General features: G+C 37.0%; 3 protein-coding genes and 5 pseudogenes across 3 annotated transcripts; 1 reads left to right on the top strand and 7 right to left on the bottom strand.

Moving 5' to 3' along the window:
- Positions 1-31,882: 31,882 nt before the first annotated feature.
- LOC113893475 (olfactory receptor 6C3-like) lies at positions 31,883-32,827 on the top strand. The gene has a single exon (XM_027543449.1). The coding sequence runs from the start codon at positions 31,883-31,885 to the stop codon at positions 32,825-32,827; it is 945 nt and encodes a 314-aa protein (XP_027399250.1).
- Positions 32,828-39,554: 6,727 nt separating this feature from the next.
- Positions 39,555-42,062, bottom strand: LOC113893474 (annotated as a pseudogene).
- A 10,780-nt stretch (positions 42,063-52,842) lies between these two features.
- LOC113893680 lies at positions 52,843-53,803 on the bottom strand (annotated as a pseudogene).
- Positions 53,804-61,641: 7,838 nt separating this feature from the next.
- LOC113893473 lies at positions 61,642-63,560 on the bottom strand (annotated as a pseudogene).
- Positions 63,561-76,876: 13,316 nt separating this feature from the next.
- On the bottom strand, positions 76,877-77,815 carry LOC113893679 (olfactory receptor 6C74-like). Its single transcript, XM_027543562.1, has one exon. The coding sequence runs from the start codon at positions 77,813-77,815 to the stop codon at positions 76,877-76,879; it is 939 nt and encodes a 312-aa protein (XP_027399363.1).
- Positions 77,816-88,674: 10,859 nt separating this feature from the next.
- LOC113893678 lies at positions 88,675-90,741 on the bottom strand (annotated as a pseudogene).
- A 12,913-nt stretch (positions 90,742-103,654) lies between these two features.
- Positions 103,655-104,579, bottom strand: LOC113893677 (annotated as a pseudogene).
- A 16,411-nt stretch (positions 104,580-120,990) lies between these two features.
- On the bottom strand, positions 120,991-121,926 carry LOC113893676 (olfactory receptor 6C74-like). Its single transcript, XM_027543561.1, has one exon. The coding sequence runs from the start codon at positions 121,924-121,926 to the stop codon at positions 120,991-120,993; it is 936 nt and encodes a 311-aa protein (XP_027399362.1).
- Between the last annotated feature and the right edge of the window lie 22,253 nt (positions 121,927-144,179).

The raw sequence follows: 144,179 nt of genomic DNA, 5'->3' as shown, positions 1-144,179 counted from the left end.
TGGGGCCAAATTCATTCTGTTGCATGTGGCTATCCAGTTTTTCTGGTACTGTTTCTTGAAAAGACTGTCTTGGCACCTTAGAAAATCAGTTAACCATATATACAAGAGTTTATTTCTGGGATCCCTTTTCTGCCCCATTGGCTTCTATGTCTATCTTTTATGCCAGTACTACAATTGTTTTTGATTATTGTGGCTTTGTAGTATGTTCTGAAACCAAAGAGTTTGAGACTTCCAGCTTTGTTCTTCTTTTACATGATTGTTTTTTGGCTATTTGGGATCCTTTGAAGTTACATATGAATTTGAGGTAGGCTTTCCATATCAAAAAAGGAAAAACAAGCTGAAGATGAAGCTCCAGTACTTTGGCCACCTGATGAGAAGAACTGACTTGGAAAAGACCATGATGCTAGGAAAGATTGAAGGCACAGAAGGGGATGACAGAGGATGAGGTGGTTGTATGGTATCACTGACTCAATGGACATGAATTTGAGCAAGCTCCAGGAGTTGGTGATAGACAGGGAAACCTGGCATGCTACAGTCCTGGGGTTTGTGAAGAGTCGGACATGACTGAGTGACTAAACTGAACTGCATCATAAATTTTGTCTAATTTCCTTTACACAGCACAGTTGAGGCTTTCATGTCATTCTGTGAATCAATTGTTTCTTTCTATTTCTGAATTTTATTCCATTTTATGTTTATACCATTATTTCTTTAATCTTTTCTTTTTTTATTTTTTAAATTTTATTTTATTTTTAAACTTTACATAATTGTATTAGTTTTGCCAAACATCAAAATGAATCCATCACAGGTATACATGTGCTCCCCTTCCTGAACCCTCCTCCCTCCTCCCTCCCCATACCATCCCTCCAGGTCGTCCCAGTGCACCAGCTCCAAGCATCCAGTATCGTGCACATAACGTACATTTGGGCATTTTAAGGACATTTTCATTTCACAAATGAAACTATTATGAATATTTTTACAAGTTTTGTATACAGAGATGCTTTAATTTCTCTTGGGCAAATACCTGAAAGTAAAATGACTGTTTAACTTTTTAAAGAATCCAGAAAACTGTTTCCAAAAGGGTCATAATATTTTATATTCTCCACAACTTTGTGTAGGAGTTTCACTTAACCCACATCCACACTAAAATTAGGTACGATCATTCATTTTCATTTTTAGTCATTCTATTGGGTTTGTAATGGTATCTAAGTGTGATTTTAATTTATATTTTTCTAATGAATAAGATGTCAAAATTTTTTCCATGTGATTATTTATTATGGTTACATAATAAATAATTTTATTATGTTTTTCTGTGAGGTGTCTGTTTAAATCTTCTGCCTATTTATATTGTTTGTCTTATTATTAAAGTTGTAAAAGTTATTCATATATTTTAGAAAAAAGTCCTTGATCTATTTAACAACCATTTTCTTCAGTTTTGGCCTAACATTTCACTTTCATTATAATGTATTTTGAACAGTAAATTTTTGTTTTTAAAGTCCAATTTATATGGGTTTTCTTTCCTACATTTTTGTGCTTTAAGAGCTTTCCTCATTTTGTGCTTTGCCAAATGAGTATCACTAAGATTTCTCCAAAACAGAAATATCCTTTGTTTTCTTTCAAAGTTCTATAGTTTGAACACTTACATTTAAACCTATGATCCATTACAAGTTAATTTTTATAAAAAGGTGTGATACAAGGAACAAGGTATTTGACATGTATATTATTATTATTTTGTATATGACTAAAAATAGTTCTAACACATTTATAGAAATAATAATCTGGTAATCCTTTCCTATTTAATTGTTTGACACTTCTACTTTGAAATATCAATAGACCTATCTCTGTGGGTCTATTTCTGGACTCTTTTTTTAAATTGAGGTATAATTGATTTGGGGCTGATGAGGTGGCTCTAATGGTAAAGAACCTGCCTGCCAATCAGGAAATATAAGAGACATGGGTTTGATCCCTCAGTTGGGAAGATCCCCTGGAGGAGGGCATGGCAACCCACTCCAGTATTCTTGCCTGCAGAATCTGACGGACAGAGGAGCCTGGAGGGCTACAGTATATGGGTTTGCAGAGTTGACTGAAGCAACTTAACACGTGTATTTTGGGCTTCCCAGGTGGCTTTCATGGCAAAAACCCGCCAGCCAGTGCAGGAGTTGTAAGAGATGTGGGTTCGATCCCTGGGTCAGGAAGATCCCTTGGAAGAGGACAAGGCAACTGACACCAGTATTCTTGCCTGGAGAAACCCATGGACTAGCTATAGTGGGCGCTAGTCCATAGTGTTGCAAAGAATTGGACATGACTGAAACGACTTAGCATGCATGCATAGTTGATTTAGAAAATTGTAATAGTTTCAGTTGTACAACATTGTAATTCAACATTTTTATAGATTATAAATTTAAATTTATTGCATAAGAATGGCTATGTTTCCCTTTGTCCTGCAATATATCCTTGTTGCTTACTTATTCTATACATAGTAGTTTGTATGTCTTATGCCTATAACCCTATATTGTGCCTCTTCCCTTCCTTTTCCCAATGGATAACCACTAGTTTGTTCTCTACATCTATAAGCCTATTTCTGTTTTGCTAAACACATTCATTTTACTTTTAGATTCCTTATATAAGAGGTGATGTACAGTGTTTGTCTGACTAATTTCAGTAAGTATAGTAAGTTCTAGGCCCATCTGCATTGTTGCAAATGGCAGAATTCTAGGAAATTCCATAGAAGTTTCTAGGCCCACCTTCATTGTTGCAAATGACCATTCTTTTTTTACAGCGGAGTAATATTCTATTGTGTGAGTATATATATGGAAAAGGTCAGTTTTTATTCCAGACCCAAAGAAATGCAATGCCAAAGAATGCTCAAACTACCCACAATTGCACTTATCTCACACACTAGCAAAGTAATGCTCAAAATTCTCCAAACTAGGCTTCAGCAATACATGAACCGTGAACTTCCAGATGTTCAAGCTGGTTTTAGAAAAGTCTGAGGAACCAGAGATCAAAGTGCCAACATCCGCTGGATCATCAAAAAAGCAAGAGAGTTCCAGAAAAACATCTATTTCTTCTTTATTGACTATGCCAAAGCCTTTAACTATGTGGATCACAATCAACTATGGAAAATTCTGAAAGAGATGGGAGTAACAGACCACCTCACCTGCCTCTTGAGAAATCTATATGCAGTCAGGAAGCAACAATTAGAACTGGACATGGAAAAACAGACTGGTTCCAAATAGGAAAAGGAGTACGTCAAGGCTGTATATTGTCACTCTGCTTATTTAACTTATATGCAGAGTACATCATGAGAAACGCTGGGCTGGAAGAAGCACAAACTGGAATCAAGATTGCTGGGAGAAACATAAATAACCTCAGATATGCAGATGATAGCACCCTTATGGCAGAAAGTGAAGAGGAACTAAAAAGCCTCTTGACGAAAGTGAAAGAGGAGAGTGAAAAAGTTGGCTTAAAGCTCAACATTCAGAAAATGAAAATCATGGCATCCTGTCCCATCACTTCATGGGAAATAAATGGGGAAACAGTGGAAACAGTGTCACTTTATTTTCGGGGCTCCAAAATCACTGCAGATGGTGAGTGCAGCCATGAAATTAAAAGTTGCTTACTCCTTGGAAGGAAAGTTATGACCAACCTAGATAGCATATTCAAAAGCAGAGACATTACTTTGCCAACAAACGTCCATCTAGTCAAGGCTATGTTTTTTCCGGTAGTCATGTATGGATGTGAGAGTTGGACTGTGAAGAAAGCTGAGCGCCGAAGAATTGATGCTTTTGAACTGTGGTGTTGGAGAAGACTCTTGAGAGTCCCTTGGACTGCAAGGAGATCCAACCAGTCCATTCTAAAAGAGATCAGTCCTGGGTGTTCTTTGGAAGGAATGATGCTAAAGCTGAAACTCCAGTACTTTGGCCACCTCATGGGAAGAGTTGACTCACTGGAAAAGACTCTGATGCTGGGAGCGATTGGGGGCAGGAGGAGAAGGGGACAACAGAGGATGAGATGGCTGGATGGCATCACCGACTCAATGGATGTGAGTTTGAGTGAACTCTGGGAGGTGGTGATTGACAGGGAGGCCTGGCGTGCTGCAATTCATGGGGTCCCAGAGACTCAGACCCGACTGAGTGACCGAACTGAACTGAACTGATGAATATTGCACTGTATGTATCTCAGGAGACAGATCAAAAAAACTATTGCTACAACTTACATCAAAGTATTTTGCCTATGTTCTCTTCTAGGAGTTTTATGGTTTCAGGACTTACATTTAGGTCTTTAATCCATCATTTTCAGTTTATTTTTGTATATGGTGTGAGGAAATGTTCTAATCTCATTCTTTTACATGTAGCTGCCCACTGTATATTCTTGCCTCCTTTATCACAGATTAATTGACCATAAATGTATGGATTTATTTCTGGACTCTGTATTCTGTGCCATTAATCTCTGTGTCCTTTTTGTTTGTTTGTTTTGTTCCAGTACAATACTTTCTCTCTCTCTCTCTCTCTCTCTCTCTCTCTCTCTCTCTCTCTCTCTGTGCCAAGCAGCTTACAGATCTTTGTTCCCCAACCAGAAACCAAACCCAGGCCCCTGCAGTGAAAGTGCTGAGTCCCAACCACTGGACTACCAGGAAACTCCCACCATACTGCTTTAATTAATGTAGTCTAAAGTCTAGGACAGTTATGCTTCCAGTTTCTTTTTTTTTTCTCTAAAGATTAATATAGCAATTTGAGATCTTCTGTGGTTCCATATAAATTTTAGGAGTATCAGTTCTAGTTTTGGGGAAAATGTCAGGGGTATTTTGATACAGTTGCATTAAATCTTTAGACTGGGTAGTCTCTTAAAACTATTCATGCTTCCAATCCAAGAACACAAGATATCGTTCCTTCTTTTATCACTTTCAAATAACTTCATCATTTTTTTACAGTTCTCAAAGTACAGTATAGTAACCACTTCCTTGGTTAAGTTTATTCCTAGGTATTTTTATTGGAATTTCATTGAAACAATTTTTGGTTGAACTGACATAACAGTATTGAGTCTTCCAATTCATGAACAACAATAATAAATATGAGAATAGAACATGGAAAAAATCCTGCAGTACAGAGTTTATATTATGCATTTAAAGAAAAAGTCATGAGTATGTATATATATATATGTATATATATGAGTATGCATGCATATATTGGCACTAATAATAAAGAACACCACTGTCAATGAAGGAGACATAAGAAATGTGGGTTCAATCCCTGGGTCAGAAGGATCCCCTGGAGGAGGGCATGGCAACCCACCTCAGTATTCTCTCCTCGAGAATCCCATAGACAGAGGATCCTGGCAGGCTGCAGTCCATAAGGTCACAAACAGTTGGACACAGCTGAAGTAACTTAGCACAGCACATATATGTATCCAAAGAAGTAGGTTAGCTTTATCTAAAGATATTAATGGATACAAAATTCCATGATTAGAAGCCTCATCATATATGTTGTCCTTCCAACTGCTGCCTATCTTCTGTTCTCCAAATCCCTGTACAGAAGCCTATAATATGTTACTAACTCCACTACTTTCCTAGCCTGAAAATACACTTGTTATTCTTTTTCTCTTGCCTTGTAAAGTCAAGGAATTATCAAATAACTTCTTTGTGATTTCTTTTTAACTCTTCTTTTTATTCTCAGTCTTCCCCTATTACTATAACCTGGAGTGGAAATCACACACTTGCTGTGCTACGTGTGTGCTAAGTCACTTCAGCCGTGTATGGCTTTGTGACCCTATGCACTGTAGCACACCAGGCTCCTCTGTCTGTGGGATTGTCCAGGCAAGATTACTGAAGTGTGTTGCCATTTCCTTTTCCAGGGGATCTTCCCAACCCAGGAATCAAACCTGCATCTCCTGTGTCTCCTGCATTGGCGAGCCGGTTCTTTACCACTAGTGCCACCTGCTACAGTAATATCCTAATTGGTCTGTCTGAATCGAGCCTGTGTTTTGCACCACATTTCTCCCATTTTAAAGTTCACATTTGTACCACATTTAATGTTCACATATTCACATTTCTCTCCTTTTAATGTTGTAATTATCTTTTTTGAAAACCACCCCATTAACCACACACTATTTCTAATATAATATGAGTTGACTCATTGGAAAAGACTCTGGATGCTTGGGGCTGGTGCACTGGGACAACGCAGAGGGATGGTAAGGGGAGGGAGGAGGGAGTAGTGTTCAGGATGGGGAACACATGTATACCTGTGGTGGATTGATTTTGATATATGGCAAAACCAATACAATATTGTAAAGTTAAAAAAAAAAACACTCTGATGCTGGGAGGGATTTGGGGGCAGGAGGAGAAGGGGATGACAGAGGATGAGACGGCTGGATGGCATCACCTACTCGATGGATGTTAGTTTGAGTGAATTCCGGGAGTTGGTGACGGACAGGGAGGCCTAGTGTGCTGCAGATCATGGGGTTGCAGAGTCGGACACGACTAAGCGACTGAACTGAACTGAACATTGTTGCTTTTTACAGAACAAACTAAATTTATTTAATAAGAGAGCTTGATATCACTCATGAAAGAAGATAAGGTCATAGGGTTTGGGCTGAAAGGTGGGTCAAGGAAATGATTGATAGGTGAATTTGCCATAAAAAAATGAGTAAGAAAATAACAATTACATTTCTAGCATCTATGCTGCAGTTTCCTCATCTGTAAAATGGAGATTATATTAGCATTTACTTTAGTTTACTGGGATATATAAGCACATACTCAGTGCTATATAAGTGTTAAGCTCTAATATTATTCTATTCTGAGCCAGCTTTCACATATTAGATAGGTTCACTAGGAAAAATGAAAGTTGCTCAGTCATGTCCGACTCTTTGTGACTCCACGGTTGTCCATGGAATTCTCCATGCCAGAACACTGGAATGGGAAGTCTTTACCTTCTCCAGGGGATCTTCCCAACACAGGGATTGAACCCAAGTCTCCCACATTGCAGGCAGATTCTTTACCAGCTGAGGTACAAGGGAAGCCCAAGAACAGTGGAGTGAGTAGCCTATCGCTTCTCCAGTGGATCTTCCCAACCCAGGAATCCAGCCAGGGTCTCTTATATTGCAGGTGGATTCTTTATCAACTGTGCTATCAGGGAACTATCAACTTTGCAACTGTGCAGTTAAGTGTTATTCAGAAGGAAATGGATAGAGGACCTATTTTTATCAACTTCCAACTCTAATTTCTCCAAATATATATAATAAGCTTAAAGGAAGATGTTTTGATATTCTGTTTCTTTGCATATTTTCCATGAATACCCAATATCAGAGTGCAACCCTTATTTTATTTTTTTTAATTTAATTTTATTTAACTTTACAATATTGTATTGGTTTTGCCATATATCAAAATGAATCTGCCACAGGTATACATGTGTTCCCTTTATTTTCTTATCTACAGTTTTTAAATATATAGTATATAGTGACTAACACTAATACTATCTATGATTATTATCAATCAATTTTTATTATAAACCTCAGTAAATGCATGTTTTATTTGCTAAAAAGTAATTTACAATATAGACTATACTAAGAATCAGAGCAGAAGGGGACAACAGGGGATGAGATGGTTGGATGGCATCACTGACTCAATGGACATGGGTTTAGGTGGACTCTGGGAGTTGGTGATGGACAAGGAGGCCTGGCATGCTGCGCTTCATGGGGTCAAAAAAGAGTCGGACATGAATGAGCAATTGAACTGAACTGAAGAACAGTAGTATTTGTGGGTTAATGAGATTGTTGTATTTCCTAACTAAAGCTATGTTTCATGCCATGATCAATGTAAAGTCAGACTCAGATTGTAAAAGAGTCCAAGTAGAAGACAGAAAAAATATTTGAAGCTTGAAGATGGAGTTAATATTCAGAGAGACAGACAGATGAAGGGAGGTAGATTTCAATAAATCAGGTGCGTAGTATTAAGGTAAGTATAGGAAATAGGCTCTGCTACAGTGGCTCTGAGGGCTTCCCTGGTGGCTCAGCAGTAAAGAATCCACCTGCAGTGCAGGAGACGTGGGTTCAATCCCTGGTGGGAGAAGATCCCCTGGAGGAGGTCATGGCAACTCACTTCAGTATTCTTGACTGGAGAATCCCATGGACAGAGGAGCCTGGTGGGCCATAGTCCATAGAGTCACAAAAAGTTGGACATGATTGAAGCCACTGAGCGTGCATGCACACACAGTGGCTATAAATGGCTAATATTTATAGCTTCTCTGTACCATGCTGCACAGCACAAACAATTTCAGTGGTAGTTATGGGTGGCTCTGACAGATGTTTTCTTAATTTCATTATCTGAAATTAGTTATGCATCTTTTATCACTTTGTCATTTCTATATAACAAATCTTTCCTAAACTTAGTGTCTGAAAACAACAAACTTCTGTTATTTCTCACGAGTCTATGTTCCAGCTAGGAGGTTCTGTTAATATGGTCTGGATTTTCCCACATTTAGGGAAATCAATTGGCTATAAGCTGATCTAGAATGCTTCAGGTGGGATGAAGGAGCTCTGCTTAAGTATATCTTTCTTTTTGCAGCAGGTTACTCCAGTGTTCTTGCCTGGAGAATCCCATGGACGGAGAAGCCTGGTAGGCTGCAGTCCATGGGGTTGCACAGAGTCGGACACGACTGAAGTGACTTAGCAGCAGCAGCAGCCTTGTCTTGTGTCTCGTGAGAATCACATGGTCCAAGAGATAGAGGATGTGTGCTTGGTTTCTTGACTCCTACACTTTAGCACATTTCTTTAGTCACATTCTTTTCACAAGAGCAAGTCACAAGTCTAGATTAGATTCGAAGGATGGAAAAAACAGGCATTTCTCCAATGGAGATGAAAAATCACATTCTAAAGAATATGACCACCTGTCTATTCATCACTACACAGTTAATGAGGAATTACCTAATTACGTTCAAAACTGTGATGTGTATTAGTACATCCTAGGGCTTTTGCAATCAAATTACCACAAAGGAAGTGGCTTAAAATAATTGAAATTTACTCTCTCATAGATCAGGAGGCAAGAAGTCTGAAACCAAGCTGTGAGCAGGATGGGAACTTGCCAACAATCCCGGTGTTCCTGGCATATAGCTACATGTCTTCAGCTTCTGCCTCCATCTTCACATGGCTGTGTTTCCTACAGGTCTGTATATCTCTGTGTCTCTAAATCTTTCCTTATATAATGACACTATTTATTGGATTTATCACCCACTCTAATCCATTAGAGCTTCCCTTGTGGCTCAGCTGGTAAAGAATCTGCCTGAAAAGCAGGAGACTTAGGCTCAATCCCTGTGTTGGGAAGAATCCCTGGAGAAGGGAAAGACTACCCACTCCAGTATTCTGGTCTAGAGAATTCCATGGACTGTATAGTCCATGGGGTTGCAAAGAGTCAGACATGACTGAGTGACTTTCACTTTCAATCCATTATAGCCTCATCTTCATCTGATTATAAATACTCTATTTCCAAATAAGGTAGGACTTCAGCATATCTTTTGGGGGACACAAGTCAGTCCACAAGAGTGATCATATATATTCTATCAAAAGTGCTTAAGAGAAATCAAATTCTCTTATATATGATTGTTACATATATATGCAAAAAATTTTGCCTCTCATTACAAAATGTTCATTCCATAGGCTTCTGTCTAAGATATTTTGATGGAACTTATAAATAAATTCAATCAAATGACATTTGCTTCCTGAATTGTTTGATTTTTTATTCATTAGAATTTTTCATTTTTAAAAAATAAACTGACTTTTGATGATTTACGTAGGAGAAATATTCAAAACATATTTAGAAGCCTACTGCATAGAAATGGAAAGGAAAATGTAAGAAAAAGCAAGATTGTTGTGAAATTTAAATTTATACTCCAGAATCAGTTGTGTAACTACCCTGCTGTGGCACAACTATCATCTGAATGCATGGCTTAAGCTTGCACCCCGAGTACTGGACACGGGGACCTGCCACAGACACTGTGGTCTCCTTTGTTCCTGGACGCTGGGAGCCACTGGCTTCATGTGAATCCCCACTGTCCTATCTCTTTACCTGGTTAAATTGCAATTCAATACATGATTAACTGAGCTTAAGTTACCTATGTTCAAACTAGCCATAAGGGAATCTGGTAAAACATGGTCTATCCGACCGTCATCTCTTCTCCATGGTAGACAGTTTCTTCCTTGCCTTTAGAATCATAAAATGAGGAGTCCAGAGGCTAAGTGATCCATAAATAACTCCTTCCCCCTCCTTTCTGAATATATTAAATTGTAATAGCACAATAAAAGCTCAAATGACTTTGCCAAAAACATGGACAGAAATGAAAATTCATGGAAGATAAATACTTACTCAGTATTGGGTTCAGAATTCAAATTAGTGATTATCTATCAAGTCTGTAGGTTTTATTTCACAGTGAATCACCATGTTACATACATTTAATTCTCTATAACTACCTGAACTTTCACAGAACTATCAGTATTTATAATAAGTTTATAAATGTGCATGTATTTGTTATTGTAATATTGACTATGGAGGTTAAGAATTTTGCTTTATGTCATCATTATATAGTTGTATTTTTACTAGCTAATTGTTCTTAAGTCATACCTCTTAACCAAATCTAAAATTCCTTTAGGACAGTTTTATTTATTTCATGTTAAAATATAAACTATGATATACATTGGATTGGATTCATTAATTTCACTAGAGTACCACTGAAATAAACCACACAAACTTTTTAAGCTATACTGAAATATGAAATATGTTTGATCACTTTTTCTTCTTACCTAGCTCCCATATATGTAACAGGATTGGATACTATGCAAACTAACCAATCTAGCTAATTTTTTTCTTATGTGTACCAGATTTGGCATTGGAGGACACCCTCTAATACACAAAGTTAAGGACAGTTAAAGGAAATATTTCCAGAATTGCTTGTAAATAACAATGTGGGGACATATATTTGAAAGCCATCTATGAAACTGAAAACAAAGGAAGGACTCTATGCAAAATGTTTTCTGCAAAAATCTCAATGATATCATCATAGTAACAATGATAAAAATATATGGCCCAAAGTAAACCCTGGGGTTTCCTTTGTAGCTCAGTCAGTAAAGAATCCACCTTCAATTCAGGAGACCAGGTTCAATTCCTGGGTTGGGAAGATTCCACTGGAGAAGGAAATGGCAACCCCTTTCTTGCCTGGGAAATCTCATGGACAGAGGAGCCTGGTGGGTTACAATCCAAGGGGTTGCAAGAGTCAGACACAACTGAGAGAATGAACCACTACCACAAATCCTGAATCACTGTTAGTAAAGAAAACATTAGACACCACTGGTTTGAGAGGAAAAACTCATCAAATCAATCTTTTCAATCATAACTCTAGAATCTTTTCAATCATAACTCTAGGTATAATAATGACTTCGTTGATTAGCTTTTCGAACTTTAAAGAATGCCCCTGGTGGCTCAGTGGATAAGAATTTGCCTGCCAATGCAGGGAACATGCGGTTCCATCCCTGGTCCAGGAAGATTCAACATCCTGTAGAGCAACTGAGCCCATGCTCCATGGCTCCTCTAGAGCCCACAGAGGGCAACAAGTGAAACTACCACAATGAGAAGCCCATGCACCACGAGGAAGAACAATCCCCACTTCATGCAACTAGAGAAAGCCCAAGAGTAGCAGCAAAGACCCAGTGCAGCCAAAATAAATAAATACAAATTTATAAAAACAGAAAAAAATCAACTTGTAAATTGAGGCTGAAAGGTTTTTTTAAAACATCTCCATGAAGATCTTGCAGTTAAGAAACTTTTATCAATTTCAATAAAACTATTTGAAACATAATAATTATAAATTCTCTGTAAAAACCTGTAGACTATCAACCACACAGAATATGCAATAGGTATATTATTTATGAACATTTTTGCTTTCATCTTATAGAAAAAATTATTTTGCATTTCAATCAGAAGGGAATATATGCATATGTGGGGTCCACCCCATATTTTCTGTTAGTCGCTAAGAGTCGCTGAGCGACTTCACTTTCACTTTTCACTTTCATGCCCTGGAGAAGGAAATGGCAGCCCACTTCAGTGTTCTTGCCTGGAGAATCCCAGAGACAGCGGAGCCTGGTGGACTGCAGTCTATGGAGTCGCTCAGAGTTGGACACAACTGAAGCAACTTAGCATCAGCAGCAGCAACAATAACAGTATCAAACAAACAGATAGTGTTTACCATGTATCAGGTGCTCTCATAAGTTCTTTTACTATATTGCTTATTTTATTCTTCTCTATATTTGATTACACTGGTTTATTAAATGCATACACATGCACTACTCAATAGATTTAACAATCTCACAATTTACTTCTGAGTCACACAAAGCTAGTAGGAAACCACTGCAATAGAGTCTTGCCAGAGGGTCACTGAACTTAGTAATATTAATTTTAAAATATTTGAGATAGGCTTAAAAAAATTAAAAGGCCACTGAAAGACAAATATTTAAAGGAACTGATATTTCCTGCCCCAAATTCCCATTACATTCAAAGGATACAAACTTCAGTGAATCACAATTAAACTAAAATAGTCAACACAAGTTGGAAATTTGAGATGACCTTTAAATTTTCTTGAAAATTGACAAAGAATGATCGAGAGTCATTATTACTTAAAGAAAAAATTGTAAAATTAAAAAAAAAACTGGCTAACAAAGACTTAGAGCAACTGATATCATTATATATAAATTGCATATTCAAAGTCAATATATGCTTATGCTAGTGGAAATATGAGATTTTTCAAAAATTTAATTATTCATTTTGTTCTTCTATGCTGTCTTAAGGTGCTTTGATGCCTGAAAGGCCAAATTACCATTAAGTGGGGACTTTATCATGATGAAAATGTGACTAGAGACTTTTAAGAGGTTAAGATATTGGACTTCAAATTCAAAAGAGTATGAATTCAAATTCTCAGGACCAGCTCTGCATAACTCTTTGCCTTTTCAAATTAATTTTCTGACCCTAATTTTTCTTTTACAAAAAATAAAAGCAAAAGAAAATCTATCTCTTGGCTTGTTGCAGGTGCATTTGTTAAAGGCAGTGACTTGAAAAATCATGTTATCTCTTACTAACTTTACTCTTTTTCACTTACAATATTGTCAAGCAAATTGTTGTTTAAATTCTAATAGCTGATTGTGGTGCTGGAGAACTCTTGAGAGTCCCTTAGACTTCAAGGAGATCAAACCAGTCAATCCTAAAGGAAATCAATCCTGAATATTCATTGGAAGGACTGATGCTGAAGCTGAAGCTCTAATACTTTGGGTACGATATGAAGAGCTGACTCATTGGAAAAGATCCTTATGCTGGAAAAGATTGAAGGCAAAAGGAGAAGGGAACAGCAGAGGATGAGATGATTAGACAGTGTCACCAATTCAATGGACATGAATTTGAGCAACTTCTGGAATACAGTGAAGGACAGGGAGGCCTGGATTCATGGGGTCAACAAGGAGTCAGACACAACAACTGAACAACAACAACAAATAGCTGATTAATCCAAATTAATAGCAGATTTAGCCAATGATCAAAGAAGTCCAGAAGCATGTTAACAAATATTAAAACTAAGGTAATTTTTTTTTTAAGTAACCTCATTTAAACCCACCACACTTATAAAGGATTTGCACCATGAATTTTTGGCAACTACAAATCTCTACCTTTCATTATCTTTTAAAAATTCACTTAAAACACATTACATGATAGTCTTTGCATCACATTAAATGCAGAATATACAGTGGTTTGTGGCAGATATTTTCGTTTACCCTCCATAACTTTTCCCATCCTGATCTGTGCTCCAGAAGGTTGTCCATTATATTGCACCAGTGGACACTCTTGCCCTCTGTCTCAAATTGGTTTGATCAAGAAAAGGTACCAGCAGTAGATGTAAGAGAGTCAGAGCAGAATTAGGCTGAGATGGTTCCCTTTCTCTACTAAAGAAAAAAGCTTCCAATGAGCAGCTTTTTCTTAGAGTTTTAACATTCTCTAAAGCAAATGGCAACCCACTCCAGTACTCTTGCCTGGAAAATCCCATGGACAGAGAAGCCTGCTGGACTGCAGTCCATGGGATCGCAAACAGTCGGACACGACTGAGCAACTTCACTTTCTTTTCAAAGCTCCAGTTAATACCTCTTCTCTTTGCCTTTCAGGTCAAGAGACATAGAATTTCCATCATATGAGCTGCCCCACAATTTGTTAATCAGTTCAGTTCAGTTTAGTTCAGTCGCTCAGTCATGTCCTACTCTTTGCAACCCCATGAACTGCAGCATGCCAGGCCTCCCTGTCTATCACCAACTCCTGGAGTCTACCTAAGCCCTTGTCCATCGAGTCAGTGATGCCATCCATCTAAATCATACAGAAATATCTGGATATATCTTAACAAATAAAACTTCATATTTCTTAATTAGAAGTTTAATAATTTTTTAAGATAAGTAATATCTTGTGAGAATTGTAAACTGATTTTGAAATCTGTCACATCTCAAATGTTCAGAATTAAGCAAATAACTTTGACAGGTTAACCTACTTTAAATTGGCACCAAATGGTTGATATACTCCCATAATAGTATTTAAGTGTGATTGGCCTTGGGGAAAATGATCCTTCGGATATTAGAAGGGTCTGCTGCTAATTAAACAACCAGAGGGGAGAATATCAAATTTTCAAGAAATTGTTTATATTTTAAGTCATGATGGCTGCCATTCAATACGTATTTCTTAATTTTGTGGTGGGTCTGTAGGGCACACTGGTCAATCCCTCGGGATTACAATTATTAGTGTACTAAGACTATGAAAGGAACATAGATATTAGCTTTCCCTGTAGAATTTTTTGTGGGATAGATTTTGGCCACAAAATGATAGAATATATTTGTACCACATCCTTGAAATTTAAATGATTTAAAATTTTATTTTTTAATTCATTTTAAAACTTTATTTTTAAATATATATTTTTACTAATAATCTTTTTAAGTGATTAAACTGTGCAAGTTAAAATGATTATTGGTATGCATTTATTGTTGTTTAATACATCAAATAGTTTGCCTACTGCTTTGTTTAACCATGAGAAAACTGTAAATAGTTCCAAGATTCATATACTGTTTCATGAAAGCAATATCTTATAATAACTAACACAGTTATTGTCATAAAGTGATAGACATTTCTTTCTTTTTTTAATCCTTAGAATGTATTCTCCTTGCAATTTCAAAAGCTATTTCAATTTAGTGGGCAGAGACATAACATTATTATTTGAAGTGTTTTTCAATGAGCTAACAAAGCTGTATTTTCCTATATTTGTTGTAGAACCAACTCATAATAAATATAAAGTTAAAATAGTCACAAAAGAGCCCAGCAAAAATGATTCCCCAAAATTTTACCAAACTGTATGGGAGTAAAAAAGCCTTGAAAAAGCCCCCGGAGTTTAGGAATTTTAGCATGTTTATTCCTGATATTTCTAGTTACTTTTTTTTTTTTTTTAATTTTTGTTTTATTTTATTTTATTTTATTTTTAAACTTTACATAATTGTATTAGTTTTGCCAAATATCAAAATGAATCCACCACAGGTATACATGTGTTCCCCATCCTGAACCCTCCTCCCTCCTCCCTCCCCATACCATCCCTCTGGGTCGTCCCAGTGCACTAGCCCCAAGCATCCAGTATTGTGCATTGAACCTGGACTGGCATCTCATTTCATACATGATATTTTACATGTTTCAATGCCATTCTCCCAAATCTTCCCACCCTCTCCCTCTCCCACAGAGTCCATAAGACTGTTCTATACATCAGTGTCTCTTTTGCTGTCTCGTATACAGGGTTATTGTTACCATCTTTCTAAATTCCATATATATGCGTTAGTATACTGTATTGGTGGTTTTCTTTCTGGCTTACTTCACTCTGTATAATAGGCTCCAGTTTCATCCACCTCATTAGAACTGATTCAAATGTATTCTTTTTAATGGCTGAGTAATACTCCATTGTGTATATGTACCACAACTTTCTTATCCATTCATCTGCTGATGGGCATCTAGGTTGCCCCCGGAGTTTAAATTTTATGCATTACCAGGAGACATAACAAACAGCTAGACAGGAAAATTTACCACTTCCAATTTTACTTCCTTCTTGAAAAGTAAAATGGAAGCTTTATGTATTTGGATTTAATCCTACATAAGGATTAAAATTTTTAAGCAATCATTATTTTCCAAATAAACTAAATAACAATGCTATAATAGCTTAAAATTCTTTTTCTGAAAATTCAATTGGAAACACCTACCGTTAAAATAAGTAAAATAAAGTTAAAACAACATCAAAGGAAAAGTTATAAAATATATTTAATATATTTTAATTCATAGCTGTACCAAATAACTGACTTTAGACCATGTGAAAGATACATTTGTAACACTGGCAAGAAAAATCAAACAAAAATGGTGCATTATTGACTAATGTTTGTTTTGTAACAGCTTTTGTTTTGTTTTCAAAATTTTTAAACAGAAGTTTTATTAGATATCAAGAGGATGACTATGAAAACCCCCTCATACAAAGATGATAGAAACTTCAATGATGTTACTTTTTACTTCTCTGTTCCTAACTAATATTACCTCTTCAAGAAACAGAAATTCAGATAAAATACAGCTCCTTGTGTAGGTGTTCTAACTGCCACTCTGGAGTAATTCAGTTTAGTTCAGTTCAGTCCAGTCGCTCAGTCGTGTCTGACTCTTTGCGACCCCATGAATCACAGCATGCCAGGCCTTCCTGTCCATCACCAACTCCCGGAGTTCACTCAGATTCATGTCCATCGAGTCAGTGATGCCATCCAGCCATCCCATCCTCTGTCATCCCCTTCTCCTCCTGCCCCAATCCCTCCCAGCAACAGAGTACTCAGTTCCTTGTTAATAATTCCTAAAATCATTATACAATGCATTCACTGGTTACATATCACTGTCATCTTGTGGGTGATTCATTTTAATTATTTTAGCTGAAAATTCTTCATGCAGTTATAATTTGGGATTTGCCTGGACACAAATCAGTGATTATTTTCCTATAGATTTCTTGGTTTGCCTACTAAGTGGCAGGCACAGTAGGTTTGAAAGGTAAGACAAACAAAGATTTCCATCTCAGAAAGAGTATACTGTTTATAATTCTCCTTTGATGAAATGTGATGAAATTCATGTCACCACTTTTCATACTGTTAACGGGGTTCTCAAGGCAAGAAAGCTAAATTGTTTTGGCATATCTTTCTTCAGAAGACCTATCCAAAAAGATCTTGATGACTCATATAACTATGATGATGTGATCAATCACCTAGCGCCAGACCTTCAGGAATGTGAAATCAAGTGGGCCTTAGGAAGCACCACTGTGAACAAATCTAGTGAAGGTGATGGAATTCCAGCTAAGCTATTTCAAATCCTAAAAGATGATGCTGTTAAAGTGCTGCACTCAGTATCTGGAAAACTCAGCAGTGGCCACAGGACTGGAAAGGTCAGTTTTCATTCCAAACCCAAAGAAAGGCAATGCCAAAGAATGTTCAACTATCATACAGTTGCACTCATTTGCTAGCAAAGCAATGCTCAAAATTCTCCAAGCTAGGCTTCAACAGTATGTGAACCAAGAACTTCTAGATGTTCAAGCTGGATTTGGAAAAGCAAGAGGAACCAGAGGTCAAATTGCCAACATCCACTGAATCATAGAAAAAGCAAGAGAATTCCAGAAAAACATCTACTTCTGCTTTGACTATGCCAAAGCCTTTGACTGTGTGGATCACAACAAACTGTGGAAAATTCTTAAAGAGATGGGAATACCTGACCACCTTACCTGCCTTCTGAGAAATCTGTATGCAGGTCAAGAAGCAACAGTTAGAATCAGACATGGGATGGGCCGGTTCCAAATTGAGAAAGGAGTACCTCAAGTCTGTATAATGTCATGCCACCTAGCTTATTTAACTTATATGCAGAGTACATCATGAGTACATCATGCCAGGCTAGATGAAGCACAAGCTGGAATCAAGATTGCAGGGAGAAATATCAATAATCTCAGATGTACAGATGACACCACCCTTACGGCAGAAAGTGAAGAGGAACTAAAGAGTCTCTTGATGAAGGTGAATGAGCAAAGTGGAAAAGAGGGCTTAAAACTCAACATTCAAAAACCTAAGATCATGGCATCCAGTCCATGGCAAAGAAATGGGAAACAGTGGAAACAGTGACAGATTTTATTTTCTTGGGATCCAAAAATCAGTGCAGATGGTGACTGCAGACATGAAATTCAGAGGCTTGTTCCTTAGAAGAAAAGCTATGACCAAACTAGACACATATTAAAAAGTAGAGACATTACTTTGACAAAAAAAAAAAAAAATGTCTGTATAGTCATAGCTATGGTTTTTCCAGTAGTCAGGTATGGATGTGAGAGTTGGACCGTAAAGAAGGCTGAGTACCAAAGAATTGATTCTTTTGAACTGTGGTGTTGGAGAAGACTCTTGAGAGTCCCTTGAACTACAAAGAGATCAACCTACTCACCTAAAGGAAATCAGTCCTGAATATTTATTCATTGGAAGGACTGATGCTGAAGCTGAAGCTCCAAAACTTTGGCCACCTGATGGAAAGAGCAGACTCATTAGAAAAGTCCCTGATGCTGGGAAAGATTGAAGGCAGGAGGAAAAGGGGATGACAGAGGATGAAATGTTTAGATGGCATCACAAACTCAATGGACATGAGTTTGAGCAATCTCCAGGAGACGGTGAAGGACAGGGAAGCCTGGTGTGCTGCAGTTCTTGGGGTTGCAAAGAGTTGAACATGAGTGAGCAACTGAACAACGACAACAACATGCAACCACATACCTCAATACTTAAAACAGTAATAAATATTCATTATCTTACAATTTCTGTGGTTGGTTTTGGAATTCAGGAAGTTTATCTGCAAAGTTTGGCTCAGAGCCATACAATCAAGATATGATATCACTTATATGTGGAATCGAAAAAAGCCAAATTTATAGAAACAATTTCCAGAGGCCAGATGTGGGTGGGAGGAATGGAGACATGCTAGTCAAAGGTTATAAACTTTCAGTTAAAAGATAAGTAAATTCTGAGGATCTAGTATACCATATACTAGATCCAATGGCTATACAAGCACATCTAATTTTACTGTGCTATGCAGGTACTGGATCTTTTAGAAATTAAAGATTTGGGGCAACTGTGCTTTGCACAAGTCTATCAGCATCATTTTTTCCAGCATCATTTGCCTAAGTTGTGTCTCTGTCATATTTTGGTTATTTTCACAATATCTCAGACTTTTTCATTGTAGTTAAGTTTCTTATGGTGACCTGTTTGGTGATCTCTGAAGTTACAATTTTAATTGTTTGGGGATGACAAAACCACAACCGTTCAGTCAATTCAGTTCAGTTCAGTCGCGTCCGACTCTTTGCAACCTGATGAATCACAGCACACCGGCCTCCCTGTCCATCACCAGCTCCCAGAGTTCACTCAAACTCACATCCATCGAGTCGGTGATGCCATCCAGCCATCTCATCCTCTGTCGTCCCCTTCTCCTCCTGCCGCCAATCCCTCCCAGCATCAGAGTCTTTTCCAATGAGTCAACTCTTCCCATGAGGTGGCCAAAGTACTGGAGTTTCAGCTTTCGCATCATTCCTTTCAAAGAAATCCCAGGGCTGATCTCCTTTAGGATATGGTTTGATCTCCTTGCAGTCCAAGGGACTCTCAAGAGTCTTCTCCAATATCATAGTTCAAAAGCATCAATTCTTATAGTCCAACTCTCCCATCCATACATGACCACTGGAAAAACCATAGCCTTGACTAGACGGACCTTTGTTGGCAAAGTAACGTCTCTGCTTTTGAATATGCTATCTAAGTTGGTCACAACTTTCCTTCCAAGGAGTAAGCCTCTTTTGACTTCATGGCTACAATCACCATCTGCAGTGATACTGGAGCCCAAAAAATAAAGTCTGACACTGTTTCCACTGTTTCCCCATCTATTTGCCATGAAGTGATGGGACCAGATGCCATGATCTTCATTTTCTGAATACTGAGCTTTAAGCCAACTTTTTCACTCTCCACTTTCATTTTCATCAAGAGGCTTTTTCATTCCTCTTCACTTTCTGCCATAAGGGTGGTGTCATCTGCATATCTGAGGTTATTGATATTTCTCCCGGCTATCTTGTTTCCAGCTTGTGCTTCTTCTAGCCCAACATATTTCATGATGTACTCTGCATATAAGTTAAATAAGCAGGTTGACAATATACAGCCTTGACATACTCCTTTTCCTATATGGAACCAGTCTGTTGTTCCATTAGGGGTACGCTTGCTTCCTGACCTGCATATAGGTTTCTCAAGAGGCAGGTCAGGTGGTCTGGTATTCCCATCTCTTTCAGAATTTCCCACAGTTTATTGTGATCCACACAGTCAAAGGCTTTTGTATAGTTAGTATAGCAGAAATAGATGTTTTTCTGGAACTCTCTTGCTTTTTCCATGATCCAGTGGATCTTGGCAATTTGATCTCTGGTTCCTCTGCCTTTTCTAAAACCAGCTTGAACATCTGGAAGTTCATGGTTCATGTATTGCTGAAGCCTGGCTTGGAGAATTTTGAGCATTGCTTTACTAGCATGTGAGATGAGGGCAATTGTGTGGTAGTTTGAGCATTTTTGGCATTGCCTTTCTTTGGGTTTGGAATGAAAACTGACCTTTTCCAATCCTGTATTAGATGGCAAGCTTAAAAATTGTGGCAGTTAAACAGATCAACTGTCCCTTCCCTCTACTCCACAGGCCTCCCTGTTTTCTAACAACAACAATATTGAAACTAGGTAAATTAATAACCCTAAAATTAAGGTTGTTGGGGGCCAGAGTGAGGTACTCCGCCCGTGGCAAAGGTCATGAGGAAGGAGGCTCGACATATGCAAAGGCGGGATCAAGCCTCAGGAGTCCCCCTGGAAATCCTCGAGCATCTACTCCCATAACCAGAGCCTGCCTACTTTACTACTTTGTGCTCTCACCTACACCTCTGACTTTATGGGGGGCTGTCCCCCACCACCTCTTTCAGAGAAGGAGTTAACTTAAAGCTCCAGTTAATAAAAACTCCTGGGCGTGACAAGAGTGTTTTAACCTACAAACTCCTCTGAAGGTTCTCTAGCCTGCCTGACAGGCTTGTCCGGCCACATGTGATCGCTCACAGCCTCCCAACCGTGAGAGGCACGAGATGCTTTAAACCTGCTAAAAACAGGTTCCTTAGAAAAGTTAGAAAACTATTAGTATAAGTATAATGGGCTGATTAGAAATTGTATTGGTGAAGGGTTTTTCATTTGTTGAGCCAATGTTTGTTGCTAAGTCTCCACATCCCCTGCCCTTACACACATTAATGAATATATAGAAGAAATAAGTATTAACCTTTGATATTAATCACATTAGACCTTAGGCTAAGTAAATTCTTTCCTTAACTAAAACCCACTACACCCTCACCCTATAGGAATGTAACTTTATTTGGGTGGTGTCTGTTTTAAGAATAATTACCCCTGGAGAAATAAGTGTCCTGGTTGACTGACTGCTGTCACAAGGAGAAGGTCATAAATTGTCAGCAGGCCCCCTGGCCAGAAGATGATGTAACACCCCTAAGACCTCTGTATACATTTGTATGAAGCACCTGACTTTGATAAAAGTCAGGACTGCTGACCCCGCATGACTTTTGCATAACATCTCAGTGTATAAAAGTAGACCATGGAAAATAAAGAATTGGGATCAGTTTCTCGAAATATTGGTCTCCCCATGTCGCTCTGTCTCTCACTCTGGTTGAGTCTCCATCTGGAGCGCGGAACCCGCCATGCTTACTAATTATGCCTGGGCTTCTAAGATCCAACTGGGGAGGACTCAGTGTCTCCTCTCCTTCGGGAGAACGGAAGGACGCCTGCGGCCTACGTAAGTGGGGCAAACTTCTTGTCTTGAAGTTTTATTGGTCTCCCGTGTAAACCAAGCTACTCAGCCTCTTTTCTTCACCGAATTTTCCTACTGAGCTATCCTCATCCTATTACTCTTTATATCTTTGATAAAATATTTAAATAAATAGGTCGCCGATGCCATCCCCACTTCGAATACCCTGGATCAGCCGGGGCTGGACCCCGGCATAAGGTTACATTATTCTATTTTCAAAATGTGTTTGCATGGGAGGTGGGGAGCTACTTTGTTTAGTACAACTCCTTCACAACAGCTATTAAGTAGACTTCTAATTCTCCATCTTGAAGACATATCAAATAACAATTATAAATAATCTTATCTTTTATTTTCTCTAGATATCAATCACCCTGTCTTTTTCCTCCCTTTCATGGCCAAATGTTTCCAAACTATCACTTCTTTTTTTTTTTTTTCATATCTCAACTTCTATCTATCCATACATAACTTGAATCTGGTTTTCCCTCTTATCTCTCTCTCAAAAACTTTTTTTCTGCAGTTTCCAATGTCCACTGTGTAGCTGAAAATTAATAGATAACTCAAAGCTATTTTTTCTCAACTTCTCATAAATATCTGGTGCACTTAGTCACTTCTTCCTTAAATAATCTTTTTTTGCATTAGGAAATATTATTTTCCATGATTTACTCTTTCATCCCAAGTCTTTTGTTTTCAAGACCACTCACAAGCTCATTTTCTAAGGGGTTAAAGAAGGATACAAGAAATCATCGTGAGAGCTAAAGTCTATATTTTGTTTGTATTGCTGGTAGGGCTCATGCTCATATGGTCACTATATCGCCAAATGTTGTGAACTTTTACCAAATTATTCAGGTCAAAATCAGATGTAAAGAAGCATTAAGAAAGAATTTTGAATGGACCTAGAGGATTGTCATACTGAGTGAAGTAAGTCAGACCAAGAAGCAGAAACATCATATGACATTCCTTATATGCAGAATCTAAGAAGATGTGTTACAAACAAACTTATTTATAAAGCAGAAACAGACTCAGACTTAGAGAATGAACTCATAGTTGTGGATGAGAAGGACAGGCGAAGGATAGTTAGGGAGCTGGGATGGACAGGTACACACTGCTATATTTAAAATGGATAACCAATAAGGACCTATAGCACAGCGAATTGTGCTCAATGTATGTGACAGCCGAGATGGGAGGGGATATAGAAAGAGAATGGATACATGTATACATATGATTTGAGTCCCTTTGCTTTCTACCTGAAACTGTCACAACATTGCTAACTGGCTATACTACAATACAAAATAAAAAGGTTAATTTAAAAAAGAGGACTTTTTATTTCTTCTTTTCCAGTTTGGATTCCTTTTATTTCTTTTTCTGCTCTGATTGCTGTGCCCAAAACTTCCAAAACTATGTTGAATAGTAATGGTGAAAGTGGGCACCCTTGTCTTGTTCCTGACTTTAGGGGAAATGATTTCAATTTTTCACCACTGAGGACAATGTTTGCTGTGGGTTTGTCATATATAGCTTTTATTATGTTGAGGTATGTTCCTTCTATTCCTGCTTTCTGGAAGGTTTCTATCATAAACAGATGTTGAATTTTGTCAAAGGCTTTCTCTGCATCTGTTGAGATAATCATATGGCTTTTAGTTTTCAATTTGTTAATGTAGTGTATTACATTGATTGATTTGTGGATATTGAAGAATCCTTGCATCCCTGGGATAAAGCCCACTTGATCATGGTGTATGATCTCTTTAATGTGTTGTTGGATTCTATTTGCTAGAATTTTGTTAAGGATTTTTGCATCTATGTTCATCAGTGATATTGGCCTGTAGTTTTCTTTTTTTGTGGGATCTTTGTCAGGTTTTGGTATTAGGGTGATGGTGGCCTCATGGAATGAGTTTGGAAGTTGACCTTCCTCTGCAATTTTCTGGAAGAATTTGAGTAGGATAGGTGTTAGCTCTTCTCTAAATTTTTGGTAGAATTCAGCTGTGAAGACGTCTGGACCTGGGCTTTTGTTTGCTGGAAGATTTTTTATTACAGTTTCAATTTCCGTGCTTGTGATGGGTCTGTTACGATTTTCTATTTCTTCCTGGTCGAGTTTTGGAAAGTTGTACTTTTCTAAGAATTTGTCCATTTCTTCCACGTTGTCCATTTTATTGGCATATAATTGCTGATAGTAATCTCTTATGATCCTTTGTATTTCTGTGTTGTCTGTTGTGATCTCTCCAGTTTCACTTCTAATTTTATTGATTTGATTTTTCTCGCTTTGTTTCTTGATGAGTCTGGCTAATAGTTTGTCACTTTTATTTATACTTTCATAGAACCAGCTTTTGGCTTTGTTTATTTTGGCTATGGTCTCTTTTGTTTCTTTTGCATTTATTTCTGCCCTAATTTTTAAGATTTCTTTCCTTCTACTAACCCTGGGGTTCTTCATTCTTCCTTTTCTAGTTGCTTTAGGTGTAGAATTAGGTTATTTATTTGACTTTTTTCTTGTTTCTTGAGGTCTGCCTGTATTGCTATGAACTTTCCCCTTAGCACTGCTTTTACAGTGTCCCACAGGTTTGGGTTGTTGTGTTTTCATTTTCATTCGTTTCTATGCATATTTTGATTCCTTTTTTGATTTCTTCTGTGATTTGTTGGTTATTCAGCAGCGTGTTGTTCAGCCTCCATATGTTGGCATTTTTAATAGTTTTTCTCCTGTAATTGAGATCTAATCTTACTGCATTGTGGTCAGAAAAGATGCTTGGAATGATTTTAACTTTTTTTGAATTTATCAAGGCTAGATTTATGGCCCAGGATGTAATCTATCCTGGAGAAGGTTGCATGTGCACTTCAGAAAAAGGTGAAATGTTGCCCAGACTCAACTTACATTTGCTAACCTTTTTTCTATTACGACTATAATCCTAATTTATTGAGCCAAATTATTCCTGATATGCATACATTGTACTTAGTTGAAAGTTTAGATCCGTAATTGCTGAAAAACAAAGAAAACAACTTTAAAGATTGCTAAAGAGCTTTCCAATTTGGAAAGAGTCATGGAGCTACTATCTCCTACCTTCTTGTTGAATCAGTAATTTCTACAGTTAATTGGAAATATTTGAAAATACTGAAGTTTAGAATTGATTGATGATGTGGGTTCTTGATACCTGAATAAAAATATACCATAAACTAGAGAGTTACAGTTCCAAGAATTAAAAGAACTGTAAATTTTATTACAAAATATATGAAGGAGTTTATGTTGATATCAAATAATGTGGCTTTTTAACCCTACACAAACTCTTTAGTGGTTATTATAAAGGTTTCAATCAGTGTAAACATTTTAATTATCAGTATCAGAAGTCAACACAATTTGTGCCTAAAGGGCAATATATTAATTTAGAATTTGTAGACCATAGCATCCCTGAAGGAATTACTCAATTCTCCCCCTCTGTCATAAAAATGCAGCTATAAACTATATGTGAATGAAAGGGCTCAGTTCAGTTCAGTTGCTCAGTCATTTCCGACTCTTTGCAACCCCATGAATCGCAGCACACCAGGCCTCACTGTCCATCACCAACTCCCAGAGTTCACTCAGACTCACGTCCATCGAGTCATTGATGCCATCCATCCATCTCATCCTCTGTCATCCCCTTCTCCTTCTGTCCCCCATCCCTCCCAGCATCAGAGTCTTTTCCAATGAGTCAACTCTTCGCATGAGGTGGCCAAAGGACTGGAGTTTCAGCTTTAGCGTCATTCCTTCCAAAGAAATCCCAGGGCTGATCTCCTTCAGAATGGACTTGTTGGATTTCCTTGCAGTCCAAGGGACTCTCAAGAGTCTTCTCCAACACCACAGTTGAAAAGCATCAATTCTTTGGCGCTCAGCCTTTTTCACAGTCCAACTCTCACATCCATACATAACCACAGGAAAAACCATAGCCTTGACTAGACGGACCTTTGTTGGCAAAGTAATGTCTCTGCTTTTGTGCCCAATTAAACTTTTAACACAAATTTGTGGTGGGCCAACTATGATGCATGGACAACAGTTTTTCCATAAACATTGGCTAGTATATTATTTCTTATTTAATATAAGTTAATTTGACTAAAATTTGAAAATTCAATAAAAGATGTAAGAGTTTCAAATTTAACAGCAAATGTCATTTATTTATTTATTGTTAAGAAGGTGAATGAGGGCAACTTAAAAAATATTCATAGAAGAAAAGATGAGGCAAACATTTCTAACTCATTTTTGGACATTTATATTGGTTTTTATATCAAAAGATTAAGTGAGAAAGTCACCAGCAATTTGACTCATAAATAAGGAGATAGTGTACTAAGAGAAATGATCAAAACTAGTATTTTATGTTACATGTGGCCTTATCCCAAAGATAATTATCTTTAGAGAATTTACTTGTGGAATTTGCCTCATCAAAAGACTAAAAATGCAAAGCAAAAGTTGAAATGAAAATCATATATGCGATGATAAAATGCAGTGACCATTCATGACTTTTTAAAGTCTCTTAGTAAAACAGAATAGAACATTATTTCAGTAGCATAACTAACCTGACTTGATCATCACAACTAGATATGCTACCTGTTCCTTGTCTGGCTCCAATTTGAACAAGTCAACAAAAAATGATGTTTTGAGACAATTGGGTATTAGGAGTATGTTCCCAGTGGCTCAGTGGCAAAGAATCCTCCTGCCAAGGTAGAAGACTCAGGAGATATGGGTTCAGTCGCTGGGTGTGGAAGATCTCCTAGAGGAGGAAATAGCAACCTCCTCCTGTGTTCTTGCCTGGGAAATCCCATAAGCAGAGAAGCCTGGTGGGCTAGAGTCCGTGGGGTCACAAAGAATCGGACACAACTGAGCAAGTGAGCATGAATATGTGCAACTGTGTGCAAGGTGATAAATGATACCAAAGACATTTTGCTAATTTAGCTAGCTTGGAAACTGCATCAGGATTAAGCAAAAAATATATATATATATATTTTTTTAGGAATTCATAATATGCAGGTAAGAAAAAATTTGCTATGTAAGTTCTAGTTTAAAATACAACAAAATGTTTCAAATCTTTTCAAAAAACAGGTAAAGCAATATAAAATAGCCTTCATATCTATTGAATCTGCTTGATCTATACCTGAAACTATTTCTCCAGTTCTCTATCCTAGTGTATACTTGAAAATATTCATAATTTAAAATTTACAACACATAGAAAGAAAGAAAGAAAGTGAAAGCTTAGTCGTGTCTGACTCTTTGCGACCCCATGGACTGTAACCTACCAGGCTCCTCCATCCATGGGATTTTCCGGGCAAGAATACTGGAGTGGGTTGCCATTTCCTTCTCCAGGAGATCTTCCCCACCCAGGGATGGAACCCAGGTCTCCCGCATTGTAGACAGACGCTTTACTGTCTGAGCCACCAGAGAAGGCTAAAGTTTACAACACATATCATTTTTAATGTTTTACATAGTAGCTGTAGTCTTGGTAAAATCAGTTTTAAGATGTGAAGGACCACTATAACTGCTTTATTCAATACTCTCCTGGAGATTCTATCCAGGAAACTAGTTCAACAAAAATTGAAAAATATCAGAAATGAGAAAACAAAATAAACAACCAAAAATCATTCTTTGCAATCAGCATGATTTTCCTTCTAGAACCTTACTGTATTTACACTAAATGTTTCTTAAACTGGAAAGTCTCCCTCTCCCAGATAATCACATGGTTAGCACCCATCCCTCCTTCAGATCTCTATCCAAATATCACCTCAATAAAATCTACCCCACTGATACTATTTAAAATTATACTAGCACCCCACTTCCAAGGCATTTCAGTTTTCCCTTCCTTTTCAAAACACTTATTACATTCATGCTTATTATCCACATTCTCTCCCATCCCTCACCCCCATGAAAACAGGGATCTTTGTTCACTTTGTAGATGAACTAACTGGTTCACTCCCAGCAGTGGTGTGCTGGAGCCTGTCTGGACCACATCATGGGACCCAATTGTGCACAGGTTCTTGAAATCTGCCCCGGTAAGAGACTTTGTCTTTATATTTGAAGGGAATGGAAACCCACTCCAGGATTCTTGCCTGGAGAATTCCATGGACAGAGGAACCTGGTGGGCTATAGTCCATGGGGTTGCAAAGAGTTGGATATGACTGAGCAACTAACATTTTTTTTATCCAAATAGTGAATCTTTTCACATTTTGTTTCTCAAATTCTTTTTTTTTAATTTCTTTATTTTTTAACTGAAGGATAATTGCTTTACAGAATTTCGTTTTGTTTTTTTTTTTTTTTATCAATGATTACTTTATCTCAAATTCTTTAAAAATCAGTAGTTAAGATTTTATTGAGTACTGGAGATTGATTATACACCAAAATTATTTCAAATATTTATTTATTCAGAAATATTTATTGAGTATCCACCACATGACTGACAGATGTTCTAATTGACAGAATAGTAAACGTTTAACAACTGCCTCTCAGAGGTGAAATTGAGGGGCTGATTTGTTGAGTTTGTCAATTTCTAAATCTAAATCAAATTTTTGCACACTCAATATGACATGTTGTTTATGATGTTACCTCATTTAGCTTAGTCATTTTGGTTTTTGACACTTTCTTTTTTAAAATAATTTTACTTATTGATTTATTTTTGGCTGCACCGGCTTTCTCTAGTTGAGACAGTTGGGGGCTACTCTCTACTTACGGTGTATGAGCTTCTCATTGCGGTGGCTTCTCTTCATGTGGAACATGGGCTGTAGGTGGTAAGGGCTTCAATAGTTGCAGCATGTTGACTCGGTAATTGCGGTTCCTGAGCTCTAGAGCATAGGCTTAGATTTTGTGGCAAACTGTCTTAGTTGTTCCATGGCTTGAGGAATCTTCCCACTTCAGGGATCACAGTCACATCTCTAGCATTAGTAAGTGGATGCTTTACCACTGAGCTACTAGGAAGCATAAGCACTTTCTTATTAATCCTCACAAAACTGATTTACCTGTGTCTTTTAATAATGCCTCATCAGCCCTCTGTTTACTTAACAAATTACCCTGAGAAAACAGGAAAGACAAGGTAAATCCAATTCCTTGTGTATGACATACATGGAGAAGAAATTTCTAAATCTCTTTTTCTCAAAGCAGCATTTGCAGAAAAATATAACAGTCTCTGAAGCCTAAGGAAAATATTACTTAAATTGCATGGATAAATAATCATAGAATTACAAAATCTTCATTTAAAGTCTGTGCATTAATATGAAGAAAATGTTTTAATAAATAGTGCTTTTATTATGTGAAAAGGTGTAAGAAATATTTGACTAGTCCCCCCAAGTTCAACTGAGTTTGTACACAGAGCTTGGATAAGAGACAAAAATAAATTATGAGTCACAGTATAGTGAAATGTGCCCCAATTTTGCAATATCAGGAATGAAGGATATTGTGGGTCAAATATTACCAGTTGAACCACAGTGAGAATATAATCCTTGAGAGCAATGACATGGTTAAGTCACCATATTTGTTTTGAGAGTAAAATTGAAACCAAATAAATTGCTAACTCAACTCACCAACTCTGAAATTATATAATTATTAAAGTGATCAGACCGTAAAATTTGAGACTAAATCATCAAGAAAAACCAGGAAGCAAGTACAATTTGTTATTATTCAGGTTAATGCATATTATTACATTTCATTCATGTGTTTTAAACTAGTATGTGTATATGGGTTTGGGAATTTAGGAAATTTTTGTTATTAAAGAGTAAATGGTGGTTTACGAACAAGAATGCTATTCATGGAGTCCTAAAGAAGCAGCATAGCCATAAGTATTGTGTTGTTCATTATTTTTTCCTAAGTTAAATGGTTTTTGTTTGTAGAACTAAAAAGATAAAAATGACATTCCTTATTTAAGGGAATATCTGCTTCCCAGTAAAGATTTTGCCCATCTACTTATTCATTTGCTAAGGCAAAATTGTAAAACAAAAGAAAATAAGTGTGTATTGTATGAACTAAACTGAATGTAGCAATTATTTAATTTGGTAGCGGACGTTACACTTTCTTGTGCTTTCGGTCTTTTATCAGAAAAGGAAGAAATTAAGGCATTGCATCAACCAAACATTTATGAAAGTAAATTAGGATAGAGTGCCACAAAAATATTCCCATGGGTATCTACCTATATTCTAAATTGAGATATTACTATGCTGTGTTGTTGTTGCTCAGGTGGTTAGTTGTGTCTGACTCTTTCCAACCCCATGAACTGCAGCATGCCAGTCTTCTCACTATTTCCTGGAGTTTGCTCAAACTCACGTCCACTGAATCTATGATGCCATGAAGGCGTCTCATCTTCTTTCATCCCCTTCACCTCAGCCCTCAATCTTTCCCAGCATCAGGGTCTTTTCCAGTGAAGCAGCTCTTCCAATGAATATTCAGAACTGATTTCATTTAGGATTGACTGGCCTGATCTTCTTGCAGTCCAAGGGGCTCTCAGGAGTCTTCTCAAACACCACAGTTCAAAAGCATCAATTTTTCCACGCTCAGCTTTCTTTATAGTCCAACTCTCACATCCACAAATGACTACTAGAAAAACCAAAGCTTTGACTAGATGGACTTTTGTTGGCAAAATAATGTCTCTGCTTTTTAAAATGCTGTCGAGGTTGGTCATAGCTTTTCTTCCAAGAAGCAATCATCTTTTAATTTCATGGCTACAGTCACCATCTGCATTGATTTTAGAGCCCCCCAAAATAAAGTCTGTCATTGTTTCCACTGTTTCCCCATCTATTTGCCATGAAGTGATGGGACTGGTTGCCATGATCTTAGTTTTCTGAATGTTGCATTTTCAGCTAACTTTTTCACTCTCCGCCTCTTTCACTTTTGTCAAAAGGCTCTTTAGTTCTTCTTTGCTTTCTGCCATAAGGGTGGTGTCATCTGCATATCTGAGGTTATTGATATTTCTGCCCGCAATCTTGATTCCAACTTGTGCTTCATCCAGCCTGGCATTTTGCACGATGTACTCTGCATATAAGTTAAATAAGCAGGGTGACAATATGCAGCCTTGAGGTACTTCTTCCCCGATTTAGAACCATTCTTTTGTTCCATGAACAGTTCTAACTGTTGCTTCCTGACCTGCATACAGATTTCTCAGGAAGCAGGTCAGGTGGTCTGGTATTCCCATCTCTATAAGAATTTTCCACAGTTTCTTGTGATCCACATGGACTGTGGCAACAGTCCATGGGGTTATAAAAAGTCGGACACAACTGAGTAACTAACACACACACACACAAACACGCAGTGTGGTAATATACAGCCTTGAAGTACTCCATTCCCATATTTGAAACAGTCCATTGTTCCATGTCCAGTCCTAACTGCTGCTTCTTGTCCTGCATATAGGTTTCTCAGGAGAGAGGTTAGATTGTCTGGTATTCCCATCTCTTTAAGAATTTCCCACAGATTTACTATGTTCACTAATCATTTAAACTAGTGAAAGTCACCTAAACAAAGTGGGCCTCAGTTATGCAAAATATAAAATGTGGAAGTAGGCATACCTAAAGTCTGTATGCTTTCAAACTCTATTTAGATTATCTGCGAAGTATACTGGTTTTTATAATACTGAGGAAAGGAGGAGAATCAATTAAAATATATCTGTACCTTTTACAAAGGAAGCTAAATGTTTTAAAGAAACCTTGAACCAATTAAAAATTATTAGAAAAGATAACCCTATTTAAGTGTTATCATAAGAGTTTTATTTTATCCATAGTCTATGATAATGTATTTTTGAAGAAGAAATAATGATTTTGAACTTCAGATAATATTCCTTACTAGAATGAAAAGTTGAATGGAAATTGGAGAGAGCTCTGTAGGTGAATTTTAAATTTCATTTATTATCATCATGATGGATATTTTAAAAGATTTGTATTCTATCCTCAAATGTATTTTAATCATTTATTTCCTATAGGAGACACATCCATTTTTCTCTTTGAATGGGGGAAAGGATCAGCAATGAAAAACCACACAAGACCCACAGAATTCATTCTTCTGGGGCTATCAGATGACCCAGAGCTTCAGATTGTGACTTTTCTCTTTTTAATCATCACATATATATTAAGTGTCACTGGAAATTTGACCATCATTATTCTCACCTTGGTGGACTCCCATTTACAGACACCTATGTATTTTTTCCTCAGGAACTTCTCTATATTAGAAATCTCCTTTACAACTGTTGGTATTCCTAGATTTCTGGGCACAATTATCACCAGGGACAAAACGATTTCATACAATGATTGTACAGCTCAGCTGTTTTTCTTCATTTTCTTGGGTATCACTGAGTTTTATCTTCTAACAGCCATGTCTTATGATCGCTATGTAGCCATCTGCAAACCCCTGCATTACACAACCATCATGAACGACAGAGTCTGTGTATTACTTGTCTTTTGTGCTTGGCTCGCAGGGTTCTTAAACATCTTCCCACCTGTTATTCTTTTTCTCCAGTTAGATTACTGTGGTTCTAATATCATTGATCACTTTGCTTGTGACTATTTCCCCCTCTTGAAACTATCTTGCTCAGACACATGGCTCCTTGAAGTGATTGGTTTTTACTCTGCATTAGAGATTCTGCTTTTTACTTTGGCATTAATAATTCTATCCTACATGTTCATCATCAAGACAATTCTGAGGCTGCCTTCTGCCAGTCAGAGAAAAAAGGCATTTTCTACATGCTCCTCTCACATGATTGTCATTTTCATCTCTTATGGAAGCTGTATATTCATGTATGCCAACCCATCAGCAAAGGAAAAGGCATCCTTGAACAAAGGAGCATCTATTCTGAATGCTTCTGTTCCTCCTATGATGAATCCATTTATATATTCACTGAGAAACCAGCAAGTGAAACAACCCTTCAAGGATACCATCCAAAAGGTTCTCTTTTTCTCCAGGAAATGCAAGTGATTATATCATTAAAAGAGTAAAGTTCTTAAAAATGCTTTCTATTACTCATAATCTTCCAAAACTCTTTCAGTACAGTTGTATGAGTCCTTTTCATCTGTTCCCATGTTAAAAAAAAAATTCCCCACACTGAACCTAATTAACTGGATAAGGTTGAATATTGCTTCAGAATTTTCTATAAATTTTTTATTCAAATATTCTGAATGAAGTAAAGAAAACAGATTGGTGTTGCAATTTTATAGGCCATTTAGCTTGATGAAAAGAATGTGAGAATTGATGCGGATTTCTGAAATTTTCATTTTACCACGTAATAGAAATGACATTATTAGGAAGTTTTTATTCTATTTGGAACTTTCACGAAATGCAACAATAACAATCACTAGAGGGTTGTAAATAAAATATAAATATCTACTTAAATATTTTTAAAGTTTACAAAATAAAGTATATTTGAACTCTTTATATTATTATAATACTTTTATAATAATGAGGAGAGAGAAGAAAGAGAAGGGTAGAGTTAATTTTTTTCAGCAATTACTATATTCCAGGCCTATTCTAATTATTTTCTTCATATTGGCTCATTGAATCTTGTGAACAGCTTTATTTCATTTTCAGTCACTCATTCGTATCCAACTCTTTGTGCTCACATGGACTGCAGCACACGAGGCTCCCCTGTCCTTCACTAGTTCCCTGAGTTTCCTCAAACTCATGTCCATGATCTAGTGATGCTTTCCAAGCATCTTTCCAGATGCTTGGAAAATTTCACAATTTTTCCCAGCATCAGGGTCTTTTCCAGTGAATGTGTTCTTCACATCAGGTGGCCAAACTATTGGACCTTCAGCTTCAGCATCAGTCCTTCCAATTAATATTTAGAGTTGATTTTCTGCAGGATTTACTGGTTTGATCTCACAGTCCAAAGGACTCTCCAGAGTATTCTCTAGCAGTACAATCTAAAAGCATCAGTTCTTGTGTGCTCAGCCTTCTTTATTGTCCAACTCTCACATCCCTACATGACTACTGAAAAACCCATAGCTTTGACTATACAGATCATTGTTGGCAGTGATGTTTCTGGTTTTTAATACACTGTCAGGTTCATCATAGCTTTTATTAAACAACTTTCTGAGGTAGCTGTTATTGATTTTCTCTTGAAGAAAATTTTACCTTATCTTTTCCTCAGGAAATGTTTTATATGAATGTTCTTATTTCACAGCCATAATGAAAAGGTAAAATTGGAGTTAATTTTAAATGGCAACAGAGAAGAACAAGAAAGAAAAGGGATCCAGATTGGAAAAGAAGTAAAACTTTCATTGGCAACAGCATGATACATAATACAAAGAAAACCCTAAAAATACTATCAGAAAATTACTAGATTAATCAGTTAATTTAGTAAGGTTGCAGCATACAAAATCAATACACAGAAATCCACTGAATTCCAATACACTAGTAACAAAAATCTGAAGGAGAAAATAATCAACTCCATTCACCAAGGCAACAATAACAATAAAATATCTAGGAATAAATGCACAAAAGAGCTGTATAAAGAAAACTATAAGACATTGATGAAAGAAGTCAAAGATGACATAAACAGATGGAAAGACATACCAATTCTTGAATTGGAAGACTCAATGTAACAAAATAGAAAGCCCAGAGATAAACTCAAGCACTTTGGGCACCTTATCTTTGAAAAAGGAGGCAAGAATATGCCACAGAGGAAATACAGCCTCTTCGATAAGTGGCGCAGGGAAAACTGGACAGTTATGTGTAAAAGAATAAAATTAGAACACTTCCTAACACCATTCACAAATATAAACTCAAAACGGATTAAAGACCTCCACCACCTTATGTTGGAAATAAAAACAAGTGGGACCTAATTAAACTTAAAAGCCTTTGCACAGCAAAGGAAATCATAAGCAAGATGAAAAGACAACCCTCAGAATGGGAGAAAATATTTGCAAATGAAGCAAATGACAAAGGATTAATCTCCAAAATATACAAGCAACTCATGTAGTTCAATAACAAAAGAATAAGTCATTGACACAATAGGCAGAAGACCTAAATAGATGGCTATTTCTCCAAAGAAGAGATAAAGATGGCTAATAAACACATGAAAAAAATACTCAACTTCACTTGTCAAAACTATAATGAGGTTAAACCTCACATGGGTCAAGATGGCCATCATCAAATAAATGCTGGAGAAGATGTGAAGAAATGGGAATCCTCTTACACAGTTGGTGGGAATGTGAATTTATAGAGCCACTATGCAGAATAGTATGGTGGTTTCTTTAAAAAATAGGAATAAGACTTCCATATGACCCAGCAATCTCACTACTGGGCATATATTCAGAAAATCACAATTCTAAAAGACACAGGTACCCCAGTGTTCATTGCAGCACTATTCACAATAGCCAGGACATGGGAGCAACCTTGATGTCCATCAACAGATGAATGGATAAAGAAGCTGTGGTAAGCACATGGACAGAGAAGGCTGTCAGGCTATAGTCCATAGCATCACAAAGAGTTGGCCGTGACTGAGCACAAATGCAAACCATATGCTGGGTTATAAACTGGTTCATAACAAGCCAAGCATCCACATAAGGGAACAAACTGGAATCAAATATAGTGAGGTAGATAAACCTAGAGCCTGTTATAGAGTGAAGTAAATCAGAAAGAGAAAAACAAATATTGTATATTAACACATATATATGGAATCTAGAAAAATGGTACCGATGAACCTACTTTCAGGGCAGCAATTAGAGACACAGACATAGAGAAAAGACCTGGAACAGAGTGGGGTTGGGGTTGGGAGAAGGTGGGGCAAATTGAGAGACTATCATTGAAACTCATACGTTAAAATATGTAAAACAGATAGCCAATGAGAAGTTGTTGTACAGCACAGTGAGCTTAACTCAGGCCTCTATGACAACCTAGAGATGTGGGCTGGGGTAGGAGGTGGGAGTGAAGTTCAAAAAGAAGGGGACATATGTATACTTATGATAGACTCATGTTAACGTATGGCAGAAACCAACACAACATTGTAAAGCAATTATCCAACAATTAAAAAAACATTGAAAAATAGTATTCAGCATGATTTAATATTTCCTGAATTTCTAGAAAGAGTGTTTCCTGTCAAAATCAAAACACAGGTCTCTCTCAGGTGTTGCTGCTCTGCCTTTTTCTGTCTGTCCTTAATTTTCTAAGAAATATTTTGAAAACATGGAATTAAAAAAACATTTCAAAGAGGGAAATGAGGTCAGTTCCAAGGTTGAGTAGAATGATGAGCCCAAAGGAAGGGCAGTACATGAAAGAATGATGAGAATTTGAATGGCAAAAAAATGTATATACTATATTTGGTAGTTCAGTTCAGTCATTTACTCATGTTCAACTCTTTGCGACCCCATGGACTGCAACATTCCAGGCTTCCTGGTCTATCACCATCTCCTGGAGCTTGCTCAAACTCATGTACATTGAGTCAGTGATGCCATCCAACCATCTCATCCTCTGCCGTCCCCTTCTCCTCCTGCCTTCACTCTTTCTCAGCATCAGGGTCTTTTCCAATTAATCAGTTCCTTGCATCAAGTGGCCAAAGAATTGGAGCTTCAGGTTCAGCATTAGCCCTTCCAATGAATATTCAGGATTGATTTTCTTTGGGATTGACTGGTGGATCTCCTTGCAGCCCAAAAAACTCTCAAGAGTCTTGTCCAATACCACAGTTCAAGAGCATCAATTCTTTGGCACTCAGTATTCTTTGTGGTCCAACTCTCACATCCATACATGACTAATGAAAAAAACCATAGCTTTAACTAGATGCATCTGTGTTGACAAAGTAATGCCTGATTTTTAATATGCTGTCTAGTTTGGTCATAGCTTTTCTTCCAAGATGCAAGTGTCTTTTAATATCATGCCTGCACTCATCATCTGCAATGATTTTGGAGCCCAAGAAATTAAAGTTTGTCACTGTTTCCACTGTTTCCCCATGTATATGCCATGAAGTGATGGAACTAGATGCCATGATCTTAGTTTTTTTTTAATGCTGAGGTTCAAGCCAGCTTTTTCACTCTCTTCTTTCACTTTCATCAAGTGGCTCTTTAGTTCCTCTTCACTTTCTGCCCAAAGGATTGTGACATCTGCTTATCTAGGTTATTGATATTTCAGCAATCTTGATTCCAGCTTGTGCTTCATCCTGCCTGGTATTTTGCATGATGTACGCTGCATATAAGTTAAATGAGCAGGGTGACAATATACAGCCTTAGCATACTCCTTTCTCAATTTGGTACCAGTCCGTTGTTCTATGTCCAGTTCTAACTGCTGCTTCTGGAATGGCATACAGATTTCTCAGGATGTAGGTAAGGTGATCTGGTATTCTCATCTCTTTAAGAATTTTCCACAGTTTGTTGTGAACCACACAGTCAAAGGCTTTGGCATAGTCAATAAAGGAGAAGTAGATGTTTTTCTGGAACTTTGTTGAATTTTCTATGGCCCAACAGATGTTGGCAATTTGATCCCTCATTCCTTCACCTTTTCTAAATCCAGTTGTAACATCTGGAAGTTCTCGGTTAATGTACCGTTGAAGCCTCACTTGGAGAATTTGACCATTACTTTGCTAGAGTGTGAGATAAGTGCAATTGTGTGGTAGTTTGGACATTCTTCATGGTGGAGAGTTCTGACAAAACGTGGTCCACTGGAGAAGGGAATGGAAACCACTTCAGTACTCTTGCCTTGAGAATCCCAGGAACAATATGAAAATGCAAAAAAATATGACACCAAAAGATGAACTCCCCTGGTTGGTAGGTGCCCAATAGGCTACTGCACAAGAGTGGAGAAATAACTCCAAAAAGAATGAAGAGATGGAACAAAAGTGAAAACAATGCCCAGTTTGGATGTGACTGGTGATGTAAGTAAAGTCTGATGCTGTAAAGAATAATATTGCATAGGAACCTGGAATGTTAGGTCCATGAATTAAGGTAAATCAGTTTAGTTCAGTCTCTCAGTCGTGTCTGACTCTTTGCAACCCCATTAAAAGGTAAATCAGAAGTGGTCAAATAGGAGATGGCAAGAGTGAAAGTCAACATTTTAGAATCAGGGGACTAAAATGGACTGGAATGGGAGAATTTAACTCAGAGGACTTTTATATCTACTACTGTGGGTAAGAAGTAGAAGAAATGGATCAGCCCTCATAGTCAACAAAGGAGTCTGAAAGGCAGTACTTGGGTGCAATCTCAAAAATGACAGAATGAACTCTGTTTGTTTGCAAGGCAAACCATTCAATATCACAGTAATCCAAGTCTATGCCCCAACCAGTAATGCTGAAGAAGCTGAAGTTGAACGGCTCTATGAAGACCTACAAGACCTTCTAGAACTGACACCCCAAAAAGATGTCCTTTTCATCATAGGGGACTGGAATGCAAAAGTAGAAAGTCAAGAAATACCTGGAATAATAGGCAGATTTGGAATACAGAATGAAGCAGGGCAAAGACTAATCGAGTTTTGCCAAGACAACACACTGCTCATAGCAAACACCCTCTTCCAACAACACAAGAGAAGACTCTACACATGGACATATCCAGATGGTCAATACTGAAATCAAATTAATTATATTATTTGCAGCTGAAGATGGGGAAGCTCTATGCAGTCAGCAAAAACAAGCCTGGGAGCTGACTATGGCTTGGATCATGAGTTCCTTACTGCCAAATTCAGACTTAAACTGAAGAAAGTAGGGAAAATCACTAGACCATTCAGGTATGCTGCTGCTACTGCAAAGTCACTTCAGTCGTGTCCGACTCTGTGTGACCTCATAGAAATCAAATCCTTTATGATTATTCAGTGGAAGTGAAAAATAGATTCAAGGTAATAGATCTGATAAAGTGCCTGAAGAACTATGGATGGAGGTTCGTGACATTCTACGGGAAGCAGTGACCAAGACCATCCTCAAGGAAAAGAAATGCAAAAAGGCAAAATGGTTGTCTGAGGAGGTCTTACGAATAGCTGAGAAAAGTAGAGAAGCAAAAGGCAAAGGAGAAAAGGAAACATATGTCCATTTGAATGCAAAGTTCCCAAGAATAGCAAGCAGAGGTAAGAAAGCCTTCCTCAGTGAACAATGCAAGGAAATTGAGGAAAACCATAGAATGGGAAAGACTAGACATCTCATCAATAAAATTAGAGATGCCAAAGGAACATATCATGCAAAGATGGTAACAATAAAGTACATAAATGGTATGGACCTAATAGAAGCAGAAGATATTAAGAAGAGCTGGCTAGAATACACAGAAGAACTATACAAAAAAGATCTTAATCACCCAGATAACCATGATGATGTGATCACTCAGCTAGAGCCAGACATGCTGGAGTCTGAAGTCAGGTTAGCCTTAGGAAGCATCACTATGAACAAAACTAGTGGAGGTGATGGAAATCCAGTGGAATTCTTTCAATTCCTAAAAGATGATGCTGTTAAAATGTTGCACTAGATATGTCAGTTTTCATTCCAATCCCAAAGAAAGGCAATGCCAAAGAATGTTCAAACTACTGCACAACTGTACTCATATTTGGTAAGATGCTGTCAATAGAAGTATGAGCACTGGAAAATACTTCCAGGAAGACTATGTGAAAATCAATAGACTTTGAAAGCCCTGGTTTTTATTTGATTGCTCATTGTTATGCCTCTAATTTATAAAACAAGGCTTTTAATTTTTCATTTCCTTGAGAAGAGTACAGTCTTCCTGGCCACGTCCATGAAGGATCACTTGACTTTCAGATTCCTTAGGGTGTAAATAAAGGAGTTCAGCCTGGGGATTACTGAGGTGGTTAGCACAGCCACTCTCTTGCTCAAAGACACCCTGTCCTTTACTGATGGTTTCATGTACATGAAAATGTAGCTGCCATAAGAGATGGAGATGACAATTTGTGGGAAGAACACGTGGAAAAGCCCCTTGTCCTCTGAGTGGTGGAAGAGATCCTCAAAATTGTTCTGATGATATATGGATAAGACAGAATTATTAATACCAAAGTGAACATTAGGGTAAACACAGCAGTGGGAAAGCCCATCATCTCTAGCAGTTTGGTGTCTAAACAAGAAATGTGTGAAATAATCACAATTAAAATGATCAATGGCATAATCAAGTTGTCTGAACAGCATGAGTGATGAAAAAATGATTAAGGATGAAGCCAGCCAAGAAGCCAAGACAAGTAGTGTGCAGTCTCTGTGATTCATGATGTTCATGTAATGCAGCTATTTGCAGATGGAAATGTAATGGTCAGAAGACTTAGTAGCCAGTAGGCAAAACTCAATGACTCCCAAGAGAATGAAAAAGAAAAAAGAAAAATGAGTCATACAATCAGTAAAAGAAAAGTTTTATCTCCTCTAATAATGGTGATAAGGAACTTGGGTATAGTGACAGTTGTGGATGACACCTCTAATATGGAGAAATTTCTGAGGAAGAAATACATGAGGGTCTGTAGGTGGGCATCCAGCAGGGTTAGGGTGATTAATGGTCAGGTTTCCAGTGATGCTGAGCATGTAGATGGTGAGTAGAAAGACACAGCTCACAACGTGAAGTTGTGGATCTGACAGTCCCAGAAGGATAAACTCTTTTATTTCTATGTAGATTCTCCTTTTCTTCTTCTTTTGAGTATCCTTCAGTGGTAAAACGCAAAGAGACTTAAAGAAAAGGAAACTATTCACAGATAGCACTGGAATTTATTTCTGGAAGGACTATGCCATACTAATTTAACTTGGGAAATCTTTGAAAAAACTTATCTTTAATTTTTTTTTTTTTTTTTACTATATGCCAGGGCATATTTTTCATAGAACATTTCTTTTAAAATAACTATTTCACTGATTGAAATGGGGTTAAAAATATACTTAAAATTTTTATCGAAATCACATACTCTAAATGCGAAGATCAGGTTTATTAACCTAGGCTTTTCTATGTATTTGAAATACTGGAATGGAAATGCTATCTGTTGATCTTTTAAATAATTTCCTAAAATATTTCTTTCCCAATGGGAAATTCCTCATCTTTTCTTCAAATTCAGTTAGATTGCATTATTTCCTAATCTTTTATCAGATTTCTTATGTTATTATTTTTCTAGTTAATTTAGAAAAACCAAATATGTCAGGGAAAAGGTCACTCAAATGGGTCTGTCTCCAAAATGAGTCATTGGACTTAAATCTTTCACAATATGAAAGATTTCTAAGTTCTCACTCTGACTCACATCCACCTTCCTAACTTCTGACTCCTTATCTGAATCACACCTAATGGATTCACTATTGTGACCATCTCGAGTATTGGAGCCAGGGTCTGAACTCTGAAATCTAATGTCTGATGATTTGATGTGACAAAGATATAATAATAATAATAGAAATAAAGTGCACAATACACAAAATGAGCTTGAAACATCCTATAACCACCTCCACCCAGGTCCTTGGAAAAGTTGTCATCTACTAAACTGATCCCTGGTACCAAAAGCTGGGAAACTTGTGTAGAGACTCCAGAGTACAGAAGAGGCAGAGTGGATTTTTCATAGACTGGATCTGTGTCATTGGCTAAGGAAACTAAATTGTATGAATATTTAACATCAAACATAAAACATTATCTTTCAGAGAACATTTTTTTCTTCAAAATCTCTGCCATCTAAATATTATTATTCTCTCTATATGTGTGTGTATATTCTGCTTTCTGTCCTATGTTGCATTTTTATATTTTCCTTTTTTCTACATTGATATTCACTTAGTAAAATCTCTCTTTGGTCAGTATAATAGTATAATTCTTTTTTTGTTCTTTGATAGATTTTTTATTTTTTTTAAGATGTCCAAAATCTGTTTTTGTTTATTGTTTTTTTTTTCTTTTTTTTTTTAACTTTACAATATTGGATTGGTTTTGCCATATATCAACATGAATCTGGCACAGGTATACACGTGTTCCACATCCTGAACCCTCCTCCCTCCCCGTACCATCCCTCTGGGTCATCCCAGTACACCAGCCTCAAGCATCCAGTATCGTGCATCGAACCTGGACTGGCGACTTGTTTCATATATGATATTATACATGTTTCAATGCCATTCTCCCAATCATCCCACCCTCTCCCTCTCCTACAGAGTTCACAAGACTATTCTATACATTTTTGCTGTCTCATATACAGGGTTATTGTTACCATCTTTCTAAATTCCATATATATGCATTAGTATACTGTATTGGTGTTTTTCTTTCTGGCTTACTTGGCTCTCTATAATTGGCTCCAGTTTCATCTGCTTCATTAGAACCGATTCAAATGTATTATTTTTAATGGCTGAGTAATACTCCACTGTGTATATGTACCACAGCTTTCTTATCCATTCATCTGCTGATGGACATCTAGGTTGTTTCCATGTCCTGGCTATTATAAACAGTGCTGCAATGAACATTGGGGTACACGTGTCTCTTTCAATTCTGGTTTCCTCAGTGTATATGCCCAGCAGTGGGATTGGTGGGTCATAAGGCAGTTTTATTTCCAGTTTTTTAAGGAATCTCCACACTGTTCTCCATAGTGGCTGTACTAGTTTGCATTCCCACCAACAGTGTAAGAGGGTTCCCTTTTCTCCACACCCTCTCCAACATTTATTGCTTGTAGACTTTTGGATCGCAGCCATTCTGACTGGTGTGAAATGGTACCTCATAGTGGTTTTGATTTGCATTTCTCTCCATTGTATATTCTTGCCTTTGTCAAAGATAAGGTGTCCATAGGTGCATGGGTTTATCTCTAGGATTTCTATTTTGTTCCATTGATCTATATTTCTGTCTTTGTGCCAGTACCATACTCTCTTGATGACTATGGCTTTGTAGTAGAGCCTGAAGTCAGGCAGGTTGATTCCTCCAGTTCCATTCTTCTTTCTCAAGATTGCTTTGGCTATTCGAGGTTTTTTGTATTTCCATACAAATTGTGACATTATTTGTTCTAGCTCTGTGAAGAATACCGTTGGTAGCTTGATAGGGATTGCAATGAATCTATAGATTACTTTTAGTAGTATGCTCTTTTTCAGTACATTGATTCTTCCTATCCATGAACATGGTATATTTCTGCATCTATTAGTGTCCCCTTTGATTTCTTTCACCAGTGTTTTATACTTTTCTATATATAGGTCTTTAGTTTCTTTAGGTAGATATATTCCTAAGTATTTTATTCTTTCCATTGCAATGGTGAATGGAATTGTTTCCTTAATTTCTCTTTCTGCTTTCTCATTGTTAGTGTATAGGAATGCAGGGGATTTCTGTGTGTTAATTTTATATCCTGCAACTTTGCTATATTCATTGATTAGCTCTAGTAATATTCTGGTGGAGTCTTTAGGGTTTTCTACGTAGAGGATCATGTCATCTACAAACAGTGAGAGTTTTACTTCTTTTCCAATTTGGATTCCTTTTATTTCTTTTTCTGCTCTGATTGCTATGGCCAAAACTTTAAAAACTATGTTTAATAGTAGTGGTGAGAGTGGGCACCCTTGTCTTGTTCTTGACTTTAGGGGAAATGCTTTCAATTTTTTTTAATTTTATTTTATTTTTAAACTTTACAATATTGTATTTGTTTTGCCAAATATCAAAATGAATCCACCACTGGTATACATGTGTTCCCCATCCTGAATCCTCCTCCCTTTTTGAGAAGCTAACCTCTACTCAAGATTTTTCATCTTTGGTTTTTGGTACTTGTTATTAACTTTGTACCTTTAAGAACCCAATCTTCAGTATCAATTTTTACTTGGGAGCAAGATCACTGGCCTGATTGCTGTATCCCCCTTTTGAATCTCCTTTTTCTCCACCAGGTTGCCTCTATCTCCCCCCTCCCCATTTTCTTCTCTACCCAACTTGGTGAATCTCTTTGTGTGTTCTGGGCTGTGGATAACACAGGGAACTGATTACTGGCTGGATCTGCCTCTCTCCTTTTGATTCCCCCCTTTTATCTTCCTGGCCACCTCTGTCTCCTTCCTCCCTCATCACTTCTCTGTGTAACGCCGTGAACATCTCTGAGGGATCCAGACTGTGGAGAGCATATAGGGAAGTGATTACTGGCTAGCATGCTCTCTCACCTTTTGATTCCCCCTCTCCTCCTCCTGATCATCTCTATCTCCCTCTTCCCTCTTCTCTTCTCCATGTAACTCTGTGTACCTCTCTGGGTGTCCCTCACTGTGGAGAAACTTTTCATCATTAACCTAGAATTTTTATCATTGATGCTGTATAGATGGAGAAGTCTTGAGGCTACTGTAAGAATAAGACTGAAAACTAGAGGCAGGAGGCTTAAGTCCAAATCCTGAGAACACCAGAGAACTCCTGACTCCAGGGAACATTCATCGATAGAAGCTCGTCAAATGCCTCCATACTACACTGAAACCAAGCACCACCCAAGGGCCAACTAGCTCCAGAGCAAAACATACCATGCAAATTCTCCAGCAACACAGGAACATAACCCTGAGCCTCAATATACAGGCTAACCAAAGTCACTTCAAACCCATTGACATCTCAAAACTTATTACTGGACATATCATTGCCCTCCAGAAAGAAGAAATAGAGATTCACCCACCAGAACACTGACACAAGCTTCCCTAACGAGAAAACCTTGACAAGCTACCCATCCACCCCATCCACAGCAAGGAACCTCCACAAAAAAGAAGAACCACAAACTGCTAGAATACAGAAAGGCCATCCCAAACACAGCAATATAAACAAGGTGAAAGGCAGAGAAATACCCAGCAGATAAAGGAACAGGATAAATGCCCACCAAACCAAAACAAAGAGGAAGAGATAGGGAATCTACCTGATAAAGAATTCCAAATAATGATAGTGAAAATGATTCAAAATCTTGAAAACAAATTGGATTTACAAATACGTAGCCTGGAGACAAGGGTCGAGAAGATGCTAGAAAGGTTTAAGAAGGACCAAGAAGAAATTTAAAAAAGAGTCAATATATAATGAATAATGCAATAAATGATACCTATTTTTATTTTCTTCTGAAAGCATTTTTGTTATATATTTCAACTATCGAGTAATAAGATATAACCCAAAATTGAATCATTTTATTCACTAATAAAGACCACTGTATTCAATTTGTTGAAATATGTATATATACATGTACATGTATATGTGTGTGTGTTTGTGTGTGTGTGTGTATATATATACATATTAGGTCAGATCAGTCGCTCTTTCATGTCTGACTCTTTGCGACCCTGTGAATCACAGGACCCCAGGCCTCCCTGTCCATCACCAACTCCCGGAGTTCACTCAGACTCACATCCTTCGAGTCAGTGATGCCATCCAGCCATCTCATCCTCTGTCGTCCCCTTCTCCTCCTGCCCCCAATCCCTCCCAGCATAAGACTCTTTTCCAATGAGTCAACTCTTCACATGAGGTGGCCAAAGTACTGGAGTTTCAGCTTTAGCATCATTCCTTCCAAAGAAATCCCAGGGCTGATCTCCTTCAGAATGGACTGGTTGGATCTCCTTGCAGTCCAAGGGACTCTCAAGAGTCTTCTCCAACACCACAGTTCGAAAGCATCAATTCTTTGGCGCTCAGCCTTCTTCACAGTCCAACTCTCATATCCCTACATGACCATAGGAAAAACCATAGCCTTGACTAGACGGACCTTTGTTGGCAAAGTAATGTCTCTGCTTTTGAATATGCTATCTAGGTTGGACATAACTTTCCTTCCAAGGAGTAAGCATCTTTTAATTTCATGGCTACAGTCACCATCTGTAGTGATTTTGGAGCCCAGAAAAATAAAGTCAACACTGTTTCCACTGTTTCCCCATCTATTTCCCATGAAGTGGTGGGACCGGATGCCATGATCTTCATTTTCTGAATGTTGAGCTTTAAGCCAACTTTTTCACTCTCCACTTTCACTTTCATCAAGAGCCTTTTGAATTCCTCTTCACTTTCTGCCATAAGGGTGGTGTCATCTGCATATCTGAGGTTATTGATATTTCTCTCGGCAATCTTGATTCCAGCTTGTGTTTCTTCCAGTCCAGTGTTTCTCATGATCTACTCTGCATATAAGTTAAATAAGCAGGGTGACAATATACAGCCTTGACATACTCCTTTTCCTATTTGGAACCAGTCTGTAGTTCCATGTCCAGTTCTAACTGTTGCTTCCTGACCTGCACACAAATTTCTCAAGAGGCAGATCAGGTGGTCTGGTATTCCCATCTCTTTCAGAATTTTCCAGTTTATTGTGATGCACACAGTCAAAGGATTTGGCATAGTCAATAAAGCAGAAATAGATGTTTTTCTGGAACTCTCTTGCTTTTTCCATGATCCAGAGGATGTTGGCAATTTGATCTCTGGTTCCTCTGCCTTTTCTAAAACCAGCTTGAACATCAGGAAGTTCACGGTTCACATATTGCTGAAACCTGGCTTGGAGAATTTTGAGCATTACTTTACTAGTGTGTGAGATGATTGCAATTGTGTGGTAGTTTGAGCATTCTTTGGCATTGCCTTTATTTGGGATTGGAATGAAAACTGATCTTTTCCAGTCCTGTGGCCACTGCTGAGTTTTCCAAATTTGCTGGCATATTGAGGGCAGCACTTTCACAGCATCATCTTTCAGGATTTGGAAGAGCTCAACTGGAATTCCATCACCTCCACTAGCTTTATTCGTAGTGATGCTTTCTAAGACCCACTTGACTTCACATTCCAGGATGTCTGGCTCTAGTTGAGTGATCACACCATCGTGATTATCTGGGTCATGAAGATCTTTTTCGTACAGTTCTTCTGTGTATTCTTGCCATCTCTTCTTACATATATGTAAGAATACATATATATTTGCAACATATACAAATAATGTTAAGGAAAGTCTCTAGAGTTTGGAGAGACAAACATTTGCTTGGTATTTCAAGTCTACATGGTGCTAACAATGCCCTACTAGACTAGCAAGATTCTTTAAGCTTTTAATATTTGCAAATCAAATTTATTATGGTTAATGTATTTTGTCAGTTTTACTTCTATAAGAGGTAATGACTATGCAGAAGAACATTTATTAATGGAAATACTTTCAACACAAAGAACACTTAAAACCTTCTATCTGTGGTTTAAGACACAAATGAAATTCTTATATTAAGACACTTTTATTCAGTTAACCTCATTCTGTGTAATCAAATTATAAACATTCAGTGTCAAGAACTATGTCTTGCATGTACTCTTCTACAACTTGAAGTTTTTAGATTTGTTGCAATAATGAGTGAAAAACAAGCACCATTCTCTTTTCAGCGATTTGCTGAATATACAGAATTTATCCTACGGGACTTCCCATATTTCCCTTCCAGTGGTTAAGATTTCGCCTTCCAATGCAGGGCGTGTGGGTTCAATCTCTGATTGAGGAGCTAAAATCCCACATGCCTCCTGGCAAAAATCCAAAACATAAAACAGAAACAATATTGCAACAAATTCAATAAATATTTTAAAAATGATTCTCATGAATAATAATCTTTAATTTTTTTAACAAATAATTTATCCTAGATCTTGTAGGTCTTGCTCTCCTTTGGACATTCTTCTATCTAGACTTGTATGAGCCACATGGGAAACTTAAATTACTTTAAAAGCAATATATATTTTTTTAACTTTTATCACTCTTTTCTTGATTCTTCCCTTCATCAGAAACCCCATCTACCATATCCTGTAGAAACATGACTTTAAATCAGGGTGTCAAAGGTGTTTGAAATAATTTGAAAGATTACCTCAATACCAGACCACCTGATCTGCCTCTTGAGAAATCTGTATGCAGGTCAGGAAGCAACAGTTAGAACTGGACATGGAACTACAGACTGGTTCCAAATAGGAAAAGGATTACATCAAGGCTGTATATTGTCACCCTGCTTATTTAACTTATATGCAGAGTAGATCATGAGAAACACTGGACTGGAAGAAACACAAGCTGGAATCAAGATTGCCGAGAGAAATATCAATAACCTCAGATATGCAGATGACACCACCCTTATGGCAGAAAGTGAAGAGGAACTAAAAAGCCTCTTGATGAAAGTGAAAGTGGAGAGTGAAAAAGTTGGCTTAAAGCCCAACATTCAGAAAATGAAGATCATTGCATCCAGTCCCACCACTTCATGGGAAATAGATGGAGAAACAGTGAAAACAGTGTCAGACTTTATTTTTGGGGCTCCAAAATCACTACAGATGGTGACTGCAGCCATGAAATTAAAAGACGCTTCCTCCTTGGAAGGAAAGTTATGACCAACCTAGATAGCATATTCAAAAGCAGAGACATTACTTTGCCAACAAAGGTCCGTCTAGTCAAGGCTATGATTTTTCCAGTAGTCATGTATGGATGTGAGAGTTGGACTGTGAAGAAAGTTGAGCACCAAAGATTTGATGCTTTTGAACTGTGGTGTTGGAGAAGACTCTTGAGAGTCCCTTGGACTGCAAGGAGATCAACCAGTCCATTCTGAAGGAGATCAGCCCTGGGATTTCTTTGGAATGAATGATGCTAAAGCTGAAACTCCAGTACTTTGGCCACCTCATGCGAAGAGCTGACTCATTGGAAAAGACTCTGATGCTGGGAGGGATTGGGGGCAGGAGGAGAAGGGGACGACAGAGGATGAGATGGCTGGATGGCATTAACGACTTGATGGACGTGAGTTTGTGTAAACTCTGGGAGTTGGTGATGGACAGGGAGGCCTGGAGTGCTGCGATTCATGGGGTTGCAAAGAGTCGGACATGACTGAGTGACTGAACTGAACTGAAAAAACAAAATCTTTAAGTACTCTTCTATATAATGAGGGTGAGTTGAGCAAAAACGTGCAAAAAAATTCTCAGATGTTCTAATTTTTTCTAATAATGACATCATTTTTCAGGCAGAGCTAGTGATAAAAGCAAAACCTGCAATTCTAAGCCCATATTTCTGGTTGTTTTCAAATTATCTGCATTGAATTTTCTGTGGCCAAATCATCATGTATGACTTTCTGCGAGCTTTCTAAGTGTGATGGAGAAACCAGGATGCCTTTTTCCAGAGATTTTTCCCCTTATGTTGCTTACTTCAGTTTGTCTGTGAGAGGTACTGGTACAAAAGTCGGAAATTGGAAGAGAAGCAGTGGCTATTATTCTCCAGAAGTATCTGTGGCCAGACAGGTGAGCAGAGGCAAGATCCATGTCAATTCTTAGTAAGGGAGAACTACAAACTTTACTGCTAAGGCTGTTAATAAGTAATTTCTCAGAATTTACTGAGAGCTACTGCCTTTTCCCACAAGATTTCCTGAACCACTCTACACGGCTGCAATCCGAGATCTTTCATATTAGTTTTCTCAATATGACTCTAGCCAACATAAGCACACTGGTTTTCCTAACTTTTAAAAACTCAGGTTGAGTCTTGGAACCTGTTGCATTAAAATAAACTAGTAAACTAATTTGGAATTGAGATGGACTTGTAAATGAACAACCAGATGATCAATGGTGTTGTATCATTCTCTTTCTCTTTAGCGACACTTTCTGTTGCTTCCACTGCTTTGGAGAATAGGAAGTGATCAGTAGAGTCACCAAGATACAGAGGAGCAACCCCTTTCAATCAAATTCCTTCTGGTAGACAATTATTTCAAAGGACATTATGAGACAATAGATTTTTTTCAGTGAATGGCATTTTAAAATGTGGTATGTGCTGATTTTTCAACTGGTTGTTATAAGTGATTCAGTACTGATGAAGGTTCCTCAGAGTAACAATACCAAGGCCTAAGAATAGGAGACAGTATACCAGCTGTGGGGGGGGGGGGGGGAACACCCTAGAGATTCTGCTAAATTATATCAGAAAAAGGAATGAACTAAGGATGCAAGCATCAGCTTGCGTCAACCTCAAAACCTTTATGATGAGTAAGTGAAGCTTACAGTACATACTTTTTTTAAAAAAAAAATAAGAAGTTACAAAAAGCTATAACTCATTTATAGTGATTTAAATGATGTTAATGGTGGAATGGGGTGGGGTGATGGCTGTGAAGCAGCAAAGGGAATTCCTAGCAAGATGTAAATGATCTCTATTTTTATTGTTGCATGGGTCTCAATATTTGTTCAAATCCACTGATTTTATATATACACTATCATGTATAAAATAGCTAGCAGGAAGCTGCTGTATAACACAGGGAGCTCATTCAGTGCTCTGTGATGACCAAGAGGAGTAGGATGGGGTGGCTCAGGAGGGAGGGCTTATAGGTATATGTAAGCTCTTTTGTGTAACAGAAACTCACACAATACTGTAAAGCAATTAGATGCCAATTAAAAAATCTAAAATGAAAGTGTGTGCTTGTATGTATGGTGTACTTAATAAATTTGATTAAATTGATATAGCAGCATGGCTTAGGATATTTATAATTTACAAATGTTTTTAAAATATGTAGAAAGATCCCAAAATCCAGATATAAATCAGTTACCTTGAATTTGTTTCACAGCTTACTATCATTGTAGGAGTAAGACTATATTGTTATATTGAATATAAGCAATTTTAACCAAAGCATGGAGTTTAATTACTTTTATACAAAATAATGATAATTTATACAAATATTGATACCATATTTTAAAATATTTTAGCTCTCTAGGTGAAACTTATTTAGTAGAATCTCAGTTCTGCTGGGGTCCAGCCCTGGTGGATCCAGGGAAACTCGAAAGAGAGATGGCATCAGCTTCGATCAGGAAACAACTGATAGATTAAATATTAACTAGAGGCTTATAGAGTGGTTAAGTGAGGATAGCTCAGCAGGGAAATTCAGTGGAGAAAAGAGGCTGAATAACTTGGTTTATGTGGAAAACCAATAAAACTTCAAGACAAGAAGTTTGCACCACCCACGTAGGCCACAGGCGTCTTCCCGTTCTCCCGAGGGAAAGGAGACACTAAGGCCTCCCCGGTCAGATCTTAGAAGCCCAGGCAAAATTAGTAGGCTTGGCGGGCCTCCGCTCTCCAGATGGGAATTCAGCCAGAAGGTGAAATACAGAATTACATAAGGAGACCAGTCTTTCGAGGAACTTATCCCATTTTTTATTTTCCAGGGTCTGTTTTTATACACTGAGATGTTATACAAAAGTCACGTAGGGTCAGCAGTCCTGACTTTTATTAAAGTCAGGTGCTTCATACAAATGTATACAGAGGTCTTAGGGGTGTTACATCATCTTCTGGCCAGGGGGCCTGCTGACAATTTATGACCCTCTCCTTGTGACAGCAGTCAGTCAACCAGAACACTTATTTTTCCAGGGGTGATTATCTTAAAACAGACGCCACCTTCCAAAGGTACCAGATAAAGTTACATTCCTATAGGGTGAGGGTGCAGTGGGTTTTAATTAAGGAAAGAATTTGCTTAGCCTAAGGTCTAATGTGATTAATATCAAAGATTAATACTTATTTCTTCTATGTATTCATTAATGTGTATAAGGGCAGGGGATGTGGAGACTTAGCAACAAACATTGGCTCAACAAATGAAAAACCCTTCACCAATACAATTTCTAATCAGCCCACTGGACTACAGTAATAATTTCCTAACTTCTCAAAATAATCTGTTTTTAGAAAGTTTAGAGCATCTCGTGCCTCTCACAGTTGGGAAGCTGTGAATAATCACATGTGGCCGGACAAGCCTGTCAGGCAGGCTAGAGAACCTTCAGAGGATTTTGTAGGTTGAAAGACTCTTGTCACGCCCAGGAATTTTTATTAAATGGAGCCCTAAGTTAACTCTTTTTCAGAGAGAGGTGGTGGGGGACAGCCCCCCGTAAAGTCAGAGGTGTAGGTGAGAGCACAAAGCAGTAAAGTACGCAGACTCTGGTTTTGGGGGTAGATGCTCGAGAATTTCCAGGGGGACTCCTGAGGCTCGATCCCAGCTTTGCGTATGCTGAGCCTCCTTCCTCATGACATTTGCCATGGGCGGAGTTCTTCACGCTGGCTCCCGGCACAGTTCCTTTATGCCTCTGGTTACAGTTCTTTTGAAATATTTATTCCTTATTCATCTTTCAAGGTTGAAATCAATAAACATTTTTCATAGAAGGGCATTTTGATCTTTAAAATTAATCTGATTTCTACCTGATTTCCATCACAATGTCAATTATGTAAGGTAATAATGATCAGCGGAGAAGGCAATGGCACCCCACTCCAGTACTCTTGCCTGGAAAATCCCATGGATGGAGAAGCCTGGTAGGCTGCAGTCCAAGGGGTCGCTAGGAGTTGGACAGGACTGAGTGACTTCACTTTCACTTTTCACTTTCATGCATTGGAGAAGGAAATGGCAACCCACTCCAGTGTTCTTGCCTGGAGAATCCCAGGGACGGGGGAGCCTGGTGGGCTGCCGTCTATGGGGTCGCACAGAGTCGGACACGACTGAAGCAACTTAGCAGCAGCAGCAGCAGCAGCAATAATGATCAGGGTTTGAGTTTGTCTCACATTTTTAGCAGAACAAAATATTAAGAGCAGATGCAGTTTGATGCATGATACTGGTTGCTTGGGGCTGGTGCACTGGGACAACCCAGAGGGATGGTATAGGGAAGGAGGAGGGAGGGGAGTTCGGGATGGGGAATACATGTATACCTGTGGTGGATTCATGCTGATGTATGGCAAAACCAATACAATATTTTAAAGTAATTAACCTCCAATTAAAATAAATTTATATTTAAGAAAATAAAAGAAAAATACACCATAAAAAAAAGAGCAGATGCAATGCTTATCAATTAGCACAGATGTTGAAGTAGTTAAGACAAAATCAATACAATATTGTAAAGTAAAAATAAAAAATAAAACACTTGTTCAAACAAAAAATAAGAATATACAATAAAGTTCATTTTTAGAAAGCAGTCAGCACATGATAACATCATTGATGAGAAGAGATATTTCTAGTCAGAGGTAGAATTTAATCTTCTGCATGGAAGAAAGCAGTTTACTATTAAAGAATAAAATTATCTACTCAGAAAGAAAAAAAAATGCAGAGATTCATAAGGTTGAGTAAACCCAATGTGAAACGAATCAATGAGCAGAGAAATGTCATAGCTATGAACTGCTGAATTGAAAACTGTTTTCAATTCCTTCATTCATACTTCAACAACATCTTACTGATATCTACATTTTTGCTCATTGTTTTGAAAATAACAAAACCTGTGAAGCACATCTTTGAGAGCTTCTTTCACCTGCTGGTTCCTTAAGGTGTAAATGAAGGGGTTTAGTAAAGGACCAACAGAGGTGCTGAGCACAGCTACAACTTTAGTTAAAGTCACACTTTTCTTAGCTGATGATTTCATATATGTAAAAATACAACTCCCATAAGTGATAGACCCAACAACCATGTGTGAGTAACAGGTGGAAAAGGCTTTTGTTGGTACTTGAACAGAAGGGAATTTTAGAATGAGTTTTTAAGATGTATGTGTAGGAGAGGACCACCAACAACAGAGTGACTATAAGTGTCACCACAACTAAGACAAAAGCCATCAATTCTGGGATATGTGTGTCTGTGTCAGAGAGCTGAAGGATAGGGGAAGTGTCACAGAGGAACTGGTCAATTATTTTGGAAGCATAGAAACCCAGCTTAAGTTCTAAGACCAAAGGAGGAAATATAATTAGGAAGCCAGTTATCCAAGAGCTGAGTATAAACTGATGGCACACTTTTCTATTCATAATGATTGGGTAATACAATGGCTTACAGATGGCAGCATAGCAGTCATAGGATATGGCAGCCAAAAGATAAAATTCTGTAGCTCCTAATAGAAGAAAAAATAACAATTGTGTTACACAGCCACTGTAAGAAATAGTTTTGTCTCCAGTCAAAAGGCTGATCAAGAATTTTGGAATGCAGGCAGTTGTGAATGAAATCTCCAAGAAAGAGAAATTTCGAAGGAAGAAATACATTGGAGTCCTGAGACAGAGATCCAGAAAGGTGAGGAGGATAATGATTAAATTCCCCCTTACACTCAGGATGTAGTTGAAAAATAGAAACAGGAAAATCACAATTTGCAATTGTGGGTCATCTGTCAGTCCTAGGAGTAGGAAGTCTATTTCCACTGAATGGTTCTTCATTTCCCCCCTCTTATCAAAGCTAAAGGAAACAAAAACTAAGTTACAAGTTAGAAAAGAGTTTTCTTCATTCTCAGCCATAGAATGTTCCATATTCAGAAACATACCTCTGTGCAAATATTTTCTCAAGTCTACTTTGATTCCATCAAAATGAATATGTTGGTCAATGTCAATCACTTATATAAATATGAGATTTTCTCCTTGACAGAAGTCCTACTTACCATTAATAGAAGACTAAATTATTTGAAATTTTTCTCTGCAATTCAGTGTCAATCATTGAGCCACCTTTGAAAGACCTTATCCTAACATATTATTTATATGTTCATATTTTCTGTTTTCTGAATCTAGAAAATATCTCATCATTTTTATATCTTTTATCCATTTCTATTTCTTTCTTATGTATTTTGTTATTAACTTCTTTCAGTTATTTTCTAAACAGTCTTCCCTATTGGGTCACAAGTAAAGAATCCACCTACCAATGCAGGAGACTCAAGAGACACTGGTTTGATCCCTGGGTGGGGACGATCCCCTGGAGGATGAAATGGCAACTCACTCCAGTATTCTTGCTAGGAAAATCTCATGGACAGAGGACCCTTGCGGGTTACAGCCCATGGGGTCGCAGAGACTCAGACATGACTGAGCACAGAGAGTGCATTTTCTTTACCTCCATTTGCTTGTCTCTCCATATACTTTATTAACAGGGCTTCCTTGGTGACTCAGCCCATAAAGAATCTGCCTGCAACAGAGGAGACCTGGGTTCCATCCTTGGGTCAGGAAGATCCCCAGGAGAAGGGAATGGAGACTCACTCCAGTATTCTTGCCTGGGAAATTCCATAGACAGAGGAACATGGCCGACTACACTCCAGGGGATACCAAACAGTCGGACACGAGTGAGTGACTAACACTATAAATTCCGCATGAGAAAATTCTCAGTCATTAACAATCTCTTAAATCTATATGACTAAGGAAAAAATACAGAAAAACTAAAATTAGTATTTCTATATTTTAATCTTGCTTTTATTTTATTCAGTTTATAATAAACTTATATTACTTTCCTTAATAGTCTGCAGGTACATTAAGAAGCCTTATATATTCATTTGTATATAAAATGATTTTTAAGTACAATTTTTCTCACTGACTGGTGCTACAGCAGTATTTCATGTGTGTGTGCGTATGTGTGTGTGTGTGTAAGTTGCTCAGTTGTGTCTGATTCTTTGCAACCCCATGGACTGTAGCCTGCCATGATCCACTGTCCATGGAATTCTCCAGGAGAGAATATTGGAGTGGGTTGTTATTTTCTTCTCCAGGCGATCTTCACAAGGCAGGGATGGAACCCGGGCTCCTGCATTGTAGGCAGATTCTTTACCATGTGAGCCCCAGTGAAGCACACAGCAATGTTTCATAGTCATTAATTAAAATGTCTTTTTTTAACTATATTATTTATACTAGAGACTTTTTCTTGACTAGTTTTTATAACTGGCAGGCATTATTCAAAAAACTTTCTTTTTCTTTTTTCCTATTTTAAAATAAAAGCTATTATTCAGTTCAGTTCAGTCACTCAGTCGTGTCAGACTCTTTGAGACCCCACGGACTGCAGCAGACCAGGCCTCCCTGTCCAGCACCAACTCCTGAAGTTTACTCAAACTTATGTGCATTGAGTCAGTGATGCCCTCCAATCACTTCATCCTCTGTCGTCCCCTTCTCCCGCCTGCAATCTTTCCCAGCATTAGGGTCTTTTCAAATGAGTCAGTTCTTCGCATCAGATGGCCAAAGTATTGGAGTTTCAGCTTCAGCATCAGTCTTTCCAATGATTATTCAGGACTGATTTCCTTTAGGATGGACTGGTTAGATCTCCTTGCAGTCCAAGGGATGCTCAAGAGTCTTCTCCAACACCACAGTTCAAAAGCATCAATCCTTCAGTGCTCAGCTTTCTTTATAGTTCAACTCTCACATCCTTATATGACTACTGGAAAAACCATAGCCTTGACTAGATGGACTTTTGCTGACAAAGTAATGTCTCTGCTTTTTAATATGCTGTCTAGATTGGTCATAACTTTTCTTTCAAGCTGCTGCTGCTGCTAAGTCGCTTCAGTCATGTCCAACTCCGTGCGACCCCATAGACGGCAGCCCACCAGGCTCCTCCATCCCTGGGATTCTCCAGGAAAGAATACTGGAGTGGGTTGCCATTTCTTTCTCCAGTGCATGGAAGTGAAAGTGAAGTCACTCAGTCGTGTCCGACTCTTAGCGACCCCATGGACTGCAGCCTACCAGGCTCCTCCGTCCATGGGATTTTCCAGGTAGGAGTACTGGAGTGGGGTGCCATTGCCTTCTCTGGAGGTAGGGCAGGGTGATATGAATTGGGAGAGGATTGACACATATACACTACCATATATCAAACAGAGAGCTAGTGGGAAGCTACTGTATAGCACAACTTGGTACCCTGTGATGACCTAGAGAGGTGGGATGGGGACAGTGGGAGGGTGGCTTAAGGAACAGAGGATATATGTATACATGTAGTTGATTCACTTCTTTGTACAGCAGAAATTAACACAAAATTGTAAAGGAATTATACTTTAATGCAAATAAAATAAGCCCCCAATAGAAGGCATTTTTCATCTGTAATTGAAATATTTGTAATGTTAAAAGTTCCTTTATAGGTACCGACAACTAGTTTCTATGGAAAATGCTTTAAACAATGATTTTTAAACTAAACATACTCTAATTTGAGCAATAACAATAATGGTTAATCTCTGCTACAATTAGTTTTAATTTCATTGGATAGTGTATGCACAAATAAACTGTTACCAAAAAATACTCTTACAAAAAAAAAAAAAAAAGCACCTACTTATGAAGAATCTCAAGAAATTCCTGCTGTCTCTTCATTTCTGAAGCCAAAATTTAACATTTAAGCTTTGTCAAATTGGAAAATTCTGGGTCAGAACTTAGGTGTTTAGCTCAGAGCACTGAAATCTTATTCCCTAAGAAGCACAATGAATCCACCATTTCTCAAAAAATAAGTGAAACAAGGTTTGAATAATCTCATCCCTTATTTTGGTTAAGATTTCCTGCCTTAACTGTGGACAATCATAGATTACATCTTATTTGTAGTGTTAATCATCATCCAGAGCCCTCAACATTTGCATACAGTTTTGAGTATGCAGTAAAAGAAAAGAAAGAAAATTCATAATCATACCAGAGGGAGATTCAGAGAACAGAAGCCATGAAAATAACAGAAATAAAAAGAAACTCAAGAATATCCATACATATTTACCTTACAGTTTGAAAATAATGAGAAATAATTTCAATAAAGAGCTAATTACCAATGTAAAATAATTGGTATGAAGAGTCCAAGGAATACTTAGCCAATAATTAGAAGTAGAGGAATAAAGGTTCATGAAAGAAGACAATATGAAACATTGAAGGGAACAGCTACCCACTCCAGTATTCTGGCCTGGAGAATGCCATGGACTGTATTCCAAGGGGTCACAGAGTTGGACAGGACTGACTGACTTTCACTTCACTTCACTTCACAGTGGTTATCAGGAATTTATAGACCAGTGGGGATGAGATTCTTTAGAAGGAGAAATTTCAGAGGAAAAAATATAGTAAAATGTTTAGGAAAAAATTCAGCAGGATCAAGAGGATAACCTCTCAGTCATAGTCTACATTATTACTCTTGCAAAATAGAAACAGGAAAATAACAATTTACAGTATGGTGAATCTGTCAGTCTAAGCTGAATGAACTCTATCTCCAGTCATTGGTTCTCAATTTTCTTTTATGTATTTACTGAAACCACATGATAACTAGTGAAAGGTAATATTAAATTGACAAGCAAAGAAAGAAACTTTTTCAGAATCCTATTCATGAGCACCTATTTTTTCTGCGTAAGTATCATATGATACAGTCATGTAGCAAACTGCTTTTGAGATCATGATATTATAAGACTTCTTTCCTGTTAAATAATTTGTTTAGTTCCTATTTGTCAAAACACATTTTTTAAAATATTTCCAGTGTGACTCCTACAATATGAATGTTTTAAAGAATCAAGGTGTATGACTTTTGAATTATACTTTCTCATGATATTAAAAGAATAGTTGTAATATATTCTAAAGAGCTTCCCTGGTAGCTTAGTTGATAAAGAATCTGCCTCCAATGCAGAAGACCTGAGTTCAATTCTTGGGTCAGGAAGATCCCCTGGAGAAGGAAATGGCAACCCACTCCATCATTCTTGCCCAGAGAATCCTATGGACAGAGGAGCCTGGCAGGCTACAGTCCATGGGGTCGCGATAGTCAGACACAACTTAGTGACTAAACCACCACCAATATATTCTAAATGTTTGTGGCTCAGCTGGTAAAGTATCTGCCTGCAATGCAGGAGACCTGGGTTCGATCCCTGGGTTGGGAAGATCCCCTGGCGAAGGGAAAGGCTAGCCACTCCAGAATTCTGGCCTGGAAAATTCCCATGGACTCTAGTCCATGGGGGCACAAAGAGTCCTACTTTCTCTTAAGAAGCTCTACCTAAATTTGACAAGCTGTGCTACATATTCAAGACAATTAAAAACAACAATAATACTATTAAACTACTGAGGAATCAGAATTCAGAGGTCAGTGCTAATGGGAAGTGATATATCATAGACTATTAGAAGCAGTAAAGATTGAGAGTATAACTTTAATCTTCCTGGAACTGGGAAGAGAAGAGTGGGAGTGAGGATGCCTGTTCAATAATGCTAGGTCCTTATTAGTAGTGTGAGTGTATCTTTTATGGCAAGTAACTATTGAAAATATTTAAATGAAGCATTTCAGAGTACTCTAATGAAAAATTAATGGCTTAACTGGAAGGCGATGTATTTTTAACCAAACTCTATCTTGGTTAACACATAACAGAATCATAACTTGAGAATATTGAGATTCTTAAGCTTTTCCTATGTTAGACAGTCTCAATATGGAACATGCATACATATATATACCATATATATATATATATATATTATTTTCACTTACATGCTCTTAAAACTTACAGAAGTTATATAATGCTCCATGATCATTATATCTATTTTCTCAAAATGGAAGATGTAGATATACAAATAATCAAGAGAAAATGCAATTATTTTACTCTTTCAAAAACACTATTTATGAGTGAAATTTCTTTTAATGTTCACCTCATTACCAAGCTGAACAGAAATCTGTAAAATAATCCAATCAATTACATAATATATGTATATTTCTCCCTGACTACATTTTATTCTATTCTTTTAGATAGTATTCAAATCATGACCCATAGGTAAAGTAAAAAAGAAGTAAAAAATATATTATGGTTTAATGCTTATATGTTTCTGGCAAAAAATCATGAAACATACTGTGTACCTGTGAAAATTTTTTAATTAATTAATTTATTTTAATTGGCTAATTACTCTACAATATTGTGGTGGTTTTTGCCATAGACTGACATGAATCAGCCTCTGTGAAAATGTTTTAATCATATTTCATATTTTAAAATTTTGGTCAAACATAGAAATTCCTTTGATGAATAAAATCCAGATTATTACCAACAAAGGTATAATAGGAATATTAAGTATAGGAATTTCAAAATTACTTAAGGAAGGAAAAATTCAGCTTATTCTACTAATTTGGTTTCATTGTTAGGACATATCAGCATATATTTCTATGTCCATATGTATGACACTCTGAAGGAATGAATACATTTTGTTAGCATTGTTCTCTTTCATTTAACAGATATTTACAATCACTCTCCAATTAGCTTCAGAAGTGTTGCAAGTTATTGAAGGGGGTGCTTACTGGGTATGTAAACATTGTATTTCATTTTTAATTTTAATTTTTAAAATAAACCAGCAATTCTCCCAAATAATCCCCCACCTCTCTCTCCCACAGAGTCCAAAAGACTGTTCTATACGTCTGTGTCTCTTTTGCTGTCTTGCATACAAGGTTATCATTACCATCTTTCTAAATCCCATATCCTCTCTCTCCCACAGAGTCCAAAAGACTGTTCTATACGTCTGTGTCTCTTTTGCTGTCTTGCATACAAGGTTATCATTACCATCTTTCTAAATCCCATATATATGCATTAGTATACTGTATTGATGTTTTTCTTTCTGGCTTACTTCACGCTGTGTAACAAGCTCCAGTTTCATCCACCTCATTAGAACAGATTCAAATGTATTCTTTTTAATGACCGAGTAATATTCCATTGTGTATATGTACCACAGCTTTCTTATCCATTCATCTGCTGGTGGTCATCTAGGTTGTTTCCATGTCCTGGCTATTATGACCCAGAGGGATGGTATGGGGAGGGAGGTGGGAGGGGGTTTCAGGATTGGGAACACATGTATACCCATGGCAGATTCATGTTGATGTATGGCAAAATCAATATAATATTTTAAAGTAATTAGCCTCCAATTAAAATAAATAAATTTAAATTAAAAAAAATAAAACTAATACACAAGGAAAAAGAAAAACCAGCAAGATAATGCACTTTTCTTTCATAATTGAACCACTAATAAAACTTAACAATTCTCAAATAGAAACAACAACTAGTTCCTATAGAAAGTCACATAGCAATCATTTCTTAAAATATTTCCTAATTTGAACAATAGCATTAATGTTTCATCTCTGCTACACGTTTCTCTCAGCTCATTAAGTAGATTATGCATGAATAGATTGGTAGTATTACAAATGTAAATTAATATTACTATTTAACCTCAGATATGCAGATGACACCACACTTATGGTAGAAAGCAAAGAAGAACTAAAGAGCCTCACTCTTCTGAGTGAAAAAGTTGGCTTAAATCTCAACATTCAGAAAACTAAGACTGTGGCATCTGATCCCATCACTTCATGGCAAATAGACAAGGAAACAATGGAAACAGTAACAGACTTTATTTTGAGGGGCTCCAAAATCACTGCAGATGGTGACTGTAGCCATGAAATTAAGACACTTGCTCCTTGGAAGAAAAGTTATGACCAACCTAGACAGCATATTAAAAAGCAGAGACATTACTTTGCCAACAAAGGTCCATCTAGTCAAAGCTATGGTTTTTCCAGTAGTCATGTATGGATGTGAGAGTTGGACTATAAAGAAAGCTGAGAGCCAAAGAATTGATGCTTTTGAACTGTAGTGTTGGAGAAGACTCTTGAGAGTCTCTTGGACTGCAAGGAAATCAAGCCAGTCAATCCCAAAGGAAATCAGTCCTGAATATTCATTGGAAGCACTGATGTAGAAGCTAAAACTTTGGCCACCTGATGCGAAGACCTGACTCAGTAGAAAAGACCCTGATGCTGGGAAAGATTGAAGGCAGGAGGAGAAGAGGACAACAAGAGGATGAGATGGTTGGATAGCATCACCAACTCTATGGACATGAGTTTGAGTAAATCAGGGAGTTGGTGATGGATAGGGAAGCCTGGCATGCTGCAGTTCATGGGGTTGCCAAGAGTCAGAGATGACTGAGTGACTGAACTGAACTGAACCTAAATCCAAATGTGATATAATATTTACATTGCTTGCTACATTAAATATAACTTACATAAAACTAGTTTATATTCCTGATAACTAAAACTCAAAGAGAAAAGAAACACTTTGAAAACTGGTATAACTACTTTCGTATAATCAGAGGAAAAGGAAGAGAGATGAGAAAAAAGTTTCTATTGAAGAACATGAAGAAAATTAGCTTCATTGAAACAAGGCTTTTGTAAAAATAACTGTGAAAAGAGAGAAAGATGATTATCAAATATAATAAAAGGGAGGAAACTACAATTATATACACTATTATTATTATTATTATTGACACCTTCATTTATTTCCTTAATACATCATGCAATAACATATTCACTTGTTTGAAAAAGAAACAACTGTGTGTATTATATTCACTAAGGCTTTTTTCACTTGTTGGTTCTGTAAGCTATAGATGAAAGGATTCAAAAGTGGGGCAATGGAGGTATTGAGTAGTGCTATTCCCTTTTAAAAAGATTCGCTTTGACTGATGGTTTAACATACATGAGGATGCAGCTGCAATTAGAAAAGAATATCACAATCATGTGAGAAGAACATGTTGAAAACGCTTTTTTCCTCTCATTAGTTGAAGGGATTTTCAGAATTGTTAATGCATTATAGGTACGTGATGTGAATACCATTGACAATGGGACCACAAGAGTCATCAAAGCAGAAATGAATCCCATTGTTTCAGCGAGCTGTGTGTCTGAGCAGGAGATCTGCAGGAAGGTAGCTGGGTCACACATGAAATGATCAACAATGTTAGAAGCACAAAAGCCAAGGCTTAAGGTTAAAAAGAGAGGTACAAAGATGATCAAAAAGCCAGCAATCCAACAACAGAAGACAAGAAGTGTGCAGATTTTACTGTTCATGATGGCTGTATAATGCAGGGGCTTATGGATGGCAACATAGCAGTCATGGGACATAGCTGCCAGAAAGTAAAATTCAAATGCTCCAAGTAATAAGCTAAAAAACAACTGTGCAATACAACCATTATAGGAAATAGTTTTGTCCTCCATTTCCATAATACCTAGGAATTTAGAGATGCATGTAGTAGTAGTAGTCGGAGAAGGCAATGGCACCCCACTCCAGTACTCTTGCCTGGAAAATCCTATGGATGGAGGAGCCTGGTGGGCTGCAGTCCATGAGGTCGCTACGAGTTGGACACAACTAAGCGACGTCACTTTCACTTTCACTTTCCACTTTCATGCTTTGGAGAAGGAAATGGCAACTCACTCCAGGGTTTTTGCCTGGAGAATCCCAGGGACAGAGTAGCCTGGTGGGAGGCCGTCTATGGGGTCGCACAGATTCGGACACGACTGAAGCGACTTAGCAGCAGCAGCAGTAGTAAAGAATATTTCTAAAAAGGAAAAATTCTGAAGAAAAAAAAGTATATGGGGGTCTTGAGGTGAGAATCCACCATGGAGAGAGTGATGATGGTGAGGTTACCAGTGATGCTTAACAAGTAGGTGAGAAGTAGGAAGATAAATAATACAATTTTCATTTGTGGGTCATTGGTCAAACCTGCCAGATAAACACTGTCACTCTTGTGTGATTTCCCATTAATGCCCTCTACTTTACGAGGTCTACATAGGAAAAAAAAAATGGAAAGGAAGAAAACAATGTTCCCAATGGGAAAATGACAAGGGAGATAACTAGTGTCTAAGGTAGAGTTAGCAAATTGAAATTTCAGATGGGTAACACACTGATCCTTCATGTTATAAAAATGGTTAATGCCATGAAAAACAATCCTTTGCATTTCCAGGATATCTGGACAGTTGATTCAAAGTTTCCCTTCTAATTTCACCACTGAATAATATATGTGATCATATTAATTTTTGGTTGATTTTAAGTGAATAAATTCAAGGAAAATTAAGCAGACTGTTAAAGCATAGAGACATGCTTGCTTTTCCACTCTTAATTTTGGGGAAGAATTATGATAGATGTCATTTTCTGTTTTTCATAAGAGCACCTGAATACACATCATCACTTCATGTTTTGTATTTAACACAAACACACACACACACACACACACACACACATGCACATGCACACGCACACCCATAGCTATCATCAGTAAATAGGACTAATACACTTTTGCCATTTTACTCAATCAAATTCAAATTTCTGACTAATGTTTCATTTACTTTCATGGCAAATGAGATCCAGTTTTACGTGTATGAATATGAGACATCAGGAATATACTTATTTGGTGTCCTTACTGGTATTTACATTCCCTTGATATCTATCACCATCCTTATCCTTTCCAGTTTGTGTTCTGAAAAAAATATAAGCAAGAATATTCTGATGACCTGAATATATAACAAGAAAACTTTTCCTCTACATGGTTTGACTCTAAGTGTAGGTCAGCTAAAGTGAAAATGAAAAAAAAAAAAAAAGCAGGATTTAGGAGTGGATAGAAATGCATAACTATGTACTCACGAAATTATATGAGGTGTCAGAATTAAAAGCAAGAGAAAGATAAAGACGAAGTTTATGGAAACCTAGAAAGGTAAGTTGGGTTTTTAGTGATAAGACAGTGAATTTGAGAAAAGCTATTAAAATGTGTAAATAATAAGTAAAATTTAAGAAAATTAAAACTGTACATATTATTAAAAATGTGCAACTTAGTATATAAAATTAATAAATAAAATTTACAAGAAGATAGTAGGTACCAATGAAATTTCTCTCCATCTACTTGTTATTTACACTTGCCATTTTATTCTTTGTCTAAAGCACAGACTAAAAACGGTGACCAGTTTTGAGATCAACACGCCTAAGAGATGAGGAGTAAGTATTTGGTAAAATTCAAACACATAATAAATCTCAGAATTATTGACAAAAGTTTATGAAGCATACATTTCTATATCATAAAAATATTAAAATGGATGGCTAACATGTAAGTTATGAAACATTACCTAGATATAACTATTTTCAATGACAGGCATATTTCAAGTGAGGGTGAATCGTTCAGGGTTGTATAGCTAACAACTGGGAAATGGGATGAAGAGCTGAAAGAGTGTATTTTCTAAAATTGTCTTCTTAGACAAGTCAAAGTTTGTATAAATAGTTTTAGACCAAATATAGCATATTTCTTAAACAAAAAATGATTAATGATATCTCTAGGGAAATGTTACTTCCTTGGTATCTTCCTCATCAAACACATAAAATGATCAAGCTTTTGTTATGGGAGATAGAGAAGATAATGTTTTCTCTATTTAGAATATCCAGGTTTATTTCTAATCTCTGAAACATATGCTATTATTTAAAATAGAGCAATAAAAATAAAAATAATCATATATGGACAAATGAAAGTTGTTTTCAGTAATATCCAGAGGGATTTATAGGAGAATTCTAAGATAAAGAAGTTGGTGATGGACATGGAGGCCTGGCGTGCTGCGATTCATGGGGTCGCATAGAGTCGGACACGACCGAGCAACTGATCTGATCTGATCTGAAGATGAGGAAATAAGATCTGCTGTCGAAATCATGAAGTTAATAATGTAGATAAATATGGGTAAAGGAAGAGACTATTATTTTTCCTGGACATTCACTTTATATGCAAATAATTATGGAGCAATCAATAATAAATGTTTATTTACACAAATGACTCAATGACAAAAATTGTAGGAATGCATATACTAAACACCTAAATCAAACTTTGCCATGTCAAATTATCTTTCTTCAACTTAAACAATTTAACACAGAAACTTTCCCCAACACACACTGTAAAAAAAAAAAAAAATAAAGTCCAATTACAAAACCATTAGAAGTCAGCCTATGAATGCAATAGTGTTTAGTTGTATTAGCTATTATGAAAGTGAAATATATTTGAAAAGGAAAAGCTTCTCAATAATAAATCACCTGTGTATTCCATATGCCTTTCCTAAAACAATGTTTAAACGATTGGAAAAGTGAGGTTAAAGTTTAATGATAAAAATAGAACAAAAGTGAATTAAAACATATCTAAAAGGAAATCCAGTTTTTAAATTTAAAATTTTTCACATACCAATTCTTATCATGTTTTTCAGTGCTAAATCAGTCTCCCCAAAATACTTAAAATTTCAAACAATTTTTAAGAAGATATATACACAGATTTATTCAGACAAAATCATCTCTGCCCAGTAGTTAATACTTTTGTCATCATGCTGAACAGAGCACACTGATATTCCATTCTTCTCTGAACAGATCTCACTCAACTCCTCAACATACGATTCTTCTCTCAGATCATTTTATGGCAACTTTGTGCATGTTTTGATTAGCACTTTGTTTTTCTTCAGGTTTTTTGATTACTGTATTAAATTTTTCCATTACTAAATGAACAGCCTAATTAGATCCCATTTGTTTAATTTTGCTTTTATTTCCAATATTAAACTTAAAAGCTTCTGCTACAACAAAGGAACCTATAAGCAAGGTGAAAAGACAGCCTTCAGAATGGGAGAAAAAAATAGCAAATGAAGCAACTGACAAACAACTAATCTCAAAAACATACAAGCAACTCCTGCAGCTCTATTCCAGAAAAATAAACGACCCAATCAAAAAATGGGCCAAAGAACTAAATAGACATTTCTTCAAAGAAGACATACAGATGGCTAACAAACATATGAAAAGATGCTCAACATAACTCATTATCAGAGAAATGCAAATCAAAACCATGATGAGGTACCATTTCACGCCAGTCAGAATGGCTGCGATCCAAAAGTCTACAAGCAATAAATGCAGGAGAGGGTGTGGAGACAAGGGAAACCTCTTACACTGTTAGTGGGAATGCAAACTAGTACAGCCACTATGGAAAACAGTGTGGAGATTCCTTAAAAAACTAGAAATAGAACTCCCTTCTGACCCAGCAATCCCACTGCTGGGCATACACACTGAGGAAACCAGAATTGAAAGAGACACATGTACCCCAGTGTTCATCGCAGCACTGTTTATAATAGCCAGGACATGGAAGCAACCTAGATGTCCATCAGCAAATGAATGGATAAGAAAGCACTGGTACATATAAATAATGGAGTATTATTCAGCCATTGTAAAGAATACATTTGAATCGGTTCTAATGAGGTGGATGAAACTGGAGCTTGTTACACAGCATGAAGTAAGCCAGAAAGAAAAACACCAATACAGTATACTAATGCATATATATGGAATTTAGAAAGATGGTAATGATAACCTTGTATGCAAGACAGCAAAAGAGACACAGATGTAGAGAACAGTCTTTTGGACTCTGTGGGAGAGGAAGTGGGTTGGATGATTTGGGAGAATGGCATTGAATCATGTATAATATCATATATGAAATGAATCGCCAGTCCAAGTTCGATGCATGATACTGGTTGCTTGGGGCTGGTGCACTGGGACGACCCAGAGGGATGGTACGTGGAGGGAGGAGGGTGGGGGGTTCAGGATGTGGAACACGTGTATACCTGTGGGTGATTCATGTTGATGTCTGGCAAAACCAATACAATATTGTAAAGTAATTCACCTCCAATTAAAATAAATACATTTTTCATATTTAAAAAAAATAAAATAAATTAACAATCTAGAAGAAATGGACAAATTCTTAGAAAGGTACACAAATAAATACATATTTATGTATTGAATATTTTTTTAAGTATCACCCAAAATGCCATAAAATAAACCAACACTTGACCCATGGAGTATTTATGCTTTCTGTGCTCTGTAGGAAGATATCTAAAATTTGTGAATTATTCTCAGGAGGATAGGAAATCTAAGAACACCAATTGCAAAGATCAAACATTTATTATTCAAATGTTCTCCCCAGGCACTAAATATTTTTAACAGTGAAATTATATGTTATATATATGTATATATATAATACATATATATGTATTATATATATATATATATATATATATATATATATATATATATACACACCTTTAACTATGTCCCCAGAGATCTCAGTATAAATGTCTCCAACAAGAATGTTTATTCCACACACTCATGTTTTGAAATCCCAGACACATAGGTAGGATCTGGAAGCAGGAAAAGAAAACATTGCTTATGTTGATAACAAGAAGTAACAATATAAGATGATTAGCCTGTCCAGGAAACATTATATCTCAGTATAAATGCATTATCATTAATTCTTCAGACACACCTAGCATTTCATGTCCCATATGCCCTCAGTTTCTTTTTCAAAAACCATTTTTTATCCAAATAGTCTTTGTGATATTTTTTTATTTGATCTTCAGCTAAAGATTCATAATAAGTAAGAATTCTCCACTTCTATAGTTTTAAACCCTTTATGTATGTCTATACCTTGCCAATCATGCAACATGTTGCAGCCATGTGCCAAAATTCTGTCCAAAGGATGTAAATGGAGATATCTGTGCAACTTCCAGGGATCATACTCTGAAAAATGGAATTTTCACTCCTCTTCCTCTTGATCCCCCTTACTGCTGAAATGCAGATGTGATGGCAAGCCATTTGGAGCCGTGGCTATGATCAATTACAGTAGAAATGATGAATAAACAAGATAGAACACACATAGGTTCCTGACAGGACTGTAGACCATACCAACATAAAGACAGAATCACATTATGGAGGAGTTTTAGCATACCAGCTGAGAGGGTAACAGGCAAAGAAGGCTAGAGGCCGGAGAAAATAGGCTGCAAGTGTCAAGGCATTTTTTATATCTTTCTTAAGCAAAAGGAGGAAACAAATTACAAGTTCAGATTTTTTTCCCCTTCTCACTCCAGTACTTTGGCAAGCTCATGCAAAGACTTGACTCATTGGAAAAGACTCTGATGCTGGGAGGGTTTGGGGGCAGGAGGAGGAGGGGACGACAGAGGATGAGATGGCTGGATGGCATCACCGATTCGATGGACGTGAGTCTGAGTGAACTCTGGGAGTTGGTGATGGACAGGGAGGCCTGGCATGCTGCGATTCATGGGGTCATAAAGAGTCAGACACGATTGAGCAACTGAAATGAACGGAACTGAACTGATAGAAAATTAAAAAGATTTTAAAAAAATTCTGCGTTGCAATGATGACACCCGGTTCCACCTGAACTTAACTTTTCTCAAACCTTGAGCTAACCAATGCATTTTCCTTATGGAAATGTTTTCCTTAAGCTATGTTAATGAACTAGGTATTTACCCTAGACACCAGACCACCAAACTCAACTATTGAGAAATCGGTATGCAGGTCAGGAAGCATCAGTTAGAACTGGACATGGAAAACAGACTGGTTCCAAATCAGGAAAGGAGTACATCAAGGCTGTATATTGTCACCCTGCTTATTTAACTTATATGCAGAGTACTCATGAGAAACGCTGGGCTTGAGGAAGCACAAGCTGGAATCAAGATTGCTGGGAGAAATATCAATAACCTCAGATATGCAGATGACACCACCCTTATGGCAGAAAGTGAGAAGGAACTAAAGAGTCTCTTGATGAAAGTAAAAGAGGAGAGTGAAAAAGTTGGCTTAAAGCTCAACATTCAGAAAACAAAGATCATGGCATCTGGTCCCATCACTTCATGACAAATAGATGGAGAAACAGTGTAAACAGTGGCAGACTTTATTTTTAGGGGGACCCCAAAATCACTGCAGATGATGACTGCAGCCATGAAATTAAAAGACGCTTACTCCTTGGAAGAAAAGTTATGACCAACCTAGATGGCATATTAAATAGCAGAGACATTACTTTGCCAACAAAGGTCCATCTAGTCAAGGCTATGGTTTTTCCAGTAGCCATGTATGGATGTGAGAATTGGACTGTAAAGAAAGCTGAGCACCGAAGAATTGATTCTTTTGAACTGTGGTGTTGGAGAAGACTCTTGAGAGTCCCTTGGACTACAAAGGAGATCCAACCAGTCCATCCTAAAGGAAATCGTCCTGAATATTTATTGGAAGGACTGATGCTGAAGCTGAAACTCCAATACTTTAGCCACCTGATGCGAAGAGCTGACTCATTTGAAAAGACCCTGATGCTGGAAAAGATTGAAGGTGAGAGGAGAAGGGGATGACAGGGGGTGAAATGATTGGATGGCATCACCAATTCAATGGATATGAGTTTGAGTAATCTCCAGGAGTTGGTGATGGACAGGGAGGCTGGTGTGCTGCAGTCCATGGAGTCGCAAAGAGTCAGACACGATTGAGCGACTGAACTGAACTGAACTGAACTGTCTCTCTTCAAGTCTGTCCCAACTAAGACTAGAACCGATAATGGCTCAACAAACCAGTATGCTTTACTCATACAATTATTCTCCTAATCTGTGTTATTAAGATTATGTATTTCCTTGGAAACCTGCCTTTCTTCAAGATTCATGTGAATCGTTTTATGGCCCAGGATGACTCACCTTTAGCCAATGTTGTCTCAAAATGCATGTTGTAGGTGAGAGGGCTTTTGCCTCTCTCTGAGTTTTGAGATATTTGCTTTCTCTAATTAGCAGCCTGCTAGTAGGTATATGGTTCAGTTCAGTTCAGTCACTCAGTCGTGTCCAACTTTTGCAACCCCATGAATTGCAGCACACCAGGCCTCCCGTCCAACACCATAACTTTCTGCTAAAGACAAGCAGGGGGGCACTCTTTCTGCCTGCTTCTGATGTCTATGTCAGAAGCTTTCTCAATCTCTTTTATACTTTAATAAAACTTGATTACACAAAAGCTCTGAGCAATCAAGGGCTATCATTGGCCCTGGATTGAATTCCTCTCTTCCAGCGGCCAAGAATTCTGGTATCTTTCATGGCTCAGCAATAACCTTTCACAGCATGACTATTAAAGATAGAAATAAATTATTTTTTGCTTTACATGCTATGCTATTTTTCTCATACTATATAAAATATATATTTTCAAAACCTGTTTACTTGGACTGATATTTCATATTTGTTTAACTTGTTTACTCTGTCTGTGTGTCTTCTCTCATGATCCTTTATTTTATGATTATAATTAATGGATATGTATGACTTTAATCCTTACAGGTAAGTTTGGCCTTGGAGTAGAAAATGAAACAGGGCAAAGCCTAACAGAGCTTTGCCAAGGGAACACACTGGTTATATCAAACACCCTCTTCCAACAACACAAAAGACAACTCTACACATGAACATCACCAGATGTTTAATACCAAAATCCAATTGATCATATTCTTTGCAGCCAAAGATGGAGAGGCTCTATACAGTCAGCAAAAACAAGACCTGGAGCTGACTATGGCTCAGATCATCAATTATTGCAATATTCAGATTTAAATTGAACATGGTAGGGAAAACCACTAGGTAATTCAGGTATGACCTAAATCAAATCTCTTATGATTACACGATGGAAGTGATGAATAGATTCAAGGGATTAGACCTGTTAGGGTGCTTTACAATCTATAGATAGAGGTTCATGACATTGTAAAGGAGGCGGTGAACAAAACCATCCCCAAGAAAAAGAAATGGAAGAAGTCAAAATAGTTGTCTGAGGAGGCCTTACAAATAACTGAGTAAAGAAGTGAAAGGCAAGGGAAAGATATACCCAACTGAATGCAGGGCTCAAAGAACAGCAAGGGGATATAAGAAAGCCTTCTTAAGCGAACAATGAAAAGAAATAGAGGAAAACTATAGAATGTGAAAGACTAGAGATCTCTTTAAGAAAGTTGGAGATATCGAGGGAACATTTCATGCAAAGATGGGCACAATAAAGGACAAAAAATGGAAAGACCTAACAGAAGCAGAAGATATTAACAAGAGGTAGCAAGAATATAAAGAAGAACTGTACAAAAAAGCTCTTAATGACTCAGATAACCATGATCGTGTGGTAACTCACCTAGAGCCAGACATCCTGTGCGTGGCTCAAGTGGGCCTTAGGAAGCATTACTACAAACAAAACTAGTACAGGTGATGGAATTCCAGCTGAGCTATTTCAAGCCCTAAAAGATGATACTGTTGAAGTGCTGCACTCATTATACCAGCAAATTTGGAAAATCCAGCAATGGTCACAGGACTGGAAAAGGGCATTTTTGATTCCAATCCCAAAGAAAAGCAATACCAGTATTTAAAGTACCTTTAAATTTCTCTTATTTCACATGCTAGCAAGATTATGCTCAAAATCCTTCAAAAAAGGTTTCAACAGTACTTGAGTTGAGAATTCCAGATGTGCAAGCTAGATTTAGAAAAGGCAGAGGAACCAGGGATTAAATTGCCAGCATAGACTGGATCATAGAAAAAAATAAGACAATTCCAGAGAAACATCGATTTTTGCTTCATTGACTATGCTAAAGCCTTTGACTGTGTGGATCACAAAAAAAAACTGTGGAAAATTCTTATAGATGGAATACCAGACCCCCAGGAATGGAATACCTGCCTCCTGAGAGACCTGTATGCAGTTCAAGAAGCAATATTTAGAACTGCACATGAACAATGTACTGGTTCAAAATTCAAAAAGGAGTATGCCAAGGCTGTATATTGTCACTCTGCCTTTTAACTTATATGCAGAGTACATCATATGAAATGCTGCACTGTATGACTCACAAGCTGGAATCAAGATTTCCAGGAGAAATATCAGCAACCTCAGATATGCAGATGATACCACTTTAATGGCAGAAAGCAAAGAGGAACTAAAGAGCTTCATCATGAAAGTGAAAGAAGAGAGTGAAAAAGCTGGCTTAAAACTCAACATTCAAAAACTAAGATTATGGCATTGGGTCACATCACTTCATGGCAAACAGATAGGGAAAAAGTGGAAGCAGTAGCAGACTTTATTTTCTTGGGCTCCAAAATCACTGTGGAAGGTGAGTGCAGCCATTAAATTAAAAGACATTTGCTCCTTGGAAGAAAAGCTAAGAAAAACATAGACAGAGACATCACTTTGCTAACAAGAATCCATATAGTCAAAGCTATAATTTTTCCAGTAGTCATGTATGGATGTGAGTGCTGAATCATAAAGAAGGCAGAATGCCAAAGAACTGATGCTTTCAAACTATGTTTTTGGAGAACATTCTTGAGAGTCCCTTGGTCAGCAAGGAGATCAAACCTGTCAACCCTTAAGGAAATCAGTCCTGAATATTCATTGGAAGGACTGATGCTGAAATTGAAGCTCCAATACTTTGGGCACCTGATGTGAAGAGCTGACTGATTGGCAAAAAGCCTGATGCTGGGAAAGACTGAAGGCAGGAGAAGGGGATGACAGAGGATAAGATGATTTGATATTATCACACACTTAATGGGCATGAGTCTGAGCAAACTCCAGGAGATAATGAAGAACAGGGAAACTTGGCATGCTGCAGTCCAAAGAGTCAGACACAACTGAGCAACTGAACAAGAGCCAACTCTGATAGTTTTCTTTTTTCATATTTTCTAGTTCCTTGTTAAAATTATCACTCTGTTCATCTATTGTTTCCCCTAGTTCAGTTAACATTTTCATTACTAATATTTTGAACTGTTTATCTGTTAAATTATTTTTTTCATTTCACTAGTTGTTTGTTCAAATTTCTTTTGTTTGATTTGAAACAAATTACTCCATCTTCTTGTGGCTTAAATTTCTGTCTTTATGAAATCCGGTGAAACAGTCATATCTATCCCTGTCTTGAAGGCTGTCTTGTGTGGGTGCATCACTAGACAGTCTGTGTGTGCCTAGTGACTTTGGTCAGAGATCTGGATCAGAAGTGAGTACAAATCCTATTTCCCCTGGACTGTGCTGGCGGCTATCAACTTGGTGGGATGGCAGTTGGAGATGAAGGGGCTAGAATCAGAGCCAGATGTAAGCTGGGGCTTTTTCTATGGTCAGAGGCCAACACAGCCCCATCAATATATGGACTGTCCCTTGGTGCTGAAGAAGAAGCACTGAGGGTCAGGTTATATCTGATTTCCTGTTCTGTTTAAGTGTGTGCTCTCCCTGCCTCTCATCATCAACACCTTTATCCAGAAGGGGCTAGAGCTGGAGTAAGAGGGGCCAGAATGGGCACCTGTTGCAAGCCAGGGTGTGTTCTTGGGGGGCTCTGGCACACTAGTATTCAAGACTGGACCTGATATGCTACCTCTATGAGTACCACCAGCAAAGGCCACCCCTACCTTGTTCAGATATAGTGCCAGATCTAAATTGACTTTATCCCCTTGCCCTAGTTGGGAGTTGCACCATGGAGCAAGAGGGGCTGAAGTGAACACTTGACATTGGCCAGGGCACACATGTGGCCAGTATGGGAAAATGACCAGAGTCCCAGGCAGTCTCAATCTGCTTCTTCCACCTTGTTTCAGGAGCAAGCAAGTATATATGCTCTTCACAGAGTATAAGTTTCCCGAAGCCCTGCTGCAAGCCCCATGGGTTTTCAAGTCAGCCAAGGAAACTTGTTTTCCCAGTGTTAGACTCTAGGACTGTGGTGGATATGTGGTTCAAACTGCTCACTCCCCAGAGAGGACTTCTGAGTCCATGTAACCTCTCCCCTCTTCAGTGTCCCCTCCTAAGGGTGCAGTTCCCTACCGGATTGCTTCTTTTTCCTTCCTACCTGACTCTGAGGGGATCTTTCTTTACACCTTTAGTTGTATAGCAATCTTTCTGGCAGTCTCCAATTTGTTTTCAGTGAGAATTGTTCCATAGGTATATGTGTTTTCGATGTATTCATTGGGGGAGGTGAGCTCAGCATCTTCCTACTCTGACATTTTCATCTCCCTAAGTAATTTGTTTTAAAAATATTGCTTCATATCTTTTAATCCCCTTCACCTATTTTAACCCTCCACCAACTCCTCTTCCCTTTGGTAATCCCTAGTTTCTTCTCTGTATCTGTTAGTCTCTTTCTGTTCTGTTAAATTTATTTTATTTTTGATTCCACATATAAGTGAAACATTTGGCATTTGTCTTTCTCTGTCTGACTTACTTCCTTAAGCATAATACCCTTCAGCTTCATCATGTTTCCACAAATGACAAAATTTCATTTCATTTCGTGGTTGAGTAATACTCAATTGCCTATATACAGGCACCCCTTCTTCCTTATCTATTCATCTCTTGATGGACTTTAGGTTACTTCCATATCTTGGCTACTATAAATAATGCTACTATGGACATTGGGGTGCACCTATTTTTTTTTTCAAATTAGTGTTTTTGCTTTCTTTAGACAAATATTCAGGAGTGGAATGGCTGGATTGTATGGTAGTTCTATTTTTAATTTTTGAGTAATCACCATGATATTCTCCACAATGGCTACATCAGTTTAAATTCACATCAACAGTGCACCAGGGCTGCCTTTCTCCCACATTCTCACCAACACGTATTATTTACTGTCTTTTTGATGATAGGCATGCTGATAGGTTTGACATGGTATCTCATTGTGGTTTTGCTTGGCTTTTTCCTGATGATCAGGGATGTAGAGCACCTTTTCATGGGCCTGTGGGCCATCTGTATGTCTTCTTTGGGGACAAAAAATGTCTATTCAGGCCCTCTGTCCAATTTTTAATTGAGTTGTTTGCTAAGGAATGGCAACTCAGTCCAGTATTCTTACCTGGAGAATCTCATGGACAGAGGAGCCTGGTGGGCTACAGTCCATAGGGTCACAAAGAGTTGGACATGACTGAAGTGACTTAGCCATCATGCACTGTTTCTGGGCTTTCTATTCTGTTCCATTGACCTCTCTGTCTTTTTTTTTTTTTTGCAAGACTATACTGATTTAATGACTGTAACTTTATAGTGTGGTCTGAAGTAAGGGAGTGTGAGATCTCCAGCACTGTTGTTTTTTCTTAAAATTTCATTGACTATTTGGGATCTATTGTGATTCCATAAAATTTTAGGATTATTTGTTCTAGTTTTGTGAAAAATGTCATAGGGATCTTAACAGGGATTTCATTAAATCTATAGATAACTTTGGGTAGTGTGGATATATTAACAACATAATTAATTCTTTTAATCCATAAACACCAGATATCTTTCCATATATCTGCATCATACTCAATGCCTTTCATCAATGTTTTATACTTTCAGAATAGAAATATTTCACAACCCTGGTTAAATTTCTTCTAGAGCAATTTATTCTTTTTGATGCAATTATTAATAGGATTGTCTTCTTGATATTTCTTTCTAGTAGCTTCACTGAGCTATCTTTTGCTCTTATGCATAATGACAATAATTTTTATATCACACGGTTGTTTCTAAAATTATATGATTTGCATAAAACACCTACCAGTTTCTGTCATTTATGGAGTAGTCAATAAACTGAGTTCTTATCTCTAATTCTATATTTGTTGTTCAGTCTACTTCAGTAGAGCTGAAAAGGTGAAAGCATTTAAGGATAAAGTATTTTAGCATTTCACACGGAAGATTTCTTAAGAAGTAAGTTGTACTTCTATTTAAAAGTTGTGTTAGAGATCTATTTTAATCAAAAACAAACAAAAAGTAGTAGAAAATTCTCTGAGGATTCAGGATTCCTAGGTGATGGTACCAGCATGATTAGAAATAATCAAATTGATATTTCATATACAAACTGAAATAATGAAGATGACAGATGATATAACTTTAATCTACCTTGGTACAGGAAGAAATAGTAATTGGGACATTTTAGTTTAAAACTGCTGGATCCTTATCAAGAGTTTCAGTACATGCTCTATGTTAAGTACAGTGTAGATGATAGATCTTTAAAATATATATATTTCAGAATAGCTCAATGATAAAGTAGTGGTTTAACTCAAACTTATGTTTTTAAAGGACATTCCTCCCAATTAGCACATAGCAGAATCAAAATTAGTCAGGAATTTAGAGAGCCTTGTCTTATTTTAATTAGATTGTCTCAAAATGTATATATGTATCTTCTTCAACTTTTGTGTTCTTAAAATTTCTAAAAGTTTAATAATGCTTCAGAGTCATTAGCTCTACTTTCACAAAATGGATAAAAATGATACTTAAATTATCACCAAAAATGTAATAATTTGTTTAAATACACATTTTCCCAACAATTATGTTTAAGACCCAAATAGCCTTTAAAGTATAGTTCATTTTATGGTTTTTAAATAAACATATAAAATTCTCTGGTCAGTTACATATTATATGTAGTTTTCTTCCTGCCTATCATTTATTCTGCTCATAAGATAGTATTCAAATATACTTTCTTATAAAGAACTAATTTCTAAAGAATGTATTAAAACAACTATATTTTAATAAACATTTAAAATATGAATATGAACATTGTATTAATTTATGTTTTAATTTTCTATTATTTTAAATAGAATATACATTAATAAATTAGTAGTATGAAAAATATAAATGGATATTAGATTTAAGTAGGTATTAAGTGATAACAACTAAAAGATAGTAATAACATGACATCACAAGCTGCTTTAAATATAGTTTAAATGTAAGGATACTTTTAGGCTTGACTAACTAGAACTGAGAGATAAAGAAACAAATTTAAAATGTGTCTCAATTTCTTTCACATGTACAAAGAAGGTGAGATTCAAAATAAATCTCTATAGAAGACTATAAATAAAATTAAATTCTAGCACAAAATTTGTGTAAAAATAAAGCTTTAAATAAAGATTAATGTTGTAGAAATGAAAGGAAAAGCAGAGGAAATGTGTATTAGAACTACATTGGATATGCTGTTGTTGATTGATGCCCTTTTGCTTATCTTCTTTATGTATAGTGCAAATCATATTCATTCCTTTGAGAAAGAAACAACTCTATGTATCGTATTCATGAAGGCTTTCTTCACTTGTTGGTTCCTTAAGGTATAAATGAAAGGGTTCAAAAATGGAACAACAGAGGTGTTGAGCACTGAAATTCCTTTGGAAAAAGATATTCTTTGTTTGACTGAAGGTTTAACATATATAAAGATGCCGCTGCCGAAAGTAAGGGATATCACAATCATGTGAGAAGAACACGTTGAAAAAGCCTTTCTCCTATGACTAGCTGAGGGAATTCTTAGAATGGTCAAGGCAATACAGGTATATGATATAATCACCATTACCAGTGTGATCACCAGTGTCACCACAGCTGAGATGAATCCCATCATCTCGATTAACTTTGTATCTGAGCAGGAGATTTGTAGGAGGGGAGTGGAGTCGCAATAGAAATGATCAACAACGTTGGAGGCACAGAAGTCAAGGTTTAGGCCATAGAGGAGTGGTGGAAAGATGACAAAGAATCCAGCAACCCAACAACTGAGGACAAGCTGCATGCAGATTTTACTGTTCATGATGGTTGTGTAATGCAAGGGCTTACAGATGGCAACATAGCGGTCATAGGACATTGCTGCCAGTAAATAACATTCAGATGCTCCAAAAAGAAAGGCAAAAAACAGTTGAGTCATACAACTGTTATAGGAAATGGTTTTGTCTCCTATTGCCATCATAACCAGCAATTTAGGGATGCATGTAGTAGTATACGAAATTTCTAAAAAGGAAAAATTTCGAAGGAAAAAGTACATGGGGGTCTTCAGGTGTGTATCTACCAGGGTGAGCGTGATGATAATAAGATTGCAAGTGATGCTTAGCATGTAGGTGAGTAGTAGGAAGATAAATAAAACAATTTTTGTTTGTGGGTCACTTGTTAAACCTGCTAGAATAAACATTACCACCCTTGTATGATTTCCCATTCCAGTTTTCTGACAATTGCTCTGTCTGAATAGAAGAAAAAGAAAAAAAAAAAAATGAAACCAAGGGAGACATAACAGGAATAATCACTATTTAAGGTAAAGTTAGGTAATGACAACCCACTCCAGTACTCCTGCTGGAGAATCCCATGGATGGAGGAGCCTGGTAGGCTCCATGGTGTTGCTAAGAATGAGACACGATTGAGTGACTTCACTTTCACTTTTCACTTTCATGCATTGGAGAAGGAAATGGCAACCCACTCCGGTGTTCTTGCCTGGAGAATCCCAGGGATGGGGAAGCCTGGTGTGCTGCCGTCTATGGGGTCACACAGAGTCGGACACGACTGAAGCAACTTAGCAGCAGCAGCAGCAAAGCAATTTTTCATGTACAGCAAAACAATGCTCATTCATGTTTTAAAAGTGTGTTTTTTTTTTTTTTTTAGAGATAGTAATAGATGCATGTGCAAAATGTCTGGATAGATTAATTAAAAGTTCAGCTTGTAGTTCTTTTAGAGAATCATCTATATAACAGTAGTAATTGTTGATAGTTTTTATGTAAGGCAATCAGAGATATAAAGAACTTTTAAAGTATAATAAATGCTTTTACTCTCTTTATATCATCCATGAGTTTGGATATATGCCATTTCCTGTTCAATTAAGTTCTCAGACTAGAACCAAAATTATATCTATCATTGAAGCCCCGGTTTCATACACACACACACTATTCATCCTCAATAAACAGAGCTAGGAGAAAGCAATGGCACCCCACTGTAGTACTCTTGCCTGGTAAATCCCATGGATGGAGGTGCCTGGTGGGCTACAGTCCATGAGATCTCGAAGAGTCGGACACGACTGAGTGACTTCACTTTCACTTTGAACTTTCATGCACTGGAGAAGGAAATGGCAACCCACTCCAGTGTTGTTGCCTGGAGAATCCCAGGGACAGAGAAGCCTGGTAGGTTGCCGTCTGTGGGGTCGCCCAGAGTCGGACACGACTGAAGCCACTTAGCGGCAGCAGCAGCAGTACATCTTTTCCATTTTACTCAATTAACCAAACTCAAATGCCTGATTTTAGACTCATTTATCTTCATAGCTATCCTGATCGGATTTCATATAAATTAATATGGGGCACTGGAAATAGTCTTATTTTCTGTTCTTGGGTTTCCCTGGTGGCCCAGTGGTTGAGAGTTCGCCATGCAATGAAGGGGACACCAGTTGGACTTCGGGTTCAAGAGAATCTCATATGCTGCACAGTGAGTAGGCTCTTGCATCACAACTACTGAGCCTGCACTCTAGAGCCTGTGCTCTTCAACAAGAGAAGCCACTCCAATGAAAAGCCCGTACACTACAACTATACAGAGTAGACCACACTTCCAGGAACTAGAGAAAGCCCGCACAGCAACGAAGACCCAGAGTAGCCAAAAATGTGCACGTGTTAGTCGCTCAGTTGTGTCCGACTCTTTGCTACCCCATGGACTGGCTGCCAGGTTCCTCTGACCATGGGATTCTCCAGGCAAGAATACTGGAGTAGGTTGCCATTCCTTTTTCCAGGGTATCTTCCCAACCCAGCGATCCAACCCAGGTCTCCTGCATTACCATGTAAGCCACTGGGGAAGCCCAGCCAAAAATAACTAGCTAAATAAATAGAATGTTTTTATAGTCTTATTTTTTGTTCTTTATAGTATTTCCATCTCCTTAGTCTCTGATGTAACCTATCCTTCCCATTTTGTATGCTAAAACAACATCTGCAAGTACAGTCTGTAAAGTCAATGTGTGTATTGAGAAATTGCAGTTTTCCTCTGCAGGTTATGATTCTGAGAATGGATAGGTAGAATAAAGTGAAAAATAAGGATAAGGGATACAGAGGCAAAGAGAGAAATATAAATATGGCACCATGAGATTGTATGAAGTGGAGGAAGTTAAGATAAGAGAAATATAAACATAATGGTAAAGCTCTATGTAAATCAAGAGAGGTAAGAAAAGGTTTTCGGGGATAGGGTAGTGAGTTTGAAGGAAAAATTAAAGTAAGGTTAAAATATGTATATATTAAAGGAGGAAATTTTTATGACTGAAATTTCTCTCCATCTGCTTATATTTTTATACTTACCTTTTTGTTCTCTAAAATACAGACTGAAAATATGAACAATTTTGAGAGTAGCATAGTCTAAAAAAGACGATTAACTGGTAAATTTCAGTACATAATGAATCACATAATAGGGTGACACAAATATTAAGAGACACATATGTCCCTATTGTAAGGATATTAAGTGTCTGGGTAATGTGCAATTAAAGAAATATTGTCTATTTACAACTACTCCCCTCACTGGCATATAATGAGTGAGACAGATTATTCAGGTTTGCACAGCCAGTAAAAGTGGACATGAAGATTAATTGAAAGTGTGTTCTCTCTAAAGCTGTCCCCTTAGTACTAAAACATTTTTATGAATAATTAAAAGCCAGAATATAGTGTATTTGCTCAAATTCATGTATCAAAACCATACATATAAATATATAGAAATTTAAGAACGAAAAGAGATGCCATTTTTCTTGGACATTCAGAAAATTGTGCAGCAATCTGTTATAATTTTTTTCTCATTTACACAATTTATCATAAAGGCAATGATTGTAGAATGCATATATCTAAATAATCTTATAAGAATTTTATCATGTCGCATCATTCCTTTGTCCAGCTTCACCAATCATATCACAGTAACAGTTCCCCAACAGAGACTATAAAAAATTTACATTACAAACCGTTAGAAAGAAGGTCTATGAACACAGTTAGGGTTAGCTGTGTTAGATGCTGTGAATACCAGCTAAATTACAAAAAGAAAAAAGAATTTCAAGACTAAATTTTTGTTATGTTGCATTACACTTCTTTCACTGTTTTCCCCTAAATCAAAATTTAAAAGGTTAACAAAAATAAAGTAAAATAGAACTAATGTGTATATACATATACACACACATATATACACAAAAGAAAATATTATCTTTACATTTTAAAACATACCAATTCTTTTCATATGTTGAGTCCTAAATCATTCTGCCAAAAACATTTAAAAATACAACATCTTCTTTACAGAAGACATAATGCATATTGATTTATGTGACATATCTTTGCTTCAATATTTAGTTTTTGTCATCATGAGGAACAGGGTACTGATATTTCATTCCTCTCCAAATACATTTCACTCCACTTCATAATCTTTGATTATAGTTTTTTACATATATTGCAAAGTTTGAAACAATTTGATTAGAACTTTTAACACAGTTTTTAGGCTACTACTTTAAAGTCCCGATTATATACTGAATACTTTTCTATGTACTACCCAGAGTGCCATACAAATTAATAAACTCTTGACCACATGTGGTGTTTATACCTTCTGTGCCCCGAAGGAAAATATCTAAAGATGATGGAGAATTCTCAGGAGGATGAGATTCGTGAACACTATTTCCCAATGGACGACAAATTTGTATATTATAAAGTGTTCTCTCTAGGCACTAAATAATTTAATATATATATAGATATAACTGCTTTTAATGTATTTTCAAAGAATTAAGTATAATTTGTCTAATATATTATTGCCCTTCCACACATTCATGTTTTGAAATCCCAGATACAAAGATAAAGCTTTGAAAGGAGAAAGAAAAAAAATTATTTTAATTAGTAATAAATAGTAAGAACATTAGATGGAGAACATAGCTTGTTATAGAAAACATTGTATCTTAGGCTAAATACGTAATTATTAACAATTCAGGCATGCCCAAAGAAAAGTTGTTCTTTTTTGTTTTCCAAATAGTGTCTGTGATATTGTCTAGTAGAATGCAAATTAATAGTTCACAATAACTGAGCATTCTCCATTTCTTCACTATAAATAGAATATTCATCTATGTGTACATGTAGCTAGGCTTTCTTGCAACTTGTTGTGGTTATTTGACTAAATTCTATTCAAAAGATGTAAATGGAGATACTTTGTGCAACTTTCAGGCATATCCTTTGATAGAAGGGGTTTGTTCTCCTCTTTCTCTCCCCTCGCCCCCACTGTTCGAATGCAGTTGGGATGGAAGTATTCTGAGCCATGAGTATTCAAAATCTCAGTAGGAATGGTGAATTAACAAGACAGAACACACCCAGGTTCCTGAGCCGATCATAGGCTACATCAGCATAGAAACACGATGACTTAATGAAGAGTTTTCATCATACCAGCCTGAATATTTAAATGAGATAAAAATAAGCAATTTTTTTGAAACTTTCCATTTATTTTTGTTTTTTAATCTTTTAAATATTTTATTTATTATTATTTATTTTATTTTATTTTTTTTACTTTACAATATTGTATTGATTTTGACATACATCAACATGCATCTGCCACGGGTGTACACACGTTCCCAATCCTGAACCCTTGCTCCCACCTCCCTCCCCATACCATCCATCTGGGTCATCCCAGTGCACCAGCCCCAAGCTTCCTGTATCATGCATCAAAGCTGGACTGGAAATTCGTTTCTTATATTATATTATACATGTTTCAATGCCATTCTCCCAAATCACACCCCCCCGCCCCACAGAGTCCAAAAGATTGTTCTATACATCTCTGTCTCTTTTGCTGTCTCACATACAGGGTATGTCATTACCATCTTTATAAATTCCATATATATGAATTAGTATACAGTATTGGTGTTTTTCTTTCTGGCTTACTTCACTCTGTATAATGGGCTCCACACAATGGAGTATTACTCAGGCATTAAAATGAATACACTTGAATCAGTTTTAATGAGGTGAATGAAACTGGAGCCTATTATACAGAGTGAAGCAAGCCAAAAATAAGCAATTTTTAAATCACTGTGATATTTATCTTTCTCATACTCTACCAAATACAGGATATTATACAAATCTAAGAACGGTATGAAGTTTTATTCCACTTAAGAGTCAAACAGGTTAGCCCATCACCACTTCACAAGTATTGACAAAAGAACACAGCCTACTGCCACAGAGGTGGAAATTTTATTATCTACTACATAGGTGAAAGCATGAGCTTCATGTTCTCACGTTTCCCCTTTTCCTCTACATTCCATGAGAACCCCTAGTGGGTGTTGTTTACAATATGCTCCTCTATCAACAATAACCTTAGAGGAACCCCAAGGTTAGTTAATTCTCAACTTTTTAAAGGGAAAAACTGCCTAAATTTGTCCAATTAGAAGACAATGTCTTTAATTTTCTGAAGGAAATGAAAAATCTGCCAAAGCTGTAAAACATTCTTGAGAAGGCAGTCCAGGACAAGACTGACCACAAGAGGTACAGACATATATACAAATAAAGCCACCCCTCATTTCTAAAGCATTTTGACTTCTGTTGAAATTTCTCCTAAGTACATCATTCTTGTGAGCTCTCAAATTAAACTGGAGGACTTTTCTCTTGCTCCTAAGGTGCAAGTCACAAATATTTCAGAAGAGTCAGCCCAATGCTTAGTCTTCACACAAGAAATACAAACCCAGGTGTGCATGAGGTTTCTTAAAAAGAAAGTGTTTACAATTTTTGCTGCAAGAGGCACCCAGACTAAAATCTTATTTCACCAGCATAGCCTTCCACTTGGCTGGTAGGCCTCAGGGATCCCATCCTGTAACTTGGTTGTGGATGGAATGTTTTAATTCAGTCTTTCCTATTTAATTTAATCCAATTTAATCCTAAATCAATCCAATCTGTCCTATTTGTTCATACCATCAGACATGTGGTATTTTTCACCCTTACTCACTGGCTGAGAGTAGAGGTAGGAAAAGCATCAAGAAATATTTTGCCTTAGGATGGGGGTGGGGGGTGCTGCTAGTGATCTCCCCTATTGTGTCTTTTATCTTGATAATCTTTCTGAGTGAGAATTGCAAGACCAACCGTCATGTAAGCTTAAGTTGTTTGCAACTGTTCAAGAGATCTGCAGTGGAGTGTTTTTCTTCTGGAGAGAGGCTCCAGGGATAGTTCTTACTGAAAAAGATCAAAAATGTTTGTTCCAACTCATGGTTGCTAAGGCCTAAGGTATTCAAAAGCAGAGACATTATTTTGCCAACAAAGGTCTATCTAGTCAAGGCTATGGTTTTTCCAGTAGTCATGTATGGATGTGAGAGTTGGACTGTGAAGAAAGCTGAGTGCTGAAGAATTGATGTTTTTGAACTGTGGTGTTGGAGAAGACTCTTGAGAGTCCCATGGACTGCAAGGAGATCCAACCAGTCCATTCTAAAGAAGATCAGCCCTGGGATTTCTTTGGAAGGAATGATGCTAAAGCTGAAACTCCAATACTTTAGCCACCTCATGAGAAGAGCTGACTCACTGGAAAAGACCCTGATGTTGGGAGGGACTGGGGACAGGGGGAGAAAGGGACTGCAGAGGATGAGATGGCTGGATGGCATCACCAACTTGATGGATGTGAGTCTGAGTAAACTCCGGGAGTTGATAATGGACAGGGAGGCCTGACGTGCTGCAATTCATGGGGTTGCAAAGAGTTGGACATGACTGAGTGACTGAACTGAACTGAACTGAAGGTATTTTCTCACTAAATGCTAGGATATTCTGTCCCTGCAATTCCAGGAAAATTGGTGTTCCTTTTCAGTTAGTATAATTTCATCAGTGTTTCCAACATCACCTACTTACACTCAGACTTTTTTTTTAGAAGAGTCAAGTGACTCAATGACAAGCCCCTTTTAATGAAACTTAACCAGAATTGGAAAAGGTCAGTTTTCATTCCAATCCCAAAGAAAGGCAATGCCAAAGAATGCTCAAACTACCACATAATTGCACTGATCTCACAATTAGTAAATTAATGCTCAAAATTCTCCAAGCCAGGTTCAGCAATACGTGAACTGTGAACTTCCAGATGTTCAAGCTGGATTTAGAAAAGGCAGAGGAACTAGAGATCAAATTGCAAACATCCACTGGATCATCGAAAAAGAAAGAGAGTTCCAGAAAAGCATCTAGTTCTGCTTTATTGACTATGCTAAAGCTTTTGATTGTGTGGATCACAACAAACTGTGGAAAATTCTGAAAGAGATGGGAATACCAGACCACCTGACCTGCTTCTTGAGAAATCTGATGGAGGTCAGAAAGCAACAGGTAGAACTGAACATGCAACAACAGACTGGTTACAAATAGGGAAAGAAGCAGGTCAAGGCTGTATATCGTCACCCTGCTTATTCAACTTATATGCAGAGTACATCACAAGAAACACTGGGTTGGATGAAGCACAAGCTGGAATCAAGTTTGCAGGAGAAATATCAATAACCTCAGATATGCAGATGACACAACCTTTATGGCAGAAAGTGAAGAACTAAAGAGCCTCTTGAAAGTGAAATGCTGCTAAGTCGATTCAGTCATTTCTGATTCTGTGTGACCCCATAGATGGCAGCCCACGAGGCTCCCCCATCCCTGGGATTCTCCAGGCAAGAACACTGGAGTGGGTTGCCATTTCCTTCTCCAGTGCATGAAAGTGAAAAGTGAAAGTGAAGTTGCTCAGTCGTGTCAGACTCATAGCAACTCCATGGACTACAGCCCACCAGGCTCCTCCATCCATGGGATTCTCCAGGCAAGAGTACTGGAGTGGGGTGCCATTGCCTTCTCCATGAAAGTGAAATAGGAGAGTGAAAAAACTGGCTTAAAACTCAACATTCAGAAAACTAAGATCATGGCATCTGGTCCCATCACTTCATGGCAAATAGATGCGGAAACAGGGGAAACAGTGACAGACTTTATTTTGGGGACTCCAAAATCACTGCAGATGGTGACTGCAGTCATGAAATTAAAAGACACTTGCTCCTTGGAAAAGTTATGACCAACGTAGACAGCATATTAAAAAGCAGAGACATTACTTTCCAACAAAGTCTGTCCAGTCAAAGTTATGGTTTTTCCAGTACTCATGTATGGATGTGAGAGTTGGACTATAAAGAAAGCCAAGCACGGAAGAATTGATACTTTTGTACTGTAGTGTTGGAGAAGACTCTTGAGAGTCCCTTGGACTGCAAGGAGATCCAACCAGTTCATCGTAAAGGAAATCAGTACTGAATATTCATTGGAAGGACTGATGCTGAAACTGAAACTCCAATACTTTGGCCATCTGATCTGAAGAACTGACTCATTTGAAAAGACCCTGGTGCTGGGAAAGACTGAAGGCAGGAGAAGAAGGGGATGACAAAGGATGAGATGGTTGGGGCATTACTGACTCAATGCACATGAGTTTGAGTAAACTCTGGGAGTTGGTGATGGACAGGGAGGTCTGGCGTGCTGTAGTCCATGGGGTTGCAAACAGTCAGACATGACTGAGTGACTGAACTGAACTGAACTGGACCAGAATTAAGTGCAAATCCATAAGGTCCTCCTCTGTGAAGTTGTTGCCACCTGGAAGTCGTGCCAATCAGACTGACTAGGGGATGTAATTAGGGTAAAGTAAAATATCATTCCCAAGAATAATCTAGATGGAATCTTGGGTTTTCCAAGTAGATGTGTGTATCTCTTTATCCCCAATACCCCTTATTCAGATCACTACCAAGAAGAAATGAAAGGAGATAACTCCTTTCTGGAAACAGTTGGATTCAGTGACTACATCCTTTAACTAGGTCCCAGGGATCAGGAAGAGATGAGAGAGATGAAATCTGACTTTTGCTCATCAGTTTGCCCAATAAATGTGGTCAAATTTCAGTTTCTCTGAAGAGCTGAACACTTGACAGAGATTAGTATATAGAACCAAAATAGTGTAGATGCAACCAACTGATCCCTAACTTGAAATATTGGCAAAATATGTGGAAATGCTGAATAGACATTTTTCAAAAAAGGCATGCAGATGGACAACTGACACATGAAAAGATAACTCAAAATTTTGATCATTGGAGAAATGCAAACTAATACTGCAATGAGATATCAATTCACACATTTTAATTTATTTTTTTTGTTTTAATTTATTTATTTATTTATTTTTTTAACAGTCTTCTTAAACTTCGTTTTTATTTATTTATTTTTTTTAAATTAATTTTATTCTATTCTCAAACTTTACATAATTGTATTTTAAAGTGACTATTATAAAAAAGGACAACGAATAACAAGTGATGTGGAGAAAGAACAATTGTGAATTATTGGTGGGAATGTAAATGATGTAGCCACTACAGGAAATACTATAAAGTTCACAAAGAAATTAAAAATGGAACTACTATATGATCTAGAAATTCCACTTCTTGGCATTTATCTGAAGAAAATTAACTTTTATTCAAAAAGATATAAGGGCCCCCATGTAAACTACAGCATAATTTGCCACCACCAAGGTATGACCATCACGGATGAATGGATATTCAAAACTTAACGAAGAGATGGTCATTTCTTCATTGTACCTTCTTCCTTCCTTTGTGCATGTGTGCCTGCAGTCTAAGTCACTTCAGTCACACCCAACTCTTTATGACTCCAAAGACTGTAGTCCACCAGGCTCCTCTGTCCATGGAATTCTCTAGGCAAGAATACTGGAGTGGGTTGTCATGCCCTCCTCCAAGGGAACTTCCCAACACCAGGAGAACCCACATCTCTTATGTCTCCTGCACTGGCAAGCAAATCTTTTACCACCAGTGTTATCTGAGAAGCCCTCTTCCTTCCTTTGTTGTCAACTAACTGCCCATAGATGAGTTAGTGTATTTCTGGGCTCTTTATTCTGTTCCATTGATCTATGTGTCTGTTTTTGTGTCCATAGCACATTGTTTTCATCACTGTGGCTTTGAAGTATTGTCTGAAATATGGAAGAGTTATACTTCCAGCTTTGATCTTTTTCTCAGGATCATTTTGCAATTATGGGTCTGTTTTGGATCCATATAAATGTTAAGATTATTTGTCCTAGTTCTGTGAAAAATACGGATATTTTGATTCTGTCTTTCAATTGCTCAGTCATGTTCAACTCTTCATGACCCCATGGATTGCAGCAAGCCAGGTTTCTGTCCTTCATTATCTCCCGGACTTTGCTCATACTCATGTCCATTGAGTTGATGATGCCATCCAACCAACTCATCCTCTGCGTCCCTTTCTCCTGTGCCCTCAGTCTTTCCCAGCATCAGGGTCTTTTCCAACGCTTGGCATCAAGTGGCCAAAGTATTGAAACTTCAACTTCAGCATCAGTCCTTCCAAAGAATATTCAGGGTTGACTTTCTTTAAGATTGACTGGTTTGATCTTGCTGTTCAAGGGACTCTCAAGAGGCTTCTCCACTACACAGTTTGAAAACATCAGTTCTTTAGTACTCAGCATTCATTATGGTCCAACTCTCATATCCGTACATGCTACTGAAAAAACCATAGTTTGACTAGATGGACCTTTGTCAGCAAAGTGATGTCTCTGCTTTTTAATACACTGTCTGGGTTTTCATAGCTTTTCTTCCAAGGAAGAAATGTCTTTTAATTTGATGGCTGCAGTCACCATCCTCAATGATTTTGGAGCCCAAGAAAATAAAATCTCTCACCGTTTCCATTGTTTCCCCCCATCTATTTGCCATGAAGTGATGGGACCCAATGACATGATATTAGTGTTTTGAATGTTGAGTTTTAAGCCAGCTTTTTCACTCTCTTCTTTCACCTTCATCAAGAGGCTCTTTAGTTCTTCTTCACTTTCTGCCATAAGGGTGATGTTATCTGCATATCTGAGGTTATTGATATTTCTCCTGGCAATCTTGATTCCAGCTTGTGATTCATTCAGCCCATCATTCACATGATGAACTCTGCATAATAGTTAAATAAGCAGGGTGACAATATACAGCCTTGATGTACTCCTTTCCCAATTTTGAACCAGTTGGTTACTCCATGCCCAGTCCTAACTATTGCTTCTTCACCTGCGTACAGGTTTCTCAGGAGGCAGGTAAGGTCGTCTGCTATTCCCATCTCTTTTCAGAATGTTCCACAGTTTGTTGTGATCCACACAGTCAAAGGCTTTAGCATATTCAATGAAGCAGATGTCTTTCTGAAATTCCATTGCTTTTTCTAAGATCCAACAGCTGTTGGCAATTTGATCCCTGGTTCCACTGCCTTTTCTAAATCCAGCCTGTACATATGGAACTTCTCAGTTCACCTACTGTTGAAACCTAGCTTGAAGGGTTTTGAGCATTACATGCTAGGATGTGAAATGAGTGCGATTGTGTAGTAGTTTAAACACTCTTTGGCATTGTCCTTGTTTGGGACTGGAATGAAAACTGATCTATTTTAATAGGGAATCATTGAATCTGGGTACTATGGATACTTTCACAACATTAATTATTCTAATCCAGAGAGTTAGTTAAGCTTTAAATAGGCTACAGATTGTTATTCATAAGTGAGTATGATAATACATGTCTTATGCTGTTTTCAAGATGCAGGCTAGTACATTTCACAAACCTGGCCATTGTAAAAAATTAGTTAATGTTAGCAATAATTTATCTGGTTATTGCATGGCAGTAATTCCTTAACATCTCTAGATTTTCTTCAATCTGTTTCTAAACATATACCAGAAGTCCAAGCCTGGTTGAAAATTTGAAACTATCAATGTGTGTAGTTTAAGAAATGCATTAAATTGGTTTGTTCCAAATTTCTATTCAGAATTCAAACTTGGAATCCACTGCAGAAAAGCTGATTAGGTGATCAAATCTAGGTGGGGTACTAAACTCTGCATAGAATATACACCAAACTGAATCTCTAAATTTCTGAACGGTGGAAAGGAACATGGATAATTGAAGTCCCACTTTGTCTTCCTATGAGGGAATTTTTAAAGGAAATCAACAGAGTCACCAAATCAAAAGGCAAATGAATATGATCATATATAAGAAATGTATATGTGATCTGAGCATGAGGAGAAAATAGAAGTGAAAGTTAGACTGGGATTTTTAGGCAAGTCACAATGAACCATGTAAGTCATGTAAAATAGTGATATTTTGTAGAACACAAGCATAGAAGAGATGTACAACACACTTCACACTTCTTGATTTATTTTACTTATAAACTCAAGAATGTCACTAATGTTGTTCACTTCATTAAGAAAGCCTCAATATTTTGATCATGAGCTTAAAAGCATATTTCACTTGTCTGTTTCTCAGTGTATAAATAAAAGGATTCAACATGGGTGCAACAGAAGTACTGAGCAGAGCTATCCCTTTATTTAAAGACACTCTTTGCTTGGCAGAGGGTTTCACATACATGAAGATGCAACTTCCATAAGAAATGGACACAGCCACCATATGAGAAGAACATGTAGAAAAGGCTTTCCTCCTCTTTTGAAAAGAAGATATCTTCAGAATAGTCCTAATGATGTTTGTGTAGGAGAAAATCACTAACACCAGAGTAACCAGGAGAGTTAAAATGGCTGAGAGAAGCATCATTATTTCTACTTTTTCTGTGTCTGTGCAAGAAAGTTGTAATATAGGAGATACATCACAGACAAAATGATCTACAGTGTTGGCTGCACAGAAATCAAGCTGGAGACCCATGAGGAGTGGTGGAAAAAGTATTATGAAACCAGCCAACCATGACGCAAAGACCAGTAAGTTGCACACTCTGTCACTCATGATGGTCGTGTAATGCAGGGGTTTGCAGATGGCCTCATAGCGGTCATAGGACATGGCAGCCAGAAGAAAAAATTCGGTTGCACCCAAGAGAATAGTAAAAAACAGCGTGCTGCACAATTGTTGTAAGAAATGGTCTTATCACCTGTTGCCATACTGACAAGAAATTTGGGGATGCAGACAGTTGTGAATGAGATTTCTAAAAATGAGAAATTTCGAAGAAAGAAATACATGGTTGTCTTGAGGTGTGAATCTAGCAGGGTAAGGGTGATGATGATTAGATTTCCAGTGATGCTCAATAAGTAAGTGAAAAAAAGGAGAAGAAAAATAACCACCTGTAATTGTGGGTCATTGCTTAGTCCAAGAAGAATAAAGGTTGTTACTGTTGTGTGGTTTCTCATCGCTGACTTCTATTTAAAAAAAGAAAGAAAGAAGAATCAAAAAGGAATAACAGCCTATAAAAATGTACTCATATAATCTTTATTCAAAATTTCACTGAGTGCAATTCATGAGGTTTTTTTGTTTGTTTCCTTAAGTGTCATAAATTCATGTGTTCCCAAAGGAAAACATAGTACATTGATAATCTTATAAAAATAGAAACAAAGAGAAAAAAAATAGTATCTTAACTTGTATTTTCTGTATTTTCAAAGTTTCCAATCTATTTAGTATACATTAAATTATTTACATAACTTTCTTCTTCTTTCTTTATTAAAAGAATCAATTATGTTTATACGGATGAAAATACAAAGTGATGGAACTATCTTCTTGGGTCACAGATTCTAAAGCTACACAGAGCCTCCAAAGATCTTCAGAAAGCCATTTACTTAAGAAAGGTTAAATGTCATTATCTTCAATTTACAGGAAGATGATTAATTCTACTCTGCCAAACATCTCTTTTTGTGTTTATTACAGTTTAAGGTAAACTTTATACTTCTGGAAGTCAGATTTCACCTGAGGTGAAATTTTCACCTTTAAAAATTAACATAACTTGACCTAAATATCCCTAGCCTATATAAAGTGGGAATTACTTTTACCAAACTTCTGTACACTTCAATATTTAAATCCTCATGGCAACTTTTAGTTCTGCTTTTTCCACTCTACCTGAAGATTAGAATTTACTTTCATCTTACTCACTCTGGCTGTGCTCTTTTTTCTGATATTCACTCAAGCAGATACAAAGTATATCATCCTGAATGGAGTGTGTTATATAGCACACCTTACTAAATATCTGCGGTAATGAGCAAGGTTCTCGAATAAGGTATTTAAAACAATAAAAGATTATCTAGACATGCCTGGTGCATCACTGCTCCATGTGTCTCCCCCTGTCGCCATGGGCTCCACTTCTTATTTATTCACCTCTAACGTCATTTCTTTCTGGTTCAATACATGACAATTTGAAATTCTGTTCTCCATCTTTTCTTATTTTTTTATCTTCTTCAAAATCATCCTTACACCTTACATTCATCACCACTAAAGTGTGTCATAAATTCTTTCTAGAGAATGAAAATATTTTCCTCAAGAATAATATGATGTCATATCTGAAACTATTTTATCCCTATTATATTTCTATATTCCAATTGTAGACTTAATATGCAAACATCTCAAATGATTATAAATGAATACAATGCAACTAAAATTTTTGTCTTTCTTCTTTTACCTCCTTTGTTTTCTATCCTCTTCAATGGATCCTTTTTTCTAAATGTGTTTATATTGTAAGTAAAATTTATACTCAGTGAGATTTTAGAAATATAAAGTTAGTTGATTTTAAAGGTGAAATGTATAGGCAAATATCAATAAATTGTGATGAGCTATATAAACTGCCAGAGTATTTTGTCAGAGGTAGATTCATAAATGGTTACTCTATTTTGTAGGGGCTTCCCTGGTGGCTCAAATGGTATAGAATCTTCCTGCAATGCAGGAGACCCAGCTTCTGTGTCTGGGTCAGGAAGATCTTCTGGAGAAGGAAATGGCAACCCACTCCAGTATCCTTCCTGGGGAATCCCAGGTACAGAGGAGCCTGGCAGGCTGCAGTCCATGGAGTCACAAAGAGTCGACACAGCTAAGCAACTAGGCACACACACTAGCCTAATCTTAAATTACAACATTCTAAACAAGTATTCTAAACTCCATGACAACATTATTTTCTTCCTAATTCCTCAAATAAATTCTTGCTGGGTAAAAGTAAAATAGTCATTGTTTAACTACTGTTACAGTCCCAGGGAGACTTCCCTGGTAGCTCAGCTGGTAAAGAATCGGCCTGCAATGCAGGAGACCTGGGTTCAGTCCCTGGGTTGGGAAGATGCCCTGGAGGAGGGCATGGCAACCCACTCTGGTATTCTTGCCTGGAGAATCCCCACGGACAGAGAAGCCTGGTGGGCTACCAACCAAGGGGTTGCAAAGAGTCGGACACTACTGAGCGACTAAGCATAAGCACACATTCCCAAGGGCTTCCGTAACTGCTTTGACAATTTACAGGTACAAGATAAGAGATTCTCTTATAATATTAAAATTAGACAGCTCTTGAAAGGCTTAAATTCTATTAAATTCAATACGACTGCTTGATAAATACAAAAATAATTTCCCAAGTTCAGTCCAGTGTCATAATCCACATTATTTACACTGACTCTGTGCACTAAAGGAACACTCATTTACAATTATCTGAGGTAAACAGCATTCATTTAATAAAGAGATTTCTGAGATTCTGTTTAATGCTGAGAAGAATATCTACTGAAAGCCAGATTCTAGGAAATGAAAAGTTCAGATTTCTTATTACAATACAACAATTGATGCCTTCAGTGTAAGTTTTAAAAGTCAATTTAATGTTTATTTGTAAAAGAAAAATATTTCTAATTGCATGCCATCCTATTTCAACTGATAAGCAGGGGTTGAATATTTCTTCCAGTTTCATGCAGTAAAGTTATTCTAATTAAAATAAAAATGGACTTTTCCCCCCAACCTTAATGTCTTTAGTAGCAATTAATTCTTAACTTGCTTCTTTTGACATGAGTTCCAGGAAAGAGGCAATTTCTAATGTTGCCTATCCACCATGTTTTTATATTTTGCTTTAACCCATACTTTTATTTTGCATTCTTATTCAAACAACGTTAGCTTCAGTAATACACACTCAAATGTGTAAATTCAAGGATTCTGTCACAGTAAGAAACTCAGTTTCATTTCTTCTCATTTTTTTAAGATAGGAAATATTCTCCAATTTATGTTTTATGTAACTTGGAGCATATTTTTCAAGATTAGAGCAAAACAAATAGTTTTTTTCTTTTTTTAAGAAGTTAAGAAAAACATGAATAAAAGGAGAAGATTTCAGGCTCCTTTTATTTTGAAATGGTTCTGTCTTACATGGAAAGCTCAGCTGTTTATTTTGTAGCTTTAAGATTATAGGTATCATCTATTATTAAGCAGTATGTCACATGTCTCAAGAGGATTAACTGATTTTAAAAAATTTTTTAAAGGAAAGTTTTCCCTGAGAACATTGCACAAGATGTTAAGACTATATGAAAAATGACTGAATGCAGAAATTATAATCCATAAGCTCCATATAGAACAAGAAAAAAACACCTTTTTTTTTTTTTAAGGCAGCTCTAAGTTGTAAGAGGGCTTCCCTGGTGGCTCAGATGGTAAAGAACCTACTTGCAATGCAGAAGACAAGGGTTCAGTCCCTGGGTTGGGAAGATCTCCTGGAGAAGGGAATGGCAACCCACTCCAGTATTCTTGCCTGGAGAAACCCATGGACAGAGGAGCCTGGTGGGCTACAGCCCATGGGGTCACAAAGAGTTGGACACAACTGAGGGACTACACTTTCACTTCTCATTTTCATAAGTTGCAAACCATAGGAATTAAAAAAAAATACTAAGTTACCCTACATGTCCATGACAAATATACATTAAAAACAAAAGAAGAAGAAAAGAAAAGTGAAATGCACCTATCTATTTTTCAGTCCAGCAGGAAACATTTTGTAATTAGAAGACGGTGTCTGCTACAACTGCCACCATTCTAATCCAATAAACCATTACCTTCCACCTAGTCTTTATAATAGCCTGTAGGAGATGTCTAAATAATCTTTGCTTCCTTCCCTCATCCAATCCATTTTCTATAGAGAAGATAAAAATATGTTCTCTAAAATTTAATTCATATCATCCCACATCTTTGCTAAAATTATGTCCTGAAACATAATTGAATGGCAAGGTACCAGAGATCAGCAAAGAATCCTTGGTATAACTCCTCACTTCCTTCCTGTCCTATCTTCACGTTCTTCCACTCTTTTCTTTTTATATTTCATTCTCGAGCTCTTTGTCACCTCTCTCCCCACCTCTGCTCTCACTCCCTCACCAAACTCGAGACCTCAGATTATCTTGGGTTGGCCAAAAAGTTCATTCAGATTTTTCCTTAACATTTTCATGGAAAAGCCTGAATCCACTTTTTGAGCAACCCAATATATCTCCATCAAAAAATCAATTTGCAAAGTGACCATTTGTGAGGAGACATTTCTCTTCTCATGGATTTTATGTATAGACATTTATTGCTTATAATTCTATCAATATTTATTTCTACATGTCATTTCTTCACTTTTTAAATCTGGTTCTCCTACAAAATTCCAGTTGCATCATAGTCTTGTCTATTATATTTTTCATCCATATAATTTTAGCATCTGGAATAACCTTGATACTAAGTAGTAACTGAATTAATATATGTGATGAATTAAAAAATGAAATTATCTTGATAGGAGAGTTGATGAAGTTTATTCAAAAATTTTGATGAAGATAGAACAGAACAAAAAATAAGGCAAATTCACTACATATGACCAAACATAGCAACAGGAAGTCTGGGCAGTAAGAACGGGGAGAATTTAGAGGAGATGGCACACTGAATTCTACTCAATACTCTGTAATGACCTATGCTTCAAAAAAAAAAAAAAAATTCACATGGTACAACCAAGTGTTTGCATGTCACAACAAAAACCAAAGATCCCACGTGCCATCACTAAGACTTGGTACAGCCAAATAAATAAATAAAATTTTAAAAATATTTGAAAAGTGGTTTAAATATTGTGTTATTTTTTCAACCTGAAATACCACTGTAATAAAATTGCTTTTTAAAAAAAAATTAAAGATATATATATGCAAAGTTCAAAAAGTGAAAAATTCTGGAACTCTGCCAATGAAAATTAGTAGCCTCCTGCTTCATCCCTCACCTATGATTAACACTTATTCTCTGGAGACTTCCAGTATTAGCTTTTGTCCCCCTTGATATTTATTACTGTTTCTTAAATGACATTTTCAGTTTAGGCTATTGGATTTCTAGTATGAAAAATTAGTTATTTATTTTCTTATATCCTTACTCCTCCCCTAGGTTGGGAACATGCCCTGGAGAAGGAAATGGAAACTCGCTCCAGTATTCTTGTTGGCTTCCCCAGTGGCTCAGTGGGTAAATAATCTACTTGCAATGCAGGAGACAGAGGAGACTTCCCAGTATTCTTGCCTGGGTAATCCCATAGACAGAGGAGCCTGGCAGGCTACAGCCCATGGGGTTGCAAAGAGTCTGAGACAATGTAGAGACTAAATCACCACCACAAAAATAATTTCTATTAATATTTCTCATTTTTATTATATTTTTCATACTTTTATAATGATCATCAGTTTTATCTTAATTTACACTATTTTGACAATGAAATTATTTTTCAAGCTGAGCAACATCTTTGTCTACATGCTTTTTCTCTATTTAACAATATTTTGTACCCACAGGGATCAATTTACATTAAAATAATTGCATAAGTATTTACGTATTTTTCAGTATTCCCAACTCAGTCTAGAATCCAGAAGTGCGACTATATGCTCAAAAATAATAAATACATTAGGCAATCTTCCATCTTCATTTTCCCTTTCCTCAGCATCATCTGTTCTGGAACACTTTTTGCTTCCAGCCATGTCAGCATGGATTGTTTCTAGGTTCGATGTACAACTCTTGTATTGAAATGCCTGTTCCCCATATACATGAAGAGTACTTTTACCTTTCTCCTCTTTCCACGTGTAGTTACATGTTTGGGGGATATTTGAACTTCCTAATATTAGAGTGCCATTCTTTAAGGCAGCAATAACAAAATTCTGAGAGCAAAATTCATAAATATGGAATTAGAAACATACATGGATGTTATTTAGAATAAGGAAAATCACAGCAAGCCACACATTAATTAAGCTATTAAAATCATAAAATGCAGAAGTGAGAATAAGGTCTGTTCTACTTTACTTCAACTTAGTAAACAAGGTCCCACACAGTGAACATGGGGTTGACACCATCAGGACCAATGCAAACCCAGAGATGGGGCTGAACAAGGGAAAATAAAAATGCTGCAAATCTCTCCTATGGTTTTCAGTTGAATTTTCTTTATTCAACACTCACTTGGTTGTTGGAAACATTTGCTTGTGTCCAGAGTTCCAGAATAATTGATTCTGAAATTTTGGCTCGATATGTCTGTATTTCTGTGATGTTACATCCAGTAGAAAAATCTGAATGAAATGTTTGGCCAACCCAATACTACAGGAAAAACTGGATACCCAAATACCATCAAAATAATTATGATCTGTGCTCAAATTATCAAAAGATTAATTTAGTAATCCAGTTCCCAGGAGCCAAGTACAAGCTGATAGCACATTTTGCTGTACATATTGATCAGGCAATGAAAGAGTCTGAATCACAACAAAGTAGCCATAGAACATAGGAATATAAAATGTGGAAGATCCCCCAAAGTGGGGAAATTAATTAGCTACACTCTGTTTCCACTGTTTCCCCATCTATTTCCCATGAAGTGATGGGACCGGATGCCATGATCTTCATTTTCTGAATGTTGAACTTTAAGCCAGCTTTTTCACTCCGCACTTTCACTTTCATCAACAGGCTTTCAGTTCCTCTTCACTTTCTGCCATAAGGGTGGTGTCATCCACATATCTGAGGTTATTGATATTTCTCCCAGCAGTCTTGATTGCAGCTTGTGTTTCTTCCAGTCCAGATTTTCTCATGATGTACTCTGCACATAAGTTAAATAAGCAGGGTGACAATATACAGCCTTGACGTACTCCTTTTCCTATTTGGAACCAGTCTGTTGTTCCATGTCCAGTTCTAACTGTTGCTTCCTGACCTGCATACAGATTTCTCAAGAGGCAGGTCAGGTCGTCTGGTATTCCCATCTCTTTCAGAATTTCTCACAGTTTATTGTGATCCACACAGTCAAAGGCTTTGGCATAGTCAATAAAGCAGAAATAGATGTTTTTCTGGAACTCTCTTGCTTTTTCCATGATCTAGCAGATGTTGCCACTTTGATCTCTGGTTCCTCTGCCTTTTCTAAAACCAGCTTAAACATCAGGAAGTTCACGGTTCACATATTGCTGAAGCCTGGCTTGGAGAATTTTGAGCATTACTTTACTAGCATGTGAAATGAGTGCAATTGTGCGGTAGTTTGAGCATTCTTTGGCATTGCCTTTCTTTGAAACTGGAATGAAAACTGCCCTTTTCCAGTCCTGTGGCCACTGGTGAGTTTTCCAAATTTGCTGGCATATTGAGTGCAGCACTTTCACAGCATCATCTTTCAGGATTTGAAATAGCTCAATTGGAATTCCATCACCTCCACTAACTTTGTTCATCAGATTTTTTATTTTGGGGGGTTCCAAAATCACTGCAGATGGTGATTGCAGCCATGAAATTAAAAGATGCTTACTCTTTGGAAGGAAAGTTATGACCAACCTAGATAGCATATTCAAAAACAGAGGCATTACTTTGCCAACAAAGGTCCATCTAGTCAAGGCTATGGTATTTCCTGTGGTCATGTATGGATGTGAGAGTTGGACTGTGAAGAATGCTGAGGGCTGAAGAATCGATGCTTTTGAACTGTGGTGTTGGAGAAGACTCTTGAGAGTCCCTTGGACTGCAAGCAGATCCAACCAGTCCATTCTGAAGGAGATCAACCCTGGGACTTCTTTGGAAGGAATGATGCTAAAGCTGAAGCTCCAGTACTTTGGCCACCTCATGTGAAGAGTTGACTCATTGGAAAAGACTCTGATGCTGGGAGGGATTGGGGGCAGGAGGAGAAAGGGATGACAGAGGATGAGATGGCTGGATGGCATCACTGACTTGATGGATGTGAGTCTGAGTGAACTCCAGGAGTTGGTGATGGACAGGGAGGCCTTGCATGCTGTGATTCATGGTGTTACAAAGAGTCGGACATGACTGAGTGACTGAACTGAACTGAACTGAACTGAACTGAGGAATTGTTCAGTCTTTCATCACAGTAGTTAACTCTAGTAGTAGTTAACTGTGTTGAAAGACTAAACAATTTCCTAGAGTGTAGCTAATTAATTTTTCCCACTTTGGGGGATCTTCCAAATTGTATGGCAAAACCAATACTATATTGTAAAGTAAAAAAAAAAAAAATAATAATAAAAGGAAAAAAATAAATAAATACTAAAAAAACTTTAGGAATATATATTTCAAAAAGAGGAATTTTGGACGAAAAATTACATCAAAAATTTTAGGTAGGGATTCAACATTGTAAAGAGGATAAATTCTTGATTTATCTCAAGAATTATTCTCAGTCACTTATTTGTGAAACAGAAACAGGAAAATAACAATTTTCAGTGAAGTTTAAGCTATCAGTCCAAGTCAAATGAACTCTATTTCCATGATTGATTCTTATTTCCCTTTTATGAATCTTAACAAAACTACACACTAAAGATAATTAAAGTGGCAATAGAAGTGTGTTTTGTGTTTTTTTTTTTTTGAGGTTGACAACCAAAGAAAGGCATATTTGCAGAATCTTAGCCACGAGGCAGTATTTTTCCCTGCATAAAATGTCACATAAGAGCTGAAGTCATATAACAGACAGACCTAGAGATCGCTATATTCTAACAGATATTCACCTCTTTAAGAACTTGTATAGCTCTAGTTGCCAATACATAAATTACCTTATTGTTTGCAATTTGATTCCTTACTCTATGAATATTTTAAAGAGTTATTTTAAAGAACATGTTAGTCACTTATAGTGATATCTAGGAAAAAATTACGGAAGCACATTTGAAATAGTAAAGTCAAATATAATCTATGGTCCAAAGGGCTCCTCTCAATAATAGACTTTTAAGTCCATGTTATTTCTACACATGGAATACATGTGATTTCTACACATATTTCTACACAAAGTTATTTATATTTTTCATGGGCTTCCCTGGTGGCTCAGTTAGTAAAGAATCTGCCTGCAATGCGGGAAACCTGGGTTTGATCCCTGGGTTGGGAAGATCCCCTGGAGAAGGGAATGGCTACTCACTCCAGTATTCTGGCCTGGAGAATTCCATGGACTGCATAGTCCATGCGGTCGCAAAGAGTCGGAAATGACTAAACGACTTTCACTTCACTTCATACTTTTCACATTTTATTTTTCCATCAGTATCTGAATTTAACTTATAACCGCCAAACAGTGTTCATTTATTTAACACAGAAAATCTCATTTATTATTTTTTAATAAGTATCTTATTTTTTGCTAAATGTATTAGCCTGCAGATATATTTATTATATTGTTTTATCTTTAGTCCGATTGATGAGTTTATGCTTTCAAAATCTGTATCATATAAAAGGACAGAACTTTAAGAAAACTGAGTGAAACAGAAACCAAAAATGCTTTCCTTTATCATCTTCCTTATGATACATGGGAAAATATGTGTACTATTTATAATTTGTAATTCCTTCAACTCATTTATTGTTGTACAAACCATAGGAAGTAGGCCTGTATATCCAAGTGATTTTCGAAACCTGAGTTAGGTATTTTTTGTCATTAATATGTTGGTCATTTCTCCAAGAGGCAGCAGTCTTCTATAACTTCTTATGGCCCTTATTGTATTATTTTTGGAAATATCTACATTTCCTTTAACTCTTTAGTTCTACTGTTTTGTACACTTGAGTATTTTGCCATTTATAAACTGGTTAGATTTATTCACACAGACATTTACTAAATGTTTTAACTGAGAAATCCTGGAAGTTAAAATGGTTGAAAACTGTTGAGTTATCAATTTTACTAGACATAATACTTTCCAGTCCATTCTACAGGAGATCAGCCCTCGGTGTTCTTTGGAAGGAATGATGCTAAAGCAGAAACTCCAGTACTCTGGCCACCTCATGCGAAGAGTTGATTCACTGGAAAAGACTCTGATGCTGGGAGGGATTGGGGGCAGGAGGAAAAGGGGACAACAGAGGATGAGATGGCTGGATGGCATCACAGACTCGATGGACCTGAGTTTGAGTGAACTCCGGGAGTTGGTGATGGACAGGGAAGCCTGGCATGCTGCGATTCATGGGGTCGCAAATAGTCGGACTCGACTGAGCGACTTAACTGAACTGAACTGAATATTTTCATGTTATTTTTAACAGCTTGATTTTCTATTACAGATACTCTATATCCAGTATTTTTATGATGTACTTGTTTAGTCTCTAAGTCGTGTCCAACTCTTTGTGATCCCATGTAGTGGTAGCCCTCCAAGCTCCTCAGTCCATGGGATTTACCAGGCAAGAATACTGGAGTGGATTGCCATTTCCTTCTCCTGGGGATCTTCCCAACCCCAGGTTCAAATCCACATCTCCTGCTTAGCAAGTGGATTCTTTTACCACTGGGCCACCTGGGAAGCTGGTACTTATTTAACTGTTTTCTCTAAGGTCTTAATTTAAGCATCTGTGGAAAGTAATTTCAGTAATATTTTCCCACTTTTCTTGGTCCGCCTCCATGTATTATATTTCTCCTCTTACTAATCACTGGACTTGCCTGGTGGCTCAGTCAGTCCAGTATTCTGGCCTGGAGAATTCCATGGAGTATGGTCGATGGGGTCGCAAAGAGTCAGATATTACTGAGCAACTTTCACTAATCACTACTTCTAATCATTACTACTAGTAATCACTTACTAATCATTACATAATTTAGTACTCCTTTAAAGGAGTACTGAAAACTAAAATCTTTCTAAATTTGTTTTCATGATTCTATTTTTTTCCATCATCAACACCTTTTATTTTATTTTTTAAACTAATTTATTTATTGAAATTGGAGGCTAATTACTTTACAATATTGTGGTGGGTTTTCCCATACATTGACATGTATGGTTCTATTTTTTAGCTCTGTCCCCTTCAAAATGAACTTATCTTATACTTACTGAACTATCTTTTTGCTCTTATGTGAAATTCTAACTATTATACCATATTGTTATTTCTAGAATTATATATAAAATCCCTACCAGTGCCTTTACTGAGTTCTCAACAAAACAGAGGTCTTATTTTAATATCATATTTGCTGTCCAGCAGAAAAGCTGAATGCATTTCAAAGTAAAGCATTTCAGTACTTCAGGTAGAAGCTCAGCTGACCCTGTATTGAAGAAACTGTGTTACTTGTTCAAGAACAGATTTTTTTTTTAAAGCACTATTAAACTATCTGGAGATTCAAATTCAGATGCCATCAGTTGTGGGTCTATTAGATATAAAGAAATGCGATATGATACAGACTAAGCAAAATGGCAGAGAAGACAGATAACATAACCAATCTTCCTGGGAGTGGGCAGAATAGGAATGAGGAAGTTGTATTTTAGAAGTGCTAGACCCTGAATTGTAGAACATCTGTGCAATATAAGTAGTAAATGACAGACATTTAAAAATATATAAGTGAAACATTTCAGAATAGCTCCATGATAAGTTACTGGTTTAACTTGGATAGTGTTTTTTAAGCAAATTCTTCCTGACTCACACATAACAGAATCAAAACTAAAAAGAACAGTGAGAGAGCCTTAGGTTTTACTTGTATAAGATTGTCCCAATATGTTACATGTTTTTTTCATATTCTGTGCTCTTAAAATTTCTAAATGTTAAATAGTGTTTCAAGATCATTAGATATATATTCTCAAAATGAAATGATGAAGTAAAATGATAACCAATTTTTAAAATGTTATCCCTGAAATCATATTCCTGACACATATCTTTTAAGATATAGTTCATTAACTGGTTGTACCAAAACCTGTAAAATTGTCCTGTCACTTATATACTATATGTATTTTTCTCCCTGGCTATATATTTTTCTGGTCTGTCATAAGACAGCATTTTTCAAACATATTTTATTCAAATCAAAAAAATTTATTCAAAATCAAAATACTAAAAGGAAATGAAAAAGATATTATAGTCAAATGCACAAACATTTCTAGAAAAAATCATGAAAATGATGTGTACTTGGGAAAACCCTTTTTACTCTATTTAATATCTCCAAACTTTGGTCATGACACACAAATTGATTTGAGTTCCCCAAATTCCACTCACTTTATGACTAAGAATTCAAAAATCCTTAAAAAAAAAACCATTATTCTGTCATCTTGGTTTCCCTGAGAGAAGATATAGCTATGTAACTATATATTGACACTTATGATAATCTGAAAATACATTGGCTAGCGTTGTTTTCTTTATTTAACAGTTATTTACATGCACCTTTCAATAAGTTTCAGAAGTATCCCAAGTTACTGAAAGGTGTCTTTTTATATATGGAAACACCAAATATGTTTTATTATTATGTTTTATTAATATGTTGTTATTTAATATTATTATTTATATTTATTTTATATATTGTTATAGTATTAATGTGTTATATTCATTATGTTTTATTATTAACTTTTAAAATAGGCTAGTAAAATAATACATTTTCATCTACAATTTAAATACTTGTAAATGCTACCAATTCTCAAACACAAACTAAGCAACTAGTTTCTATGAAAATTATTTTAAAATAACAATCATTTAAAAAAAATCTCTAGCCTGACCATCAACACTACAGGTTAATCTCTGCAACAATTTTCTTTCATTAAATTAAATGGACTATGTACAAATATATTGTTAGTATTACAAAGGAATATAAAGAAATATTAGCTTAAGTAGGCTATAACTAAGTACAAATAAAGGATAGCAATAACATTTACATTGCATGCTACATTAAATATAATCTAAATAAAAATTATTGTATTCTTGACTAAATAGAATTCATAGACAAGTAGATGGTTTGAAAACTTAGGTATACGTCTTTCAGCTTATAAAAGAAAAGAAAGTGATTTTTTTTTAATCTATTGAAGAACATAGGAAAAAGCTGTGTTGTAACAAAGATTTTTGAAAAAATAAAGCTTGAAAGGTACAAAGATGAATGGAAATAAAAGAGAAAACATGTATCAGAAGCTATAATTGGATACAATGTTATTACTATAGACCCCACTCTTTATTTCATTTATATAAAGTGAAATATAATATTCATTTCTATGAGAAAGAAATAACCCTGCGTATCATATTCATGAAGGCCATTTTCACTTGGTTCTGTAAGCTGTAGATGAAAGGATTCAAAAGTGGGGCAACAAAGGTATTGAGCACTGCAATTCCCTTGGGAAAAAATAGTCTTTCTTGGACTGAAGGTTTTACATATATGAAAATGTAGCTGCCATAGGAAAGAGATATCACAATCATGTGAGCAGAACATGTTGTAAAAGCTTTTTTCCTCTGATTCGATGAAGGAATTTTTAGACTTGCTCTTGCAATATAGGTATATGATATTATCACCATTACTAATGTGACCACAAGAGTCATTGCATCAGAAATGAATCCCACTGTCTCAATTATATGTGTGTCTGAGCAGGAGATCTGCATGAGGGCAGTTGTGTCACAGTAGAAATGCTCAACAACATCGGAGGCCCAAAAATAGTTTTAGATCTAAGAGGAAAGCACAAAGGTGGTAAAGCAGCCAGCAATCCAACAACAGAAGACAAGCTGAATGCAGATTTTACTGTTTATGATGGTTGTGTAATGCAGGGGCTTACAGATGGCAACATAGTGGTCATAGAATATAGCTGCTAGCAAGTAAAACTCAGAAACTTCAGGAAGGAAGACAAAGAATACTTGAGAAACACATCTACTATAGGAAATGTTTTTGTCCCCAGTTGCCATCATAACTCGCAAATTAGGGATGCATGCAGTAGTATAGGAAATTTCTAAGAAGGAAAAATTCTGAAGGAAAAAATGCATGGGTATCTTGAGGTGAAGATTCACTAGGATGAGTATGATGATGATGGTATTGCCAGTGATGCTCAGCAAGTAGGAGATAAGTAGAAAGATAAATAATATGACTTTCAATCATGGGTCATCAGTCAAACCTGCTAGAATAAACAGTCACTCTTGTATAATTTTCCATTAATATCCTCTACTTTTCCAGTTCTATGTAGGAAAAAAAGAAAATGGTTTAAGTGAAAAAAATAATATTGGTAACTAATGTTCAAAGAAAATTTAGCACAATTATGTTTCAGATAGAGTAACACAATTCACATTTGTGTTTTAAAAATGGTTATGCCAGAAGGAGCGGTAGTTTGCATTTCCAGCGTCTATAACAGATGATTCAATCTTAATTCACAATTCTAAAATAGCCTGGATGATGGAAATACATGTTGATTGATAATACATGAATAAGTTGAAGGGAACTTAAATGCACATTTTAAAGCATACAAAAATGCTTTTTCCTCTGTTGTTTTTATTGCAAGGGTTGGTATGAATGCCAATACCTGTTTAATTGAACACTTTGCATTATTAAAGCAAAATGATACCTGTCATTACATGTATATCAGCCCTTCTTATGCATTTAACATACACACACACATGCACACATTCACACACACGGTCCTAGCCACCATCAATGAACAGGGCTAACATATCTATACCATTTTAATCAATTAATCAAGTCAAATGCCTGATACTCATTTCCTTTACTTGCATGGCTAATGAAATCCAACTTCTGATAAGTCAATATGATAAATTGGGAATGTACTTATTTGCTGCACTTATTGTCATGTACTTTCTCTATTTCTGTTACCATTCTCAAAATTCCCCTTTTGGAATTCTGAAACAAAATTAGCAGAAATACAGTGAAATTTTCAATATATGTTATAAGAAACTAATGTTTTCTTCTGTGTTACAAATCTGAAAGTACATGTAAGAAAAAGTAAAAATAAGAATGCAGGATATAGGATCAGATAGAAATATGCAAATATGTGTTCAGGAAACTGTAGAAGGCTTAAGAAGTAGAAAAAAGAGAAAGGAAAAGCAAAACATTATGCAAAAGTAGAACATTAAGAAGAGTTTTTAGAGATAGAATTAAACTAAGGAAAAATTTGAAAAAAGACTGAAAATATGCAAGTTATTTTCAAATTAAAATACATAAATTAGTAAGTGAAAATTATTAACTTAGTAAAAATTAGGAAATAAAAATTATAAGGAGAAAATTTTGACCAAATTTGAAATTTTTCTCTATCTGCTCTTATTGTTTACACTTACCACTTTATTCTTTTGTCATAGAGATAAAAATATAGCAAATTTGAGTTCAGCATAGCCTGAGAGATGAGTCACCAGTTGGTACATTTCAAACGCATACTGAACCTTAGACTTACTGACAAAGTTTAGGAGGTATATATTTCCTTATTATAAGGATATTCAAACATATGAGTAACATGTAATTCCAGAAATATTAACTATAGAGATCTATTCTCATCACTGGACATACATGAAGTGGGACAGTCCTGTTGTTCAGGTTTGCACAGATAAAAATTTGAGGGTCAGGATCAAGTTAAAAGAGTTATATTTTTCAAAATTCTCCTCTTAAAAGTACATTTTGTACAAATAATTTTATAGCAGATATACTTCATTTTTTTTAATAAAAAAGATTAATGACATCTCTAAGGAACTGTTACTTCCTTGGTATCTTCAACGGGAAGCATATAAAGTAATTAAGGTTTTGTGAGAAGTACTAGATAAAACTGTCGGGAGCCAGCGTGAGGAACTCCGCCTGTGGGAAAGGTCATGAGGAAGGAGACTCAGCATACCCAAAGTCGGGATCCAGCCTCAGGAGTCCCCATGGATATTCTCGAGCATCTACCCCCAAAAACCAGAGTCTGCCTACTTTACTGCTTTCTGCTCTCACCTCTGACTTTACGGGGGCTGTCCCCCACCACCATCTCGCTCTCTCTGAAAAGGAGTTAACTTACAGTTCTAGTTAATAAAGTTTTTGAGCATAATAGGAGTGTTTAAATCTAAACCCCTCAGATAGCTCTCTAACTTGCCTGACAAGTTTACCTGGACTCCTAGAGCTATGCATACGATTGTTTACAGTCTCCCAGCTGCAAGAGGCACAGGAAGCCTAAGATATTCAAATAGCTTAGAGCCTCTCAGAGAGTTAGAAACTGTCAGAATAAAACTAGTAAAAGATTTCATTGATGAGCTAGTGTTTGTTGCCAAGTTTCCACATCCCCTGTATTGTATCCTTGAATGTGTATTAATTAATATAGTTGGTATATAGAAAAAATAAGTAGTGGCCTTTGTGTTAGCAACTTTAGACCCTTAAGGTAATAAATTCTTTCCTTTGTTGTAAACCCACTGCACCACTGCCCTATAGGAATGCAACTTTATCTAACACCTTCAGAGGATGGCGCCAAAACTTAAAATAATTACTCTTAGAGAAAATAAGTCTTACAGTTGACAAACCTTTGTCAGAGTCATAAAATGTTAATAGGCCTTCTGGCCAAAAGATGATGTAAATCACCTAAACTATTTGCATACGATAAATTTGCAAAAAAGAAAGCCTGGTTTCAATAAGGATCAAAGACTGCTGACTTTGCATGATTTCACGCCCCCTATTATCCTCTATGTGCAACTTATGGTATAAAAGCCCCTGTTGAAAATAAAGCTATGGGCCTTGCTCACCAAAGCTTGGTCTCCCCTTGTCATTCTCTCTTGTTTCCTTTTCCTCCTTTTCTATTCTGTTCTTCCTTCATGCCAAAATAATTTGGAGCACGGGGGTCTTCTGTGACCACTTATTTGCCTGGGCTTCTAAGACCCACTCGAGAAGGTGCCTAAGGTGGGGGCACCTTCCGCTATTCGAGAGGGTGCCTGTGGCCTCCGTGGTCAGAGCAAGTTTGGTGTCACGAACTTTATTGATTTCCCACGTAAACCAGTTATTATTGAGCATCTAATAATCACTCAGCCTTTGCTATCCCTTAATCGCCAACGCCGTCATCCTGAGGGAATCCCTGGATCCAACCGGGGCTGGACCCCAGGATAAAATGCTTACAGCATTGAAAATATCAAGATTATTATTCCCAACTTCTAAAATACACATTATTATTATTAAAGAAGTGTACATATATTTATATATATTATACACATATATGTGTGTGTGAAGTTGCTCAGTCGTATCCAACTCTTTGCGACCCCGTGGACTGTAGCCCTCCAGGCTCCTCTGTCCATGGGATTCTCCAGGGAAGAATACTGGAGTGGGTTGCCATTTCCTTCTCCAGGGAATCTTCCCAACCCAGGGATCAAGCCCGGGTCCCTGCATTGCAGGCAGACCCTTAATCCTCTGAGCCACCAGGGAACCAATCAGTCAGTTAGTTCAGTCGCTCAGTCGTGTCCGACTCTTTCCCTTCATATAGGGACGCCATATATGTATGTATATATACATATATGCACAAAAGGACAAATAAAAGTTACTCAATAAGATCTGAAGAAGTTACACCAGAATTCTAAGGAAAAAAAAAAAAAAAACGAGATCTGATGTCATAATCATCTTAACAATGTAGACATATTCAAAAAGAAGTGACTATTCATATTCCTGGACAATCTTTCAGTTCAGTTCATTTCAGTTGCTCAGTCGTGTCCAAATCTTTGCAACCCCATGAATTGCAGCACACCAGGCCTCCCTGTCCATCACCAACTCCCCGGGTTCACCCAAACTCATGTCCATCGAGTCGGTGATGCCATCCAGCCATCTCATCCTCTGTCGTCCCCTTCTCGTCCTGCCCCCAATCCCTCCCAGCATCAGAGTCTTTTCCAATGAGTCAACTTCTCATATGAGGTGGCCAAAGTATTGGAGTTTTAGGCTCAGCATCAAATCCTTCCAAAGAATACCCAGGGCTGATCTCCTTCAGAATGGACTGATTGGATCTTCTGGCAGACCAACAGACTCTCAAGAGTCTTCTCCAACACCACAGTTCAAAAGCATCAATTCTTCAGCACTCAGCTTTCTTCATAGTCCAACTCTCACATCCATACATGATCACTGGAAAAACCATAGCCTTGACTAGACGGACCTTTGTTGGCAAAGTAATATCTCTGCTTTTCAATATGCTGTCTAGGTTAGTCATAACTTTCCTTCCAAGGAGTAAGGATTTTTTTTAATTTCATGGCTGCCATCACCATCTGCAGTGATTTTGGAGCCCAAAAGTAAAGTCTGATACTGTTTCCACAGTTTCCCCACCTATTTGCCATCAAGTGATGCAACCGGATTCCATCCATGATCTTCGTTTTCTGAATGTTGAGCTTTCAGCCAACTTTTTCACTCTCTACTTTCACTTCCATCAAGAGGCTCTTTAGTTTTTCGCTTTCTGCCAAAAGGGTAGTGTCATCTGCATATCTGAGGTTATTGATATTTCTCCTGGCAATCTTGATTCCAGCTTGTCTTCTTCCAGCCCAGTGTTTCTCATGATGTACTCTGCATAGAAGTTACATAAGCAGGGTGACAATATACAGCCTTGATGTACTTTTTTTCCTATTTGGAACCAGTCTGTTGTTCCATGTCCAGTTCTAACTGTTGCTTCCTGACCTGCATATAGGTTTGTGTAGAGGCAGGTCAGGTGGTATGGTATTCCCATCTCTGTAAGAACTGTCCACAGTTTGTGGAAAATAAAGTGCAAATGTTAATTTTCCAGACACAGCTTCCACTTCATGTCATATATGACCTCAGTTTCTTTTCTCCAAATAGTTTTGTGATGTTTTTTTATTGGACCTGAGACTGATCTTTAATAACTAAGCAGTCTCTACCTTTCTTATGTGGAATGAATATTTTTCCATGTATATAGTTAGCCTTCCTTGCAACTTATTGTGGCCATGCAACTAAATTCTGTCCAAAGGATAGAGTAAAAGAAGATACCTTATTCAATTCCATGGATTATCTTCTGATAATAGTGGTTATTCCTCGTCTTCCTCTTTACCGCCTCTCACTACTGAAATACTGATGTGATGGCGAGTCATTTGCAGTCATTATCATGAGAAAGTACACAAGGAACGTTGAATACACAAGATAGAACACATCCAGGATCCTGATACATTTGTAGGTCATACCAGCATAAAAACACAATGATTTTAGGGAACGGTTTCACATACCAAGCCAGATTAAAATAATTTTTTGTTCAAAGAGCTCTGATATTTGTTGATTACTGTCCAAACATCAATTAACTTACAAATTTCTTAGTTATTTAAAGAAATATTAACTATTTACAGATTGTGTTTTAAATATGGTTAGATCATCTTGGGTCTCTCTATTGGTGTCATTTCCATTATTTTTGGTCATTTGATCTCCCTCTGGTATACCTGCAAATTTTTTAATCTATACTCAAAACTATCTGCAAATGTTAAAGGCTCTGGATGACAAATTATGTCTACAAATAGAATTTATTATATCACAGCACACAGGTAAATCCTGATGATCTTGATCAAAACAAATAGTAAGATTATTCAAATCTGTTTTTCATCTTTTTTGAGAAATAATGAATTCATTATATTTATTCTTAAGGTACAAAATTTCAGCACTCTGAACTAAAAGCCTACATTTTTACACATGCTTTTGAATCTTCATAAACTGTAACTGTCAAAATTTTGCCTTCAGTGACTAGTAGACAGAAAGAATTTCTTCTCAGAGGTTTAATCTGTTAGCTGTTGTTTTATTCGTGCAGGCTCAGGTTTCCATTGTGTTAGTCGCCCAGTCATGTCTGACTCTTTGTGACCCCATGGTCCGTATAGCCCGCCAGGCTCTTCTGTCCATAGGATTTTCCAGCCAAGGATTCTGGAGTGGGTTGCCATTTCCTTCTCCAGGGAATGCAGGGATCGAACTCGGGTCTCATACATTGCAGGAGGATGCTTTACCATCTGAGCTACTAGGGAAACCCCCAGATCTCCATTACTTAAGGATTAAGACTGATCAAATGTGTTCAGGGAAAAATACTGAAAAATTTCAGGCTTGTTAGTCATCAGTTGCTTTTTCACAAATTCATGATACTACTGTCAAAATTAAAATATATATCAAAGAAACAAGCACTGGCACACTGCTATTAATTAAAATCCTGAATGAGTTTGTATTTCATTATTTTTCCTAGGACAACAGATGTTTGAAAAGCCACCATGGGCTGAGAAGTACATAGTGATACAGAGATAACATTTATTAGGCAGAACAACTATATACACTCCTTTTGATCATGAGTGTAGAAAATCCAGCCTGAAATTTCAAGGGAATCTAGCTTTTGCTAAGGGTGGTTACAGGAAATCAAGACAAGTAATTGGTATTTATCTTTCCCAATTATTTTCTGATTTCTTTATACTATTTTCATAGTCATGTAAACATATTATATTTAGTAGCTTCCAAAGACCCAAGTTTATTTTTTCATAGCTCTAACTGTAACAGAAAAGAATATTTTCTCAAACATTTAGAAAACTTTATTAAATTGAGTTTTACTGAACTGATTTTGGCCTCATGCCAAACTATGCTTTATGGATGATTTTCTACCTGAATAAAGAAATAAATAAAATGATTGGGGTAGAGCTAAAGATGAATGTGTGTGTGAGAGAGAGAGAGAGAGAGATTGTGAGATTAGCCTGTCAGATAGATTATCTGACAAATTGTATATATCATTCAAGACAATTCATGTTGATAATACGCCATATGGTAAATGTATAAGAAGCATCCTCCAAGTATAAATATATACCTGCCCTGCAATGTTACAGAGCTTTCCAGCTATTTAAATGGCTTGGCACACGTATTAATGACAAGCTACTACTTGCAAAGTATAATAGCAGCATGATATAACCTGGTACTGCATCAGGTTACTGAAAGTGTCTTTTTGTTACTGAGTGACTGAGAGCCTGAAAGGCTCCTTTGTGCACATCCAAACCCAATCGCTAAAAAGTACTTATGACTATCTTGGCATGTCTGTAAACCACTCTTGGTCACAAACTTACTGGGAAATGTTGAAACTGAATAGAACAAGCCTATGGCATCAAACAAAAATGAATTTGAGTTCTGTCTCTCTCTTTTTTTATCTTCTTATTTTTTTAATTTATTTTTTAAATATAAATTTATTTATTTTAATTGGATGTTAATTACTCTATAATATTGTATTGGTTTCACCATACATCAACATGAATCTGCCACAGGTATACATGTATTCCCCATCCTGAACCCCCCTCCCTCCTCCCTCTCAGTACCATCCCTCTGGGTCGTCCCAATGCACCAGCCCCAAGCATCCAGTATCCTGCATCAAACCTGGACTGGCGATTCGTTTCATATATGATACTATACAGGTTTCAATGCCATTCTCCCAAATCATCCCACCCTCTCCCTCTCCCACAGAGTACAAAAGACTGTTCTATACATCTGTGTCTCTTTTGCTGTCTCACATACAGGGTTATCGTGACCATCCTTATAAATTCCATATATATGTGTTAGTATCCTGTATTGGTGTTTTTCTTTCTAGCTTACTTCACTGTGTAAAATAGGCTCCAGTTTCATCCACCTCATTAGAAATGATTCAAATGTATTCTTTTTAATGGCTGAGTAATACTCCACTGTGTATATGTACCACGACTTTCTTATTCATTCACCTGCTGATGGGCATCTAGGTTGCTTCCATGTCCTGGCTATTATAAACAGTCCTGCGATGACCATTGAGGTACACGTGTCTCTTTCAATTCTGGTTTTCTCAGTCTGTATGCCCAGCAGTGGGATTGCTGGGTCATAAGGCAGTTCTATTTTCAGTTTTTTTAAGGAATCTCCACACTGTTCTCCATGGTAGCTGTACTAGTTTTCATTTCCGCTAACAGTGTAAGAGGGTTCCCTTTTCTCCACACCTTCTCCAGCATATACTGATTGTAGACTTTTGGATTGCAGCCATTCTGACTGGTGTGAAATGATACCTCATTGTGGTTTTGATTTGCATTTCCCTGATAATGAGTGATGTTGAGCATCTTTTCATGTGTTTGTTAGCCATCATTATGTCTTCTTTGGAGAAATGTCTATTTAGTTCTTTGGCCCATTTTTTGATTGGGTCATTTATTTTTCTGTAGTTGAGCTGCAGGAGTTGCTTGTATATTTTTGAGATTAGTTGTTTGTCAGTTTCTTCATTTGCTATTATTTTCTCCCATTCCGAAGGCTGTCTTTTCACCTTGCTTAGAGTTTCCTTTGTTGTGCAGAAGCTTTTAAGTTTAATTAGGTCCCATTTGTTTCTTTTTGCTTTTATTTCCAATATTCTGGGAGGTGGGTCATAGAGGATCCTGCTATATGTATGTCGGAGGGTGTTTTGCATATGTTCTTCTCTAGGAGTTTTATAGTTTCTGGTCTTACGTTTAGATCTTTAATCCATTTTGAGTTTATTTTTGTGTATGGTGTTAGAAACTGTTCTAGTTTCATTCTTTTCCAGGTTGTTGGCCAGTTTTCCCATCACCACTTGTTAAAGAGATTGTCGTTAACCCATTGTAAATTATTGCCTCCCTTGTCAAAGGTGTACATATGTGCGTGGATTTATCTCTGGGCTTTCTATTTTGTTCCATTGATCTATATTTCTGTCTTTGTGCCAGTATCATACTGTCTTGATGACTGTGGCTTTGTATTAGAGCCTGAAGTCAGGTAGGTTGATTCCTCAAGTTCCATTCTTCTTTCTCAAGATCGCTTTGGCTATTCGAAGTTTTTCGTGTTTTCATACAGATTGTGAAATTATTTGTTCTAGCTCTGTGAAAAATACTGTTGGTAGCTTGAGAGGAATTGCATTGAATCTATAAATTGCTTTGGGTAGTATACTCATTTTCACTATGTTGATTCTTCTGATCCATGAACATGGTATATTTCTCCATCTATTAGTGTCTTCTTTGATTTCTTTCACAAGTGTTTTGTACTTTTCTATATATAGCTCTTTAGTATCTTTAGGTAGACATATTCCTAAGTATTTTATTCTTTTCGTTGCAATGGTGAACGGAATTGTTTCCTTAATTTCCCTTTCTATTTTCTCATTATTAGTGTATAGGAATACAAGGGATTTCTCTATGTTTATTTTGTATCCTGCAACTTTACTATATTCATTGATTAGCTCCAGTAATTTTCTGGTGGAGTCTTTAGGGTTTTCTATGTAGAGGATCATGTCATCTACAAACAGTGAGAGTCTTTCTTCTTCTTTCCAATTTGGATTCCTTTTATTTCTTTTTCTGCTCTGATTGCTGTGGCCAAAACTTCCAAAACTATGTTGAATAGTAATGGTGAAAGTGGGCACCCTTGTCTTGTTCCTGACTTTAGGGGAAATGCTTTCAATTTTTCACCATTGAGGATGATGTTTGCTGTGGGTTTGTCATATATAGCTTTTATTATGTTGAGGTATGTTCCTTCTATTCCTGCTTTCTGGAGAGTTTTTATCATAAATGGATGTTGAATTTTGTCAAAGGCTTTCTCTGCATCTATTGAGATAATCATATGGTTTTTATTTTTCAATTTGTTAATGTGGTGTATTACATTGATTGATTTGCGGATATTGAAGAATCCTTGCATCCCTGGGATAAAGCCCACTTGGTCATGGTGTATGATCTTTTTAATGTGTTGTCAGATTCTAATTGCTAGAATTTTGTCAAGGATTTTTGCATCTATGTTCATCAGTAATATTGGAGTGTAGTTTTCTTTTTTTGTGGGATCTTTGTCAGGTTTTGGTATTAGGGTGATGGTGGCCTCATAGAATGAGTTTGGAAGTTTATCTTCCTCTGCAATTTTCTGGAAGAGTTTGAATAGGATAAGTGTCAGCTCTTCTCTAAACTTTTGGTAGAATTCATCTGTGCAGCCATCTGGACCGGGCTTTTGTTTGCTGAAAGATTTCTGATTACAGTTTCAATTTCCATGCTTGTGCAAGGTCTGTTAAGTTTTTCTATTTCTTCCTGGTGCACTTTTGGAAAGTTGTACTTTTCTAAGAATTTGTCCATTTCTTCCACGTTGTCCATTTTATTTGCATATAATTGCTGATAGTAGTCTCTTATGATCCTTTGTATTTCTGTGTTGTCTGTTGTGATCTCTCCATTTTCGTTTCTAATTTTGTTGATTTGAATTTTCTCCCTTTGTTTCCTGATGAGTCTGGCTAATGGTTTGTCAATTTTATTTATCCTTTCAAAGAACCAGCTTTTGGCTTTCTTGATTTTTGCTATGGTCTCTTTTGTTTCTGCCCTAATTTTTAAGATTTCTTTCTTTCTACTTACCCTGGGGTTCTTCATTTCTTCCTTTTCTATTTGCTTTAGGTGTAGAGTTAGGTTATTTATTTGACTTGTTTCTTGAGGTATGCCTGTATTGCTATGAACTTTCCCCTTAGCACTGCTTTTACAGTGTCCCACAGGTTTTGGGTTATTGTGTTTTCATTTTCATTCGTTTCTATGCATATTTTGATTCCTTTTTTTATTTCTTCTGTGATTTGTTGGTTATTCAACAGCGTGTTGTCTAGACTCCATATGTTGGTATTTTTAATAGTTTTTCTCCTGTAATTGAAATCTAATCATAGTGCATTGTGGTCAAAAAAGATGCTTGGTATGATTTCAATTTTTTTGAATTCACCAAGGCTAGATTTATGGCCCAGGATATGTTCTATCCTGGAGAAGGTTCCATGTGCACTTGAGAAAAGGTGAAATTCTTTTTTGGGGGGCTGAAATGTCCTATAGGTATCAATTAGGTCTAACTGGTCTATTGTATCGTTTAAAATTTGTGTTTCCTTGTTAATTTTCTGTTTAGTTGACCAATCCATAGTTGTGAGTTGGGGTATTAAAATCTCCCACTATTATTGTGTTCTTGTTAATTTCCCCTTTCATACTTGTTAGCATATGTCTTACATATTGCGGTGTTCCTATGTTGGGTGTATGTATATTTATAATTGTTATATCTTCTTCTTGGATTGATCCTTTGTTCATTTTGTTGTGTCCTTCTTTGTCTCTTTTCACAACCTTTGTTTTAAAGTCTATTTTATCTGATATGAGTATTGCTTTTCCTGCTTTCTTTTGGTCTCTATTTGCATGGAAAATTTTTTTCCAGCCCTTCACTTTCAGTCTGTTTGTGTCCCCTGTTTTGACGTGGGTCTCTTGTAGACACCATATATCGGGGTCTTGTTTTTGTATGCATTTAGCCAGTCTTTGTCTTTTGGTTGAGGCATTCAACCCATTTATGTTTAAGGTAATTATTGATAAGTATAATCCAGTTACCATTTGCTTTGCTGTTTTGGGTTCGAGTTTATACACCCTTTTTGTGTTTCCTGTCTAGAGAATATCCTTTAGCATTTGTTGGAGAGCTGGCTTGGTGGTGCTGAATTCTCTCAGCTTTTGCTTGTCTGTAAAGCTTTTGATTTCTCCTTCATGTTTGAATGAGATCTTTGCTGGGTACAGTAATCTGGGCTGTAGCTTATTTTCTTGGATCACTTTAAGTATGTCTTGCCATTCCCTCCTGGTTTGAAGAGTTTCTGTTGAAAGATCAGCTGTTATCCTTATGGGAATCCCCTTGTGTGTTATTTGTTATTTTTCCCTTGCTGCTTTTAATATTTGTTCTCTGTGTTTGATCTTTGTTAATTTGATCAATATGTGTCTTGGGGTGTTTTGTCTTGGGTTTATCCTGTTTGGGATTCTCTGGGTTTCTTGCACTTGGGTGATTATTTCTTTCCCCATTTTAGGGAAGTTTCCAACTATTATCTCCTCAAGTATTTTCTCATGGTCTTTCTTTTTGTCTTCTTCTTCTGGGACCCCTATGATTCGAATGCTGGGGTATTTAACACTGTCCTGGAGGTCTCTGAGATTGTCCTCATTTCTTTTAATTCATTTTTCTTTCTTCCTCTCTGATTCATTTATTTCTACCATTCTATCTTCTAATTCATTAATCCTATCTTCTGCCTCTGTTATTCTACTATTTGTTGCCTCCAGAGTGTTTTGATCTCATTTATTGCATTATTCATTATTTATTGACTCTTTTTTATTTCTTCTAGGTCCTTGTTAAACCTTTCTTGCATTTTCTCAATCCTTGTCTCCAGGCTATTTATCTGTGATTCCATTTTGATTTCAAGATTTTGGATCATTTTCACTATCATTACTTGGAATTCTTTATCAGGTAGATTCCCTATCTCTTCCTCTTTTGTTTGGTTTGGTGGGCATTTATCCTGTTCCTTTACCTGCTGGGTATTCCTCTGTCTCTTCATCCTTTTATATTGCTGAGTCTGGGGTGTCCTTTCTGTACTCTTGCAGTTTGTGGAGTTCTCTTTATTGTGGAGTTTCCTCACTGTTGGAGGGGTTGAATAGGTGGCTTGTCAAGGTTTTTTGGTTAGGGAAGCTTGTGTCGGTGTTCTGGTGGGTGGAGCTGGATTTCTTCTCTCTGGAGTGCAATGAAGTGTCCAGTAATGAGTTATGAGATGTCAATGGTTTTGGAGTAACTTTGGGCAGCCTGTGTATTGGAGCTCAGGGCTGTGTTCTTGTGTTGCTGGAGAATTTGCGTGGTATGTCTTCCTCTGGAACTTCTTGGCCCTTGTGTGGTGCTTGGTTTCAGTGTAGGTACGGAGGCGTTTGATGAGCTCCTGTCAAATAATGTTCCCTGGAGTCAGGAGTTCTCTGGTGTTCTCAGGGTTTGGACTTAAGCCTCCTGCTTCTGGTTTTCAGTCTTATTTTTATAATAGTCTCAAGACTTCTCCTTCTATACAGCACCATTGATAAAAAATCTCCTTTTGAAGACAATGGGCCGCTTTTCTGGATGTCTGATATCCTCTGCTGGCATTCAGAAGTTGTTTTGTGGAATTTACTCAGCGTTTAAATGTTCTTTTGATGAATTTTGGGGGGAAAAGTGGTCTACCCGTCCTATTCCTCTGCCGCCTTAGGACCACGTCCTCTGTCTGTCTTAATAACAAATGGGATTCTGGAAATTTTACTGTAGCTCATTGAAGTTCACCTTTTTCACAAGATAAAATAATTAATGATATGGGATATTTTCTTCTGTTTTCTTTTGATTTTGAACATTCAAATAGTATATGTAGACCCTTAGGATGATGCCTGGAATAAAAATGGTGGTTCTTATTAATTATATAAATGATATTAAATGATATATATGTTTTTGCCTACCTTACTACAGCAGGCTGGTTTAGGTATCTGGAAGGAAAGTCTTACTCACAAATAAAAAGTGCCTGTGATAACTATCCCTGTGTAACTGTTCTTAATATCACCTGCAGTAGTTGTAGAAATTGGGGTGTTTTGTGTTTAGAATTTTATAGACTTTAAGGTACTGGTTACAGTAAACATTATGTAAAGGAATAAGTATTTTCATAGAATTAATGCATATTTAGTTTTCCCCTTTTCATTTATCCACTAAAATGTGTCTTCTTTATTGTTTTTATATTTGAAAATGTAAGAAAAGGGCATGTATAAGTTAATGAAATGTGTCAAATAAATTGGGAGGTAGTTGAAAAAAAATTATGTAAATTGGAACATTAACCATGTCATAGGCCATCTTTATCTAAGCTAATTTTATTATAAAATATGTATAATGAAAATTTATATATATGCACTATAGAGAGATAGTATAAATAATACCAATGAACCCATCTTTCAGCTTCAACTATTATAAACATAATAGTATTTTTGTTAGTTGATATCACTGTAATATTTTTTAGTGCACGATTTTGAAACAAACAACAGACAACTCTATGTCAACTCTATGTACTCCATTGTTTAACAGAGAAGGAATTTAAAGACATAATTCTAATGACATTATCACATTTTGCATATTTTAAAATTAACCAGGAACTTAAAAAATGCCACTTTGCAGTTTTCTTGGTTAGGTTACTATGACTCTGAGATCTACATGTTCAGTTGATGGATATGTATCTTACATTATTTTAATCTAGAATAATATTCTGAAGCATTACTTTTTTCTATGCTTTTGGTATTCTGAAATAATTAGATTATTTTAATACACAATATGTCATTTTCTAAATTGAACAGCTGGATCCTTATGATGTTATTTAATGGGATCCTCTGAGTCCTATATTTCCTATAAAACGGTAGTTTATGTATAGACATCTGACTCTTAAATAGTTTTAAAACATACAACTTGAATTTTACCAGAAATCTTTTTAAATTACATTTTACATGCTTATAATCACACTCTATTCCTCAGTTCAGTTCAGTTGCTCAGTCGTGTCCGACTCTTTGAGACCCCGTGGACTTTAGCACACCAGGTTTTCCTGTCCATCATCAACTCCCGGAGCTAACTCAAACTCTGTCCATTGAGTCGGTGATGCCATCCAACCATCTCATCCTCTGCTGCCCCCTTCTCCTCCTGCCTTCACTCTTCCCCAGCATCAGGGTCTTTTCAAATGAGTCAGTTCTTTGCATTAGGTGGTCAAATATTGGAGTTTCAGCTTCAGCATCAGTCCTTCCAATGAATATTCAGGACTGATTTCCTTTAGGATGGACTCGTTGGATCTCCTTGCTGTACAAAGCACTCTCAAGAGTCTTCTCCAACACCACAGTTCAAAAGCATCAGATCTTCAGCACACAGTTTTCTTTATAGTCCAACTCTCATATCCATATATGACTATTGGAAAAAGCTTTGATTGGACTACATAGCTTTGATTGGACAGATCTTTGGCAAAATAATGTCTTTTCTTTTTAATATGCTGTCTAAGTTGGTAATAACTTTTCTTCCAAGGAGCAAGCATCTTTTAATTTCATGGCTACAGTTACCATCTGCAATGATTTTGGAGCCACCAAAAAATAAAGTCTGTCACTGTTTCCATTGCTTCCCCATCTGTTTTCCATTAAGTACTGGGACCAGATGCTTAATCTTAGTTTTCTGGATGTTGAGTTTTAAGCCAACTTTGTCACTCTGCTCTTTCACTTTCATCAAGAGGTGCTTTAGTTCTTCTTCACTTTCTGCCATATGTATGGTGTCATCTGAATATCTGAGGGTATTGATTTTCTCCTGGCAATCTTTTTTTTTTTTAATTTCTTTATTTTAATTGGAGGTTAATTACTTTACAATATTGTATTGGTTTTGCCATACGTCAACATGAATCCACCACAGTTATACACGTGTTCCCCGTCCTGAACCCCCCTCCCACCTCCCTCCCCATACCATCCCTCTGGGTCGACCCAGCACACCAGTCCCAAGCATCCAGTATCATGCATAGAACCTAGACTGATAATTCATCTCGCACATGATATTATACATGTTTCAATGCCATTCTCCCAAATCATCTCACCCTTGCCTCTTCCCACAGAGTCCAAAAGATCTCCTGGCAATCTTGATTTCAGTTTGTGCTTCATACAGCCTTGCATTTCTCACGTGCACTCTTCATATAAGTTAAATAAGCACAGTGGCAACATACAGCCTTGACGTACTCCTTTCCCAATTTGGAACCAGTCTGTTGTTCTATGTATAGTTCTAACCATTGCTTATTCCTTAGTACAATTAAATTAATTGATTTGATTTTCTTGTTTCTGTTATGATTATTCTTATTTACAACTGAATTACATGACTCTTTAAAAAAAAAAAAGAAAGAAAGAAAGAAAAACTCCTGTGCTCTACTTTGTTTTTGTTTTCCTAACAGTGTATGTGAATATATGCAATAATATAAATGAACTAATAATTAACATTACTCCTTGCACTCAATAGTTATACTTTCAATTAGACACTATAATATCTCAAAATAAGCTGGTTATCATTACATTATTATTTTTAGTTATGTACTTATGCTGTTACATAGAATCTAAGGAACATAGTTCCAAAATGAATAGAGAATTGCTGATAAAGTACTAAATGTGATCTCACTGGGCTGCATTTTATTCTTAACCAAAGTTACCTAGATACAGTACACATATATGACTCAATATTTATTAACTACATGGAATAAAATGTAACAGAAATATGCCATATGATTTTTTTATTACACTAGCATAGTGTGAGTGATTTTTTAAATTGAAGACAAAAATAACATTTTCTTTTGTCTCAAGACAAAAAAAAAAAAAAACAGTTTTATCTCAACGTCCCCCTTTTAATATTTTTTTAAACCAATAGAAAATGTGCAAAGGACATAAAGCCAGGACATAAATAAACAGCCTCAAGAAGCCGTATCATATCATTGTTTTGAACGTATTAAGCTTTTACAGAAACTCAAATATGAGAACAAAATTTTCTGAACATATATAGAAATACTTTACAGTCTCCATGAGAAATACATATATTTTACTGAAATAACCTTTCAAATATTTGTTACACTTAAGTGAAAGATGAGGAGTGGAGAGGATCAAATTTGAGTATGCTTATAATGGAACATAAAAAGAAGGTTTTGATATTTTTAAATGTAAAACATGATTTACATAAAACAGCTAAATGTAAACATCACGACACTTGAGAAAGAAGTGAAAGGACAAATAATAAATAGTACAATAGGGAAGCTGGGAACAAATCCAAGTTCCTCCTTTACTATTTTCCCTAGTTATTAATTTCCCTCATATAACTCACTATGATTTTACTTGAATAAAGACAGAAGTCTTTGTAGCAAGTTTTTAAATGCTTGCTTCACCTGCTGGTTCCGTAGAGTATAAATAAAGGGGTTCAAAAGTGGGGCAACAGAGGTATTGAGAACCGCGACTCCCTTCATTAAGGAGATCCTCTGTTTGGCTGAGGGTTTCACGTACATAAAGATGCAGCTGCCATAGGAGAGGGAGATGACAATCATGTGAGAAGAACAAGTGGAAAAAGCCTTTTTTCTCTGGTTGGCAGAAGGAATTTTTATTATTGTCAGGGCAATATATGTGTATGATAGAATCACTAATACCAAAGTGATCAGTAGAGTCATCAGGGCTAGGATGAAACTCAGCATTTCAAACAAATGCGTATCTGTGCAGGAGATTTGCAGGAGAGGAACAGTGTCACAGTAGAAATGATCGATGACATTGGAGTTACAGAAATCCAAGGTTAAGCCTAAAATGAGTCCTGGAAAAATGATGAGGAAACCAGCCATCCAAGAGCTAAGGACCAGCTGGATACAGATTTTGTTGCTCATGATGGTTGTATAATGCAAGGGTTTACAGATGGCAACGTAACGATCATAGGACATGGCAGCCAGGAGATAAAATTCAGATGCACCAAGAAGGAAAGCAAAAAATAACTGAGCTGCACAACAGTTATAGGTAATGGTTTTGTCACCAGTTGCCATGCTAGCAAGCAATTTGGGAATACAGACTGTTGTATAGGAAATTTCTAAGAAGGAAAAATTTCGAAGAAAGAAATACATAGGAGTCTTGAGATGAGAATCAAGCAAAGTGAGGGTAATGATAGTCAAGTTGCCTGAGATGCTTAACAAATAGGTGAGAAGCAGGAAGATAAATAGCACAATCTTCAATTTGGGGTCCTCTGTCAATCCTACTAAGATAAACACTGTCACTGATGTATGGTTTTCCATTATTGCCTCCTGATCTGCTTCTGGTCCGGTGAAAATATTGAGATAAAAATTATGCAAAGGGACCAGAAAACATGAAGATGACAATGTCAAAACATTAGTAATTGCTAAAGGAGTACTTTTTGGATATGATTACTTTGGATAAGATAAACTAGCGAAAGCTGTTACTTTTCTTTTGAGTAAAAGCAAATATGTTGTACAAATTTGATGAAATAAAAAAGTACCTTATGTCACTTTTAGATTCTGGTTTAGTTATATTTATGATAATGAAGTGAAGAGATGAATATGTATGTGAAAAAATTTGACTTATTTTTTCTTAATATGTAGGTATGAAAACATCATATTACTTACACTCAGTCTTGCTGATGATTACATAAATAGCATTGCCTCAAGAAGCTGACAGTGGGGGCAATAGAGAAGCAAGAAGTAAATGGTATATAAATGTGTGTGATGGTTGAAAACAGAAGTCCAGCTTTGGGCTTAAGATACATAGTGGAAATAATTCAGTATAATAATGTTCATACCTCTTCAGTTTGGCCTTTTACCAATCTACTCAACTAACTAAAACTATTCCCTACAGTTTTTTCTGTTGTTGTTGTTGTTTTGTAAATTAGTGTAATGTATTTTTTCCCTGTTTCGGCCACCTCTCTTTTTGTCACTCTTCTCTTGTACCATGTCCTATTCCAAAATTAAACTTATCTGATTACATAGAAAACCTGACTTGAACAAAATTAATCAGATTTAATGTTTCTTCAGATTATTGTTCTGAAAATGGGAAGAGAATAATAAAGCAATATGCAAAATTAGTAAGGGTTCAGCATGAGGGAAAATGAAATATGGTAGAAGAATAAAAGGAAGAGAAAAGGGAGAATAGAGGCAAAGCAGAAAGGGAAGATAGTAAAGACAAAGACTTACCATTAAGTTTGAATTTCTCTTCAGATAAGAATTCTATTTACCTCTTGGCTTTTAAACTGATCTATAGATCAAGGCAGCAAATATGTAATTTATCTTTACTGAGGTGAATAAAAAAGAGAAGCTCTAGTAAATTTTACTCTAATGATCTGTGTCTGAGCAAGGTTTCAGACACCTACAGGTAATACTGACTGCCCTGAAAATATGGTAAATCAAAAGTCAAGCCACATCAAATGAAGTTGATTATGTGGCTGAGAATTTTATAAGCTCGTACTAAGTTAAATGTCATGGATCCTCCTAGGTGTAAACATGTCATCCCTTGAGAGGAAGCCTCTGCTTTGATGACTTCATTATCAGTTATGCTTCTTTGGTGACTTCACCATTTATAACAGACATTAATTAACCAATTTTTATAGGTCTATGGAGAATGCACTGTTGTACACTGTAAAGGTATATGACACTGTCTAAGAGAATTGCAGTTTACCAATGTTTTGAGGAATGCTGGGAGGGATTGGGGGCAGGAGGAGAAAAGGACGACAGTGAATGAGATGGCTGGATGGCATCACTGACTCGACGGACATGAGTTTGAGTGAACTCTGGGATTTGGTGATGGACAGGGAGGCCTGGCATGCTGCAATTCATGGGGTCACAAAGAGTCAGACACGAATGAGAGACTGAACTGAACTGAATGTTTTGAGGAGACAGGATGCATGTGTGCATGTAGCAGTGTACAATGCCCCATGAACTTAAGGGCAAATAAGACTCAAGTTTACTATATGGCATTAGGGACTAGGAGAGAAGATTTCTCTGGGGCTTGGGACTGTTGGGGAGATGAACAAGAGAGAATGTTTAAAGAGAGGATGGATCCTCAGTTGGGCATTGGAGACAGAGTAGGAAGTAAAATAAAGCCTTTTATGTAGGATAAATAGTGTCAACAAAGCTACATAAGAATGAAAACTCATGAATTAATAAAAATTTACCAGAGACATTATGAAATAAAAGTTTTCTCCAGGGAATATTTAAGGCTCTGAAGATTCTGGCTTTTAGTGTCAAAATATAATAACATCTTCCTAGTATTCCCAAATCTAAGGGATAATTTCTGAGGAAACTAAATGTATTGTAATGGAAATAGTCACTTGAGTCAGAAACAGATCTATCATCCCAAGTCAGAATTAAATTGGACCTAGCTTTCCTATTGCTCCATAATACTCGATATACACTGGAACTGTGTTAATATATATTATATATATAATATGTATAGAAAGTTTATTAATCTTATTTGTATTTACATTAAAAACTGAAAGGAAATTCCCTCCTTTCAAAATCATGATAAAACTTATTTATTTATTTTTAATTAATTACTTTTTTAGCATTTTATTTTTATTTTTTTAATATTATTTTATTTTTTAACTTTACAATATTGTATTTGTTTTGCCATATATCAACATGAATCTGCCATTATTTAAAAATGGTGACATTTAGTAAATCAATTTCAGATGAGCTACAATTAAAATAAATTCAGAATAGTTAAATTTAAGTCTATTAACATTAGGCACACTTAGAATTTTTTATTTTCAATAATATATGGATTTATATATCAGTTTGCAAAATACACTGAAACTTACAAACTGTTACCTTCCAGTTCAGTTCAGTTCAGTCACTCAGTCATGTCCAACTCTTTGCTACCCCATGAATCACAGCACGCCAGCCTTCCTGTCCATCACCAACTCCCGGAGTCTACCCAAACTCATGTGCCTCAAGTCGATGATGCCATCCAGCCATCTCATCCTCTGGCTTTCCCTTCTCCTTCTGCCCCTCAAATCCCTCCCAGCATCAGGGTCTTTTCCAATGAGTCAGCTCTTCGCATGGAGGTGGCCAAAGTATTGGAGTTTCAGCCTCAGCATCAGTCCTTCCAATGAACATCCAGGATTGGTCTCCTTTAGGATGGACTGGTTGGATCTCCTTGCAGCCCAAAGGACTGTCAAGAGTTTTAACCAGCACCACAGTTCAAAAGCATCAATTCTTTGGTGCTCAGGTTTCTTCACAGTCCAACTCTCACATTCATACTTGACCACTGGAAAAACCATAGCCTTGACTAGATGGACTTTTGATGGAAAAGTAATATCTCTGCTTTTTCATATGCTATCTAGGTTGGTCATAACTTTCCTTCCAAGGAGTAAGCGTCTTTTAATTTCATGGCTGCAATCACCATCTGCAGAGATTTTGGAGCCCCAAAAAATAAAGTCTGACACTGTTTCCACTGTTTCCCCATCTATTTGCCATAAAGTGATGGGACCAGATGCCATGATCTTAGTTTTTGAATGTTGAGCTTTAAGCAAACTTTTTCACTCTCCTCTTTCACTTTCATCAAGAGGCTTTTTAGTTCCTCTTCACTTTCTGCCATAAGGGTGGTGTCATCTGCATATCTGAGGTTATTGATATTTCTCCCAGCAATCTTGATTCCAGCTTGTGCTTCTTCCAGCCCAGCGTTTCTCATAAAGGTAAATAAATAGAATTACTTAGGCAAAAAAATGTGCTGTTAATGTTCACATTTCTTATATTTCTGTTGAATAATGAAGCACTCAGATTTTTTTTTTCCTTCCATGGAGTCACAGTGAAATAGATAATTTTTAAAATAAATTTAACACATGTAGACATTTTGTGATTAGCCATTTGTAGCTCAGATCAGCAATTTATAGACTATCCAAATATCTCCTTTTATTCTTTATATTCACAATATTTAAATTTATAATAATACAGCATAGTACTAAAATTTAACAACTGTTTATCCTAGCAAGTGATTACGGTTGTTTATTTCCAGATTCAAAGGCATAGTTTCCCTATGGATCTTTGGTGTGTTAGTAAACAATAAACCAAAGAGATGTCAGTATGGATACACACTTTTTTCCTATCTCCTTTAACTACATTTTCAGGAGTTTCTCAACAAAATACACTATATTGAAGTCACCATGCACTCTTTTTACCTTCATTTATTTAGAAATTTATTCATTCCCTCCTTGAATACATACTTGTCATGTGCTTGAAATGTGTCAAGCTTGCTTCTATGTAATGGGCATAAAACTGTAATCAAGATACATGAATATAAATGTGAGTATATGAAGGGTTAAGAATTAGGTTCAGAGCACACCTGGAGGATTTCCAGTTTTAATTCAACACATAAAGATCTGAGAAGTCATCACTCATGTCTCTATTACCAGAAAAAGCAGAAAAAATTGAAGATCAATGGCTTTCTTGTACCTATTAGAGAACTGAGGTAGCAAGGCAAACCACCACAACAAAATCAGGAGAAATAGGCCCACCCAAAGAGAGGAAGCCAAGACCTGCTTATCTGGAGACAAAGCCATAAGCTGACAGAAATGCTTCAGTTCTTGAAATTGATACATTTATACATGCTGAATGTCTACAGGGGAATGCCCGTGGGGTAGTGTGAAAGTGAGAAACTCCTGAAGCTGTATTCTTAGGCAGCAGAGCAGGATTGCTGTGGGTTTTACTTCTAGGACTCCACCAAATTCTCAGAGTGAACAGCCAGGGAAGATCCCCTTTTGACTCTAGAGTGGAACAGAGATGAGTTACCATGAAATCTTACCAGAGCACTTTCATATATAAAGGCCTACTTTCCACAGCACAAGACATTACCAGAAGACTATCACACCTGATGAAAGGGCATTTCTCACACTCAAGCCCCCAACACACTTGTCCTGCCTAAAAGTGCAAAAAAGTTGGATCACCAGAGACACTGTGATGATGATAGCCCTATAAAATAGGCCTAATGCAATCAGATTTCATTATAAAATTATAGAATGCTTACTGTCTTCCACAGCTTGACACAACATCAACAGAGCTCTGGAACAACTGAATTATAGCGGAAACAGTGCAAGATGCAGACACTTTCTGAAGAGGAGTGCTTAAGAAAACCCCAAATCAACAAGAGATTCACAATAAAGAATGCTAAAGGAATTCGACCCTGCTAGCACCAATTGCTATAGCAACCACTAAATAAAACCTACTTCTATCAAGATCAGTAGAATACCTCACATTAAAGGCCTATTTACCTTAGTTCCTGTTACTAGACAGATCATTTCCTGCCTTCAACACAAAATTACAAATCATGCCAAAAGGAGAAAAAAACTACAGACGGAAGTGGGAAGGCAATCACCAAAAACAGAATCACAGAACTGATGTTAAAATTAATATGTTAAAGGCTATAATGGAAAATCTAGATAAACACGAAGAACTCCATGAAAATATAACCAGAGAGAAGAAAACTCTAATAAAGAATCAAAAAAAAAAAAAATTTCACTATTGAAAAAAGAAGAGTGAAAAGAGGGCTTCCCAGGTGACACTAGTGGTAAAGACCCCACCTGCCAATGCAGGAGACATAAGAGACATGGGTTCAATCCCTGGATCGAGATCACCTGGAGGAGGACATAGCAACCCACGCCAGTATTCTTGCCTGGATTAGAGGAACCTGGGAGACTATGGTCCAAAGTGTTGCAAAGAATCAGACACGAAGGAAGTAACTTAACAAACACATACACACATAGTGAAAATAAAGAATGCCTTTTATGAACTCATTAGTAGACTGAACATAGCTGTCGAGACTAGCTAGACAAGCAGGGTTTCCGAAAGTGCGATACGGCAAGAGAATGAGAAATGAGACACAAGAATCCAGAGAAAAGTAGGATCAGGGGACCAACACCGCTCCAAGGTGAAGGTCCCGAAACTGAATCCAAGCCAGCTTCATTATACTTTCAGCCGTGAAGGAAAGAATATGCGGGGAGTTAAACTATAACTCATGTGGCCTTCAGGGCCAAAGAACAAAATGATCTTTAACCATTGAGTAATTAGGGAACAGTAATCAATAACACATCAGTAACTAAGACTAATATTCTTATCTATAGATTTTCCACCAGATATGTAAAACATGTGACTCCGAGACGTCAGTTGAGAAACAGTCTGGGGTCAGATTTCTGACCCCAGGATCATATCTGTTTTCAAGATTATGAACTGTTCCCTCTGGACTTGTTCCAAGAGTCTCATGCCTTATAGCATCCAGTTTATCAATAATTATAAATTTATTTTGCAGCCCTTGTCGGGGCCTGCTTTTCTTTTATTCTTCCTGTCTCCTACACATAGCCAAAGAAAAATTTAGCAAGCTTGAAGACAGGTCAATAGAAAATCCCCAAACTGAAATACAAAGAGAAAAAGGATAAAAACAATCAAGCAAAAAGGAAAAAAAAAAAAAAAGCCCAGCATCTAAGAAGTAATGGACAATTTCAAAACATGCAACACATGTTTGATTGGAAAACTAGGAGAACAAAGGAAAAACAGAGCCAGAGAAATATTTGAAGTGACAATGACTGAGAACTTTTCAACATTAATGTCAAACACAAAATCTCAGATCTAGAAATTTAAGACAAGACCAAACAGGATAAACACTTCTCACTTCCCCTTACAACACCTTCCACCAAAACTAACTAAATAAATAAAACTACACTTAGTCATAACATATTCAAACCACAAAAAAACTGGAGGCAAAGAAAGATCTTGAAAAAAAAGCCAGAAAAAAAAATTTCTAAAGAGAAATTGGATACAAGTTATAGTTTCTCATCAGAAACTGAAAGCAAGAAGAGAGGAGTGAACTACTGAATTTTTTGAAAGAAATAAATACTCAGATAAAACATCCTTCAAAGGTGAAAAATAAATAATAGCTTGCTGCCACAGACTGGAATGTTTATGTAACCTGGTCACAGAGTCAGACAGAACCTAGTGACTGAACAACAACAACAAAATTGATATGTTGAAACTGAATACCAAGTGGAATGATATTTGAAGTGGGGCTTAAACGTGATGCTTATAAGGAGAGACCCTCAGAAATGGGACTAGTGCCCATTTAAAGAGGCCCCAGAGAGCATCCTTGATCTGTTCTGCCATGTGAGGACATGATGGAAAGACTATTAAATCTATTAATATGTAGCAGGGACTCCTTGCCCTGTGCTGTGCTCAGTAATGTCCAGGACTTTGCAACCTTGTGGGCCGTAGCCAACCAGGCTCCTCTGTCCGTGAAATTTTCCAAGCAAGAATACAGGAGTGAACTGCCATTTCCTACTCTAGGGGATCTTCCTGACCCAGTGATCGAATCTGAGTCTCCTGCATCTCCTGCATTAGCAGGCACATTCTTTACCTATTGAGCCACCTGGGAAACCCTTTAGACACTGAATCTGCAGCACCTAGATATTACACTTTTCAGCCTCTGGGATTTTGAGAAATACATGTTTGCTGTTCAAGCCACTCAATTTATAATATTTTGTTATAGCAGCTCAAGTGGGCTAAGAGAAATAAAAACAGAGAATCCATTTGCAACAGACTTGCCCTGTTAAACAAAGTTCTTTAGGAAAAAGGCAAATGATATACAGGTCAGAAACTCAGATATACATCAAGAAAAGGAGACTATTGAAGATAAGATAACGGTATAATTACCTTTGACTATTCCAATATTCTTGCCTGGAGAATTCCATGGACAGAGGACCTGGATGGGCTACAACACATGGGGCAGCAAAGAGTTGAACACCCTGAGCAACTAATCCTTTCACTCCTCACTTTCATTTTTACTAATCTGATGAAACTTCTAAGTAGCACCAATTCTATTAGTTGAGTTTTAGTAAAATTAATTACAAATTCAACATCATTACTAAAAGTATGAATGGTAATATTCTGATATCCAACTTAGATTACCTTCAAATTCCTGTCTGTTTCATTGTTCTCCCTCCTTCACTCCCTATTTTTTTTCCTAATTACTATCATTTTCCCTCTTCCTTTTCCTTCTTTTATTACTTCTTCCTTTTTTTTTTTTTTGCTTTATTCAACAGTTTTAAGGAGAAACTCTGACAAGATTGTCAGTGAAGTAATAGAAACTTACACAATGCCTTCCCTGAAGTTGGCTTAAAGCTCAACATTCAGAAAACAAAGATCACGGCATCAGGTCCCATCACTTTATGGCAAATAGATGGGGAAACAGTGGAAACAGTGGCTTACTTTATTTTTCTGGGTTCCAAAATCACTGCAGATGGTGACTACAGCCATGAAATTAAAAGACGCTTACTTCTTAGAAGTTAAGTTATGACCAACCTAGACAGCATATTCAAAAGCAGAGACATTACTTTGCCAACCAATGTCTCTCTAGTCAAGGCTATGGTTTTTCCAGTGGTCATATATGGATGTGAGAGTTGGACTATAAAGAAAGCTGAGCGCCAAAGAATTAATGCTTTTGAACTGTGGTGTTGGAGAAGACTCTTGAGAGTCCCTTGGACTGCAAGGAGATCCAAACAGTTCATCCTAAAGGAGATCGGTCTTGGGTGTTCATTGGAAGGACTGATGAAGCTGAAACTCCAATACTTTGGCCACCTCATGCGAAGAGCTGACTCACTGGAAAAGACCCTGATCCTGGGAAAGATTGAGGGCAGGAGGAGAAGGAGACTACAGAGGATGAGATGGTTGCATGGCATCATTGATTCAATGGATGTGAGTTTGAGTGAACTCCGGGAGTTGGTGGACAGGGAGGCCTGGCGTGCTGCAATTCATGGGGTCACAAAGAGTTGGACATGACTGAGCGACTGAACTGAACTGAACTGAACTGAATGGGTAACTTGAACATTTAATAATTTTGAAGAACCAACGGCTTCAAAGTTCCTGCATTTGAAGAACAGCATACATTTACATAATCAAAGTCAAACTAATCCCAAGTATATTAAAAGACCTAAGCATCTCATGATCCAACTACTAAACACCAAAAGATAATGAGACAATATTTAATGTGGCCAGAAAAGAAGACTAACTACATATTATGAACATGAGGGAACAATGGCATAAAAGTTTTCTAACTTCTTCACAAACACTGGAGGCCAGAAAACAAAAGGGAATCTTTATAGTGTTCTGAAAGAAAAAAACAATTGTCAACCCAGAATTCTGTACAATGAAACTACCCTTCAAAAATGAAGGGGAAATAAATATATTTTCAGATAAAATAAAACTAAGAGTATTTTCCACTAACACATTTGCTCTCCAAGAAGCTGTCAACAGTATAAATTATGTATGGGACTTTTCAACAGATGCCAAATTGGTTTAGAACTGAAGTGTGTAACAGAGACTTGGTAGGGTATGAGAAAGACAAATATTACAGCAGTTTAAACAAACAAACAGAAATTTATTTTTGTCCCTTTTAAATGTTCAGACAGGTAGGATGAAAATATTCAATGAAGACTTAGAGTTTCTAAGCTAATATCCCTGCAATGCTGTCAGGAAGCTGGATGAGTTCTATTAATATCTTTTTTATTCACCATTCCTACTGTAATTACTTATCATCAATGTGCCAAACAGCTAGCCATCACATCTGCATAACAACAGTGAGATAGGCTAGAGAGGAAGAAAAGGGAGAATGCTGTTTATCAAAGAATAATTCCTGGAATTTGCACAAAGTATCTTGATTTACATTCTTCAGACAGAATTTATTCACTGGGCCACAAGTTGCAAGGAAGTCTGGTGAGACACAAAAATAAATATTCCATTAACACAGAAGAAGTGGAGAATGTTTACTTATTAGGAAATATCAATTTAAGACCCAATAAAAAATAACACAAACACTAATGAAAGGAAGCTTTTAGAACAGAAATGGAATTGCATACAGAACATGAAATGTCTAGAGAATTGATAATGGTGCATTCAGTATGAGGTACAACTCTTTTCTATGACAGGCTAAATTCTTACAGTGTCTTACATGGTCACTTTTTAGTAACAGTGAGAACGATTTTTTTTTTTTTTTTCTGTTTCTGTTCCCAAAACATTATGTATGTATTTAGGATTTCAAAACATGAATGTGTGGGAGGGCAAACATATTAGAGGAATCAAAACTGAATTCTCTGGACACATAGTTTAAAGTAGCATAAAAAAGAAATATATATATATATATAATTATATTTTTTCAAATATTTAGTGCTTGGAGAGAACTCTTGTATAACACATACATTTGTGATCCCTTGGGAATGGGTTTCTTAGATTTCATATCCTCATAAGATTTCTTCATAATTTTCCTTTGGGGCACAGAAGTATAAATACTTCATGGGATCAAGTGTTTTTTTTTGTTGTTGTTTTTTTGTTTTTATTTTTTTTTAATTTTATTTTATTTTTAAACTTTAGAATATTGTATTGGTTTTGCCCAATATCGAAATGAATCCACCACAGGTATACATGTGTTCCCCATCCTGAACCCTCCTCCCTCCTCCCTCCCCATACCATCCCTCTGGGTCGTCCCATTGCACCAGCCCCAAGCATCCAGTATGGTGCATCGAACATGGACTGGCAACTCGTTTCATACATGATACTATACATGTTTCAATGCCATTCTCCCAAATCTTCCCACCCTCTCCCTCTCCCACAGAGTCCATAAGACTGTTCTATACATCAGTGTCTCTTTTGCTGTCTCATATACAGGGTTATTGTTACCAACTTTCTAAATTTCATATATATGCATTAGTATACTGTATTGGTGTTTTTCCTTCTGGCTTACTTCACTCTGTAAAATAGGCTCCAGTTTCATCCACCTCATTAAAACTGATTCAAATGTTTTCTTTTTAATGGCTGAGTAATACTCCATTGTGTATATGTACCACCACTTTCTTATCCATTCATCTGCTGATGGACATCTAGGTTGCTTCCATGTCCTGGCTATTATAAACAGTGCTGCGATGAACAATGGGGTACATGTGTTTTTTTCCCTTCTGGTTTCCTCAGTGTGTATGCCTAACAGTGGGATTGCTGGATCATAAGGCAGTTCTATTTCCAGTTTTTTAAGGAATCTCCACACTGTTCTCCATAGTGGCTGTACTAGTTTGCATTCCCACCAACAGTGTAAGAGGGTTCCCTTTTCTCCACACGCTTTCCAGCATTTATTGCTTGTAGACTTTTGGATTGCAGCCACTCTGACTGGCGTGAAATGGTACCTCATAGTGGTTTTGATGTGCATTTCTCTGATAATGAGTGATGTTGAGCATCTTTTCATGTGTTTGTTAGCCATCTTTATGTGTTCTTTGGAGAAATGTTCATTTAGTTCTTTGGCCCATTTTTTGATTGGGCCATTTATTTTTATGGAATTGAGCTGTAGGAGTTGCTTTTATATTTTTGAGATTAGTTGTTTGTCAGTTTCTTCATTTGCTATTATTTTCGCCCATTCTGAAGGCTGTCTTTTCACCTTGCTAATAGTTTCCTTTGTTGTGCAGAAGCTTTTAAGTTTAATTAGGTCCGATTTGTTTATTTTTGCTTTTATTTCCAACATTCTGGGAGGTGGGTCATAGACGATCCTGCTGTGATGTATGTCGGAGAGTGTTTTGCCTATGTTCTCCTCTAGGAGTTTTATAGTTTCTGGTCTTACGTTTAGATCTTTAATCCATTTTGAGTGTACTTTTGTGTATGGTGTTAGAAAGTGCTCTAGTTTCATTCTTTTACAAGTGGTTGACCAGTTTTCCCATCACCACTTGTTAAAGAGATTGTCTTTTCTCCATTCTATATTCTAGCCTCCACTGTCAAAGATGGTGTCCATATGTGCGTGGATTTATCTCTGGGCTTTCTATTTTGTTCCATTGATCAATATTTCTGTCTTTGTGCCAGTACCATACTGTCTTGATAACTGTGGCTTTGTAATAGAGCCTGAAGTCAGGTAGGTTGATTCATCCAGTTCCATTCTTCTTTCTCAAGATAGCTTTGATTATTTGAGGTTTTTTTAATTTCCATACAATTTGTGAAATTATTTGTTCTAGCTCTGTGAAGAATACTGTTGGTAGCTTGATAGGGATTGCATTGAATCTATAAATTGCTTTGGGTAATATACTCATTTTCACTATATTGATTCTTCCAATCCTTGAACATGGTATATTTCTCCATCTATTAGTGTCCTCTTTGATTTTTTCACAAGTGTTTTATACTTTTCTATATAGAGGTCTTTAGTTTCTTTAGGTAGATATATTCCTAAGGATTTTATTCTTTCCGTTGCAATGGTGAATGGAATTGTTTCCTTAATTTCTCTTTCTGTTTTCTCATTATTAGTGTATAGGAACGCAAGGGATTTCTGTGTGTTGATTTTATATCCTGCAACTTTACTATAATCATTGATTAGTTCTAGTAATTTTCTGGTGGAGTCTTTAGAGTTTTCTGTGTAGAAGATCAGGTCATCTGCAAATAGTGAGAGTTTTACTTCTTCTTTTCCAATTTGGATTCCTTTTATTTCTTTTTCTGCTCTGATTGCTGTGGCCAAAACTTCCAAAACTATGTTGAATAGTAATGGTGAAAGTGGGCACCCTTGTCTTGTTCCTGACTTTAGGGGAAATGCTTTCAATTTTTCACCATTGAGGATAATGTTTGCTGTGGGTTTGTCATATATAGCTTTTATTATGTTGAGGTATGTTCCTTCTATTCCTGCTTTCTGGAGAGTTTTTATCATAAATGGATGTTGAATTTTGTCAAAGGCTTTCTCTGCATCTATTGAGATAATCATATGGTTTTTATTTTTCAATTTGTTAATGTGGTGTATTACATTGATTGATTTGCAGATATTGAAGAATGCTTGCATCCCTGGGATACAGCCCACTTGGTCATGGTGTATGATCTTTTTAATGTGTTGTTGGATTCTGATTGCTAGGATTTTGTTAAGGATTTTTGCATCTGTGTTCATCAGTGATATTGGCCTGTAGTTTTCTTTTTTTGTGGGATCTTTGTCAGGTTTTGGTATTAGGGTGATGGTGGCCTCATAGAATGAGTTTGGAAGTTTACCTTCCTCTGCAATTTTCTGGAAGAGTTTGAGTAGGATAGGTGTCAGCTCTTCTCTAAATTTTTGGTAGAATTCAGCTGTGAAGCCATCTGGACCTGGGCTTTTGTTTGCTGGAAGATTTTTTATTACAGTTTCAATTTCCGTGCTTGTGATGGGTCTGTTAAGATTTTCTATTTCTTTCTACTCCAGTTTTGGAAAGTTGTACTTTTCTAAGAATTTTACCATTTCTTCCACATTGTCCATTTTATTGGCATATAATTGTTGATAGTAGTCTCTTATGATCCTTTGTATTTCTGTGTTGTCTTTTGTGATCTCTCCATTTTCATTTCTAATTTTATTGATTTGAATTTTCTCCCTTTGTTTCCTGATGAGTCTGGCTAATGGTTTGTCAATTTTATTTATCCTTTCAAAGAACCAGCTTTTGGTTTTGTTGATTTTTGCTATGGTCTCTTTTGTTTCTTTTGCATTTATTTCTGCCCTAATTTTTAAGATTTCTTTCCTTCTACTAACCCTGGGGTTCTTCATTTCTTCCTTTTCTAGCTGCTTTAGGTGTAGAGTTAGGTTATTTATTTGACTTTTTTCTTGTTTCTTGAGGTATGCCTGTATTGCTATGAACTTTCCACTTAGCACCGCTTTTACAGTGTCCCACAGGTTTTGGATTGTTCTGTTTTCATTTTCATTCATTTCTATGCAAATTCTGATTTCTTTTTTGATTTCTTCTGTGATTTGTTGGTTATTCAGCAGTGTGTTGTTCAGCCTCCATATGTTGGAATTTTTAATCGTTTTTCTCCTGTAATTGAGATCTAATCTTACTGCATTGTGGACAGAAAAGATGCTTGGAATGATTTCAATTTTTTTTGAATTTACCAAGGCTAGATTTATGGCCCAGGATGTGATCTATCCTGGAAAAGTTTCCATGTGCGCTTGAGAAAAAGGTGAAATTCATTGTTTGGGGATGAAATGTCCTATAGATATCCATTAGGTCTAACTGGTCTATTATATCATTTAAAATTTGTGTTTCCTTGTTAATTTTCTGTTTAGTTGATCTATCCATAGGTGTGAGTGGGGTATTAAAGTCTCCCACTATTACTGTGTTATTGTTAATTTCTCCTTTCATACTTGTTAGCATTTGTCTTACATATTGTGATGCTCCCATGTTGGGTGCATATATATTTATAATTGTTATATCTTCTTCTTGGATTGATCCTTTGATCATTATGTAGTGACCATCTTTGTCTCTTTTCACAGCCTTTGTTTTAAAGTCTATTTTATCTGATATGAATATTACTACTCCTGCTTTCCTTTGGTCTCTATTTGCATGGAAAATCTTTTTCCAGCCCTTCACTTTCAGTCTGTATGTGTCCCCTGTTTTGAGGTGGGTCTCTTGTAGACAACATATGTAGAGGTCTTGTTTTTGTATCCATTCAGCCAGTCTTTGTCTTTTGGTTGGGGCATTCAACCCATTACGTTTAAGGTAATTACTGATAAGTATGATCCCGTTGCCATTTACTTTATTGTTTTGGGTTCGAATTTATATACCGTTTCTGTGTTTCCTGTCTAGATAATATCCTTTAGTATTTGTTGGAGAGCTGGTTTGGTGGTGCTGAATTCTCTCAGCTTTTGCTTGTCTGTAAAGCTTTTGATTTCTCCTTCATATTTGAATGAGATCCTTGCTGGGTACAATAATCTGGGCTGTAGGTTATTTTCTTTCATCACTTTAAGTATGTCTTGCCATTCCCTCCTGGCTTGAAGAGTTTCTATTGAAAGATCACCTGTTATCCTTATGGGAATTCCCTTTTGTGTTATTTGTTGATTTTCCCTTGCTGCTTTTAATATTTGTTCTTTGTGTTTGATCTTTGTTAATTTGATTAATATGTGTCTTGGGGTGTTTTGCCTTGGGTTTATCCTGTTGAGGACTCTGGGTTTCTCGGACTTGAATGATTATTTCTTTCCCCATTTTAGGGAAGTTTTCAACTATTATCTCCTCAAGTATTTTCTCATGGTCTTTCTTTTTGTTTCTTCTTCTGGGACCCCTATGATTCGAATGTTGTAGCGTTTAATATTGTCCTGGAGGTCCTGGAGGTCGCTGAGATTGTCCTCATTTCTTTTAATTCGTTTTTCTTTTTTCCTCTCTGATTCATTTATTTCTACCATTCTATCTTCTAATTCACTAATCCTATCTTCTGCCTCTGTTACTCTACTATGTGTTGCTCCCAGAGTGTTTTTAATTTCATTTAATTTCATTTTTTGCATTATTCATTATATATTGACTCTTTTTTATTTCTTCTGGGTCCTTGTTAAACTTTTCTTGCATTTTCTCAATCCTTGCCTCCAGGCTATTTATCTGTGATTCCATTTTGATTTCAAGATTTTGGATCATTTTCACTATCATTATTCGGAATTCTTTATCAGGTAGATTCCCTATGTCTTCCTCTTTTGTTTGGTTTGGTGGGCATTTATCCTGTTCCTTTACCTGCTGGGTATTCCTCTGTCTGTTCATCTTGTTTAAATTGCTGAGTTTGGGGCGTCCTTTCTGTATTCTTGCAGTTTGTGGCGTTCTCTTTATTGTGGAGTTTCCTCACTGTGTGTGGGTTTGTACAGGTGGCTTGTCAAGGTTTCTTGGTTAGGGAAGCTTGTGTTGGTGTTCTGGCGGGTGGAGCTGTATGTCTTCTCTCTGGAGTGCAATGAAGTTTCCAGTTATGAGTTATGAGATGTCTATGGTTTTGGGGTGACTTTGGGCAGCCTGTATCTTGGAGCTCAGGGCTGTGTCCTTTGTCGCTGGAGAATTTGTTTGGTATGTCTTGCCCTGGAACTTGTTGGCCCTTGTGTGGTGCTTGGTTTCAGTGTAGGTATGGAGGCGTTTGATGATCTCCTGTCAATTAATGTTCCCTGGAGTCAGGAGTTCCCTGGAGTCAGGGTTTGGACTTAAGCCTCCTGCTTCCAGTTATCGGTCTTATTTTTACTGTAGTTTCAAAACTTCTTCTTCTATACAGCACCATTGATAAAATATCTAGGTTAAAGATGAAAAGTTTCTCCATGGAAGTAAATAGAATTCTTTTATTTAGAAAGCATCAGGGGTAATTTAATTCCTGGGGCATTGAATATTTTTTAAAGAGTATGGAGGATGTAAGAAATATAGTGTGTCAAACTGCATAGACACATATAGGAAAATGATCTTCGCAGGCTGAGTGGTACAGAATCTGCCTGCCATTGCAAGGGGTGCAGGAGACAGGAGTTTGATTCCTGGAGTAGGAAATGGCAACCATCTCCAATATTACTGCCTTGGAAATCCCATGGATAGAGAAGCCTAGTGGGCTATAGTCTATGGAGTCACAAAGATTTGACACGACTGAGCATGCATGCATATAGGAAAACAACTCAAAAAAGATTAATTGAAATAATACAGACACGATACTTTTCATTAAAATGTTTGTTTTTACTATGTTTTGTATTGTTTACTTGTCATATATACTGGAAAACAACTATCCATTGAGTATAGCAAAACCAATAAAGAAAATTAATAGTAAAAATGGTATATACGTATTGCAAAAAAGATTTCAGATCTATTAGAAGTCAAATCTTTAATTACTAGAAATCAATGCTGTCTCAGTCACTGACCATCACAGGAATTGTAATATAACTCTAAACACTGATTTTTGAATAAACACCCAGATACTCTCTTTCTAATAAGACAAAGCATCTTAATGACTTTGCACAGGTTCAGTTCGGTTCAGTTCAGTTCAGTCGCTCACTTGTGTCCGACTCTTTGTGACCCCATGAATCTCAGCACACCAGGCCTCCTTGTCCATCACCAACTCCCGGAGTCCACCCAAACCCATGTCCATTGACTTGGTGATGCCATCCGACCATCTCATCCTCTGTCATCCCCTACTCCTCCTGCCCTCAATCTTTCCCAGCATCAGGGTCTTTTCCAATGAGTCAGCTCTTCACATCAGGTGGCCAAAGTATGGGAGAGTCAGCCTCAACATCAATCCTTCCAATGAACACCCAGGACTGATCTCCCCCAGGATGGACTGGTTGGATTTCCTTGCAGTCCAAGGGATACTCAAGAGTCTTCTCCAATGCCACAGTTCAAAACCATCAGTTCTTCTGCACTCAGCTTTCTTTATAGTCCAACTCTCACATCCATACATGACCACTGGAAAAACCATAGCCTTGCACAGGTTAAATGCCGGAGTCCAGCTCCAGCAGCCAGGGAATCAACCTGAAGAGATGAGCGGTGTTGGCAAGAAACGATGCAGCCTCTCAATTTTCTTGGACTGCATATTTATTTTAAGCTTAAGGTTCTCTTTTATACTTTTACAAAAGCATTAGGTCAGAGGTTTGACATTTTCAGTTCCCCCTGACCCAGATTTGTTGTCTCCATAAATCACTGTTGCCCCTCAAAAGGAGTTCCTGCCTCAGCAATTCTCTTATCTACTTCTCATGTGTCCTTGTGAATACATTGTAACTCGTGCTAATGTCTGAGCTGCATACCACATTCCTCAGATTATTTCTTATCTTTCTAAATCCTGTTTGCCCCTAGTATCCTGAGCTCACTTTCTCTAAAAAGGCTTCTAACTACTAATATCTCCAAAATTCCTAATCTCTATAAGCTATAGTAAAATATGCTAGCATGACAACATTCCTTAAATCTTTAGCTTCTAACGATTTTAATTATTCCTAAGCCCTAAATTCAGCAAACCCCTTTGCCATAAACATTTCCCTCACAAATAGGTTTCAGATAGCAATCCCTCCCATGACCTCAAGCTGCAGCTTATGTGCTCATCCTGGAACACTCTTTTGTAAAGGTCCTTTAATGAATGTCAATGATTAACTTCATGAATTATTCTCTGAGCACAGCTGCAGAAGGCTTTGTGCCTTCCCATGCTCCTCTCAAGAACAATAAGCACCTCAGTATTCTTTTCAGCCAACTCAGCCAAGGAGAGGGAAAAACAAGTCAGAATCACAAGGCCTAACTCCTTCATCCTGGGTCCGTGCCTGCAGGATAAGGAGAGGGAGTTGGGGCTGTGCCTCCATTTTGTCAGTAATGCCTAACGCGGCTCCTGACAGTTAAATGGAAATAAAAGGAAATACATTTATAATAACTGATACTATTTTATTTTACTTATATGTGCAGAGTAGAATCCACTTTTAAGGGATAGGTCTGGAGACATATAAACCCATCCCATTTTCAGGGGAAAAATTATGAGAAATATTATTCTGAAGAGAACTAATATATGGAAAGAATTTATGTTGACTGCTTTTTGAGGGCTTCCCTTGTGGCTTAGCTGGTAAAGAAAGAATTTATGTTGACTGTAGCATGTAATTAAGAAGCACTGGAAGTTGCACATTTGAGAAACCATTTGCAAATAGATAAATTAGAAAAGATGTACCTTTCTCTTCTTTCTCAGAAGGCAGGTAAGGTGGTCTGGTATTTCCATCTCTTTAAAAATTTTCCACATTTTGTTGTGATCTGCACAGTTAAAGGCTTTAGCATAGTCAGTGAAGCAGAATTAGATGCTTTTCTGGAATTCTCTTGGTTTTTTTGTGTGTGATTCAAAGGAAGTTGGCAAGGTGAGTTCTTGGTTCCTCTGCCTTTTCTAAAGTCAGCTTGTATATCTGGAACTTCTCAGTTCATGAACTGTTGAAGCCTAGCTTTAAGGATTTTGAGCATTAGTTTGCTAACATATAGAATGAATGCAATTTTGCAGTAGTTTGAACATTTTTTGGCATTGCCTTTCTTTGGGACTGGAATAAAATCTGATCTTTTCCAGTCCTGTGGCCACTGCTGAGTTTTCCAAATGTGCTGGCATATTGAGTACAGCACTTTAGCAGCAGCACCTTTTAGGATTTGAAATAGCTCAACTGGAATTCCATCACCTCCTCTAGCTTTGTTTGTAGTAATGCTTCCAAAGGCCCACTTGACTTCACACTCCAGGATGTCTGGCTCTAGGTGAGTGATCACACTATCATGGGTATTTGGGTCAGTAAGACCTTTTTCTTTTTGGACAGTTCTTCCATGTATTCTTGCCACCTCTTCTTAATATCACATAATAAAATGTGCCTTTTCACTATGTGCTCCAGGTTCTCAGTCATGTCTGACTCTTAGTGACCCCATGGATCACCATTTTCTAAAACTGAGTTATGAGATAAATCCAACTTTGTTTCATAGCAACAGAGTGTCACTTAATATCAGTAGCTAACGTTAGGTTTAATTCTCAAAGTCAGTTTTCTCTCAATTCCAATTCCTTTTCTTTATAAATTAAGTAATTTTAATCCAGGAAATAAGGGATATACTCTTTTACTGTGGTGTCACTAGTGTGGGTCTGTATATTTACTATTTCAGCAAATTTCCAACCAAGAAAGATACATTTTCTTTGTGCAACTATTCCATCCACTAACTTGCTTTTAGAGGTGATAGTATCACACCTTTTCTATCTCATTCTCTTTGTTCTTGCTTATAAGACCTTATAATTCTTCCACCTGTTGGTCAGCCCAACATAAACTATTTGGTGGCTGTTTTTAAAATCTGATATACCATGCCCTGTGTTTGTACCATTATATCAGTATATGGGCAACAGTAAATTGTTATTTCATGTACAAATTTTCAAAGTACTTTTATTTTTACCCTGGTGGTGCCAGCCAAGAACCTGCCTGCAAATGCAGGAAACAAAATGAGATGTGGGTTCAGTCCCTCACTTGGGAAGATCCCCTAAAGGAGGGCATGGCAACCCATTTCAGTGTACTTGCCTGGAGAATCCCATGGACAGAGGAGCCTGGTGGGCTGTAGTCCATGGATTCACAAAGATCAGGTATGACTGAAGCAACTTAGCACTCATATGTTTAATTACTATTATTATCATTGAGTGATTCTGAGAATCTAATGCTATAATTTTTTTCCGAATGATCTATTCTTATAATTCTATTTGTATTTTCTTTTTTTAATTAAGTAATTAATTAATTTTACTTTACAATATTGTTTTGGTTTTGCCATACATTTACTTGAATCCGCCAGGAGTGTACATGTGTTCCCCATCCTGAACCTCCCCCTGACCTCCCTCCCCATCCCATCCCTCTGGATCATCCCAGTGCACCAGCCCCGAGCACCCTGTATCATGCATCAAATCTGGACTGGCGATTCACTTCCAATATGATATTTTACATGTTTCAGTGCCATTCTCCCATATCATCCCACCCTAGCCCTTTCCCACAGAGTCCAAAAGCCTGTTCTATGCATCTGCATCTCTTTTGCTGTCTTGCATACAGGGTTATCGTTACTTTCTTTCTAAATTCCATATATATGTGTTAGTATAGCTGGAATCAAGATTGCTGGGAGAAATATCAATAACCTCAGATATGCAGATGACACCACCCTTATGACAGAAAGTGAAGAGGAACTCAAAAGCCTCTTATGAAAGTGAAAGTGGAGAGTGAAAAAGTTGGCTTAAAGCTCAACATTCAAAAACGAAGATCATGGCATCCCATCCCATCACTTCATGGGAAATAGATGGGGAAACAGGGGAAACAGTGTCAGACTTTATTTTTCTGGGCTCCAAAATCACTACAGATAGTGATTGCAGCCATGAAATTAAAAGATGCTTACTCCTTGGAAGGAAGGTTATGACCAACCTAGATAGCATATTCAAAAGCAGAGACATTATTTTGCCAACAAAGGTTCGTCTAGTCAAGTCTATGGTTTTTCCTGTGGTCATGTATGGTTGTGAGAGTTGGACTGTGAAGAAGGCTGAGTGCTGAAGAATCGATGCTGTTGAACTATGGTGTTGAAGAAGACTCTTGAGAGTCCCTTGGACTGCAAGGAGATCCAACCAGTCCATTCTGAAGGAGATCAGCCCTGGGATTTCTTTGGAAGGAATGAGGCTAAAGCTGAAACTCCAGTACTTGGGCCACCTCATGCGAAGAGTTGACTCATTGGAAAAGACTCTGATGCTGGGAGGGATTGGGGGCAAGAGGAGAAGGGGACGACAGAGGATGATATGGCTGTATGGCATCACTGACTCGATGTATGTGAGTCTGAATTAACTCTGGGAGTTGGTGATGGACAGGGAGTCCTGGCATGCTGCGATTCATGCAGTCGCAAAGAGTCAGACACAACTGAGTGACTGATCTGATCTGATACCATATTGTTGATTTTCTTTCTGGCTTACTTCACTCTGTGTAATAGGCTCCGGTTTCATCCACCTCATTAGAACTGATTCAAATGTATTCTTTTTAATGGCTGAGTAATATTCCTTTGTGTATATATACCACAGCTTTATTGTCCATTCATCTGCTGATGCGCATCTAGGTTGTTTCCATGTCCTAGTTATTATAAACAGTCCTGCGACGAACATTGGGATACACATGTCTCTTTCAATTCTGGTTTCCTCTGTGTGTATGCCCAGCAGTGGGATTGCTGGGTCGTATGGCAGTTCTATTTCCAGTTTTTTAAGGAATCTCCATACTGTTCTCCATAGTGGCTGTACTAGTTTGCATTCCCACCAACAGTGTAAGAGGGTTCCCCTTTCTACACACCCTCTCCAGCATTTACTGCTTGTAGACTTTTGGATAGCAGCCCTTCTGACTGGCGTGAAATGGTACCTCACTATGGTTTTGATTTGCATTTCTTTGATAATGAGTGATGTTGAACATCTTTTCATGTCTGTTAGCCATCTGTATGTCTTCTTTGGAGAAATGTCAGTTTAGTTCTTTGGCCCACTTTTTGATTGGGTCTTTTATTTTTCTGGAATTGAGCTGCAGGTGTTGCTTGTATATTTTTGAGATTAATTCTTTGTCCATTGGTTTGTTTACTATTATTTTCTCCCATTCTGAAGGCTGTCTTGTCACCTTACTTATAGTTTCCTTTGTTGTGCAGAAGCTTTTAATTTTAACTAGGTCCCATTTGTTTATTTTTGCTTTTATTTTCAATATTCTGGGAGATGGGTCATAGAGGATCCTGCTGTGGTTTATGTCGGAGTGTGTTTTGCCTATTTTCTTCTAGGAGTTTAAAAGTTTCTGGTCTTACATTTAGATCTTTAATCCATTTTGAGTTTATTTTTGTGTATGGTGTTAGAAAGTGTTCTAGTTTCATTCTTTTACAAGTGGTTGACCAGTTTTCCCATCACCACTTGTTAAAGAGATTGTCTTTAATCCATTGTATATTCTTGCCTCCTTTGTCAAAGATAAGGTGTCCATAGGTGCGTGGATTTATCTCTGAGCTGTCTATTTTGTTCCATCATCTGTATTTCTGTCTTTGTGCCAGTACCATACTGTCTTGATGACTGTGGCTTTGTAGTAGAGTCTGCAGTCAGGCAGGTTGATTCCTCCAGTTCCTTTCTTCTTTCTCAAGATTGCTTTGGCTATTCGAGGTTTTTTTGTATTTCCATACAAATTGTGAAATTATTTGTTTTAGTTCTCTGAAAAATAACGTTGGTAGCTTGATAGGGATTGCATTGAATCTATAGATTGCTTTGGGTAGTATACTCATTTTCACTATATTGAGTCTTCC

The sequence above is a fragment of the Bos indicus x Bos taurus genome, chromosome 5 (genome assembly GCF_003369695.1).
Source record: "Bos indicus x Bos taurus breed Angus x Brahman F1 hybrid chromosome 5, Bos_hybrid_MaternalHap_v2.0, whole genome shotgun sequence".
Taxonomy (NCBI): Eukaryota; Metazoa; Chordata; class Mammalia; order Artiodactyla; family Bovidae; genus Bos; species Bos indicus x Bos taurus.
The sequence above is the reverse complement of the archived record's forward strand: the minus strand, read 5'-3'. Positions and strand labels throughout refer to the sequence as shown.

What these genes read in the sequence shown, in the direction of transcription:
- LOC113893475 (XM_027543449.1), top strand. Translation starts at nt 31,883, where the DNA reads ATGAAAAACCACACAAGACCCACAGAATTCATTCTTCTGGGGCTATCA.
- LOC113893679 (XM_027543562.1), bottom strand. Translation starts at nt 77,815, where the DNA reads ATGGGAAATCATACAAGGGTGGTAATGTTTATTCTAGCAGGTTTAACA.
- LOC113893676 (XM_027543561.1), bottom strand. Translation starts at nt 121,926, where the DNA reads ATGGAAAACCATACATCAGTGACAGTGTTTATCTTAGTAGGATTGACA.